The sequence below is a fragment of the Salvelinus namaycush genome, chromosome 3 (genome assembly GCF_016432855.1).
Source record: "Salvelinus namaycush isolate Seneca chromosome 3, SaNama_1.0, whole genome shotgun sequence".
Classification (NCBI taxonomy): Eukaryota; Metazoa; Chordata; class Actinopteri; order Salmoniformes; family Salmonidae; genus Salvelinus; species Salvelinus namaycush.
Genome location: NC_052309.1, coordinates 45,319,769 through 45,463,947, shown reverse-complemented (window position 1 = coordinate 45,463,947; position 144,179 = coordinate 45,319,769). Strand labels below are relative to the sequence as shown.

Genomic DNA, 144,179 nt, shown 5'->3' with positions numbered 1-144,179 from the left:
GGAGGACTAGAAAAATCGAGAATAGCAAAAGGAGTACGGGGGAAACACGCTGGTTGACTTGACTAAACATACAAGACGAACTGGCACAGAGAGACAGGAAACACAGGGATAAATACACTGGGGAAAATAAGTGACACCTGGAGGGGGTGGAGACAATCACAGGAACAAGGTGTGACACAAACTAAATATTGTATGTGAGGCTCTTGATCATATTTTTTATCATGACACTGGTGAGGAGGAGAGAGTCCTTGTTAAACTTTGACACAAAGTAGTGTGTGATAAATAGCACAATATGTTTCATTTGAGTATTTGCTATAGTCAAAATAATCCATACATTATGATTTTTTTACTCAAAAACAAGTTGTATGAGCTCAGGTCAATGAGGCCTACAGGCCGCAAATAGAACTTAAGTTGATAAAAAAGATCTAACACAACATTAGGTGATAATATATGTATTATCATGGATTTATAATCAGCTTTAATGGGGCGGTCATTTTGGACCGGGAACACAGAATAAAATTAACATAAAAACGAACACAACAGGAGGTTTGAACAGACTGTCTTAGCCTGACTGAGCTGGAAAGAACATGACATGAACTTGGTGGGTGGGGTGTACAGTCGTGGCCAAAAGTTTTGAGAATGACACAAATATACATTTTCACAAAGTCTGCTGCCTTAGTTTGTATGATGGCAATTTGCATATACTCCAGTATGTTATGAAGAGTGATCAGATGAATTGCAATTAATTGCAAAGTCTCTTTGCCATGCAAATGAACTGAATCCCCCAAAAACATTTCCACTGCATTTCAGCCCTGCCACAAAAGGACCAGCTGACATCATGTCAGTGATTCTCTCGTTAACACAGGTGTGAGTGTTGACGAGGACACGGCTGGAGATCACTCTGTCATGCTGATTGAGTTTGAATAACAGACTGGAAGCTTCAAAAGGAGGGTGGTGCTTGGAATCATTGTTCTTCCTCTGTCAAACATGGTTACCTGCAAGGAAACAGGTATAAAAAGGGCTTCACAGGCATTGATATTGCTGCCAGTAAGATTGCACTTAAATCAACCATTTATCGGATCATCAACAACTTCAAGGAGAGCGGTTCAATTGTTGTGAAGAAGGCTTCAGGGCGCCCAAAAAAGTCCAGCAAGCGCCAGGACCGTCTCCTAAAGTTGATTCAGCTGCGGGATTGGGGCACCACCAGTATAGAGCTTGCTCAGGAATGGCAGCAGGCAGGTGTGAGTCCATCTGCACGCACAGTGAGGCGAAGACTTTTGGAGGATGGCCTGGTGTCAAGAAGGGCAGCAAAGAAGCCACTTCTCTCCAGGAAAAACATCAGGGACAGACTGATATTCTGCAAAAGGTACAGGGATTGGACTGCTGAGGACTGGGGTGAAGTCATTTTCTCTGATGAATCCCCTTTCCGATTGTTTGGGGCATCTGGAAAAAAGCTTGTCCGGAGAAGACAAGGTGAGCGCTACCATCAGTCCTGTGTGCCAACAGTAAAGCATCCTGAGACCATTCATGTGTGGGGTTGCTTCTCAGCCAAGGTAGTGGGCTCACTCACAATTTTGCCTAAGAACACAGCAATGAATAAAGAATGGTACCAACACATCCTCCGAGAGCATCTTCTCCCAACCATCTAGGAACAGTTTGGTGACGAACAATGCCTTTTCCAGCATGATGGAGCACCTTGCCATAAGGCAAAAGTGATAACTAAGTTGCTCGGGAAACAAAACATCGATATGTTGGGTCCATGGCCAGGAAACTCCCCAGACCTTAACCCCATTGAGAACTAGTGGTCAATTCTCAAGAGGCAGGTGGACAAACAGAACCCCACAAATTCTGACAAACTCCAAACATTGATTATGCAAGAATGGGCTGCAATCAGTCAGAATGTGGCCCAGAAGTTAATTGACAGCATGCCAGGGCGGATTGCAGAGGTCTTGAAAAGGAAGGGTCAACACTGCAAATATTGACTCTTGGCATCAACTTCATGTAATTGTCAATAAAAGCCTTTGACACTTATGAAATGCTTGTAATTATACTTCAGTATTCCATAGTAACATCTGACAAAATATCTAAAGACACTGAAGTAGCAAACTTTGTGAAAATTAATCATTCTCAAAACTTTTGGCCACGACTGTAGTAGAAGTCTTTGTTAGAAGGTTGCATGTAGTTGTTGGTCTGAGTTTCCTGGGCACATAAGTCACTTGATATTTGGAGTAGAGAGAACATGTTGGTCTCATTAGAAAGCTAGGATTCATTACTATAAAACTCCAAATGTGTTTTGGGGTCAATGTGACTGATTTATGATAGACCAAGTCACAAATATCCTCATGGCAGCTGGGGCGGACCACAAATTGGGCATCATTGGGCATAAGTAGGCATGTAAATAATCCATACCCAACCCTCCAGTAAGTCGTGGTGAACTCACTTACAAAACTCAATTTTGTATGAGACTGACTTTATGACCAAAATGATCTTCATTTTACACTATGTAGTACATTTTCACACTAGAATGAATGTTTCTGACTCATATCAATGCCACAAAGGCCTCTTAAAACCAGAGAAATTGGTTCTAAGGGGCAGTTACCTTTTAAATGGAACATGGCTACATTTGTGTCTTTGTTTTAAGTCCAGTGCCTCAGGCTGTTGTTACATTTGTATCATTTGAGGGGTGTGCATCAAGAGCAAAGTAATTTGTTTCATTTAACTTTTTCCGTGAAAACCATTAGCACAGACAGGTCTGATTAGGCTGAGCCAGAGTCATTTATTTCTTAATATATGTCTCTGGTAGGGCTTACCTATGCCACAGCCTCTGTCATAGAAACAAACGGAGCATGGCTTTGTGTCTGTAGCCCAATCATTCAAAACTAAAGACCTATTTTACCTGACCTACATGTTTCTACTTTCTGGCTCAGACTCCCGGGACGCTCTTAATGGATACACAGAAATTAATCATCATAAGTAACGAACTATCAAAACTATGAAAACATTTCAAATAAACCCTATTTAATTCATCTATAAATAACGTGTCTCACAGAAAATAGATGATTAGCATTATTGATCAGATGAGATGGAGGTCATTACCACTAAATACATTTATTTTAGGTGTGCCGAAGAATTTTCTGTCCCATCATGGTGTGTCACGGTTCCAAATATTTTAGAAACCACTGTTTTAGACCATTCCATTGGTCCTTAAGTGAAATCTCCACTCAATCGGGGCCCTGGGCCATGCAAAACGAACTCGCCCACGGTCAATGAGCGTCATCACTATCTTTCCTTTGTGGTACATCAAACAATCATTATTACCAGCTGAGATAAACATTCATGAGTTGATTTTACTCCTGGCTCAGAGTTTGTCTGGGCAGTGTCTTAACATCATTTTAAAATCTACTCTGAGCTGTGTTTTTCTGTTGTCTTAAAACAGGTTTTAACAGGATTCCTAGGACCTTTTCTGAGATGCTTTGAGGGATACAGGCCCAGGTGGCAGAAAGGAAAATACTCAAGGCATTGTCAAAAAACATGTATTTATTCTAAACAGGAATGCTGCATTCCCTGAGAACAAGTAACTCAATATTACAAAATAAGACATCTACACAATGTAGATTAGTCACATTAATATTCCCAGTCAGTGCAATTAGCAGCTATTCACAGTATTATAAAGGAATTAAGGCATACGTGATGAATCTGTTATGGCACATAATATGTACTCTGTCATTCCAGTTAAGAAAAAGACTATGTAAAGACTCTAGGGAAGCAAGTTCTACCCTATTGTTATTCCTCCATCCCTGACATATTTCATTAAAACAGGCTCAGGTCATAAGCTTCTCATGAATACCCCCTGTGCTTTACTCTCTCTCCCACTCTCTCCTTCAGGTCATGACCAAAGCCCTTTTTAATAGTTACTGTACCTAGTACAATAGTTACTGTTTGTATGTCACAAAGGTGCTTTGAGTGTAATGAGCTGTTCTTACCAACAGTTTAGCTCCTACCGGAGCTTGAAAACACCAGTTCAACATTGACAAGAGCGAACCTCTCAACACATAGCAATGTCTTTTTTCAGCTCTGCTGTAAATGTTGTTTTTCCAGGGATCATTGAATTATTCGGTCTTTTGCATTGTATGTCATTTTTTTAAACAACACATAAAGGCTGATATTTTGTCTTTTAAAGGCATAGACGTAAATAATACTGAGTTGTTCGGTCTTAACTCAAATGTAATACCCAATGCTCACATGAAGCAAAGTAAAGATTTGCACCATATCCAAGGTGTACATTATTCTTTGGCTCACTGGTAATTAGAACTGGGGCTACCTGCTCATTGTCTATGACTCACTATGAGCCCCTGACCCCAATGTGAGCTTTCTGTCATCCACATCGGACTAGAGAGAGGACATGAATACTCTCATAAACAAGTGCTTAATCCACATCTCTCTCGGCGAGCCACGTCCCACATCCTGGGGGCTGCTGTCTGTTAGTCTGTGGTTTACAGCGGAAACTTTCAATTTCACCCTCTTTCCTCCGGCTCACATTTTTGTGATATCCATTGTGTCTTGAATGTCAATCACTTCGAATCCGGGGTTGTCAATACCTAGCTTCCTGTGGTGGTTGTTTTGGTTATTGTTGTGGTTGCGTTGGTCTGGATCACTCTGAAAGCATTGGACACAGTGTGGGGTCGTCACCGGCACGGTTCTGGAGAAGTTGGAGAAGTCCACACGGTACTTGCCTGTCTTGGTGCGGGAGATGATGGGCAGGAAGCTGTATCCCCATTGGACCTCCTGGGGGATGAAGGAGGTCCGTACCTGGCAGGCGGAGCTGGTGGACTCGGCCATCCCGTCCAGGAAGACCACCAGCTCAAAGTCCTGCTGCTGGAGGGTGTCCGCTGACATGTCGTAAAACGGACTGGCCTTATCGATGATGTGGTACAATGTCAGCGGGCAGACAAAAAACAGGTTGTCCTTGCCAGCGTCCACTGCAAAGTCAATGCCTACCTGGTCGAGAATTATAGTCTCACCTTCCGGCGTGACAGTTGTCCTAAGCAGCTTGCCGTAGATTTGGCTCCCGATGAGCAAGGTCTTGCGGAGGTTGGCCACTCGGATAAGCAGGCACAGGCTGCCCTTCTTCAGGCAGATGACCGCTGTGTTACTGAAGGTCACTGTCTTTGCCCTCTTCTTGGGAAGGGAGATCTTGGCCAGGATCACCCCACACATGAAGCAGTTGACAAAGACGCCAATGAGGGATTGGACGACAATGAGGGCCACGGTGGCAGGGCAGTGCCCAGTGAGTGCCCGTCCACCATAACCAATTGTTGTCTGGGTCTCCAAGGAGTACAGGAAAGCCGTGGTGAGTCCATTGACATTGTCTATACAACGGACGTGGCTGTCTGTGCGGTTCTGTCCAATCAGATCACCATTGCTCTTGGCAATCCAGTACCACAGAAGGCTGAAGACGAACCAGCTGCCTGTGAAGGAGGCGACGAAGAGGAGGAGGACAAAACGCCAGCGGATCTCCACAACCGTCGTCCAGAAATCCCCCAGGTAGGCAAATTGGTTGTGGTACTCGATGTTGCCAAACTCAATGTTGCAGCGGCCATCTTTGGTCACCAGACGAGTCCGGTGGATTATGCGCTCCATCAGGTGGTCGTGGATGTGCCTCTGGACGAACTGGAACATCCTGGAGCTTTGGGAAAAAAAGTGTATAAGACCGGGATAAACCACAAACGTGGTCAACTAGCAAACACTAATTTAAGTTGGATATAGAAAATGAACATCAATAAAATGAATATATATATAAAAAATATATTATAACCTAAGTGTTGTTTATCTGTCGAAGTTTTGGGAACTAACCTTTTTGTTTCATAAAACACCTCGTCAGCAATAGATTTGAAAATGTATCTTTGATATTCCCTCATTTCTATTCCTAACAACACATATTACATTTGTCTTAGATATATGAGATAAAAACACAAAATTTTGAGTGTCTCAGGAGATTAAATAATTGATAAAAGTGACATTTAAGATTTCACAGTTACTCACCCTACAAAGTGGTGAGGGTACATTTGTGGTTCTAATTGTTCCACAAAACTAATCCCTGGCAGCAGTTCCACTGAAGGGAAACCAAACAAAAGTAATGACCTTGCACTTTAAAACTTGCTGGCCTACATGACTATGGCAACACAATTAACTGTTTAACATAGGTCACTCATCCTCTAATAAACCTCAATGAGGCAACACCATTTCTGCCTTTTTTCAAAATTAGAAAAGTGAAAACGTTCACCCTCCTCTCCTATTCAGCAAAGAAAAACACAAAACGTCTCACTTTATGAAAATCCCATAACAATACTTAAGAAATAGATCACTGTCACACTGTCGGTCTGTCTATCTGAACAGCAGAAAATCCACTTCACGTACCTGCTAAGTGAAACCATGGGCCAAACTGCAGAGACAGGATCAGTCTGGGACCTCACACTCCTCAGAGTGAGTTGCAATGTAGGCGTTGCAAAGGTTTTAATCCACAGGGAAATGTCCTAATCCAAGCCACATGCCACGGTGTACAGCCCTCATACAGACAGACAAGAGAGGCAAGTCGGAATGTTACGACAGTGCGTCACCATTTTAGCTCTTAGATCCAAGTCAACATCCCACCACACACTCCTCCAGAGTCCCCAGTACAGCCACTCACTCCATCACCAGTCAGGGTGTTGTGGTTGGCTGTGGCTCCCTCCCCCTGACCTGGTGGCTCATTGTACATGGTATCCACCACCACCACAAGTAAAGGCTCAACTCCAAAAATGTAGTATTCTGGATTCCATGGCCGCACAGTTTGCCAGAAGGCACACAATAACTATGGTAGACAGAAGGTGCACCTATTGGAGAAGGGGCAATGTAACCAGTGCAGCACTCATGCTGTTGTTGTTTTCAACTCCACTGAGAACATTAGGGCTTTACTTTGAGGCCCACACATTCCCCTTTTTTTCGCTAGTCCCCAACCACCCCTCCTCCTCAACTTCAGCCTTCTTAGTATTTGCATCAGAATGAAGTATGCTGGAGTGGCAGGGAACGAGTTTCCAGTGGCAGAATGAGTTTGGAAAATAACAGTTTTCTCAACTGTGGAACACATAGTCGGATTGGCCATCTGGCAATTGCCAGAATGGCCAGACCATCTTTTATTAGGGTGGGCTGGTCAAATCATTTTAATAAATAAATAAGACCGATTTCTAGGATGTCTCATGGTCTGACAAACACCACTCTAGCTCTGTCACTTTTCACCACAGATGCAAAAGTGCGGCATAAGCGGATGCATCCAATGAAAAAAACGGATTTATTAAATTGTATTAGTCACATGCGCCGAATATAACATTTCACCTTACAGTGAAATGCTTACTTATGAGCCCCTAACCATCAATGCAGTTAAAAAATATGAATAAGAAAATAAATACATTTAGAAGTAACAAGTAATTAAAGAGCAGCAGTAAAATAACAATTGCGAGACATTGTACAGGGGGGTACCGATACAGAGTAAATGTGCAGGGGTTAGTTGAGGTAATATGTACATGTAGGTAGAGTTATTAAAGTGACTATGCATAGATGATAACAACAGAGAGTAGCAGCGGTGTAAAAGAGGGAGGGGGGATGTAAATAGTCTGGGTAGCCATTTGATTAGATGATTAGATGTTTTGATTAGATGTTCCGCCTGGTATAGATGTCCTGGATGGCAGGAAGCTTTGCCCCAGTGATGTACTGGGCAGTACGCACTACACTCTGTAGTGCCTTGCGGTCGGAGGCCGAGCAGTTGCCATACCAGGCAGTGATGCAACCAGTCAGGATGCTCTCGATGATGCAGCTGTAGAACCTTTTGAGGATCTGAGAACCCATGCCAAATCTTTTCAGTCTCCAGAGGGGGAATAGGTTTTGTTGTGCCCTCTTCACGACTGTCTTGGTATGCTTGGACCATGTTAGTTTGTTGGTGATGTGGACCCCAAGGAACTTGAAGCTCTCAACCTGCTCCACTGCAGCCCCGTCGATGAGAATGGGGGCGTGCTAGGTCCTCTTTGATTGCATCATCTGTGGATCTGTTAGGGCAGTATGACAATTGGAGTGGGTCTAGGGTTCCTGGGATAATGGTGTTGATGTAAGCCATGACCAGCCTTTCAAAGCACTTCATGGCTACAGACATGAGTGCTACGGGTCGGTAGTCATTTATGCAGGTTACCTTGGTGGTCTGCTTAAAACATGTTGGTATTACAGACTCGGACAGGGAGAGGTTGAAAATGTCAGTGAAGACACTTGCCATTTGGTCAGCGCATGCTCGCAGTACACGTCCTGGTAATCCGTCTGGCCCTGCGGCCTTGTGAATGTTTACCTGTTTAAAGGTCTTACTCACATCGGCTGCAGAGAGTGTGATCAGTCTTCCGGAACAGCTGGTGCTCTCATGCATGTTTCAGTGTTATTTTTGCTTACTAGGGCGTATAGATGTAGTTTAGCTCATCTGGTAAGCTCGTGTCACTGGGCAGCTCTCGGCTGTGCTTCCCTTTGTAGCCTGTAATGGTTTGCAAACCCTGCCACATCCGACGAGGGTCGGAGACGGTGTAGTACGATTCGATCTTAGTCCTGTATTGACGCTTTGCCTGTTTGTTGGTTCGTCGGAGGACATAGCAGGATTTCTTATAAGCTTCCGGGTTAGAGTCCCGCTCCTTGAAAGTCGCAGCTCTAGCCTTTAGCTCAATGCGGATGTTGCCTGTAATCCATAGCTTCTGGTTGTGGTATGTACGTACGGTCACTGTGGGGACAACGTCATCAATACACTTATTGATGAAGCCAATGACTGATGTGGTGTACTCCTCAATGCCATCGGAGGAATCCCGGAACATATTTCAGTCTGTGCTAGCAAAACATCTGCTTCATCTGACCACTTTTTTATTGACTTAGTCACTGGTGCTTCCTGCTTTAATTTTTGCTTGTAAGCGGGAATCCGGAGGATAGAATTATGGTCAAATTTGCCAAATGAAGGGCGAGGGAGAGCTTTGTATGCGTCTTTGTGTGTGGAGTAAAGGTGGTCCAGAGTTTTTTTCCCTCTGGTTGCACATTTAACATGCTGATAGAAATTTGGTAAGACCGATTTAAGTCTCCCTGCATGAAAGTCCCTGGCCACTAGGAGTGCCGCCTCTGGTTGAGCGTTTTCCTGTTTGTTTATGGCGGAATACAGCTCATTTAGTGCGATCTTAGGGCCAGCATCAGTCTGTGGTGGTATGTTAACAGCTACAAAAAAATACAGATAAACTCTCTAGGTAGATAGTGTGGTCTACAGCTTATCATGAGATAATCTACCTCAGGCAAGCAAAACCTTCGAGACTTCCTTAGATATCATGTACCAGCTGTTATTTACAAAAATACATAGTCCCCCACCCTTGTCTTACCAGACGCCGCTGTTTTATCCTGCCGATATAGTGTATAACCAGCCAGCTGTATGTTGATAATGTCGTCGTCAGATTCGTTAACGTAAAAAAAGGATTCTTCCAGTTCGTGGTGAGTAATCGCAATTCTGATTTCAATAAGTTATTTTCGGTCATAAGAGACGGTAGCAGCAACATTATGTACAACATAAGTTTAAAAAATAAATGACAAACAAAAAACACAATTGGACAGAATCACGTAAAACATCAGCTTGAAAGATTATTATGGGGATGTTTTTATTATGCTAATTATATTTCTGCGAGGGCGCAGACTTCAACCTTATCAGAAAAACAACAGCATTTGGTTTTCTGTGTTCACAGCAATGCTTAAACCACATCAGAGGATGACTTTTGAGGTCGGGGAAAAATGTAAGAAACTTTGATTCTTGGTTCTTGAGTGTAGTTGCCCTTTAATTCAGTGTGCATGCCCTACACTCATCACAGTTTGCAAATCAAATGCCCACTTGTAGTGCCACTGGACAGAAAAAAAACAAGTAAGTTAACCTTTATTTATTGTAATTTAAATTAGTTTGTAGTAGTTAAGTGTTGCGTTAGATTACATAGCTAACTCAATCTTTAATTCAAATAATGTTGGTGACTTCATAGAAATTGCTAGCTAGATAGCTAGCACGCTCAGCAAAATAAAAATGAATATATATACAGCCTCGTGTCATATACAGCCTAGTGTCATTCACATCATACAATTTGTAAATGAAAGAGGAATATAATAATATGAATCTAATGGAGTTTCCCCATCTCCCCATTTAGAGTATTTCTGGGCAGCACAAAAATGCCCCTATCCAGATGGTGTGACAAAGGCATTTCCTAACAGACCTGCTAACTTTCTTTGTTGTTACTTTTAAGGTTGGAACCAACATGCAGTACCTCCAGCAGGCAGAGAGGCAAGAACATTCGTCCGCCAGCTCAGGGAAAAGTTACACTATTCACAGCCCTGTGTAATGTTCAATGTAATGACATTGCTGAACTTTTTGAAACTTAATGTATTTGTATTGTTGTGAAAATGTAAAAATCAAAGGAAATGTATGGTTTAAACATGTCTTTAATGTTTATTCTTGTTAGCTCTTAGTGATAATTCCAAGTGTTAATACATTTGTGTTTACATCATAATGACCAAAGGTGTCTGACTTTATATGATAAAGCATTTATGTATGCGTTTTGTCATTCATAAGGGGTCTGACTTTAAAGTAAGTACAGCATCATGCGATATAGTGTCTTTATGGATGTGTTATAAGTGACCGAAGGTGTCTCACTTCAAACAAAGTATTACAGGAGATTACATAGGTTACTAACATTCTGCTGATTTATTAAGGACAGCCACAAAGTCCTAAATAGTTTGATGTGTTGGTGCACCAGATCTTCCGCGCATTTGGGCGGAATTGTCTGGGAATGAGATTAGGTTTAATGTGACTATAAATGACTTCACTTTAGTGCGTGTGCCAGGCTTTATGAAGCCTTTATAAACTGAACGTCATTTAAAGCTGGACTGAATGTGCCACTATAAACAATTACATGATAATTAAAACATTATAAATTACTCATAAAATGTAGTTAGGTAACACTAAATGGCTCCACTGATTTATCGGCTGATGTTGAAGAACTACTCAAATAAATTAAAAATGTAAGTAATTATAACTCAATTAGGACAACCAAATGATGAATTTACCTTTTTTTACTAAGAGCTTGTGAAAACTACAGAGACAAGTATGGTAGTTATCAGTTGATGGACAAAAGTATATGGACACCCCTTCAAATTAGTGGATTTGGCTATTTCAGCCACACCCTTTGCTGACAGGTGTATAAAATCGAGCACACAGCCTTGCAATCGCCAGAGACAAACATTGGCAGTACTGAAGGGCTCAGTGACTTTCAACGTAGCACCGTCATAGGATGCCACCTTTACAACAAATCAGTTTGTCATATTTCTGCGCCGCTAGAGCTGCCTTTCTTTTTGTCCTTGAATGCACTTAAGTCGGAAGTCAGATATTTCGCAGCTCCGAGTTCCCAGTTGCTGTTAACGCGCATTACAAAAGATTATGCCAAAGTCTCCAGTCGTAAAATGATGTTGAATTGCATGAAATCCGTTTATAAAAGGCCAAAAAAGGGCCTCTACTCAACTGCTCAATGCCACTACGCAAATTATATGATATGCATGCAATGCATTATTATAAAGGTGTTTTGTTTTATCTCTTGCGTTCCGGTACCTCAGAGCTCCCCAGGTCACCCCCCTTTCGCGCTCACTTTTTGTTCGTGCACATCCCGATTGACAAATGAAGCACTGAGAGTATACCATTTAAAGTGAAAAAAGTGAGTGAGAGAAAATAGTTTCCACAGACTAGACTAGACAGTATTGAGTTTGTGGTTGAACCGTTGAGAAGAAGGTCAGGTGGAGATTTTCAAATGGGTGTGACAGCCTAGTTCCGTTGGAAGTTTACATACACTTAGGTTGGAGTCATTAAAAATCGTTTTTCAACGACTCCATTAATTTATGTGTTAACAAACTATAGTTTTGGCAAGTCAGTTAGGACATCTACATTGAGTAATTTTTCCAACAATTGTTTACAGACAGATTATTTCACTGTATCACAATTCCATTGGGTCAGAAGTTTACATACACTACGTTGACTGTGTCTTTAAACAGCTTGGAAATTCCAGAAAATGATGTCATGGCTTTAGAAGCTTCTCATAGGCTATTTGACATAATTTGAGTCATTTGAAGATGTACCTGTGGATGTATTTCAAGGCCTACATTCTAAATCATTGCCTCTTTGCTTGACATCATGGGAAAATCAAAATAAATCAGTCAAGAACTCAGAAAAAAATTGTAGACCTCCACAAGTCTGGTTCATCCTTGGGAGCAGTTTCCAAATGCCTGAAGGTACCACGTTCATCTGTACAAACAATAGTATGCAAGTATAAACACCATGGGACCACACAGCTGTCATACCGCTCAGGAAGGAGACGCGTTCTGTCTCCTAGAAATTAACGTACTTTGGTGCGAAAAGTGCAAATCAATCCCAGAACAACATCAAAGGACCTTGTGAAGATGCTGGAGGAAACAGGTACAAAAGTATCTATATCCACAGTAAAACAAGTCCTATATTGACATAACTTGAAAGGCCGCTCAGCAAGGAAGAAGCCATTGCTCCAAAACCGCCAAAAAAAAGCCAGACTACGTTTTGCAACAGCACATGGGGACAAAGATCGTACTTTTTGGAGAAATGTCCTCTGGTCTGATGAAACAAAACTATAACTGTTTGACCATAATGACCATCGTTATGTTGGGAGGAAAAAGGGGGAGGCTTGCAAGCCAAAGACCACCATCCCAACCATGAAGCAAGTGGTGGCAGCATCATGCTGTGGGGGTACTTCGCTGCAGGAGGGACTGGTGCACTTCACAAAATAGATGGCACCATGAGGTGGGGAAATTATGTGGATATATTGAAGCAACATCTCAAGACATCAGTAAGGAAGTTAATTAAAGCTTGGTCGCAAATGGGTCTTCCAAATGGACAATGACCCAAGCATACTTCCAAAGTTGTGGCAAAATGGCTTAAAGACAACAAAGTCAAGGTATTGGAGTGGCCATCACAAAGCCCTGACCTCAATCCTATAGAAAATTTGTGGGCAGAACTGAAAAAGCGTGTGCGAGCAAGGAGGCCTACAAACCTGATTCAGTTACACCAGCTCTGTCAGAAGGAATTGGCCAAAATTCACCCAACTTATTATGGAAAGCTTGTGGAAGGCTACCTGAAACATTTGACCCAAGTTAAACAATTTAAAGGCAATGCCATCAAATACTAATTGAGTGTATGTAAACTTCTGACCCACTGGGAATGTGATGAAAGAAATAAAAGGTTGAAATAAATAATTCTCTCTACTCTTATTCTGACATTTCACATTCTTAAAATAAAGTGGTGATCCTAACTGACCTAAGACAGGGATTTGTTTACTAGGATTAAATGTCAGGAATTGTGAAAAACTGAGTTTAAATGTATTTGGCTAAGGTGTATGTAAACTTCCGACTTCAACTGTATCATTCGAAAGCTACAGCACTTTTTTAATTGTACCTTTATTTAACTAGGCAAGTCAGTTAAGAACAAATTCTTATTTACAATGATGGCCTAGGAACAGTGGGCTAACTGATTTGTTCAGGGGCAGAACGACAGATTTTTACCTTGTCAGCTTGGGGATTCGATCTAGCAACTTTTCGGTTCGTGGCCCAACACTCTAACCCCTAGGCTACCTGAGCTCAAAACTTACTGTTGGGATGTCACAAGAATGCCTCTGCCTCGTTTCCAATGGGAAAAATTCAGAGGAAAGCAGATTGAAGTTTCCTCGCCTGTCTGTGTTATTTTAAAAAACAAGGGTCATTTTAAGATGTCAGGTCTGAAATTCCGTTTAGCCATTTTGGCACAGTAAGTCACTACCCAAACCAGATCAAACCAGACACATCTGGTTTCAAGTGGCCAAGATGCATCATGTGATCTTCTACTGCAATCTAGTGGACGAACTGGGAAATTGCATGAGCTCTGATGACGTCAGTGAAAAGGTTATGACTTCAGCTTTCTCCTCATATGTATATCAGTCCTCTAAGATGAAAAATTAAGACACGCACAAGCCATGCACAAGTGTGTACATGTGTGACCGTGTGTGTGCATGTATCTGTGCATGTTTGTGTGTGTCTAATCCTGGAACATCCCAAATGTTGTGAGCTCCATCTACACAGTCGGTATACCAAAGTAGGATTCGTTTAAATCACCCTATTGTTGCAGTTAATATCCGGCACAGAAGTTAATACAAACTTGTAATGTATTTGAGGTATAAAGGCTTCTAAAGTATGTCATTTCCACTTTTACATTTCAGACTTGATTTGCCCTAGCAAAAAATTGATCAACCCCCACAAAAATGTCCATTAATTATAATCCACACAATAATTCACATTTCCTGTGGCTGCACGGTTATTTTCCTGCTGTGAGAAAATGCTCAAATTAAGATCCTACATCAGTAGATAGACCTCCTATATAGTAAATTTGTGATCCTTTTCCCGGTATGCAGCAGATACACATACCTAGAGTATGATTGCCAATACAGTGCCTTGCAAAAGTACTCACCAACATTGGCATTTTTCTTATTTTGTTGCATTATAACCTGTAATTTAAATTTATTTTTATTTGGATTTCATGTAAAATTCATGTAAAATAAAAAACAGAAAAGTGGTGCGTGCATATGTATTCACCCCTTTTGCTATGAAGCCCCTAAATAAGATCTGGTGCAACCAATTACCTTCAGAAGTCACATAATTAGTAAAATAAAGTCCACCTGTGTGTAATCTAAGTGTCACATGATCTGTCACATGATCTCAGTAGCTATACACCTGTTCTGAAAGGCCCCAGAGTCTGCAACACCACTAAGCAAGGGGCATCACCAAGCAAGCAGCACCATGAAGACCAAGGAGCTCTCCAAACAGGTCAGGGACGAAGTTGTGGAGAAGTAAAGATTAGGGTTGGGTTATAAAAAATATCCCACCGAGCACCAATAAATCCATTATTAAAAAATTTAAAGAATATGACACCACAACAACCTGCCAAGAGAGGGCCGCCCACCAAAACTCATGGGCCAGGCGCGGAGGGCATTAATCAGAGAGGCAACAAAGAGACCAAAGATAACCCTGAAGGAGCTGCAAAGCTCCACAGTGGAGATTGGAGTATCTGTCCATAGGACCACTTTAAGCTGTACACTCCACAGAGCTGGGCTTAACGGAAGAGTGGACAGAAAAAAGCCATTGCTTAAGAGAAAAATAAGCAAACACGTTTGGTGTTCACCAAAAGGCATGTGGGAGACTCCCCAAACATATGGAAGAAGGTACTCTGGTTAGATGAGACTCAAATTTAGATTTTTGGCCATCAAGGAAAACGCTATGTCTGGCACAAACCCAACATCTCTCATCACCCCGAGAACACCAGCCCCACAGTGAAGCATGGTGGTGGCAGCATCATCGGCAGGTACTGGGAAACTGGTTAGAATTGAAGGAATGATGGATGGTGCTAAATACAGGGAAATTCTTGAGGGAAACCTGTTTCAGTCTTCCAGAGATTTGAGACTGGGACGGAGGTTCACCTTCCAGCGGGACAATGACCCGAAGCATACTGCTAAAGCAACACTCGAGTGGTTTAAGGGGAAGCATTTAAATGTCTTGGAATGGCCTAGTCAAAGCCCAGACCTCAATCCAATTGAGAATTTGTGGTATTAAAGATTGCTGTACATCAGCGGAACCCATCCAACTTGAAGGAGCTGGGCAAGTTTTGCCTTGATGAATGGGCAAAACTCCCAGTGGCTAGATGTACCAAGCTTATAGAGACATACCCCAAGAGACTTGCAGCTGTAATTGCTGCAAAAGGTGGCTCTACAAAGTATTGACTTTGGGGGGGTGAATAGTTATGGACACTCAAGTTTTCCGTTTTTTTGTCTTATTTCTTGTTATATTCACGAGAAAAAAAGTATTTTGCATCTTCAAAGTGGTAGGCATGTTGTGTAAATCAAATGATACAAACCCCCAAAAATCTATTTTCAGTCCAGGTTGTAAGGCAACAAAATAGGAAAAATGGCAAGGGGGTTGAATACTTTCGCAAGCCACTGTACGTATTTGCAGTCAGTATATTCAGCTGGTAAAACATTATGGCACGATTGAATCTTGTTACAGATCTATCCAGAAAGATGCTTGTTTGGACCTGGTACTAACTGCATTAGAGTTACACCCCCTTATCAGAAATGTCATCATTCACTTTTCGTATCACAGATATGCACTTTCCCAATTGCTGAAACTTAGAAGGAGACGAGTGCTCAAGACCAGACAAAGAGCATTTGTTTTGCCATTCAAAAAGAACAGCTGTCATGGAAGAAGCTAACACAAGATTAGGGCACAATGTAAATCATCAAATACAGATTGCAAATGCTGATGAGACCAATTGTCAATGTCAACCTACTGAGGCTCATGAACATTTGCTCCATATTGATGGAAAAGTACACTGAATTGCACTAGACCCCCCCCCCCCCCCCCTCCCCCCCCCCCAATGCCTTATCTGTCAGAATTAAAAAGTGTTGGAATAAACATGAATGCAGGTATGAATGCATACAGTGCATTCAGAAAGTATTCAGACCCCTTGACTTTTTCCACATTTTGTTACGTTACAGCCTTGTTCTAAAATGAATTAAATACACATTTTTCCTCATCAATCCACACACTACCCTATCATGACGCAGTGGTCTAAGACACTGCATCCCAGTGCAAGAGCCGTCACTGGCCGTGATTGGGAGTCCCATAGGGCGGCGCACAATTTGGCCCAGCATCGTCCGGGTTTGGCCGGGGTAGGCCGTCATTGTAAATAGGAATTTGTTCTTATCTGACTTGCCTAGTTAAATAAAGGTTAAATAAAAAATGACAAAGTGAAAATAGATTTTTTTGATATTTTTTAAGCAAATGTTAAAAATAAAAAAACGAAATACCTTGTTTACATAGGTATTCAGACCCTTTGCTATGAGACTCAAAATTGAGCTCAGATGCAATCTGTTTCCATTAATCATCCTTGAGATGTTTCTACAACTTAATTGGAGTCCATCTGTGGTAAGTTCAATTGATTGGACATGATTTGGAAAGTCACACACCTGTCTATATAAGGTCCCACAGTTGACAGTGCATGAGCTCCGAGACGGGATTGTGTCGAGGCACAGATCTGGGGAAGGGTACCAAAACATTTCTGCAGCATTGAAGGTCCCCAAGAACACAGTGGCCTCCGTCATTCTTAAATGGAAGAAGTTTGGTACCACCAAGACTCTTCCTAGAGCTGGATGCCTGGATAAACTGAGCAATCGGGGGAGAAGGGCCTTGGTCAGGGAGGTGAACAAGAACCCAATAGTCAATCTAACAGAGCGCCAGAGTTCCTCTGTGGAGATGGGAGAACCTTCCAGAAGGACAACTATCTCTGCAGCACTCCACCAATCAGGCTTTTATGGGAAAGTGGCCAGATGGAAGGCACTCCTCAGTAAAAAGGCACATGACAGCCCGCTTGGAGTTATCTATAAGGCACCTAAAGACTCTCAGACCATGAGAAACTGGTCTGATGCAACCAAGATTTGCCAAGCGTCACGTCTGGAAGACACCTGGCACCATCCCTATGGTGAAGCATGGTGGTGGCAGCATCATGCTATGAGGATATTTTTCAGCGGCAGGGACTGGGAGACTAGTCAGGATCGAGGGAAAGTTGAACGGAGCAAAGTACAGAGAGATCCTTAATGAAAACCTGCTCCAAAGCCACTCAGGACCTCAGATTGGGGTAAGTTCACATTCCAACTATCAGGTATGAAGGTAAGACCCAGATGCAGACCACGTCAAATAAACAATAGTTTAATATTCCAACAGGGGTAGGCAATAGACAGGTCAAGGCAGGCAGGGGTCAATAAATACCTGCCTGCCTTGGAAACGAGAGACAAAGGGCCGTGAGACAAGGGTTTGACTCTGGACACATGAAAGGTGGGATGTATACGAAGGATACAGGGCAACAGAAGATGAACAGCAGAGGGGCTAATGATCTTGGAGATGGGGAACGGGCCGATAAATCGGGGGGAGGGTTTGCGGGATTCCACCCAGAGGGGCAGATCCTGGGTGGTTAGCCATACCTTCTGCCCAAGACGATACCGGGGTGCCGTGGTCCGATGGAGAACCGCTTGTCGTCGATACCTGGAGGTAGTCTTGATGAAGACCGACCAGGCTCTCCTCCAGGTACGACAACAGTGGCGGACAAACAGCTGGGCAGAAGGTATGCCGACCTCCTCTTCCTGCTCCGGGAAAAGTGGGGGCTCATACCCCAGGGAACACTCAAACGGTGATAGGCCCGTGGCAGAGCAGGGAAGGGTGTTGTGGGCGTATTTCATCACACCAACTGCTGGCTCAAGGTGGTGGGGTTGGCGGAGATCAAGCAGCACAGGGTGGTCTCGAGGTCCTGATTGGTTCGCTACGACTGTCTGTTAGACATGGGGTTGGAACCCGGTAGACAGGCTGGCCGACAACCAATGAGGGTGCAGAACGCCTTCCAGAACCAGGATAAGAACTGAGGGCTGCGGTTGGAGACCATGTCCACGGGCAGTCCATGGATCCGGAAGATGTGCTGCACCATGAGCTGGGCCGTCTCCTTGGCAGAGGGTAACTTGGGGAGAGGAATGAAGTGGGCGGTGAGGATGGCGGTGTTGCTTGATAAAATCGAGGGAGATGTGAGATCAGGGGCGATGAGGGATCGGTAGAGGTTGGAGGAGGCCAGCTGGAGTTTGTCAAGGGGTCTTGTTCCATGCACAGACCGTGCAGGTGGCGACAAAGGCGGCGACACCCGGAACCATGGTAGGCCACCAAAAGCATTGTCACACAAAGGCCAGCGTCTGCCGGTAGCCCGGGTGGTAGGCAAGCCTGGAGGAATGGGCCCACTCCAGGACCGTGGAGCAGACAGTATCAGGCACGAACATCCGGTTATCTGGCCTCCACCCAGGGTTCGGCTAGGACTGCTGCTCCTCCGGGACCTGTTTCCCTATACCCTAGCTGAGTGCTGTCGCCAGGCACGAGGTGGGAAGGATGGTCTTGGTCTCCGGGGTGGTAGCGGTGGGGTTATAGCGGCAAGACAGGGCATCCGGCTTGGCGTTCTTGGACCCTGGTCAGTAGGAGAGGGAAAAGTTGAACCGGGTAAACAGCAGGGCTTATCTCGCCTGCCTGGATTTGAGGCGCTTGGCGGTGCGGAGATACTCCAGGTTTTTGTGGTCGGCCCACACAATGAACGCATGTTCCGAGAGATTTGGACTAGTTTCTCCACAGCAGAATGGGGTGTGAGTAAGGGAAGCAAAGTTTCCCATATGGCCCACCAGAGTACTCGCTCCTACCGGTGAGCCTGTTTTTTTACTGGGCACGAGGACACAAAATGACCAAAAGTCCCGCAATACAAACAGCTCCTTGTGCTGATCCGGTGTTGCCGTTCCGCTGGCTATAGCCCAGCCCTGCCTAGTTGCATGCCCTTGGTCCTCCTCGGTGACTCTCGAGGAAGGACTGAGGGGCAGCTCCGGACTGAGGGGCAGCTCCGGACTGAGGGGTAGCTCAGGACTGAGGGGTAGCTCCGGACTGAAGGGTAGCTCAGGACTGACTGGCAGCTCCTGACTGGCGGGCGGCTCTGGCGGCTCCTGACTGGCGGGCGGCTCTGGCGGCTCCTGACTGACGGGCGGCTCTGGCGGCTCCTGACTGACGGGCGGCTCTGGCGGCTCCTGACTGACGGGCGGCTCTGACGGCGCTGGACAGACGGGCGGCTCAGGCGGCGCTAGACAGACGGGCGGCTCAGGCGGCGCTGGACAGACGGGCGGCTCAGGCGGCGCTGGACAGACGGGCGGCTCAGGCGGCGCTGGACAGACGGGCGGCTCAGGCGGCGCTGGACAGACGGGCGGCTCAGGCGGCGCTGGACAGATGGGCGGCTCAGGCGGCGCTGGACAGACGGAAGACTCTGGCCTGCTGAGGCGCACAGTAGGCCTGGTGCGTGGTGCCGGAACTGGTGGTACCGGGCTGGGGACACGCACCTCTGGGCGAGTGCGGGGGGCAGGAACAGGGAGTACTGGACCCTGGAGACGCACTGGATGCCTGGTGCGTGGTACCGGCACTGGTGGTACCGGGCTGAGGACACACACCTCAGGGCGAGTGCGGGGAGGAGGAACAGGGCGTACAGGGCTCTGGAGACGCACAGGAAGCCTGGTGCGTGGTGTTGGCACTGGTGGTACTGGACTGGTGCGAGGGACTGCCACAGGCGGACTGGTGCGTGGAGAAGGCACCGGATAGACCGGACGGCGGAGCTTATTTTTTCCTGAGTTCCCTGTTGTCTTGAACTCCCTGAAGTCAGATTTCCCAGCTCTGAGTTAAAAGTTGTTTTGAGTGCGGCAGAAATCATGCTTGAATGCCAGCATGGCCAATGTTGAATGTTTATCATTTTAAGCTTGGAAAAAAGACCCCTAAACCCAGACTTGGGACCACACAGCCACTCCACTGAATATCAGGCTAGTGATTGCTTTGCAATGCTTGCAGTTAGCCACTGATTCCTTCCAAACCACTCGTTGTTGAATTTGCAATTCCCAACTTATTGTGTAATGTTTAGGTCCAATGGACGATGAGCAGCGATATGTTTTATCTATATTTCTCTTCATTATTTCTCTTCATATGACAAGAACAATCCCGGATCCGGGAGCACCCCCATCAGTAAAAAAGCTGACTAGCATAGCCTAGCATGGCGTCACAAGTAAATACTAGCATCTAAATATCATTAAATCACAAGTCCAAGACACCAGATGAAAGATACACATCTTGTGAATCCAGCCATCATTTCTGATTTTTAAAATGTTTTACAGGGAAGACACAATATGTAAATCTATTAGCTAACCACGATAGCAAAAGACACAACTTTTTTTTCCACCATTTTTTTCCTGCATAGGTAGCTATCACAATTTCGACCAAATAAAGATATAAATAGCCACTAACCAAGAAACAACTTCATCAGATGACAGTCTGATAACATATTTATTGTATAGCATATGTTTTGTTCGAAAAATGTGCATATTTCAGGTATAAATCATAGTTTACCATTGCAGCCACCATCACAACTCTCACCAAAGTAACTAGAATAACTACAGAGACCAATGTGAATTACCTAAATACTCATCATAAAACATTTCTGAAAAATACACAGCGTACAGCAAATGAAAGACAAAGATCTTGTGAATCCAGCCAATGTTTCAGATTTTTTAAGTGTTTTACAGCGAAAACACAATATAGCATTATATTAGCTTACTACAATAGCCAACCACACAACAGCATTGATTCAAGCCAACAATAGCGATAACGAATAAACCAGCAAAAGATATTAATTTTTTCACTAACCTTCTCAAACTTCTTCAGATGACAGTCCTATAACATCATATTACACAATACATATAGAGTTTGTTCGAAAATGTGCATATTTAGCGGCACAAATCGTGGTTATACAATGAGAATAGTAGCCAAGCTGCCAACAATATGTCGGGAGAAATCTTGGGAGAGGCACCTAATCTAATCAGTAACTAATCCTAAACTTGACTAAAAAACACAGGTTGGACAGCAAATGAAAGATACATTAGTTCTTAATGCAATCGCTGTGTTAGATTTTTAAAATTAACGTTACTACGACATACAGCGTGCGTTAAAGCGAGACCGCACCGAAATTAATGGCGGAATATGAGTTTTACATTTTTCAACAGAACAACGAATTAACATCATAAATAGTTCTTACTTTTTGATGAGCTCCCATCAGAATCTTGGGCAAGTTGTCCTTTTTCCAAAAGAATCGTTGCTCGGTTGTAGATTGTCGCCTTCAACTTTGGAATTAGCAGTAAACATTAGCCATGTGGGCCAGACGTGCCCAACTCCCTAGAACGCAGCACAAATAAATACCCGAAAATCGCAATATACTGATATAAACTGATATAACTCGGTTTAAAATAACAACATTATGATGTCTTTAACACCTATATCGAATAAAATCAGAGCCGGATATATCTAAGGGCTATAACGGGAGCTTTCTAGAACGCCATCCTGAGGTCTGTCTTGCGTCATGGCGAAGGGAAAAAAGAGAGTACACCACGTTGCCAGCCCATTTATAAGGCCTCAGATCTGCCTAGCAACTCCATTCCAATTCTCACTATTTGCTGACATCCAGGGGAAGGCGTATGCAGTGCATCTCAACCAACAGAATACATGCAAATTAATAAACCGACCTCAGAACAGCCTACAGAGTTCAGATTTCTCACTTCCTCATAGGAAAATTGCTCCAACTCGAGTTCTGTTTTACTCACAGATATAATTCAAACGGTTTTAGAAACTAGAGAGTGTTTTCTATCCAATAGTAATAATAATATGCATATTGTACGAGCAAGAATTGAGTACGAGGCAGTTTAATTTGGGAACGAAATTATTACAAAGTGCAAACAGCACCCCCTATTGAGAAAAGGTTAAAAAGGATTTGCCAGTAGATTGTTGACTTACTCCATGATGATGACTGCTAGCTTGCTAGCTAAGATTTTGAAAGTATGATGTTGACATGATCAGTCCAATCAAATTGATGGTAGATATAACGTGATTTGACGTTGTTTTATCTGTGGCCAATGTCCTTGAGCCTTCTTGGATGGACACTTCTAATGTAACTCTATGGTAGCACCCAAGGGGCTTGAATATTTTAGCTCTACCCGTAGATTTGGCGATGACGTAGTGTCTCCATGAGTGACAGAACACTGACCCAATCATAGCGAAACTAAATACATTACCAACCCCTATGCTCTGTATTTTCCGCTGGCTGCCCGACCTCCACAGAAAGCACTGAGCTAGGCTGAAACACCTGCATTTTGTAGCTGCCATACTCACTAAAGCAAAAAAGAGACCATGTTTGTATGCGGCTTTAATAACGCAATGATTTTTTTAAATGTGGGACTCTGAATGACGGGTCGCCACTGGAAATTACAATTAATTTATTCAGAGTATTGAGTCTCAATCCTTTACACTCTCTCCACACTTATTAGTTTCAGTGTATCTTCAGCATCGTTGTCGGTCCTCTTCAGTACTTTTTGGAGATGTGAGAAAGACTGTCTGAGCTGAGACAGAAATTTGAAGACTTTCTTAAATGAGAATGGACCAAGATCTCCACTAGAGGTGGGTTGAAAATAATACTGAAATATACTGTATGTTTTGTAAGAACAAAAACTGTACACCAATGAGATGTAGCCATTTCTTCATATTGTGTCATATGGTATTGCAATCATATCCCATCTCTTTGTGAATGTGTTTGTGTGTCTGTAGTAAAACAAGTGGATGTTTTACTGCCTCCAGAGCCCAAGACCAGAGAAGACATCTTACAATGCAAGTCTCTTTATTCTGAAGTAACTCTTTTTCGAGACACTCCTCACAAACTAAGATCAAAATACAGTAGGTAACAATAGCAGATCTAGTCCAAGAAGACAGGGTAGACAGGGTAGTTACAGTATCTGACTTAACTTATTGCTCCAACTCCCCTCATTTGTCTCTGCTCTTCTCCAGATTCTTGTCAGCTTACACTGGACCCAAACACAGTAAACAAGGAACTCTCTCTGTATGAGGGGAACAGAAAGGTGACATATAAAAACCCAATCATATCATGACCATCGAAACAGATTCACTGGCTTGCGGTAGGTGTCGTGTAGAGAGGGTCTGATTGGACGATGTTACAGGGAGGTGGAGTGGCGTGGTAATGGTGTTTGTACAGCAGTCTCATATAAAGACATCAGCAGAAAAGGGCAAGGCAATGACTTATCATTTGGATACAATGACAAGTCCTGTAGTTTACAGTGATCTGATAGTGGTTGTTTCAGTCACAATAATGTTCAGACTGAAGTATCAGCACCTCAGTCCTCCAGAATAGGAGTACAACTTGATCACAAGGCAGGTATTCTATCCTACAGTGTCTCTGATACAATGACCCTCCTCCACAGAGTCCAAGCCACATTCACACAGCCCCTATATACAGGATTTTGGCCTTGTGGATGGTATGATTGTACTGCTGAGCTTTTTCAGCAGGAGTAGAGGTACTATAGAATATGGTTGTTTTATCATTTTAATATTATATAATATCATATTGTTAGTTTTTCTGTACAATTGTTCTCAGTGAGTTGATCTTAAGAGAAATGGTTAGTTGAATGCACTGACTAAGTCTCTCTGGATAAGAGCATCTGCTAAATTACCAAATATAAAACATTTAATAAAAAGTATAAAATATTTTAAAGCAAAAATCTGGAATTGGTTTGCAGCAAAACTGCCACCTCTTGAAATTATACCCTAATATAATGTATATCCAACTCTGCTCTTGTGAAAAAAACCAGAAGATTTATATTCTATACGAACTGTATACAATGGTTTATAAAGTTGAATTCGGAAGTTTACATACACCTTAGCCAAATACATTTAAACTCCGTTTTTCACAATTCCTGACATTTAATCCCAGTAAAAATTCCCTGTCTTAGGTCAGCTAGGATCACCACTTTATTTGAAGAATGTGAAATGTCAGAACAATAGTAGAGAGAATGATTTATTTAAGCTTTTATTTCTTTCATCACATTCCCAGTGGGTCAGACATTTACATACACTCAATTAGTATTTGGTAGCATGGCCTTTAAATTGTTTAACTTGGGTCAAACATTTTGGGTAGCCTTCCACAATAAGTTGGGTGAATTTTGGCCAATTCCTCCTGACAGAGCTGGTGTAACTGAGTCAGGTTTGTAGGCCTCCTTGCTCGCACATGCTTTTTCAGTTCTGCGCACAAATTTTATATAGGATTGAGGTCAGGGCTTTGTGACGGCCACTCCAATACCTTGACTTTGTTGTCCTTAAGCCATTTTGCCACAACTTTGGAAGTATGCTTGGGTCATTGTCCATTTGGAAGACCCATTTGCGACCAAGCTTTAACTTTCTGACTGACGTCTTGAGTTGTTGCTTCAATATATACACATTTTCCCTGCCTCATGATGCCATCTATTTTGTGAAGTGCACCAGTTCCTCCTGCAGCAAAGCACCCCCACAACATGATGCTGCCACCCCTGTGCTTCACAGTTGGGATGGTGTTCTTCGGCTTGCAAGCCTCCCCCTTTTTCCTCCAAATATAACAATGGTCATTATGGCCAAACAGTTCTATTTTTGTTTCATCAGACCAGAGGACATTTCTCCAAAAAGTACAATCTTTGTCCCCATGTGCAGTTGCAAACCGTAGTCTGGCTTTTTTATGGCGGTTTTTGAGCAGTGGCTTCTTCCTTGCTGAGTGGCCTTTCAGGTTATGTCGATATAGGACTCGTTTTACTGTGGATATAGATACTTGTGTACCCGTTTCCTCCAGCATCTTCTCAAGGTCCTTTGCTGTTGTTCTGGGATTGATTTGCACTTTTCGCAACCAAAGTATATTCATCTCTAGGAGACAGAACGCGTCTCCTTCCTGAGCGGTATGACGGCTGTGTGGTCCCATGGTGTTTATACTTGCCTACTATTGTTTGTACAGATGAACGTGGTACCTTCAGGCATTTGGAAACTGCTCCCAAGGATGAACCAGACTTGTGGAGGTCTACAATTTTCTGGGGAGGTCTTGGCTGAGTTCTTTTGATTTTCCCGTGATGTGAAGCAAATAGGCACTTGAGTTTGAAGGTAGGCCTTGAAATACATTCACAGGTACACCTCCAATTGACCCAAATTATGTCAATTAGCCCATCAGAAGCTTGTAAAGTGATGACATCATTTTCTGGAATTGTCCAAGCTGTTTTAAGGCATAGTCAACTTAGTGTATGTAAACTTCTGACCCACTAGAATTGTGATACAGTGCATTATAAGTGAAATAATCTGTCTGTAAACAATTGTTGGAAAACTGACTTGTGTCATGCACAAAGTAGACGTCCTAACCGACTTGCCAAAACTATGGTTTGTTAACAAGAAATTTGTGGAGTGGTTGAAAAACGAGTTTTAATGACTCCAACCTAAGTGTATGTAAGCTTATGACTTAAACTGTATATAGAATTGATGCTTTTTAATAACAATGGAGAAAAAAAGTATGACAATCCGGTTGGAGAAGGTATATAGCCAACAGTATCCTGCATAGTAAACTAGATTGATCAGTGTCAATAAAATGTCACACTAATATTATATGATGACTTCATTGCATTTTATGATGATTCATGCAGGAAAGTTAGGGGTGATACCTCTAGTTTTGGACTAACTCCAACAGTTTTGGATCTTTGTTAGGATATAGATTGTCATTTGTTTAGAAATGTATGAATAAGGGCCTCCCGGGTGGCGCAGTGGTCTAGAGCACTGCATCGCAGCGCTAGCTGCGCCACCAGAGTCTCTGGGTTCGCGCCCAGGCTCTGTCGCAGCCGGCCGCGACCGGGAGGTCCGTGGGGCGACGCACAATTGGCTTAGCGTCGTCCGGGTTAGGGAGGGTTTGGACGGTAGGGATATCCTTGTCTCATCGCGCTCCAGCGACTCCTGTGGCGGGCCGGGCGCAGTGCGCGCTAACCGAGGGGGGCGGGTGCACGGTGTTTCCTCCGACACATTGGGGTGCGGCTGGCTTCCGGGTTGGAGGCGCGCTGTGTTAAGAAGCAGTGCGGCTTGGTTGGGTTGTGCTTCGGAGGACGCATGGCTTTCGACCTTCGTCTCTCCCGAGCCCGTACGGGAGTTGTAGCGATGAGACAAGATAGTAATTACTAGCGATTGGATACCACGAATATTGGGGAGAAAAGGGGATAAAAAAAATAAAAAAAGAAAAAAGAAAAAAAGAAATGTATGAATAAAACTCAAGACATGAAATATATTGGGTTATTTATTATGTGCATATTTGCTCAATTCAACATATCAAACATTTGAATTGTAATAAAGGAAATTCATCCAAATATACATTCTGAGTACAGATGTGAACAAAAATGGCCAAGAAGAACCATTTGACATAAGGTCCAGTCAATACCTAACAAATAAAATGTTGCTCGGGCGGCAGGTAGGTATTTACACTGCCGATATGAAAAGAGTAGGAGAGAGAGTACCGCTACCCGACACACACATCAGCAGAAGAGACTGCCTAGAGTGTAGCCTGTTTGCCAGATAGCCAGTAGAGAGGATGGATAAGACACACCAATGTGAACACAGCACAGGGGGTAACCCAACTAACAACATCTCATGCAATAACGGTTAGAGCAACTCCGGGACAACTTCATAGAGGCAATAAAGAACCCAGTTATCAACGTTAGATTATTTGCAATCATTTGTATTCATTCACAGCGAGGAGTATGTAGGTGCACAAATGTGTGTGTGTGTGTGTGTTTGTCCAAAACCAAAATGTCCCAAAGTCTTTTAGGCCATACGCATTAGTCCCACAATAAATCCATTCATTCAGTTCAAACTATATCCCACATTCATAGCCACAGTGCAAACATTATGGCTTAGGCCTAGATTCAATCAGACCATTATGAGCAAAACCACACGATCTGGTTTTGTTTTTATGTTGTTTTAACTGGAATGATGTGGTAAAGCCTTTTTTGCACAAAGAACATCTATATGGTCTTTCCCCTGTGTGATTCCTCATATGCACTCGCAGATGTCCAATATGACCATAGCATTTCCCACATTCAGTGCAGAAATAAGGTTTCTCCCCTGTATGGGTCATCATATGCCTTTTCAAAGAAGATTCCCAATTGAACCATTTGCCACAAACATGACACCTGTATGGTTTCTCCCGATTGTGAGAAACCATATGCACCTTCCTCATATGCCGCTTTAGATGTCCAAACTGACGATAGAATTTGTCGCAGTCATTACAGCGAAAAGGTTTCTCCCATGTATGGGTCTTTATATGCCTTTTAAAATCCCAGTTACATTTGAAACATTTGCCACAAATATGACAAGTAAGTGTTTTATCTGATACACTGTAGCAGTCTCCATCAGGTTCTGTTTTCATCACTTCAGCTATGTTGGTGGGTGAATCCACAATTTGGATTTGGAAAAAATGTGAGGGCTGAGATGGTTCCTGATTTTCCACAGTGGTAGGAGTAAATATGAACTCTTTGGTATCAGACTCTAGCCCTTTAAGCTGCTCTCCCCTCTGACTTGTCCAGACTTCCTCATGTTCCTCTTTAATCTGTTTGGACTCTAGGTCCTCTTGCCCCAGACTGGGTCTCCACTCCTGCCCACAGTACTGCTTAGGAGGAACCTCTTCAGAGACCGGGAGAGAAAGCTGCTGGAGGTCTGGAGAGAAGGATAGCAAATAAAAATAAGTTTTATACATATTTTCAGAAGAATTGGGACCTTATGGCCTATGGGGTTGTTTTACATTAATTCAAATCACTGACTGCCCCCCTTTTAATTTTAATGAAACCTTCCATACTTGCCCATGGTAGAAGTGGTCAGAAAGTGGGCATAGTTTTTCTGAAGTTATCTATCGGGATTTCGCCTTTCGGATAGGATTAAATGCATAGAAATAGAGTGGACAAATCATTGACTTAAATGGGGACTTGTTCTATTAATTCTATTTGTATGCATTTAATTGCATCCGAAAGGCGAAATCCTGATAACCTTTGAAAAACTGGGCCCAGGAGATATATGTGCTCAAAGTTCCCCAATTTTGCATACCTCACCCTACCATGAGACATCCATGTCTTCATCACTGAAAAAAATATAAACGGTTGAGTCTGATATCATTTGAAAGCTTACAAACAGGGTTGTCAAACATTTTTATGATTTCTTGAATGATTCTTTGTATTTTAAAATTAAAATTACTTTAACCTTTGAGGGCAATGATCTAAAAATGGGTAAACTCATTTTCATAAATGTTGTAGTTTAGACCCTATTTCACATCATCAGAGGTGTTTTTGCTGTGCCTGTCATCGTTGAATACAGGTTGGGCGTTATTACAATCATAGAAATATAATCAATAGAATGGATCTATCCCTTCAGACCACTGCAATTTAGCTGGTAGACCATTGAAATGTACATTGAATTGAAACTTTAACTTCCAATTATTCTACTACCAGAAAGATGCTCGCCAGGCCTCCCAACATCTAATGCCAACTTTAATGGGAATGTCTATTCTATCATCTATATTTCTATGATTTCCTATTGAAGGTTAACAGTTTAATTTATAACTATGGATATTCCCTCTCATGTGCGGCGCTCAAACCATCTTTGTGGTACCATTTGGAAGTGAAAATATAGATGAATTTCTTTTTTAAATTGCCTTTATTTAACCAGGTAGGCAAGTTGAGAACAAGTTCTCATTTACAACTGCGACCTGGCCAAGATAAAGCAAAGCAGTGCGACAAAAACAACAACACAGAGTTACACATAAACAAACGTACAGTCAATAACACAATAGAAAGATCTATGTACAGTGTTTGCAAATGTAGAAGAGTAGGGAGGTAAGGCAATAAATAGGCCATAGAGGCGAAATAATTACAATTTAGCATTAACACTGGAGTGATAGATGTGCAGATGATGATGTGCAAGTAGAGATACTGGGGTGCAAAAGCGCAAGAGGATAAATAACAATGAGGTAGTTGGGTGTGCTATTTACAGATGGGCTGTGTACAGGTACAGTGATCAGTAAGCTGCTCTGACAGCTGATGCTTAAAGTTAGATAGGGAGTTATAAGACTCCAGCGTCAGTGATTTTTGCAATTCCTTCTAGTCATTGGCAGCAGAGAACTGGAAGGAAAGGCAGCCAAAGTAAGTGTTGGCTTTGGGGATGACCAGTGAAATATACCTGCTGGAGTGCGTACTACGGGTGGGTACTGCTATGGTGACCAGTGAGCTGAGATAAGGCGAGGCTTTATCTAGCAAAGACTTATAGATGACCTGCAGCCAGTGGGTTTGGCGACAAATATGTAGTGAGGGCCAGCCAACGAGAACATACAGGTCGCAGTGCTGGGTAGTATATGGGGCTTTGATGACAAAACGGATGGCACTGTGACAGACTATATCCAGTTTGCTGAGTAGAGTGTTGTTGGAGGCTATTTTGTAAATGACATCGCCAAAGTCAAGGATCGGTAGGATAGTCAGTTTTACGAGGGTATGTTTGGCAGCATGAGCGAAGGAGGCTTTGTTGCGAAATAGGAAGCCGATTCTAGATTTAATTTTGGATTGGAGATGTTTAATGTGAGTCTGGAAGGAGAGTTTACAGTCTAACCCACAGGTGTCAAACTCATTCCACGGGGGGCCGAGTGTCTGCGGGTTTTCGCTCCTCCCTTGTACTTGATTGATGAATTAACATCACTAATTAGTTAGGAACTCCCCACACCTGGTTGTCTAGGGCTTTATTGAAAGGAAAAACCCAAAACCTGCAGACACTAGGCCCTCCGTGGAATGAGTTTGACACCCCTGGTCTAACCAGACGCCTAGGTATTTGTAATTGTCCACATTTTCTAAGTCAGAACCGTCCAGAGTAGTGACGCTAGTCGGGTGGGCGGGTGCGGGCAACAATCGGTTGAAGAGCATGCATTTGGTTTTACTAGCATTTAAAAGCAGTTGGATGCCACATGAAGGAGTGTTGTATGGCATTGAAGCTCATTTGGAGGTTTGTTAACACAGTGTCCAAAGAAGGGCCAGATGTATACCGAATGGTGTCGTCTGCATAGAGGTGGATCAGAGAATCACCAGCAGCAAGAGCGACATCATTGATATATACAGAGAAAAGAGTTGGCCCGAGAATTGAACCCTGTGGCACCCCCATAGAGACTGCCAGAGGTCCGGACAACAGGCTCTCCGATTTGACACACTGAACTCTATCAGAGAAGTAGTTAGTGAACCAGGAGAGGCAGTCATTTGAGAAACCAAGGCTATTGAGTCTGCCGATAAGAATGCAGTGATGTGATTGACAGAGTCGAAAGCCTTTGCCAGATCGATGAACACGGCTGCACAGTACTGTCTTATTGATGGCGGTTATGATATCATTTAGGACCTTGAGCGTGGCTGAGGTGCAACCATGATCAGCTCGGAATCCAGATTAATAATCTGTAATTAGTAATCACATTTTAGTATATTTACCAGCCAAAACATGACACACCAACACCTCAAATAATGTAAAATAGGGTCTAAGCTGCTACACACACATACACACTCAACAAAAATATAAAACACAACATGCAACAATTTCAAATATTTTACTGAGTGAGAGTTCATTTAAGGAAATCAGTCAGTTTAAATACATTCATCAGGCCCTAATCTGTGGATTTCACGACTGGGAATACAGCTATATATCTGTTGGTCACAGATACCCTTAAAAGAAAAAGGTAGGGGTGTGGATTAGAAAACCAGTCAGTATCTGGTGTGACCACCATTTCAAATCAAAGTTTATTTGTCACGTGCACCAAATACAACAGGTGTAGTAGACCTTACAGTGAAATGCTTACTTACAGGCTCTAACCAATAGTGCAAAAAAGGTATTAGGTGAACAATAGCTAGGTAAAGAAATAAAAAGACAGGCTATATACAGTAGCGAGGCTACATACAGACACCGGTTAGTCAGGCTGATTGAGGTAGTATGTACATGTAGATATGGTTAAAGTGACTATGTATATATGATGAACAGAGAGTAGCAGTAGCGTAAAAGAGGGGTTGGCGGGTGGTGGGTGGGACAATGCAGATGGCCTCATGCAGCACGACACCTCTCCTTCACATAGAGTTGATCAGGCTGTTGATTGTGGCCTGCGGAATGTTGTCCCACTCCTCTTCAATGCCTGTGCAAAGTTGCTAGATATTGGCAGGAACTGAAACGCGCTGTTGTACACATCGACCCAGAGTACACCAAAAATGCTCAATGGGCGACATGTCTGGTGAATATGCAGGCCATGCAAGAACTGGGACATTTCCAGCTTCCAGGAATTGTGTACAGATGCTTGCGACATGGGGCCATGCATTATTATGCTGAAAAATGAGATGGCGGCGGATGAATGGCATGACAATAGGCCTCACGATCTCTTCATGGTATCTCTGTGCATTCAAATTACCATCGATAAAATGCAATTGTGTTAGTTTTCTGCAGCTTATGCTTGCCCATACAATAACCCCATTACCACGGGGGAACTCTGTTTACAACTTTGACATCAGCAAACCACTCCCCCACACACCATACACATGGTCTGCGGTTGGATGCACTGCCGAATTCTCTAAAACGACATTGAGGCGGCTTATGGTAGAGAAATTAACTTTCAATTGTCTGGCAACAGCTCTGGTGGACATTCTTGCAGTCAGCATGCCAATTGCACGCTCCTTCAAAACTTACGACATCTGTGGCACTGTGTTGTGTGACAAAACTGCCCATTTTAGAGTGGCCTTTTATTGTCCCCAGCACAAGGTGCACCTATTTAATGATCATGCTGTTTAATCAGTTTCTTGATATACCATACCTGTCAGGTGGATGGAGTATCTTGGCAAAAGAAAAATGCTCACTGACAGGGATTTAAACAAATTTGTGCACAAAATATGAGAAAAATAAACTTTTTCTATATATAGAACATTTCTTGGATCTTTATTTCAGCTTATAAAACATGGGACCAAAACTTTACATGTTGTGTTTATATTTGTGTTCAGTGTGCGTACTGTATGCATGTATGTATGCATTTATTTTTGCTCGTCGAACATCTCATTCCAAAATCATGTGCATTAATATGGAGTTGGTCTCGCCTTTTCTGGGAATGTTTTCCACTAGATGTTGGAACATTGCAGGCTCTTGCTTCCATTCAGCCACAAGCATCCGTGAGGTCGTGCACTGATGTTGGGCGATTAGGCCTGGCTCTCAGTCACCGTTCCAATTCATCCCAAAGGTGTTCGATGGGGTTGAGATCAGGGCTCTGTCGAGTTCTTCCACACCAATCTTGACAAACCATTTCTGTATGGACCTTGCTTTGTGAAATGCTTTGTGCATTTCCCTTCACTGAAACTAAGGGGCCTAGCCCGAACCATGAAAAACCCAGACCATTATTCCTCCTCCACCAAACTTTACAGTTGGCACTATGCATGGGGGCAGGTAGCATTGTCCTGGCATCCACCAAATCCAGATTAGTCTGCCAGATGGTGAAGTGTGATTTATCACTTCCACTGCTCCAGAGTCTAATGGTGGCGATCTTAGGCTTGTGTATAGCTGATGGGCCACGGAAACCCATTTCATGAAGCTCCTGACTAACAGTTCTTGTGCCAACGCTGCTTCCAGAGGCAGTTTGGAAGTTGGTAGTGAGTGTTGCAACCAAGTACAGACGATTTTTAAGCGCTTCAGCACTCAGTGGTCCCATTCTGTCTGTGAGCTTGTGTGGCCTATCACTTCACGTCAGAGCCGTTGTTGATCCTAGACGTTTCCACTTCACAATAACAGCACTTACAGTTGACAGCTCTAGCAGGGCAGAAATTTAACAAACTGACTTGTTGGAAAGGTGGTATCCTATTAAGGTACCACATTGAAAGTCATTGAGCTCTTTAGTAAGGGCATTCTACTGCCAATGTTTGTCTATGGGGATTGCATGGATGTGTGCTTGATTTTATACACCTGTCAGCAACAGGTGTTGTTGAAATAGCCAAATCCACTAATTTGAAGGGGTGTCCACATACTTTTGTATATATATACACTACCGTTGAAAAGTTTTATTCAAAAACATTTTTTAATAGATCATTAAATAGTTTGACAACCCTGTTTGTAATCTTTCAAATTATATAAAACTCAACCGTTTATCTTCATAATATTAAAGACATGGATGACTCATTAGGGTGGGGTATGCAAAATAGGTCAACTTTGAATGGCAGGTAGCCTAGTGGTTAGAGCGTTGGGCTAGTAACCGAAAGGTTGCAAGATCGAATCCCCGAGCTGACAAGGTAAAACTCTGCCGCTCTGCCCCTGAACAAGGCAGTTAACCCACTGTTCCTAGGCTGTCATTGAAAATAAGAATTTGTTCTAAACCGACTTGCCTGGTTAAATAAAGGTAAAATACAAAATATTGATTGTTTTGGGATTCAGGTCCAAAATAAAATCACTTTCTGACCACTTCTACCATGGGCAAACATGTTTGAAAGGTTTTGTTCAAATCTACTGCAAAGGGGTGCAGCCATAACGTTTTTGAAGTCATATGGAACGACCCTTTGGTAATGCTAAGACAACTAAATATACAGTAGATATTAAGTATTTGAGTAGGGAAACTAAATACACAAACATTGTCTTGGTGAATTGACTACAGCCAAGGTATTTGAAGGAAGTAGAAGAAGGTATTGTGAGATTAAACTAGGACATGGAAGGCATATACATCAACAAAATAAAATGTTCTTTAAAATTAGATCCATTTAAAACACATCTTTATTAAAACATACATTTGTTTTTAACACAGTAATGTTTGTCCCAGAAAAGACAGACTGTTGTATGCCGGTCATGTTTAAGAGCATCTGTAAAAACATCTGCCTCCCAACCTGCAGAGGATAAGAGTTTGCAGGAAGGAAACAGAAACACATGATCAATTTAGATGGGGATTAACTGGGAATGTGATCATCCCCAGGTTCAAAATGTTAGATTCAATGGTCAATTTTAACACACCATATTCTAGAATACAGCTGTACAACTTTTATTCATAAAAGTTTGAGACTGTTTACAAATCCTAAATATCTTCACCAAAAACAACAAATGTGATAATGTAATAATTTGATAATGTTCTACAAGTCCATTAGTCAACTCATACTGATCCAAATGACACGGTCATGTTTCCTCCCCTGGTGAATAAGATGTTTCTCATTTACTTTTCAAGATATTCGAATCCAATCTTTCCAAACCATTTTCTGAAGTCCTTGCACTGATGTGGATTGCACTTGTTTGAATTCGTTGCTGGAGCATTAAAATGTGGCCACAAAATACATTTTCTCCTCTGTGTAAATCATGTTAAAAAAAAATGTTCCACTCCAGTTGAAGCATTTGCTGCATTAATTGCTCCTGTGTGATTCCTCATATGTCGTAACAGGTTCCTCTTCTGCCTGAAGGATTTAACACATTCCTTGCACTGATACGGTCCATCCCTAGTCTCACGACTGTTACCAGCGCACAAACGAGATTTGGTTTTGGACGTCCCCGGGATTATATTACTCCCCTGCGTGTGAGTGATTTTATGTGATTTTAATTGGGATGCTGTGATGAAGTATTCTCCACACAAAAAGCATCTGTATGATCTCTCCCCTGTATGTCCCCTCATATGCACTGTCAGATTTCCTATCTGACTATAGCATTTGCCACATTCACTGCAGCAATAAGGTTTTTCGCCGGTATGAGCCCTCATATGCCTTTCCAGACCAGATTTACAGTCAAAACATTTACCACAAACATGACAAGAAGAGTTTTCACCAATGTGACATGGTTTCATCTTGATCTCTTTAGTTGTAATGGTGGGTGAGACCACAATTTGCATTTGGAAAAGATGTGAGGTCTGAGGTGGTTCCAGATTTTCCAAAGAGGGAGTGAATATTAACTCTTTGGTATCAGGCTCTAGCTCTTTAAACTGTTCTCCCCCCTGACTGGTCCAGACTTCATGTTCCTCTTTAATCTGTGAGGGCTCTGGGTCCTCTTGCTTCAGACTGGGGCTCCACTCCTGCTGCTCAGGAGAAACCTCATCTGGGAGATAGAGCTGATGTAGGTCTGGAGAAAAGGAAAGAAGAATCTTTCAAAAACGATTAACTCCTTAACCATTGCCTTACATGGTTAGTAGGTACACTTATGTTCAATTTACACTGAGTGTACAACACATTAAGAACACCTACCTAATATTGAGTTGCGCACCCCCCCCCCCTCCCCCCCTTTTGCCCTCAGAACAGACTCAATTGGTTTGGGCATGGACTCTACAAGGTGTCGAAAGCGTTCCACAGGGATGTTGGCTCATGTTGACACCAATGCTTCCCACAGTTGTGTCAAGTTGGCTGGATGTCCTTTGGGCGGTGGACCATTCTTGGTACACACAGGAAACTGTTGAGTGTGAAAAACCCAGCAGTGTTACAGTTTGACACAAACCGGTACGCCTGGCACCTACTACCATACCCCATTCAAAGGCACTTAAATCTTTTGTCTTGCCCACTCACCCTCTGAATGGCACACATACACAATCCATGTCTCAATTGTCTCAAGGCGTCTCTAACCAGTGTCCTCCACTTCATCTACACTCATTGATGTCACTTGTTAAATCCACTTCAATAAGGGATCATAGCTTTCACCTGGTCAGTCTACAGTGCATTTGGAAAGTATTCAGACACCTTGACTTTCATCCCATTTTGTTACATTACAGACTTACTCTAAAATGGATAAACAAAATGTTTTCCCTCAATCATCACACAATACCCCATAATGACAAAGCGAAAACTGGTTTTGATTTTTCTGCAAATTTAAAAATAAAAAACTGAAATACCTTATTTACATAAGAATTCAGACCCTTTGTTATGAGACTCAGAATTGAGCTCAGGTGCATCCTGTTTCCATTGCTCATCCTTGATATGTTTCTACAACTTGATTGGAGTCCAACTGTGGTAAATTCAAATGATTGTACATGATTTGGACCTGTTTATATAAGGTCCCGCAGTTGACAGTGCATGTTAGAGTAAAAACCAAAGACTTGAGGTCAAAGAAATTGTCTGTAGAGCTCCGAGACAGGATTGTGTCAAGGCACAGATCTAGGGAAGGGTACAAAAACATTTCTGCAGCATTGAAGGTCCCCAAAAACACAGTAGCCTCCATTCTTAAATGGATGAAGTTTGGAACCACTAAGACTCTTCCTAGAGCTGGCTGCCCAACCAAACTGAGCAATCATGGAAGGGCCTTGGTCAGGGAGGTGAGCAAGAACCCAATGGTCACTCAGAGCTCCTCTGTGGAGATGGGAGAACCTTCCAGAAGAACAACCATCTCTGCAGCACTCCACCAATCAGGACTTTATGGTAGAGTGGCCAGACGGAAGCCACTCCTCAGTAAAAGGCACAACAGCCCACTGGAGTAGGCAAAAAGGCACCTAAAGGACTCAGACCATGAGAAACAAGATTCTCTGGTCTGATGAAACCAAGATAGAATGCTTTGGGCTGAATGACAAGCATTACATCTGGAGGAAACCAGGCAACATCCCTATGGTAAAGCCTGGTGGTGGCAGCATCATGCTGTGGGGTTGTTTTTCAGCAGCAGGGACTGGGAGACTAGTCAGGATCGAGGGAAAGATGAATGGAGCAAAGTACAGAGATCTTCAAACTGGGGCGAAGGTTCACCTTCCAACAAGACAACGAACCTACGCGCACAGCCATGCCAACACAATGCAGGAGTGGCTTCGGGACAAGTCTCTGTATGTCCTTGAGTGGCCCAGCGAGAGCACGGACTTGAACCTGATCTAGCATCTCTGGAAAGACCTGAAAATAGCTGTGCAGCGACACTCTCCATCTAACCTGACAGAGCTTTAGAGCATCTGCAGAGAAGAATGGGAGAAACTCAACAAATACAGGTGTGCCAAGCTTGTAGCATCATAATTATAATTGTAATTGCTGCCAAAGGTGCTTCAACAAAGTACTGAGTAAAGGGTCTGAATACTTAAGTATTTAATCCAATTTCAAATAAGGCTGTAACGTAACAAAATGTGGATAAAGTCAAGGGGTCTAAATACTTTCCGAATGCACTGTATGTCATGGAAAGAGCAGGTGGTCTTAATGTTTTGTAAACTCAGTGTATATTGGATAAACGCTTGGCAGTGAAGTACTGTCGCTTATGTGCATTTGAGTTTGGAGCAGTCTAACCGGTTGCCTTTTTATCGGTTTCTCCCAAAGAATCTTAAAGCCTCAGACGCCTGACCTGCTATCATGCTACACTAAAAACGTCAAATTCCTATGATTTACGATGTTAAATAACACTAATATTTGAATGAACATTGTGAACTAATGTTTCATTTCGTCGCTAGGAAGGAACGTGAAAATAGCTTAGAAAATCTTTTGGGGATCAAGTCTACCTCAAAACCCACAATATAGGCCTTATGGTCTTTCTGGGCAGGGCCACAGGCCAGCTGTCACCAGCCTAGATGGCAGCTGAATGATGGCTAGCTAACATTGTTTAACATTTGGATGCTGAAAGTAAACGAAAAAGTAATGTCATTTTTTTTATGTTCCCGGATGCAGGCACCCACAAATTCTATTTTATAATTAGCTAGCTATGTTGCCTACAGTTAGCCAAACTGTAGGCAACTTTAGGTCAGTTAAGATCACCACTTTATTTGAACAATGTGTAATGTCAGAATAATAGAGATAATTATTTATTTCAGCTTATACTTCTTTCATCACATTCCCAGAGGTCAGAAGTTTACATACACACAATTAGTATTTGGTAGCATTGCCTTTAAATTGTTTAACTTGGTTCAAACGTTTCAGGTAGCCTTCCACAAGCTTCCCACAATAAGTTGGGTGAATTTTGGCCCATTCCTCCTGACAGAGCTGGTGTAACGGAGTCAGGTTTGTAGGCCTCCTTGCTCGCACACACATTTTCAGTTCTACCCACACATTTTCTATAGGATTGAGGTCAGGGCCTTGTGATGGCCACTCCAATACCTTGACTTTGTTGTCCTTAAGCCATTTTGCCACAACTTTGGAAGTATGCTTTGGGTCATTGTCCATTTGGAAGACTCATTTGCGACCAAGCTTTAACTTCCTGACTGATGTCTTGAGATGTTGCTTCAATATATCCACATAATTGTCCTGCCTCATGACCCCATCTATTTTGGGAAGTGCACCAGTCCCTCCTGCAGCAAAGCACCCCCAAAACATGATGCTGCCACCCCCATGCTTCACGGTTGGGATGGTGTTCTTCGGCTTGCAAATCTCCCCCTTTTTCCTCCAAGCATAACAATGGTCATTATGGCCAAACAGTTCTATTTTTGTTTCATCAGACCAGAGGACATTTCTCCAAAAAGTACGATCTTTGTCCCCATATGCAGTTGCAAACCGTAGTCTGGCTTTTTTATGGTAGGTTTGGAGCAGTGGCTTCTTCCTTGCTGAGCAGCCTTTCCGGTTATGTCGATATAGGACTCGTTTTACTGTGGATATAGATACTTTTGTACCCCTTTCCTCCAGCATCTTTACAAGGTTTGTTGCTGTTATGGGATTGATTTGCACTTTTCGCACCAAAGTACGTTCATCTCTAGGAGACAGAACGCGTCTCCTTCCTGAGCGGTATGACGGCTGCGCGGTCCCATGGGGTTTATACTTGCGTACTATCTTTTGTACAGATGAACGTGGTACCTTCAGGCATTTGGAAATTGCTCTCAAGGATGAAACACTTGTGGAGGCCTACAATTTATTTTGAGGTCTTGACTGATTTCTTTTGATTTTCCCATGATGTCAAGCAGAGGCACTGAGTTTGAAGGTAGGCCTTGAAATACATCCACAGGTACACCTCCAAATGACTCATTTGAGGTCAAATAGCCTATCAGAAGCTTCTAAAGCCATGACATAATTTTCTGGAATTTTCTGTTTAAAGGCACAGTCAACTTAGTGTATGTAAACTTCTGACCCACTGGAATTGTGATGCAGTGAATTATAAGTGAAATAATCTGTCTGTAAACAATTGTTGGAAAAATTACTTGTGTCATGCACAAAGTAGATGTCCTAACCGACTTGCCAAAACTATAGTTTGTTAACAAGAAATGTGTGGAGTGGTTGAAAAACGAGTTTAATGACTCCAACCTAAGTGTATGTGAACTTCCGACTTCAACTGTAGCTACCTACTTATTATTATTTTCTGACAATTTGGAACACTGTAAACACCAAATAAATGATGAGTAATACCAGAGGCTGTCCTAACAAACAAAAAAGTGTTAAACCTTTATTACACCACAGCAAAGATTAAAAACAGCCACATTTTTTTTATCAGATGTTGTGGTTGCTTGAGGCTCGGTGCCCACGGAATCAGTAGCCAATTAAACAAACACTCAAACAGGCAACACAAGCAGGATCGGTCTTATTTCTGTAGCTAGATATACAGTGCATTCGCTAAGAATTTAGACCCCTTGACTTTTTCCACATTGTTACATTACAGCATTATTCTAAAATTGAGTAAATAGTCCCCCCCCCCCACAATCAATCTACACACAATACCCCATAATGACAAAGCAAAAACTGGTTTTTAGAAATGTTGGCAAATGACTAGTATCAATCAACTCAAGAGACTTAACAAAACCATTTTGCAATGACAAAACATAGCTAGTCCAATAACTTTTCACAGACTTCCTTTGGCAGACCCAGAATTACTAAGGCTTTGGCTAGTTGTTATGCAAAGACGCATAAACACTCCCATCCACAGACTTTATGCGTTGGCCCTACTTGTTTGTAGCGAGCCCTTCTCTGATGACGACTTCTGTAAACCACCAACAAGAAAAATGATTGGTAAAAACACATTAAGAAAACAGCTATACCAACCATTGAAGGATGTCGCTGCGCCTGACTAGGACCAGCAGAAATTGAGATGAGATATGCAATAAAGTTAGCTAGCATCACTGATGAAAGGGGGGGGACACTGAATCTGTTGTTATTTTGTTTATGTTAGCTAAAGGTTTGCTTGATACCTAGCCAGCCTCACAAGTGTGTGTTTTTATATAAAGTAAACATCTAGCTATTTTCATGTTGTGCTTCGCAAATATTGTTATATCATTCTGCAAAACACAATTTGCCAATGTTAGATTACTTAGGCAGTTTTCACATATCCTCTGTATGATTCAGATCCTGTAGCTTTTGTTTGATTGGCTAGGTCTACCTATAGTTAGGTCTATAAAGCATGAGTGAAATGCAATATCATACCCAGGTGAGTCACGTGGAACTTTTTGTCTGATGTAAACAAGCTAGCTATCTAGCTAGCTTACAACATGTAGAATGTGCGTCTCACATCACACCCTGAAACAGTTATGTATAGGTCTTGTGAAAGCACAACATTTTCTGTATAAAATGTCACCAATGCTCCCTGGAACCGAATTTCAAATGTGAAAACACCCCTAAGTTGAACATGAGCTGGAGGTAGACACGAAGCCACTGTATTGAGTAATGCCATGGTTCTATGATTGGGTAGGCTAATACATAGTGTGGGATCCTGGCTAGGGTGGATCCAGTTCTATTTATCCATGATATGCAGGCTCATGTCAGTGGCAGCACAGAAATTAGTGGGTTGCCCATGGCTGCTGAGATATCCAGTTTACCAAAATCAACTACTCACCTAGCAAAAGCCAACCTGGAACCCATGGAACAACTGCATCAGAATCTGTAGATATCAGAGATCTGAGATTGCTGCTCTCCAGTCCACAGCAGGCAAACCCGCGCACAACGCGTTCCACCTCAGGGATCTACCATGCGTTACCCTTACCACCTGGGCAAGTGCAATGATAAATATTTTTTATATATAGTTAACAGAAATAATACTGCTTATCAAAACAGTCATCAATAATGCTTTCACTTATATGTATAAATGACTGATTTGGCATTGTCTTTTTTTTTGTCACAAGAAACCTCAAGTGGGGATTTTTCAAGGCTATGTTACATGTATTGTAAGGACTATTTGATCTTCTACACATTTGCAGTATAAACAAAATAAATATTAATGCAAAAAGGAGAATAGAAAGGGGAGGAAAAGGTAATGAGCCATCGGTGGATGGCTGTTCAAAAGGATACTGAAAGCACTAATCTGCCTCCTTGAATCCAGTGTAGACACCGGTGGGTGAGGGGTACTTGTCGCGGATGGTGACAACACAACTGGGTAACTCTCGTCTCTAACTCGTCGCCGGACAATTCTAGATTTTCCAAGGCTGGCATAAACAGGTCCCAATCCGCACAGCAAAGACACTCGTCTTCAGTGAGCTTCACTTAGCATTGCAGGTACACCACCAGTTCCCAGATGGTGAGTCGAGCCTCAGCTGCTAGTTGAATATCTGCCTGAGCCTCTCTGCTCCGTCTCTCTCCCTCATCCCCGATCTGTTAAAGATCCCCGTCTGTGTATTCCGATTCAAATAAATAACCTCGCCTCCTTGTATTCGTAGTCAGACAAGTTGGTAGCGTAGTAGTTTGAAATAAAAAATGATTAGCTTGCTTGGTAGATTAGAAGCTCTGTAATTACAGTAGGGTTGGGCGATATATCAAATTAATTTGAATGTATGTTTTTCGTGTATTGATCTAAATGCATGTAACCCAATTTTTTTATTCGTTTTAAATGTGCGTTCCGTCTCTTTTTAGTGTAGTCTCCTTCGCTCCTCCTATGCTGTGTGCACTTTCCCACTCGCACAGACATCAAGACCCTCCCCCTGCCACTCACAACAAAGATGAAAGATTCACTTCTGACAAGAAGCAGTTTAACTCACTATTTGAGGTTTGATTCAACAGAATCAGTCAATTTGACACTGAAACGCATAAGAGACATTCTTTTAATGTAATAGATAAGAACTTACCCTTTTTATGTCCCAACTCACAAAATGTAGGACAGAGCAGACCCAACTAAAACGAGAGTATCAATGAACATGTAGAAAATGTATGCTCAGTTTGTCGTGCTCTGAATTGTGATACCGCTAGCAGTATTTTAGCCACAGACTTATGTGCTAGCTGTCTGTTTTATAAATGTGCAATGATCATAAAAATATGCATTTATATAAGGAATTGGCAACTCGTTCCCATTCTGAGAAATAAGCATGTTCTTATCCACATCTAAACAAAGTGAACAGGCTGCTGTTCAAAGAGTTGGAGATGGACAGGAGGGTCTATTCATAACAGTTCAACTGTTCTACCTTGTTAGCAAACAAATAGATCCAAGATGGCTAGACTTGATATGTAAAGATTAGCTGGCTATTCACTAGCACGTGGCCTTGTACTTGAGAGATTGTGTATGAGACCCGTGTTCAGTTTCTATAATGCCTGCTACAAGAAGTCAGTCATTATTAGTGAATGTGCATGGTTCTGGTAACATTTGTAACAAAAAAGGGGCATTTTCATAGACAGAGTTGAAAGCCAGATTAGTGATTATTGCAAAAAAGCAGGTTAAACTACTTTAATAAAATAATGAAATTATTAGTGGGTCATATGGTTGTCAAAGGCTTATATTTAGCCCAGGTATAATTTTCCATTCCCTGAATTCATTTGATTATTCCTGACTGTTTGAAATGCAGTGTATTGACCTTCATTTGTACAAAGCTTTTTGATATCATGAATCGGCCATAAATCTGAAAGAAATCAAGATGAGTTTTAGGCCTTATTGCCCAGCCCTAGTTTACAGTTGACACGTTGTGGACCTGGCTAGTATGCTTCTGATCAAATTTACACGCTGGAAAATATCATTTGAGTTTAACAAAATGGATTATAACCTTGCAGATCAAGTAAGGTTTGACACAATTTAATGTGTACAACATTAAAGACCTGCAGAATGAAACTAATTAAGTCAATTTCTTCATTTTGGGACCTTCTATAACCGGGCTTTCCAAACCTGTTCCTGGAGTGCTAGCATCTTGTAGGTTCACTACAAACCTAATATAGTACACCTGATTCTAATAATTAGCTGGTTGATAAGCTGAACCAGGCTAGTTCCAACTGGAGGGTAAGCTCTCCAGTTACAGGGTTGGAGACCCTTGTTCTACAACATTGCATTTACATAATATATACAGATTAGGGTCCTAAATAGTGAAATTCTCCTTTAAGGTGTTTGTAATCGAATAAACGTGGCAAAAACAAATGCAGGTATGAATAAATGTATTTATATTGCTTCCAAAATATTATTTTTACAATATGGGGGAGTTCCAAGATGGAGGCGATGTGGCTTCAAAACATCACCCCATGTCAGTCATCCAGCATAAACCATTCGATGCACATGCGTTGACCCATGTTAGTTACGACTTTGAGAGTATTCACAAACCCCAGGTAGGAGATGACCTACTACGAATACTTTTCCTTCCATATGAGCAAAAGACGTTAAATACGTATTTTTGGTTGAAAATACGTATTCGCAACGTCTTGTGCTCACCAAATCCCTCCCTTCCATAAAGTAGGTAATCAGTGATCTGCAAATCTGTGGATAGCTCAGAAAGGTTTAGAAATGCATCTATTGCTTGGGAAACTCAGTGAAGCCTTGCCCCCCATAGAAGAAACGGTTGGCCGTGGCCTAAAACATAGATCCTATTAAATTACTGATAGTATTCTAATTCCATGTTACACGTTTCAAATCGTGACTCTGCACAGTAGTTGCTACAAACCTGCTCGATGTAATTTTATCTCGGGATTGAAAACCAAATCCAACAGCCGCCGTAAACGCTTGATCTCCTCCTTCGAACTGGAAATTTCGTTCTCGTATTCTGTTATGGTTTTTTCCACTTCCACATATATCTCCACAGCAGCCGCGGTTAGTCGCTTGGTAAGAAACACATTCAACAACTGTAGTTTGGACATTTTGCAGGAGGTAAAGTAAAAGTCGGACAGCCCGAAAAGACTAGCTAACGTTACTAGGCAAGATATGATGGAACCCAAATGTATCCACGTGAACTCAAAATGAGCCGCAAACATCGTCATGTGATCAAAATAGGAGGTGTGGTTGTCCCTAGTTACCACAGCCACAATGTCAAAATTGGCTATGTAAACATGAATGAAAAAAAATATATATATATTTGGTCTTAATTTAAGGTTGGACATAAGGTTAACAGTATGGTTAGGGTTAGGTTTAAAATATGATTTTATGAAGATAAATTGCAGAAAGCCAGGTTGAGTGGAAGGGCCTGAGATATTTGATTATTAACCTTCAAGGTTCCCTATGAAAAGACAAAATAATTTGTGTTTGATAGTGACAACAATGGGGACACCTTTTCTGCTTATGGTGGTATTATATGGTACCATCAATTCAGTATGTATCTCCTTTCATTATCTTTCATGCATTTACATTCACATCTAAGCTCGTTAACCCATGCAAGGCTGCCGGCCCAGAAGGCACCCCTAGCCGTGTCCTCGGAGCATATGTAAACCAGCTTGCTGGAGTGTTTAGAGACATATTCAATCTCTCCTTATCCCAGTCTGTTGTCCCCACTCGCTTCAAGATGTCACCACGGGGCCCCACAAGGGTGGTTGCTCAGCCCCCTCCTGTACTCCCTGTTCACCCATGACTGCGTGGCCACACACGTCTCCAACTCAATCATCAAGTTTGCAGACGACGCAACGGTAGTGAGCCTGATTACCAACAATGACGAGACCGCCTACAGGGAAGCAGTGAGGGCCCTGGCGGAGTGGTGCCAGGAAAATAACCTCTGCTTCAACGCCAACAAAACAAAGGAGCTGATCATGGACTTCAGGAGACAGCAGAGGGAGCACGCCCCCATCCTCATCGATGGGGCCACAGTGGAGAGGGTGAAAAGCTTCAAGTTCAAGAAGATCTAAATTCAAGAAGATCTAAATGCATATTCCCATGAAACTAAATGAGATCAAATTATTGGCATGTAGACGCAGTTTGGACATTTTAACGGTCAAACGTGCAGAATTATCATTCACGACGATATCCTGTTTTGAAATGAGATGCTTAACTTGGTATTAAAAATAAAAACATTTATTGAGACTATATGTGTGGGCATAGGCAGAAGTTGCAATTGGAGCATGCATTTTATTCATATTCTATATTCATTTTCAATAGACTACATCTATAGGTCAAACTTTGATTGAGAATTGATTACCTGTTTTTTTTTAAATAGTGCTACTCCACTACCCCTAAGACCCTCATGAACTTCTACAGATGGCCGACTCTGACCTGCTGAGGCGCACAGTAGGCCTGGTGCGTGGTGCCGGAACTGGAGGCACTGGACTGGAGACACGCACCTCAAGGCTAGTGCGGGGAGCAGGAACAGGGCACACTGGACTCTCGATGCGCACTATAGGCCTGGTGCGTGGTACCGGCACTGGTGGTACCGGGCTGAGGGCACGCACCTCAGGGCGAGTGCGGGGAGAAGGAACAGTGCGTACAGGGCTCTGGAGACGCACAGGAAGCCTGGTGCGTGGTGTAGGCACTGGTGGTACTGGGCTGGGGCCACGCACCATAAGGCGAGTGCGGGGTGCTGGAACTGGAGGAAATGGGCTGGGGCGGGAAGGTGGCGCCGGATATACCGGACCGTGAAGGAGTACACGAGCTCGTGAGCACCGAGCCTGCCCATCCTTACCTGGTTGAATGGTCCCCGTAGCCCTGCCAGTGCGGCGAGGTGGAATAGCCCGCACTGGGCTATGCTGGCGAACCGGGGACACCATTTGTAAGGCTGGTGCCATGTACACCGGCCCGAGTAGACGTACTGGAGGCCAGATATGTTGAGCCGGCTTCATGGCACTTGGCTCAATGCTCACTCTAGCCCGGCTAGTGCGGGTAGGTGGAATAACCCGCACCGGGCTAAGCACACGTACAGGAGACTCCGTGCGCGCTTCCGCACAACACGGTGTCTGCCCGTACTCTCGCTCTCCACGGTAAGCCCGGGAAGTTGGCGCAGGTCTCCTACCTGACTTCGCCACACTCCCCTTTAGCCCCCCCCCCCAAGAAATTTTTGGGTGAGCCTCTCGGGCTTCCGTGCTAGACTCGTCCCCTCATAACTCCGGTTCCTCTCTCCGGTTGCCTCTGCTCTCCTAATCGCCTCCAGCTGTTCCCATGGGAGGCGATCCTTTCCAGCCAGGATCTCCTCCCATGTGTAGCAACCCTTGCCGTCCAAAACATCCTCCCATGTCCATTCCTCCTTCGTGCGCTGTTGCTCTCTCCCGTTACACCGCTGCTTGATCCTTTGTTGGTGGGTGATTCTGTAACGTTCGTCTTGTGGTGAATGAACGGACCAAGGCGCAGCGGGTGATGAATACATACTAATTTATTGAATGAAAGACGAAAACACTGACAAAACACTAGAACAAACTACAAAACAATAAACGAAGGCAACAGACCTGAAACAAACTAACTTACATATAGACGAAGAACGCACGAACAGGAACAGACTACCTAAAACGAACGAACAAACGAAACAGTCCCATGTGGTAAACACAGACACAGGAACAATCACCCACAAACAAACAGTGAGAACAACCTACCTTAATATGGTTCTCAATCAGAGGAAACGTCAAACACCTGCCTCTAATTGAGAACCATACCAGGCCACACATTAACCCAACATAGAAAACACATAACATAGACTACCCACCCCAACTCACGCCCTGACCAACTAAACACATACAAAACAACAGAAAACAGGTCAGGAACGTGACAGAACCCCCCCCTCAAGGTATTTTTTTGGGTGAGCCTCTCGGGCTTCCAGCCGCTCTGCCTTGCTAGCGCCTCATAATGCCGCCTCTCCGCTTTTGATGCCTCCAACTCCGCTTTGGGGCGGCGACACTCCTCTGGTTCTGCCCATCTCCTCCCATGTCCATTCCTCCTTGTACCACTGCTGCTGTCGCTGCTGCCCGTTTCCACGCTGCTTGGTCCGGGTTTGGTGGGTGGTTCTGTAACGGCTTTCTTCCTGGGATGAAGGAGAGGACCAAAATGCAGCGCAGTTAGTGTTCAACATGTTTAATCAGACGATAAACGGTGAACATTAACAAATAACAAAATAACAAACGTGAAAGCCGAAACAGTCCTATCTGGTGCAGAACACAAACACAGAGACAGGAAACAACCACCCACAATCCCCAACACAAAACAAGCCACCTATATATGATTCTCAATCAGGGACAACGATTGACAGCTGTCTCTGATTGAGAACCATATCAGGCTGGACACAGAAACAGACGAACTAGACACACACCATAGAATTCCCACCCAGCTCACGTCCTGACCAACACTAAACAAGCAAAACACATAAGAACTCTGGTCAGGACGTCACAATTAGTACATCAACAATCAAAACAATCAATCCCTAATACATTAATTGCTTCACTCATAGTTATTAACCGTCTAAAAATCATTCAGTTTCCAAATCATAATCAAAAACCCAATTAATTATCCAACCAAAATTGAGAATGACATTCTTCAGTGATTCACATTGGTTCTATCACTCAATGTTAAAACCCACAAGTTAACACATCGACAATGGCAGAATGTACAATTATATTAACATACAGTATGATTATCCTATAATTCTAGTATTAACTTTCTTATCACGATTTTAATTCATGTTCAGGGGCGGCAGGTAGCCTAGTGGTTAGAGCGATGGGCCAGTTACCAAAAGGTTGCTGGATCGAATCCCCGAAGCCAGTTAACCCACTGTTCCCCATGTAGGCCGTCATTGCAAATAAGAATTTGTTCTTAACTGACTTGCCTAGTTAAAAAAATATATATTTATATATATATATATCTTAATGCATTCTTAATCTAAATTACTATAAATTTAGCAGTGTATAGACCTCTACAATCAACCGGATACCCTAAAATAAACAATTTTAGACAAGTCTAAATCAATTATGGGCACAGTTGACCAAGTCCCCCTTCAGGCACTCAATCTTCTGTCGTCTCTTCATTGGTTCTTCTTCAGATAGCTTCATAGTTCAAAGTGGATGGCCCATGATAATGTCCCAATTTCAATGTCTCAACCTGGGCCGCCAGCACATTTACATCTTGACCATTTGCCAACCAGCATACCAGCATCATGAGAGAAGTTTGGAACAGATCTCTCTCCATGCTCACTCCACGTGGACGCCTTTGTCCTTCTTCAGCCGCTTAGAGGGCTTTTGAGGTTCACACCATTCTCGGCCGAATTATTTTTTTATTTCACCTTTATTTAACCAGGTAGGCAAGTTGAGAACAAGTTCTCATTTACAATTGCGACCTGGCCAAGATAAAGCTAAGCAGTTCGACACATACAACAACACAGAGTTACACATGGAGTAAAACAAACATAGTCAATAATACAGTAGAAAAATAAGTCTATATACAGTGTGCGCAAATGAGGTGAGAAGGGAGGTAAAGGAAAAAAAAGGCCATGGTGGCGAGGTAAATACAATATAGCAAGTAAAACACTGGAATGGTAGATTTGCAGTGGAAGAATGTGCAAAGTAGAAATAGAAATAATGGGGTGCAAAGGAGCAAAATAAATAAATAAATACAGTAGGGGAAGGAGTAGTTGTTTGGGCTAAATTATAGATGGGCTATGTACAGGTGCAGTAATCTGTGAGCTGCTCTGACAACTGGTGCTTAAAGCTAGTGAGGGAGATAAGTGTTTCCAGTTTCAGAGATTTTTGTAGTTTGTTCCAGTCATTGGCAGCAGAGAACTGGAAGGAGAGGCGGCCAAAGGAGGAATTGGCTTTGGGGGTGACCAGAGAATTATACCTGCTGGAGCGCGTGCTACAGGTGGGTGCTGCTATGGTGACCTGCGAGCTGAGATAAGGGGGGACTTTACCTAGCAGGGTCTTGTAGATGACCTGGAGCCAGTGGGTTTGGCGACGAGTATGAAGCGAGGGCCAGCCAACGAGAGCGTACAGGTCACAGTGGTGGGTAGTATATGGGGCTTTGGTGACAAAACGGATGGCACTGTGATAGACTGCATCCAATTTATTGAGTAGGGTATTGGAGGCTATTTTGTAAATGACATCGCCGAAGTCGAGGATCGGTAGTATGGTCAGTTTTACAAGGGTATGATTGGCAGCATGAGTGCTTTGTTGCGAAATAGGAAGCCAATTCTAGATTTTACTTTGGATTGGAGATGTTTGATGTGAGTCTGGAAGGAGAGTTTACAGTCTAACCAGACCACCTAGGTACTTGTAGTTGTCCACATATTCTAAGTCAGAACCGTCCAGAGTAGTGATGCTGAATGGGCGGGCAGGTGCAGGCAGCGATCGGTTGAAGAGCATGCATTTAGTTTTACTTGTATTTAAGAGCAGTTGGAGGCCACGGAAGGAGAGTTGTATGGCATTGAAGCTCGTCTGGAGGGTTGTTAACATAGTGTCCAAAGAAGGGCCAGAAGTATACAGAATGGTGTCGTCTGCGTAGAGGTGGTACAGAGACTCACCAGCACTGCCATGCATCAAGACACCATCTGACGTCACCTTTCATGATAATCGAGAGAGAGAGAGGACAAATCAGAACAGTTTAGTTCAGTTCATTTCTGATTCAGGAAATCCAGACAAGCATTGACCATATGACAAATTATAACTTTTAACAATTATTCTTAATACCAGTTGTTTTGAAAGCACCACAAATCCAGAGAATGTCAGACTTTGATGACAAAATTTGCCCACGAAGGATCACCGTGCCACCTTTCTGGTGAAGTGAGTACAGCACAACAAGGTGAGTCCAAAAATGTATTGTATGCTGCTGCATAAATGATGTAATATGCCAGGGAGATATGTATACTGTAGCTAAGAAAGTAATACTAAGTGTATGTTGTGTAGTAAGATGTTAGTAGCCCATGTGCCTCACCCTAATAATTTGGTCTATTTACTCCTCTTAATTTATTCTACTGTTCGGACTTGGTGGTGTACATGTAGCCTATAACCTGTTTTTAGAGAAATGTAATCATCGAATAATGTAAGAGCTTTCATTGTCTGCTTATATGCCCCCTTTATTTATCCTACAGTTCTGACTTGGTGTACAGGGAGAATAGTGGAAGAACGGCCGATGTTCTGAATTCTGTCGCTGTACATTGCAAAAGTGCTAAACAAATAGTTATAGACTACGTCCGTCCTAGCTCGCTCGTTAATGTCTTAATCAAAATTAGAAAACATTAGAGACCACATTTCTTTAAGCAAGTCAGCCATATCAGCTATGTTTTTTTAAAAGGCAGTAAATGAGGCTAAATGAACTGTTTCGCTGCCAGACAAGGCTTCGATGATAGCCAGGTGTAGCAGTGGTAAGATGTTGGGACTGCTGTTGGGACAGCTTTATGTAGGCCCTTACAATTTGTGGGCACCGCTTGTCACCGTTATAGTGCAATTAATGTATTGTTTAGTGTTGTAGCTTTGCTGGCATACATCCCCCGGTATTTTAAATTTTTTGGGGGGCCCACCAAGATTTACATGCTAAAATCGCCACTGGCTATAGCCATGGTGTGATCCATGTTATATAACCTCTATATGGTTTCTCTATAGACCTGGAGGTGCAATGGATGCACGGAGAGAAGGGCCAGGGCATTGAACAGTTCTACATCCCCCATAGTGTGGCAGTAGATAACTATCTAATTAATCAAAATAGGTACTGCAATTCTCAAATAAACCATAAGGTGGGAGCACGACCACAAATGACAGTTTCTGATGTTTCCTTGAGATTTACTTTGTGAATGTGCTATCTAGTGGAAAGCAGATTTCAGACTCTTGCTACTGACAATAGAGTGCTAATCTATCTAATTTACATATTTCACGAGATATCAATTACCTTGAAATGGTATGCCATTGCCTGAAATCTCATGCAAAAGGCTTAAAAAATGTAAAAGAAAACTTGCTGCATGCAAGATTCAAACTCGTGAAGTAAGTATCACGAGTCAAGTGAGCAAGTTAACTACGGTACAAATGATTATCTTTACACTAATGTGCAGGTGACTTAAATTACTGGCACTTTCAAGACGGCACGGTTAGCCGCTCTGCCTTCTCACACAAGTAGCCAACTCAACAAGCCACGCCACACTCTGCCTTCTTGCACAAGTGAAGGGCTTGTTGAGGTACACTGAACAAAAATATAAACGCAACATGTAAAGCGTCATGGGACCAAGCGTATTTCTCTCAAATTTTGTGCACAAATCCGTTTCTATTAGTGAGCACAACACAATACCACAGATGTCTCAAGTTTTGAGGGAGTGTGCAATTGGTATGCTGACTGCAGGAATGGCCACCAGAGCTGTTGCCAGAGAAGTGAATGTTCATTTCTCTACCATAAGCCACCTCCGTTGTTTTAGAGAATTTGGCAGTATGTCAAACCGGCCTCACAACCGTAGACCACGTGTTTGGCGTTGTGTGGACGAGCGGTTTCAGTGCCCCGTGGTGATGGTGGGGTTATAGTATGGGCCAGCATGAGCTATGAACAATGAACACAATTGCATTTTATCGATGGCAATTTGAATGCACAGAGATACCGTGACGAGATTGTTGTGCCATTCATCCGCAGCCTTCGACTCATGTTTGAGCATGATAATGCACAGCCCCATGTCGCAAGGGTCTGTACACAATTCCTAGAAGCTGAAAGTGTCCCAGTTCTTCCATGGCCTGCATACTCACCAGACATGTCACCCATTGAGCACGTTTGGGATGCTCTGGATCGACATGTACGACAGCGTGTTCCAGTTCCCACCAATATCCAGCAACTTCTCACAACCATTGAAGAGCAGTGGGACAACATACCGCAGGCCACAATCAAAAGTCTGATCAACTCTACACGAAGGAGATGTGTTGTGTTGCATGAGGCGGTATCTGTGATGCATATCTGTATTCCCAGTCATGTGAAATCCATAGATTAGGGCCTAATGCATTTATTTCAATTGACTGTAACTCAGTAAAATCGTTGAAATTGTTGCATGTTGCGTTTATATTTTCATTCAGTATAATTTGCTAGCAGAGAGGGTTGCATGATGTAATCTCTTGGCGGGCTATGGAAGATGCACTCTTTTGAGACTTTTCTACTCCGAGGTTGTTCATTGACACTGGCATATGAGATATTGCATCTGGTTAAACAAAAATACACACATTTAGTGTAGTGTGAGGTTAGCGCATCTGAACAGTAATAATTTGGACGGGGTTCTCAATAGCTGCTATAGTCGTTGTTTTTTTGCACTCTCAAAAGCAACACAGGCCTAATAAGGTAGATATATAGATGCATGCTATTTTATGTCAATCATATTGCTGTTTGAAGCCTATAACTAACTTAAAGATAATCTTCTGAAAATGGTCTTATGGTTTGTGGTCTTATGCTGCCATCTATTGGAAATATATTTAGCAATTTCAGTATATTTTACTTTTTTTTTTTTTAAGTCCCTAGAGTCGATGTCTTCGCCCGCGTGGAAATCGAATTAGCATAATAAAACAATACCTATGAAAATCCGTCAGTTTAAGATAGAGCTATTTGTTTTTAGCATGGGGTTTGTCTCAATCCACCGCATCTGCTGATGTTGCCCTTCTGCATCTGTGGTTAAAGGTGGCAGAGCTAGAGCAGTGTTTGTCAGAACATGAGACATAGCTGGTTTGGCCTACAAAAATCTCACAAACACAACACTAGTCTGAAGGTAGCCAGGTACCAGTTTAGAAAACGGCATAATCTGTTTCAGTAGTTATAGTTAGCTAGCTAACAATATAGCTAGGTGTCATCATCTAAAATAACCCTAATTTAACTGTTTTTATTTGATTAAGTCTCTGCTAGGTAAAGCCCCGCCTTATCTCTGCTCACTGGTCACCATAGCAGCACCCACCCGTAGCACGCGCTCCAGCAGGTATATCTCACTGGTCACCCCCAAAGCCAATTCTTCCTTTGGCTGCCTCTCCTTCCAGTTCTCTGCTGCCAATGACTGGAACGAACTGCAAAAACCTCTGAAGCTGGAGACTCTTACCTCCCTCACTAGCTTTAAGCACCAGCTGTCAGAGCAGCTCACAGATCACTGCACCTGTACATAGCTCATCTGTAAATAGTCCATCCAAACTACCTCATCCCCATACTGTATTTATTTATTTATCTTGCTCCTTTGCACCCCAGTATCTCTACTTGCACATTCATCTTCTGAACACCCTACCATTCCAGTGTTTAATTGCTATATTGTAATTACTTCACCACCATGGCCTATTTATTGCCTTACCTCTCTTATCCTACCTCATTTGCACATGCTGTTTATAGATTATATAGATATTATATAGATTATATTATAGATTTTTCTACTGTATTATTGATTGTATGTTTGTTTATTCCATGTGTAACTCTGTGTTGTTGTATGTGTCGAACTGCATTGCTTTATCTTGGCCAGGTCGCAGTTGCAAATGAGAACTTGTTCTCAACTAGCCTACCTGGTTATTTTCAAGAACTAAAGTTCAATTTCAATAGGCGAACAAGTAGTTACCTAGCTAATACTTACTCACAAGGATTCCTAAATCATTGTTAAGAATAATGAAAATGACTGCAGTTTCTACTGGTCATTGTTTTCAGGCTGGTTGTATTTGTGCTAGCTAGGTACCAAGCTAAATCTAGCTACTCAACACAACATTCTACATTCTATTAAACTGTGTTATTTGACGTGTATATTTTTGACACGCAAAGACCCAAACGGCGTTCCATAAAAAGATACACGTCAAATAACACTATTTGACATGTTAATTAAATAAGCTTTTAATTTTATTTGACGTATATTTTTGACACGCAAAGACCAAACGGCGTTCCATAGGAAAGTCGGAGCTCTATGCCGAGTTCAAAGAAACTTCGAGCTTTGGAACTCGGTTTCCGACTTCAGTTGGACCAAAACTTGGACCAAAACGAGCTCGGAATTCCAAGTAGGGAATTCAGGCCTTTTTCTAGAGCGCGGTTTTTCCGACCTTAAGATCACTGACGTCATGATTTGACCTAGTTTCTTTCCCCGAGTTCCCAGTTGTCTTGAACCCATCAATAGAAAGTGGCTCGAGTTCCAGAGTTGGAATTCCGAGTTGGATGACCGTTCAAATCGATTTCTTTCCCCAGTCGGAGCTCGTTTTTTTTTTTAGTTTCCAGTTGTTTGAACGCATTGAAGTCAGCGATTTCTCAGTTCCCAGTTGTTTTGAACGCGGCAATTATACCCAAAGATGGTGGTACGAAGAACGTCAACAGTGACGTAAATGGTCCTAAAACTAGGGGTAGAAAAAGCGCCTATTTGGATTGATGTCTGTGCATAACTGTATGAGTTTATTTTTAGAGGTCTTTAAATTATTATGTATGTAAAGGAAAATATTGGTGATAGCGATTCCTAACTGGATCCATATTTGTTCGAAACAATGGTGATAATTTCCAAGTTACGTGTCAATCCAATCCAGGCTTATGTTTAGACAGCATTATTTCAGGCCCAAGTGTTTTGGCGTCGTTCAATCATGGCGGTATGGAAGGTCTATTGAACTGAGGTGGATCCTCAGTAAAGAAAAACATATATCTGTCATGTTTTGGCGGGTGCAACTGATTTTGGATTAATATGTAGCGAATCGTTTGATCCTGTAATTCAGGACTGTCATAACGACGTTGTACTTGTCTCAACACTACATGGTAAGTTGGAAGACGGGAAGTTCACTCCGAGCACGCTGAATAACTTCGGTAACGAATCTAGCTAGCTTACTTGCTAAATTTCTATGAGGGATGCTTGGACAATTTTAAATCCTTGATAACAACAGATATGCAAACACAGTTTAACAAGATATTATACGAATATACACTGATTTACACCCCCCCTGTCCTCAGAACAACCTCAATTATTCAGTGAATGGACTATACAAGGTTTCGAAAGTGTTCCACAGGGATGCTGGCCCGTATTTACTCTAATGTTTCCCACAGTTGTGACAAGTTGGCTGGATGTCCTTTGGGTGGTGGACCATTCTTGATACACACGGGAGATAGTTGAGTGTGAAACCCAGCGGCGTTTCAGTTCTTGACACACTCGAACCAGTGCGCATGGCGTCTACAACCATACGCCGTTCAAAGGCACTCAAATATTTTGTCTTGCCCATTCACCCTTTGAATGACAAACATACACAATCCATGTCTCAAGGCTTAAAAATCCGTTAACCTGTAACTTTTCCGTCTTCTGCACTGATTGAAGTGGATTTAATAAGTGACATCAGTAAGGGATTATAGACTGACCAGGTGAAAACTGTCATGGAAAGAGCAGGTGTTACTAATATTTTGTACACAGTGTATATTTACTGTAATGTTTAAAGTTGGTAAGTTATATATGGCACCCTTTAGCTTCGGACCGCAACTTGGATCTAGACTAGGTAGATAGCTACAGTCGTAACGGGATATGTGAGTCTCCACATTGCAATTACAGCTTCGCTAGTGTAAAGTTTAGCAAGGAATGTTTCAACTAATCTATTCTTGGCGATATTTCTTTCGTTCTTGATTTGGAAGAAAAGTGTATTTTATACATGTCTGTCCAGTTGCATGTGGTTGTAAAAAAAACAGAGAAATGCAGAAAGATTTTAAATCCTAGTGAGGAATGCCTCATGCATGTGTGTATGTCTTTGTTTTGGTTGCACTGCATGTGGCCGCGTCTCATAGAAACGACTAGTTTCTGCAAAGATGTTGAGAAATGCGAGATGTCTGGCAGCCAAAATGACGAGGGAACTCCTGTCAGTGCAAAAGGTGGATTTAATATCTTTCTATATTATTATTGTTTCTTTTTTTTTTAGAGCCACCTGCAACTGGACACCGACATTTATGGTAACATTTTCTAAAGACTCGAAGATACGACAAAAGCGTTGCCAAGTAAGTTTCAAGTTAATGTCACATGCACAAGTACAGTGAAATGCCTTTCTTGCAAACTCAAAACCCAACAATGCAATAATCAATAACAATGCATTACTAGAAAAAAAGTGTATCTCCTTATTGCAGCCAAACAGCAGCCTATGTACAACCTTATATTTCTCACTTCCATTCTTTGCGTCCCCTGACAAAACAAAGCAATGACAGGCTTCTCCTTCATTAACAAACAACGGCTCCCTTGGCAGAGGTCACTTAAAATGGTACTTTTATCAAAAACTACGGATTTTAGCACCCAAAGTAAAGCTTGCAGTTACACAGGGCAAACCATAGGTACAAGGAAAGCATGAAATAATGGACATCGACTGGTAGACTCGATGTAGTCAGTGGTACACTCCACTGACACTCATCGCAACTAAACTCTGTTGGAAGGAGTTGAGTTTACTAAGCTAAGAGATCCTAAACCCAATGTTCTGTCGATCCTATTTGTGGTCCGAAGCTAGGCACCCGTAAGCTAGACCCGTAGGCAAAGTTAAACCATAAATCTATGCACAAGGACGACTTTTAACAATTTCCATTGAACATTTTACAAAACACATTTACTTGAATAACAGTGCAGATGCAAAGTTTGGTAACAGAATGATGGCACCAATGGCACATACCGTCAAACTTTGCATCTGTTATTCAAGTTAATGTGTTTTTGTAAAATTTTCAGTGGAAATTGTTAAAGGTAGTCATTGTGCATAGAGTTGTATGGTTTGTTTAACTTTGCAATCATTGGTTTTTGTTTGGCATACATTTTAAAGGGGAAAATCAGAAGCTCAGCATCATTCTGTTACGGTGTAATTGCCCCTGGGCTACTGAAAGAGCTAGCCAACTAGCTATGTCATTGATGTCTAGATGGTAACATTATAGCTAACCCTAATTTTTGGCTTAGTTAAGCCTCTTACTGAAAGCATGGTCAGCAGGTTCCAACTCAGGGAATAAGCATACTCATAACAGACCTCAGGTTAGTTGGCTTCTTTCAATCTAGCTTCGGACAGCAACTAGGATCTTGACGGGACATTCTGTGCCCAATATCCTGTCAAGATGCTAGTTGCAGTCCGAAGCTAGTATCGATCCTGATTTGGAAGCCGCTGGCCGTGCTTGTTTATAGTAACATCCAGAATTGAAGAAACTCATTCATATTTCAAATGAAGGATTTGTATTGTATGGATAATCTGGAACACATTTGTATTGTAACCCTGGACAAGCACACCTGATTCAACTTGTCAACTAATCGTCAAGCCCTGAATGAGATGGGTTTTTCCAGGGCTACAACAAAAATGTGTACTGTTTGGGATACTTGAGGACGAGGGTTGGGAAACACTGATCTAGAAGATGACATATGTGCCATGTCCTCTCCTCTTCTGCTCACTCTAAATGTAGTTGATGATTCAGCAGGTGAAACCGCGTCTGACCGGCACCATGCCTGTGGTGTGGCCCACCCTCCTTGACCTGGGCAGGGATGAGTGTAAGAGAATCCTCCGTAAACTTGGTAAGACCCTTTCAACTTCTCCGGCCTCTCTGGCTTGCCTCATGCATTAAGTGACTTGTCACTTTCAAAGGACCCAAAATGTTACTGATGTTTCAGAGGGAAAACAAAGTTGTTTTTAATGATAGCCTGTGTTGCTTCAACAGAGCTGGAGGCGTACGCCGGAGTAATCAGTGCTTTGCGAGCCCAAGGTGACCTCACCAAGGACAAGAAGGACCTCCTCGGAGAACTCACTAAAGTCCTCAGGTAAACCTGCAAAGTCACTGTATTTTTTTCCCATTGCTAGATGAACCTAGGAAATATGGGTCCCTTTGTAAAAACAAACGTTGCCTGTGACTTAATTGCTCATTCTTATTAAGAAACAAACTTTGCCTGTGACTTAATTGCTCATTCTTACTTAGCTAATTGTATGGTTGTCTCCCACAGCATTTCAACAGAGCGTCATCGCGCCGAGGTCCGTAGGGCCGTCAATGATGAGCGCCTTACCACCATTGCCTATCAGTAAGTCATGTTACCCCCCAAGATGATCAATACTAAAACTACATACACATTATGACTTACTACCAAATACTAGTACACTCATCAGTCCATCAATTTACCATGACAATTCTCTTTTGTCACAGCATGTCGGGTCCCAACAGCTCCTCAGAGTGGTCAATCGAGGGACGTCGGCTGGTCCCCTTGATGCCCAGACTGGTCCCCCAGACGGCGTTCACCGTGACTGCCAACGCAGTGGCCAGCGCCACAGCCAATCAGAATGCTTCTCTCTTGCTGCCTGCGGAAACAGGAAATAAAGAAGGTAAGATCACCGACAGCTCAAGGTGGAAATTGCCTTTAACCACAGGTTTAGGATCAGATTACTTTACACCTAATCATAACTGGAGGGATTTTGGAGATGAAAAAATATACCTGCAGGATCAACGGAAGAGGGAGGAAGACTATAAATGATCAATCAATCAATCTCTCCTTTATAGTGTATTTTTATATGAAGTATGGTTGTGATTTTGTTTGCAGTGGTTGTTTGCTACTCCTACACAACCACCACGTCCACCCCCACCAGTGCCACGGCGCCCAGCGGCAGTGCGACAGCCACGGTGAAATCCCCCCGTCCGGCCAGCCCTGCCTCCAACGTGGTGGTGCTGCCCAGCGGGAGCACTGTCTATGTGAAAAGTGAGTGTCAGAACAGAGATTCCATGTTTGTTTATTCCTTTACTTTGGAAAGAAAAATAACTGTTTAAGAGCGTTGCATTGGTTAAGGGATCTCCGGTGTAACACTCCTTAAACAGAACCTGCAAATCAGAAAAATTCATAACCTCTTAATGTATCAATGAATTTTGTCTCAAATTCCATTTATCTCTGTCTGTATGTTTAGTTTTTCTCTCCCTCTGTCAAACTCTCACTCCCAGGCGTTAGCTGCTCTGACGAGGACGAGAAGCCACGCAAGCGGAGGCGGACCAACTCCTCGAGCTCCTCCCCCGTGGTGCTGAAGGAGCTGGCCAAGGTTTCCCCTCCCTTGTCCAAGACCATCACCGTGCCAGTAAGCGGCAGCCCCAAGATGAGCAACATCATGCAGAGCATCGCCAACTCGCTGCCACCGCACATGTCCCCCGTCAAGATCACCTTCACCAAGCCCACCACCCAGACCACCAACACCACCACGCAGAAGGTGAGCAGGAGAGAACTGTCCGTAATTCGTAAGAAAGCCTCTTGTTCTATAGTCAATATAGCGAGGTGTGAGACAAATACTATAGGAATGGTTGAATATGTTTGTATGATCGTAATTATTGCATAATGTCTGCAAACTTGATGTGCAAGTGATTTTGTACATACACTGAACAAAAATATAAAGCAACAATTTCAACGATTTTACTGAGTTACCGTTCATATAAGGAAATCAGTCAATTGAAATGAATTCATTAGGCCCTATGTATTTCAATTGACTGAGCTGAGGCCCCACAAAAGGGCTTTATTACAGATAGAAATACTCCTCAGCACCCCTCACCCCCCAGACAATCCCATCTTTTATTTCAGCCAACACTTTATATGATGCGCTACTATTTTTGTTCAGTATATGAACTTGATTGTACGTGGCTGTATAACTTACTATATAATATATGATTTGTCAGGTAATCATTGTGACGACCTCTCCAAGCTCCAACTTCGTTCCCAACATCCTGTCCAAGTCTCATTCCCACAACTACGCGGCGGCCATGTCAAAGCTGGTTTCCACCTCCATGCTGACCTCGGCCAGCCAGAAACAGACGGTGTTCATCCCGGCCAGCTCAAGTCCCTCCTTGGCCCCCAACACGATCGCTGTGACCACCGTGGTCTCCTCCAGCCCGTCTGTGCTCATGTCGACCATAGCGCAGAGTAGGTTTGAGTGTCCCGCAATATAACATTTTACAAGTCACATACACATTTAGCAGATGTTATTGCGGGTGCAGAGAAATGTTTGTGCTCCAACAGTGCAGTAGTATCTGAGTGCCTTAGTATCTAAAAAGAATGGAATATATACAGTTGAAGTCGGAAGGTTGGAGTCATTAAAACTAGTTTTTCAACCACTCCACAAATTTATTGTAAACAAACTATAGTTTCGGCAAGACGGTTAGGACATCTACTTTGTGCATGAAACAAGTAATTTTCCCAACAATTGCTTACAGACAGATTATTTCACTAATAATTCACTGTATCACAATTTCAGTGGGTCAGAAGTTTACATACAGAAAATTATGTCATGGCTTTAGAAGCTTCTGATAGGCTAATTGACATCATTTGAGTCAATTGGAGGTGTAACTGTAGATGTATTTCAAGGCCTACTTTCAAACTCGGTGCCTCTTTGCTTGACATCATGGGAAAATCAAAAGAAATCAGGCAAGACCTCAGAATTCTTTCTGTAGACCTCCACAAGTCTGGTTCATCCTTGGGAGCAATTTCCAAACGCCTGAAGGTACCACGTTCATCTGTACAAACAATAGTACGCAGGTATAAACACCATGGGACCACGCAGCCGTCATACCGCTCAGGAAGGAGACGCGTTCTGTCTCCTAGAGATGAACGTACTTTGGTGCGGAAAGTGCAAATCAATCCCAGAACAGCAAAGGACCTTGTGAAGATGCTGGAGGAAACAGGTACAAAAGTATCTATATCCACAGTAAAACAAGTCCTATATCGACATAACCTGAAAGGCCGCTCCGCAAGGAAGAAGCCACTGCTCCAAAACTGCCATAAAAAGCCAGACTACGGTTTGCAACTGCACATGGGGACAAAGATCGTACTTTTTGGAGAAATGTCCTCTGGTCTGATGAAACAAAAATGGAACTGTTTGGCCATAATGACCATCCTTATGTTTGGATGAAAAAGGGGGAGGCTTGCAAGCCGAAGAACCTTATCCCAACCTTGAAGTACGGGGGTGGCAGCATCATGTTGTGGGGGTGCTTTGCTGCAGGAGGGACTGATGCACTTCACAAAATAGATGGCATCATGAGGCAGGAAAATTATGTGTATATATTGAAGCAACATCTCAAGACATCAGTCAGGTAGTTAAAGCTTGGTCGCAGATGGGTCTTCCAAATGGACAATGACCCCAAGCATACTTCCAAAGTTGTGGCAAAATGACAACATAGTCAAGGTATTGGAGTGGCCATCACAAAGCCCTGACCTCAAGCCTATAGAAAATTTGTGGGCAGAACTGAAAAAGAATGTGCGAGCAAGAAGGCCTACAAACCTGACTCAGTTACACCAGCTCTGTCATGAGGAATGGGCAAAAATTCACCCAACTTATTGTGAGAAGTTTGTGGAAGGCTACCTGAAACATTTGACCCAAGTTAAACAATGTATAGGCAATGATACAAGATACTAATTGAGTGTATGTAAACTTCTGACCCACTGGGAATGTGATGAAAGAATTTAAAGCTGAAATAAATCATTCTCTATTATTCTGACATTTCACATTCTTAAAATAAAGTGGTGATCATAACTGACCTAAGACGGATTTTTACTTGGATTTGATGTCAGGAATTGTGAAACGGAGTTTAAATGTATTTGGCTAAGGTGTATGTAAACTTCCGACTTCAACTATATATATATTAGATCGAGCAAAATACAGTAAATATGAGGTGAGTAAAGCAGTATGTAAACATTATTAACGTGGCCAGTAATTCTATGTATATTTTAATTTAACCTTTATTTAACTAGGCAAGTCAGTTAAGAACAAATTCTTATTTACAATATAATACCCCGGCCAAACCCTAACCCGGATGACGCATGGCCAATTGTGCGCCGCCCTATGGGACTCCCAATCACGGCCGGTTGTGATACAGCCTGGAATCGAATCAGGTTCTGTAGTGACTTTTCTAGCAATAAGATGCAGTGCCTTGGACTGCTGCGCCACTCGGCGGCAGCCTTTAAGGTGCAGAGTTGCTTAACTGGGTGGAAGCTGGCTAGTGATGGCTATTTAACCATCTGATTGCCTTAAGATAGAAGCTGTATTTCAGTCTCTTGGTCCCAGCTTTGATGTACCTGTACTGACCTCGCCTTCTGGATGATAGCGGGGTGAACAGGCCGTGGCTCACGTGGTTGATGTCCTTGACATCGGAAGCTGTAGGTGTCCTGGTGGGCAGGTGGTTTGCCCCCGGTGATGCGTTGGGCAGACCGAACCACCCTCTGGAGAACTCTGCAGTTGCATGCGGTGCAGTTGCCGTACCAGGCGACGCTCTCAGTTGTGCATCTGTAAAAGTTTGAGGGTTTTATGGGCCAAGCCAAATTTCTTCAGCATCCTGAGGTTGAGGCGCTGTTGATTTCAAAACATAACTGGGACTTCTCAAACATATATAATGATTTAAAAAGAGCGGTCCTATAAACACACCTACCCACTAACACATTTTGTTTTTGTAAATGGCAAGTTAAATGGTCAAAGAATGTCCAAATATGGCTGGAACATTTCAGATCGTCAGTGATGTGTACGCCGAGGAACTTAAAAGGTTTCCACCTTCTCCACTGTGGTCCTGTCGATGTGGATAGGGGCGTGCTCCTTCTGTAGTTTCCTGAAGTCCACGATCAGCTCTTTTGTTGACGTTGAGTGAGAGGTTATATTCCTGGCACCAATCTCCCAGGGCCCTCACCTCCTCCCTGTAGGCTGTCTCGTCATTGTTGGTAATCAGCCCTTCTATTGTTGTGTCGTCTGCAAACTTGCTTGAAGATTGAGTTGGAGGCCTGCGTGGCCATGCAGTCATGGGTGAACAGGATGTACAAGAGGGGGCTGAGCACCCACCCTCGTGGGGCCCCAGTATTGAGGATCAGTGAAGTGGAGGTGTTGTTTCCTACCTTCACCACCTGGCGGTGGCATGTCAGGAAGTCCAGGATCCAGTTGCACAGGGCAGTGTTCAGACCCAGGGCCCTGAGCTTAATGATGAGCTTGGATGGTACTATGGTGTTGAATGCTGAGCTGTAGTCAATGAACAGCATTCTTACATAGGTATTCCTCTTGTCCAGATGGGATAGGGCAGTGCGATTGCATCGTCTGTGGCTTTATTGGGGCGGTAAGCAAATTGAAGTGGTTCTAGTGTCAGGTAAGGTAGAGGTGATATGATCCATAACTAGCCTCACAAAGCACTTTGTGATGACAGAAGTGAGTGCTACGGGGCGATATTCCAATAGACAATAGATGTTAAATGTGTTCCGTCCAGCAGTGTACAACAGATGTCAGTTGAATTGAAGAGTTTTACTCAGGATATATTACCAGCCTTCGCCAAATTAGGGACAGCGTTTGTCTTGTTGTAGCTACCAAGACCTTTTTATATACAGTACCATTCAAGGGTTTTTCATTCTTTTTGACTATTTTCTACATTGTAGAGCAATAGTGAAGACATCAAAACTATGAAATAACAGTCTTGAAGGAGTTCCCACATATGCTGAGCACTTGTTGGCTGCTTTTTCTTCACTCTGCGTTCAAACTCATCCCAAACCATCTCGATTGGGTTGAGGCTGGGTGATTGTGGAGGCCAGGTCATCTGATGCAGCACTCCATCACTCCTTCTTGGGCAAATAGCCCTTACACAGCCTCGAGGTGTGTTGGGTCATTGTTCTGATGAAAAACTAGTTGTAGTCCCACTAAGCCCAACCCAGATGGGATAGCATATCACTGCAGAATGCTGTTGTAGCCATGCTGGATAAGTGTGCCTTGAATTTTAAATAAATCACTGACAGTGTCACCAGCAAAGCACCATAACACCTCCTCCATGCTTCACGGTGGGAACCACACATGCAGAGATCATCCGTTCACCTACTCTGTATCTCACAAAGACACGGTGGTTGGAACCAAAAATCTCACATTTGGCCTCATCAGAGCAAAGAACAGATGTCTACTGGTATAATGTCCATTGCTCATGTTTCCTGGACCAAGCAATTCTCTTCTTCTTGTTGGTGTCCTTTTAGTAGTGGTTTATTTGCAGCAATTTGACCATGAATGCCTGATTCACGCAGTCTCCTCTGAACAGTTGATTTTGAGATGTTTTTTACTTAATCTTTGAATCATCAATTTTTGAGGCTGGTAACTCTAATGAACATAGCCTCTGCATCAGACGTAACTCTGGGTCTTGCTTTCCTTTGGCGGTCCTCATGAGAGCCAGTTTCATCATAGTGCTTGATGGTTTTTGCGACTGCACTTGAAGAAATGTTCAAAGTTCTGAATTGACTGACCTTCATGTCTTAAAGTAATGATGGATTGTCGTTTCCTTTTGCATATTTGAGCTGTTCTTGCCATAATATGTTCTTGGTCTTTAACCTTGTGGTAATCTTCTGTATGCCACCCCTACCTTGTCACAAAACATCTGATATGCTCAAACACATTTTAAGAAGGAAAGAAATTCCCCAAATTAGCTTTTAAGAAGGCACACCGGTTAATTTAAATGCATTCCAGGTGACTACCTCATGAAGCTGGTTGAGAGAATGCCAAGTGCGTGCAAAGCTGCTCAAGGCAAAGGGTGGCTACTTTGAAGAATCTCAAATATAAAATATATTTAGATTTTACACTTTTGGTTACTACATGATTCCATGTGTGATATTTCATAGCTTGGATGTCTTTACTATTATTCTACAATGTAGAAAATTGTAAAAATAATGAAAAACCCTGGAATGAGTAGGTGTGTCCAAACTTTGGACTGGTGCTCGTTGAACATCTAATTCCAAAATCATGGGCATTAATATGGAATTGGTCCCCACTTTGCTGCAGTAACAGCCTCCACTCTTCTGGGAACTAGATGTTGGAACGTGGCTGCAGGGACTTGCTTCCATTCAGCCACAAGCATTAGTGAGGTCGGGAGAATTGTCTAGAATGTCATTGTATGCTGTAGCGTTAAGATTTCCTTCCACTGGAACTAAGGGGCCTGAACCATGACAAACAGCCCCAGACCATTATTCCTCTTCCACCAACCTTTACAGTTGGCACTAAGCATTGGGGAAGATGGCGTTCTCCTGGCATCAGCCAAACCCAGATTTGTCTGTCTGACTGCCAGATGGTGAAGCGTAATTCATGGTGATGTTAGGCTTGTGTGCGGCTGCTCGGCCACGGAAACCAATTTCATGAAGCTCCCGACGAACAGTTATTGTGCTGACTTTGCTTCCAGAGGAGGTTTGGAACTCAGTAGTGAGTGTTGCAACCAAGGACAGACGATTTCGACGTGCTTCAGCACTCGGCGGTCCCGTTCTGTGAGCTTGTGTGGCCTACCACTTCGCAGCTGAGCCGTTGTTGCTCCTAGACATTTCCACTTACTACACAATAACTACACTTACAGTTGACCGGGGCAGCTCTAGCACGGCAGAAATGTAACAAACTGAATTGTTGAAAAGATGGCATCCTATGACTTTGCCACGTTGAAAGTTGCTGAGCTCTTCAGTAAAGGTATTCTACTGCCAATGTTTGTCTATGGAGATTTCATGACTGTGCTCGATTTTATACACCTGTCAGCAACGGTGTGTGGCTGAAATAGCTGATTCCACAAATTTGAGGTGTCCACATACTTTTGTATTCATCTATCTATTCAATACAAAATTTAAACTGGAATTGTGCATCTATGATTGGGACACTATTTTCTTTCCTCTCCCTGTGCCAGGTGGCTCATCGGCAGGCGTGAAGGTGGCCTCTGCCAGGCTCCCCTCTCCTAAGACCATGGTGGGCTCTCCCACCCAGATTCTGTCCCAGTTCACCAAGCAGCACCCGCAGTCCCCCAAGCAGCTGCAGCAGGGCTCACCCATGGGGGCTGGCGCCATGGGCCAGGCCTCCAACACTCCCCCCAGCTCCAAGCCCATCATCCAGATCAAGCAGGAGTCAGGTGAGTACAGGGCGTAAACCCCAAACCCACTGGCGTTAGTACTCTACACTGAGTTTCCCATTGTCTTTTTAATGAGTGTGCAATGTTTCATTTTCTGGACCTTCTCGCCTGAACTTCAAGTGTACCGAAAATCTGTGGGGAGGACAAATATGTGACCTATGTAATTACTTTTTTGTCTAATTGTTCCTATAGGTGTGAAAATCATCACCCAGCAGATGCAGCCCAGTAAGATCCTGCCCAAGCCCTCCACTGCAGGCATGCCCAGCAGCAGCTCCTCCCCCATCATGGTCGTCAGTAGCAACGGGGCCATCATGACCACCAAGCTGGTGTCCCAGCCCACAGGTCACATTTCTCATAGAAAACTCCCTAAACAGACACAACTCTCGTCCAAGCATGTATATAATACTCAAAATAATGCTCAAAGTTAATTGGTTAGGTGTTGTTCTGTGTGCTTTTATATTCTATCTATAGATATTGAGTGGTGAAAGAACTGTGCTAAGCAAGGCCCTTTTTTAAATTGAGAAAAACCATTGTTTTTGTTCAGGCACCCAGGCCACTTACTCAAGGCCTGCCATGAGCTCCACTATTGGAGCCAGGATGGCGACGTCGGCCAGTGGTGCCACCTATGTCAAGACCACCAGTGGCAGTATCATCACGGTGGTCCCGAAGTCTCTAGCCACACTGGGCGGCAAGATCATCAGCAGCAACATAGTGTCTGGTGAGACTGGTATTATTATTTTTATACAGTTTAGGGGTGTGAACGTTTAAACATTTAAACAAAATTGTCATCTTTAACTTGAAGAAAAAATCCTAACTGAAAAACATATCAAATTCTATTCACAGTGCAGTTATCACAAAATGACCATAAAACGGGTCCCGATCAACATCATAGGGAAAAAATAAACAAATACTTAACCCAACAAAGCTGTAACTTTAGGAGGAGAATATATATTTCTTGCTCCTTTATTAACCGGAGCTGTAATGCACGAGGGAGAGAAGCAGCAGAGTTACTCACACCATGTGGTGTGAGTAACGAGGGGTGCAGGGAGGGGCAACTAAGCCGACTCGTGCTGGTAGACTAACTTATTGCTAGTTAGTTATCATCTCATCTGATTACATAGTGTCTGTCTTGACTGCATCAAACCAAGAGAAGTTAGCTAGCTAGCACCAGCTAGGCTAATTAAGACTACGTAACTGTGCACTTTCTCACCTTCCTACAGTAAATAAAAATGCCATGCAGATTATTAAAGGGGAATAGGAACAAACACATTTTCAAAATGTGCCTCTAAGTCCAACAACGAGTCAGAGGGGAGAGCGAGGTAGAGCGAGAGCTATGTCACAGGGTTATACTGCAGCACTAGATAGAACTTATATAAATGTTCTGTCAGAGCGATAGGGCTGACCCCATGTCGATAGGCTGTTGGTCGACTGAGATTTCTTTAGTCGAGCAGTAGCAAAACATTTAATATCATGGTGCGCAAGACACATGTCTGATTCACTCTTGTCTGAGTGGACTGATCCATTGTGGAGGCCGTTGGGATGGCACAGTCCATCAGTTGACCGAGATTTCTTTAATTGAGCAGTGAAAAATATATAGTACCAGTCAAAAGTTTGGACACACCTACTCATTCCAGGGTTTTAATGGAATCATGTAGTAACCAAAAATTGTTACATCAAAATATATTTTGTATTTGAGATTCTTCAAAGTAGCCACCCTTTGCCTTGATGACAGCTTTGCACACTCTTGGCATTCTCTCAACCAGCTTCATGAGGGAGTAACCTGTAATGCATTTCAATTAACAGGTGAGCCTTCTTAAAAGTTAATTTGTGGAATTTCTTTCCTTAATGCATTTGAGCCAATCAGTTGTGTTGTGACAAGGTAGGAGTGGTATACACAAGACAGCCCTATTCGGTAAAAGACCATGTCCATATTATGCCAAGAACAGCTCAAATAAGCAAAGAGAAACGACAATCCATTATTACTTTAAGACATGAAGGTCAGTCAATCCGGAAAATTTGAAGAACTTTGAAAGTTTCTTCAAGTGCAGTCGTAAAAACCATCAAGCGCTATGATGAAACTGGCTCTCGTGAGGACCGCCACAGGAAAGGAAGACCCAGAGTTACCTCTGCAGAGGAAAAGTTAATTAGTTAACTGCACCTCAGAAAATGCAGCCCAAATAAATGCTTCACAGAGTTCAAATAACAGACACATCTCAACATCAACTGTTAAGAGGAGACTGTGTGAATCAGGCCTTCATGGTTGAATTGCTGCAAAGAAACCACTACTAAAGGACACCAATAATAATAAGAGAATTGCTTGTGCCAAGAAACACGAGCAATGGACATTAGACCGGTAGAAATCTGTCCTTTGGTCTGATGAGTCCAAATGTTCAGATTTTTGGTTCCAACCATCGTGTCTTTGTTATATCCAGATTAGGTAAATTGATGATCTCCGCATGTGTGGTTCCCACCGTGAAGCATGGAGAAGGAGTTGTGGGGGTGCTTTGCTGGTGACACTGTCAATAGTGTATTTAGAATTCAAGGCACACTAAACCAGCATGGCTACCACAGCATTCTGCAGTGATACGTCATCCCATCTGATTTGCACTTAGTGGGACTCATTTATTTTTCTACAGAACAATGACCCAAAACACACCTCCAGGCTGTGTATGGGCTATTTGACCAAGAAGGAGAGTGATTGAGTGCTGCATCAGATGACCTGGCCTCAACAATCACCTGACCTCAACCCAATTTGAGATGGTTTGGGATGAGTTGGACTGCAGAGTGAAGGAAAAGTAGCCAACAAGTGCTCAGCATATGTGGGAACTCCTTCAAGACTGTTGGAAAAGCATTCCTCATGAAGCTGGTTGAGAGAATGCCAAGAGTGTGCAAAGCTGTCATCTAGTCAAAGGGTGGCTACTTTGAAGATTCTGAAATCTGATTTGTTGAACACTTTTTTTGGTTACTGCATGATTCCATATGTGTTATTTCATAGTTTTGATGTCTTCACTATTATTCTACAATGTAAAAATTTCACAAAAACCCTTGAATGAGTGTCAACTTTTGACTGGTACGGTATATAAAGGCTGTTAGGATATTCATGTTTTAAGAAAGGAGTGTATATATTTGGCCTGGCGATGTGGTTTTGTGTGCTGACTGAATGGAAGCTGATAATTTTTTATTCCAAGTCAAGACAGAGTACAAATGCATCCGACACCGAGACACTCAATATGTGGTCTCGAGACTGGTCTCGAACTACAACACTGGAGCAAACCACAACTTAGTCTATAATCAATAGCTTAACTGTTAAATGTGCCTGGTTTTATAAATAATCAGTGTATCTACAGAAATAAGTCCGATCAACCAATCAAATGTATTCATAAAGCCCACTTTTTACATCAGCCGATGTCACAAAATTCTATACAGAAACCCAGCCTAAAACCCCAAACAGCAAGCAATGCAGATGTAGAAGCACGGTGGCTAGGAAAAACTCAGTAGAAAGGCCGGAACCAAGGAAGAAACCTAGAGGAACCAGGCTGAGGGGTGGCCAGTCCTCTTCTGGCTGTGCTGGGTTGAGATTATAACAGTACATGGCCAAGATGTTCAAATGTTCATAGATGACCAGCAGGGTCAAATAATAATAATCACAGTGTTTGTAGAGGGTGCAACAGGTCAGCACCTCAGGAGTAAATGTCAGTTGGCTTTTCATAGCCGAGCGTTCAGAGTTAGAAACAGCAGGTGCGGTAGAGAGAGCGAGGCGAAAAACAGCAGGTCCGGGACAAGGTACCACGTTCGGTGAACATGTCAGGGTTCCACAGCCGCAGGCAGAACATTTGACACTGGAGCAGCAGCACGACCAGGTGCACTGGGGACAGCAAGGAGTCATCAGGCCAGACAGTCCTGAGGCATGGTTCCAGGGTTCAGGTCCTCTGGGAGGAGAGGGGGCGAGAGAGCGAATTAGAGGGAGCATACTTAAATTCACACAGGACACCGGATAAGACAGGAGGAATACTCCAAACGTAAGACTAACCCTAGCCCCCCGACACAAACTATTGCAGCACAAATACTGGAGGCTGAGACAGGAGGGGTCGGGAAATCCTGTGGCCCCGTCCAACGATACCTCCAGACAGGGCCAACCAGGCAGGATATAACCCCACCCACTTTGCCAAAGCACATCCCCCACACCACAAGAGGGACATCTTCAACCACCAACATACTACCCTGAGACAAGGCTGAGTATAGCTCCCGAAGATCTCCCCTACGGAACGAACCCGAGGAGGGCGCCAAACCCGGGCAGGAAGATCACGTCAGTGACTCAACCCACTTAAGTGACGCACCCCTCCTAGGGACTGGATGGAAGAGCGCCTGTGACTCCGTAATAGGGTTATAGGCAGAGAATCCCAGTGGAGAGAGGGTAACTGGCCAGGCAGAGACAGCAAGGGCGGTTCGTTGTTCCAGTGCTTTTCCTTTGACCTTCACACACCTGGTCCAGACTACACTCAATCATAGGACCTACTGAAGAGATGAGTCTTCAATAAAGACCTAAAGGTCGAGACCGAGTCCGCATCTCTCACATGGATAGGCAGACCATTCCATAAAAATGGAGCTCTGTAGGAGAAAGCCCTGCCTCCAGCTGTTTGCTTAGAAATTCTAGGGACAGTATGGAGGCCTGCGTCTTGTGACCGTAGCGTATGTGTAAGTATGTACGGCAGGACCAAATCGGAGAGATGGGTAGGAGCAAGCTAAAGTAATGCTTAGCAGTAAAACCTTGAAATCAGCCCGAGCCTTTACAGGAAGCCAGTGTAGAGGCTAGCACTGGAGTAATATGATCAAATTGTTTGGTTCTAGTCAAGATTCTGGCAGCCGTGTTTAGCACTAACAAGTGTATTTAGTGCTTTATCCGAGTAGCCGGAAAGTAGAGCATTGCAGTAGTCTAATCTAGAAGTGACAAAAGCATGTATTAATTTTTGGACAGAATTTTGTTTTTTTTGCAGTGTTACAAAGATGGAAGAAAGCTGTCCTTGAAATATTCTTGATATGTTCGTCAAAAGAGAGATCAGGGTCCAGAGTAACGCCCAGGTCCTTCAGTTCTCTTTGAGACTGTACAACCATCAAGATTAATTGTCAGATTCAACAGAAGATCTCTTTGTTTCTTGGGACCTAGAACTTGCATCTCTGTTTTGTCTGAGTATAAAAGTAAAACATTTTCCACCATCCACTTCCTTATGTCTGAAACACAGGCTTCCAGAGAGGACAATTTTGGGGCTTCATGTTTCATCGAAATGTACAGCTGTGTGTTGTCCGCATAGCAGTGAAAGTTAACATTATGTTTCCGAATTACATCACCAAGAGGTAAAATATATAGTGAAAACAATAGTGGTCCTAAAACGGAACCTTGAGGAATACCAGAATTTACAGTTGATTTGTCAGAGGACAAGCCATCCACAGAGACAAACTGATATATTTTCAACAGATAAGATCTAAACCAGGCCAGAACTTGTCCGTGTAGACTAAATTGGGTTTCCAATCTCTCCAAAAGAATGTCATGATCGATGGTGTCAAAGCAGCTCTAAGGTCTAGGAGCGCGAGGACAGATGCAGAGCCTTGGTCTGACGCCATTAAAATGTAATTTACCACCTTCGCGAGTGCAGTCTCAGTGCTATGATGGGGTCTAAAACCAGACTGAAGCATTTTGTATACATTGTTTGTCTTCAGGAAGGCAGTGAGTTGCTGCTTCTGTTGCCTGTTTGAGTGTTTGTTTAATAGCCTACTGATTCTGTGAGCACCAAGTCTCACGCAATGACATTTCAAGTATAAAGTTTCAGAAATTCGGCTGTGTTTAATCTTTTCAATGCTTTAATAAAGGCTTTACACTTTTTGTCATTAAAACAGCCCCTCTGATATTATTTATTGATTTATTTAGTGTTTGCATTGTTCCAAACGGTCAGAAAAACTAATAATCTACGCAGCACCTGTTTGGCACACATAATATGCACGCAGTGCTTGCTCCTTATCTTTTTCTTTATCTCCAGTATTTTCCACAACTTGGCAAATTTATTCCACATCTTACTTTCCCTTCACCTCTTGATTAACCAGTAAACATTCCCCATTTTTTAGTTTTTGTCACGTCCTCTGCATCCATTTTGCTGTCACGTGTTACGGTGTTCAGAGTTTGTTATAACCAATTTATTGATGTGATATGATGCTATAGGTCAGGACATATTGTGCCCTCTTCAGACTGGATTCATTTTACTGGGGTAATGTAATTATGTGCACGAGCACAAAACACCACATCTGTAATGTTAGTCCTGTCCGAATCTGCCATGTCAGTAATTTCTACATGGCAGCTGAGTAACAATTCCAGCCAGAATAACCTACTTTTTTTGGCGAACTCCAATGTCCTCTGATAATAATAGTCCAGTGCGAATCGACATCCCTGTGTTTTAAGAGAAATGTCTGAGTTTGACCGGTGTTGCTCGTGGTTTGCGGAAGAAAATAATAACTGATTTGATAAATTTAACTTAGTGCTGCGCATAAGCTATATATAAATAGGCTACATGTAGGCCAATCAACACAGTGAATGCTTTTGTTTGTGTTGTGCGAATGAATTGAATATTGCCAAATTTATTAGTGTAAAATATTTCATGCAACCCTTTATTTCATGCAACCCTTTCCCTTTCAAGTGCAATTGCACTGTTTAGCTCACATCTGAAGGCTGGGGGGCATTTTAGTACATACTGTGGATTGCTAAAATATCCTAATGATTATGATCACACTTCATCAATTCAAATATTATGGTGTCACTATACCAAAGATGGTTTAGAAACTTGGGAACCATGCTGGAGTTATCAGTGTGACCCTATCACCTGGACATGTTGAAATACTGTATCCCGTGTGGCTCAGTTGGTAGAGCATGGCGCTAGCAACCCCAGGGTTGTGGGTTTAATTACCACGGGGGATCAGTACTGGGGGAAAAGTATGAAAATGTATGGACTCGCGTCTGCTAAATTACTAAAATGTAAATCTTCACGTCATAACTTCACTCTTCTGTCATAACTGGCAATTTATTGAAAAAACAAAACAATTTGACTTACAGGGGTCAGTTTGTTAAAAAAAACTTGATCCTGTCAGAATTGTCCTCTGGAATAACGAACATTCTGGAGTAATAATTACATAACCAACGTTCTTTAGTAATACTAGTCCCATGCGAATACGTCTTTGGTCACGTGCATGCGATGCATACATGAGTCACGTAAAGAAAGGGTTAAAGGAATAGGGAATGTTTTTCCTAAACAAATGAGGGATTTCGGCAACAGAACTTTTCAGTCAGAAATGGCTCTAATTATGTTGCAGCTTCAGCCACACCTACAGCGTGATAAACACGGATGTTCTGTGGTGTTCGCTGCACCAGGGAGGCGAGAGAGAACGGGTGCGAGTCACATAGCAAGTGACTCTTTTTTTAAAGAAATTATTTTTAAAAATGTACACAGAGCAGCAAGTCTGAGCCCAGCCTGGCATAATCAAATCAATTGCTGGTTGGACTCCCTCTAGTAATTTTTGTGTCAATTATTGAATCAAACGGTGTGCTTAAATTATCATACAAGCTCAGTGCATATCAACTCAGCAAAAAAAGAAACGTTCTCTCACTGTAAACTGTGTTTATTTCAGCAAACTTGACATATGTTCATACAAATATTTAACACAACAAGATTCAACAACTGAGACATAAACTGAACAAGTTCTACAGACATGTGACTAACAGAAATTTAATAATGTGTCCCTGAACAAAGGGGGGGTCAAAATCAAAAGTAACAGTCTGGTGTGGCCACCAGCTGCGTTAAGTACTGCAGTGCTTCTCCTCTTAATGGACTGCACCAGATTTGCCAGTTCTTGCTGTGAGATGTTACCCCACTCTTCCACCAAGGCACCTGCAAGTTCCCGGACATTTCTGGGGGGAATGGCCCTAGCCCTCACCCTCCGATCCAACAGCCTCAAGACGTTCTCAATGTGATTGAGATCCGGCCTCTTCGCTGGCCATGGCAGAACACTGACATTCCTGTCTTGCAGGAAATCACGCACAGAACGAGCAGTATGGCTGGTGGCATTGTCATGCTGGAGGGTCATGTCAGGATGAGCCTGCAGGAAGGGTACAACATGAGGGAGGAGGATGTCTTCCCTGTAATGCACAGCGTTGAGATTGCAACTTTCTGATCAAATTAGAAACGTATAATATCTGAAAATATAGCTAGGCTCTTACCCGTATACATGGATGAATGCTTCACGGCAGACTTAAACCATTTTAACTCAGTTTTGTTTGTAGCTTGTTTGGCCAGTGTTGTCAAGTCTCTCCGGTTCACACTGACTGGCGTGTGCAGAAAGTAGCCCGTCACTTTTTCTAACTAATCTGTCGATTAGCGCCTGCTAAAAATTCAGGGCATCAGTGTTGTTGAGAAAAGTAGTTGAACTTTTGTAGTTCCCGATGGCTAACGTTATATCTTTCAAAAACGGTGTGGTAGAAAGGAATATCAACAGATACTGAGCAGCTCACATTATAGATAGAAGCATGCTACATGGCAGACCAATCCAAACTCATCTCATGTCCAGCCCATCCATTATCTCAGCCAGCCATTCCTAGCAGGAAGGTTCCTGTCTCGTAATTTAAGCTCGTTATTTATTTTACTGATGGAATACAAGTTTGTTATTAATGCACATGAAAGTTCACTTGTTCCAGAACACATTTCTGCCCCAAAATGCTTTTTTATTTATTTTATTTTTTTATGTGTATGTTCAAATGCCTCTCCTGTGAAGTAGTGACGTGCGACATACGCCTAGTTTCCTGAAACAAGTCACGTATGTATGTATGTATGTATGTATGTATGTATGTATGTATGTATGTATGTATGTATGTATGTATGTATGCATGCATGCATGTATGTATGTATATAAACAGTGGGGAGAACAAGTATTTGATACACTGCCGATTTTGCAGGTTTTCCTACTTACAAAGCATGTAGAGGTCTGTAATTTTTTATCATAGGTACACTTCAACTGTGAGAGACGGAATCTAAAACAAAAATCCAGAAAATCACATTGTATGATTTTTAAGTAATTAGTAGGCAAGTCAGTTAAGAATGAAGTCTTACTTACAAGGACAGCTTACTCCTTCCTCCCCATTGGGAGGCACTGGTCTCCCGTGTGCCCCGCAGGGATTCTTTAGCTAAATAGCCCAGTACTGTGCTGCCAACCGTCACGTTGTGCAGTGCCATATTTTCCGTTCCATCCTAATTGAAACCCAGAGGGATTTTCGTTTTTCTTGGAATAGAAAAAACATATCAAATTAATTAAGCAAGTACCAGTCAAAAGTTTGGACACAAATCCTGTAATGAGTAGATTTCTTTATTTTGACTATTTTCTACTTTGTAGAATAATAGTGAAGACATCACAACTATGAAATAACACATATGGAATTAGTTAAGAACAAATTTTTATTTACAAGGACAGCCTACTCCTTCCTCCCCGTCTGGGATTTGAACCCCGGTCTCCCGCATTCTGCAGTACAGACATGGCATGCTCTCCCTTATGTAAGGAATTAGGCACATGTTTACTACAGTATGTATTGTAGGCTGCACAGTAGTCTAATCAACAAATGCAGGTGGCTTATATCTTCAAAATGCTTTATCCAAATGTAAAAGCATAGAGTGTACAGTACTGTATTTCTTCATCAGCATCTTTATGCTTTCGTTAATCAAAAAATGATAAAAGCACTCTTTTTCAAAATGCAGATGTTGATTTAGTTATGGATCCATAACGAATTACTATGGGAATAAATGTCACTGATTTACAGAAATATTGGAACAAAGTTGTCTAATAAAGGCAAACAATTTCGAATCATCCAGTCCTCATGCTGTAGCCTACTCCCGACCGTATAGCGCCATCTTTTCCATTTTATCCTAACGGAAAACCAGAGGGTTTCGTTTTTTTTTTTTTTTTTTGGAATAGAAACACCATAATATTAATTAAGCCAAATGTCTTTATCAATCCCATATACTATGTTATTACAAAAAAGGTTTTAAATTCTCTGGTTATGCCAATATGAGACTATCAAATGCTTCTCAAAGATGCCCTCTGGTGGTCAAACTAGCACTAACTTGCATTAACAGAAAAAATGTCTGACAATTAGATAACGTGCCACAGAATGCTGCAGCAACCCACAAGGTGTTTATGACGCAACTTTTAAAGGAGGAACCACTGTAATCAATACACAATTAGGTTATTTCATGCAAGGGTATTTATACTTTTGCCTTTTTATAAAATTAGCCTACATTATCACATCTTGCTCGCTCGAAAGGCAATTTAGTCCTGTCTTGCAAACAAAATCCCCTGCGTCATCTTGTAAATGAATTGTAATTTTTCTACCTATTTTTGAGAATGTAAATGTAGGCTAATAATACATGTAATAATACCATATTTGATATACCCCAATGAAAAATTGGACATTGAGCATAAATTACATTTTGATAGCCTAGGTACTGATGCATCTATCTATTGTATCTGATTTTACAAGGATATGTTCACTGTCATCTGGCTACTGTAGGAAAGTTGCAATCTAATGAAATATTTGTCACATAAATTAGCCTTTATCCAGTATGTGTCATCCTATGAAGTGGACATTATGTTGCACACTCACTGGTCTTTCCCTCTAATTTTAGAAGACATATTTTGCCGTAATGATCTGATTACACCATGCAACGAGGGATGTAGCCTACAGTCAGAGACAAGATGGACAATGTTTATTGGCAGGTGAAATGATGTCCAATGGGGTTGCAAGGTAAAAGTGGAAGGTGGGATTAGGTTGCCTCCTTTCTTCCTTGCTTGGCAGAGTTCTCAGAACCCACAACCCAAATTTATCACAAACTGTATATGCCATATCTCACAATCGATTGGACTTCACAAGTTTAGTATTTTCGCTGTGACATAATGTTTTTTGCGTTATTCCACAAAATTCTATCTAGCGCTGCAGTGAGTGGGGCGCAGTATAACCCTGTGACGTAGCTCTAGCTCGCTCTCCCTGAGTGAGAGGGGTGTGCACTTTAACAGACAGTCAAACAATGAGTCAGAGGGGTTTTGGAACATGGACACATTTTCGAAAGGTGCCAATATTCCCCTTTAAGTAGCAGCCTACCTGTTGCGTCTTGGTGTTGTAGCCTGTCTTTCCCATGTCCTTCCCATTTTAACTTTTAGTTCTGTCATTTTATTTTCATCTTCCATTGATTAGCCTAGATATCTCCTAATAACTTGCCACACTGAGGCTCTAGCTCTGACTGTTGCCTAGTGCCGGTTTGATGACTTGTGATTGGACGACAACCGCAACAAGCTACACAGATTACTCTCGTGAAAAACGAGAGCAGCAGTAGCATTCATTTAAAAATATATATCTTTCTTCGCGGGATGCGCGATGTAGACCATCTACATTTTGAATTTTTCCTTATTGTTTTAAAGGAAAATAACATTTTAAAAGATTGGCAATTACCTTAGTAGTGTTACTAGAGTTGCAAAGAGAAGAAATATAACCAGTAACGTTTACAGAATTGTGGAAGCTTTCAAGGATTTTGGTTAATGGTCATAACATGTAAAATATTTTTTTTATATGAAAAATAGAATCACAAGGCTGTGAAACATTATCTTATGTCTAACCCATTACCATTGTTGTTTAATACAAAGATTTCTGCGTGTGTTATTTTAGTACATAATATCTTTGTTGTAAATTATTTGGGCCCTAACTGGTGTAACTAGTGAAATAAGTCAATAGTTGGAAGAAACTCATGGACACAGATATAGAAAAATATATTAATATATATTTTAAAAAGTTTACATTTACATAGATTACCAATATTATCTGTTAGTTACCAAAAACTAATTTAAATTCTGATAATATTGATAAATTATCGGGTGTTTTGCAACCCTAAGTGTTACCAATTCTGACGGACAATTCTGCAACTAAATGTTCAAAGTATAGTGACTTAAAAGGTTGTGTTTTGGCAAACCTTTTAGATCTTCTTTGCCCCACCATTGCAGGTACAACAACTAAGATCACCACCATTCCCATGACATCCAAGCCCAATGTTATCGTGGTGCAGAAGACTACTGGCAAAGGAACGACCATCCAGGGTCTGCCTGGCAAGAATGTGGTCACCACATTATTGAACGCAGGGGTCAGTTCAACATATTTTTTTATTATTAATGAAGCCATTTTGTGATGTTACAGTTTATCTAGATTGTAATGATTTATTTCAGAATCTTTCAAATGTATTTACCCGACAACTTATTTTAGGTTTACAGGTAGTTCTAGTTTAGCCTTTCCGTCTGATCAGTCTATTGCTTTAAGCTTCATATTATATGTGAAGGTTTTTAATTTTAGTCATTTAGCAGACACTATTATTAATAGCAACTTAGATTAAGACAACCACAGTCATAGTAAGTCAGTGCTATTAAGAAAAGACCAGTGAAAGTGTTGGTGCAAGAAAGGCAAATGACTATGGTAGCGTCAGAAATGTCACCCTATTCCTGTTATAGTGCACTACTTTTGACCAAGGCCCATAATGGCTCTGGTCAAAAGTAGTCCACTATATCGGGAAAAGGGTGCCATTTGGTACGTATGCTAATTATGGCTGTCAAACTTAATGCTAGCTTTAATGCGTTACAATTTTAACGTTGTTAATTTTGTTGACGCCATTAACGCATTTTTCTTTGTTTGACCCCCTGAACCATCCTTATTTCAAATTCAAGCCCCGGCAGCCGATGCGCTAGTTTGACAACTAGTTTACTAGCTAGCTACTTGTATGACTGAATGATGGATAATGCTAGTAAGGGGCTTTTAAATGGCAAATTCTATTTTAAAACCCTCCCAGATGGCTCTCTGGATAAAAACCAAATTAATTTGTATCTACTGCAAGGCTGAATTTGTTTAGCACCGAAGTACATCGAGTCTTTGTTATAATTTACAACCGAAACAGACGCCAGAAATACAAGTGACGTGACTAGTAGCAATGTAGGACATCTTTGGCAGGCTAAGCTAGAAGAGTATGCACGCAGGAGGCCTGTGGACAAGTCGACGAGCAGTACATAAGCAATAGCCAAGTGGATAGCTACAGCTTGCAGGCCAGTCGACATTGTGGAGGACGAAGGCTTGAGGGATATCATTCGGATCTCATCGAATGACTCAACATATGAGTTACCCTCGAGCCACAAGAATTCACGAGCTGTATGAAAGCGAGAGGGCTATGAAAGGAGTTGAAACATGCAGCGACTGTTGTTCTCACTTGAGACCAATGGACTTTTTAAATGTATTTTTATTTTACCTTTATTTAACTAGGCAAGTCAGTTAAGAACAAATTCTTATTTTCAATGGCGGCCTAGGAACAGTGCCTTGTTCAGGGGCAAAACAACAGATTTTTACCTTGTCAGCTCGGGGATTCGATCTTGCAGCCTTTCGGTTACAAGTTCAACACTCTAACCACTAGGCTACCTGCCACCTACTTTGGTGAGTAACCACAACTACCTTGGGGTTACTGCGCACCACATCGGTGAAAACTGGACACTGCATTCACACCCTCTGGCCATAATGAAGACAGAAGAGACACAATGCTGAAACGTACGCCAAGTATTTCATGGATGTAGCAAATCAGTGGGAACATTGAAAACAAAGTTACCACACTTTGCACACACAGTGCATGGAACATGATTGCAGCTGCGAGACATCTTCCTTTTGAACACCTGCCCTGCACCATGCACAGCCTCCAAAGGCCCATCAGTGTCCCTACAGAACAGCGGGATCGACAATGCCCTAGCCAAATGCTGAATTATTTTTTGGGCATTTCAAACACAACCCACCAAACGTTGCAGAACTAGGACAACAGCAAGTTGCAAATGGGCAAAAGGAGTCGTCACTTGCACAAGATGTCACAACAAGATGGAATTCCACTTTGCAAATGGTAAAGCGTGTCCACAGAAACCAACAACCACTGAGAGATGCTCTGGCCGAACAGAAAACGAACATCACCATGCCAACCACAGCTGAACTGAACAAACTGCAGAAGCTGGAGCCGCTACTGGAGCCCTGCCGGTTATCTTTATCTCACTGTTAGTGAGATAATAATAATATTTTGTGTGTGTGTGAGAGAGAGCTAGTGTGTAAATTGTGTGTGCGAGAGAGAGAGTGGTGTGTCTGTATTAGTCACACAATTGACTGAAGTGATTTTGAATGATCTTCCATTTCAGGCATTTGACTGAACTAAATTTCATGCTCAGTGGTGTTGCCTGCTTTGTGCCATCTCCTTCGGGTGATGGAGTGCTCTGATGATGACCCTGCCTAAGTGGTAAGATTCATGCTGACATTCACAACAGACCTGGAGAAACGCAAGGAAAACACCAACCTCACATGGATGAAGATCGCCACAGCACTCGACCCAAGGTTTAAGGACCTGAAGTGCCTTCCCAGCCTGACAGGGGTGAGGTGTGGGCTTTGGTCAGCAACTTGCTGGAGGAAGAGAGGCCTGCACAGCAACCTGATAAAGCAACAGAGTCAGAGCCAGCAAATAATACAGCTGCCCTTTTCTTGAGTTCTTCTGAGCCTGATGAAGAGGAGTCCATTGAGAAATAAATGGGGTGTTACAAAGCAGAGCCCAGCATCAACATGGAGGAATGTCCACTACAGTGGTGGTCATAGTATGCAGGTGCACACACCAGGCTGGACTGCATTTCACCCAGGTACCTGGCAACGCCTGCCACATCAGTGCCTTGTTGTTTTCACTCTCTGGACATATCGTACAAAAAAGAAGAGAGCAGCTTTATCATCATGTCAACAGGCTTGTTTTGTCTTTGTACCTGGCTCAAAATAAATAGGAGGACGTCTGAAATGTATAGTGACAGGTTTATGTTCTGTGGAATTCATGACTTTCTTGGACAGGTTTTTGCTCTTTGTGTCCATAGAGACAGGTTTTTTTTCTTAGAGCCAACCCTCCAATAAATAATTTGGAGAACAATCATTTGGAATGGCTGAAGCTTTAGTGTGTGTGTGTGTGTGTGTGTGAATTTGAGGGAGCATTAATAGGCCTACTGGGAGCATTAGTAAGTTACAGGACTTTTGTATTGCTTAAGTTGTTTATGGTGACTATGCCATTAAAAACATTCTGACACAGAATGTTTTGTGTTTCAGTCCCTTACATGCCTATAACTTTTTTTTTTAAATGGAAAAATCTTTATTTTGCACCGAATTTGAGCAGAATTGAATCGCGATTCATTATTTTAATCGTTTGACAGCCCTAATCCTAATATGAATTCTTCTGTGCCTTAGGGGGAGAAGACCCTACAGGGTGTTCCGGGGTCCAAGCCAGCCATCATCACAGCCTCCAGACCCATCACCAAGATGATTGTGACACAGCCCAAAGGCATGGGTTCCGGGGTGCAGCCCACCACCACCACCAAGATAGTGTACGGCCAGCAGGGCAAGACCCAGGTCAGTACCAGACCAGCGACGTCTCAGCCGGTGTAGGGGGAAGTTGCCCCTTGACGCTGGGTCTTGGGTCTGTTTTGTCTTTCCCCCGACTAATGGTTAGGACTGGGGGAGGGGAAACTGATCTTATATCTGTTTGTATCATGGGGAAACTTCACCCCGTAGAATTTCAGCCACCCAACAAGTAGTGTCAACAAGTGTGGAGTTTGCACTCAAAGCTCCTTTGTCTTGGATATATTTAAATCTCTGTCTTGAATTACCAATACATCAAGTCAGTGGAGCTATAATTCAACAAATCAATGCTGTAGCTTTAAGATATTAAGTCCCGACTACTTTATATAGGCACATTAATTAACTGTATGATGTAAAAAAGGAACACCAGCCAGGACACTTGACAATGGTTTCATCTCTTCTTTACATTACGGAAAAAGTCAAATAAAAAAAAATTCCCTGGTGCCATTCACTGAGACTATTCAACATGTGTAATATTTATTAACCTTTTATGCCTCTCCAGGTGCTGATCAAGCCCAAGCCCATCTTCCAAACAGCGGTTGTGAGCGAGCAGACCAGGCAGCTGGTGAGCGAGACCCTGCAGCAGGTGTCCCGGGTGGCCGATGCGGGTCCTGCTTACGCACAAGAGAGGGCACTCAAGGATGAGTCGGGTGCCATCGCTGAGGACAGGTCCCCGCCTGCCGAGGGCTCCCACGGAAGCGGTCACGGTACGTTGCGTCACTCCACATCACAGAGCAAGAAATCTGTAATATAGTCTGCAGGCTAATTACGGGAACATAAGTCATGGTCAAGTTAAAACTGCTGTGTATAGCTCTTGCATTGTGGTCTCACACAGCCGTTACTACTTCAGCCGTAGTATGAAACTGTATCTATTCTCACTAGTATTCAGCTAAGTTCAACATTTCCCTTCACTTTCACAAGTTTCAAATGGTAAAAGATCCACTCACATAATATAATTGTTTCAGTTATTTCCTTCTACTTGAATGCCATGCCTAAATCGACTGGAATCTAAAGGGAATGAACCCAATTTGATATAAAACATGAATTGTAATGGTTGTCATCTTCGATCATCAGACTCCCAGTCCGTAGTGCACATAATCTCCTCCAGGGGGCAGGATTGGGCTGAGCAGCATGAGGTGTCGGTGGAGTCCAGCCCAACCATCATCTACCAGGATGTGTCTACGGGTGACGTGTCCCAGTCGGCCACCTCGACCATCAAGGCCCTGCTGGAACTGCAGCAGACCACAGGTGACTGACCGTCGTCATCATGGCAACTATCATGCCACTTACCAGGGTTGGGGTCAATTCCATTTCAATTCAGAAACTGAATTTATTGAATTGGAATTGGCCCTGCCACTAACTCTTTTCTCTCTAACTCTTCTCTCTCTCTCTCTCATCTCTCTCTCATGTGTCAATAAGCATAGACTCTACAGGGATCGAAATTATGACTTGTCCTCTTGTCCGGGGCAAGTAAAACAAATAATTGAAGGAGATCCAGAATATAGATTAAAAAAGAATCACCCCAAAATCACTATCAAACAATTACTCCGATCAGAATTGGATCAGGTAGCGCACAGCAGGGGAGTGCATGGTTGACATTCTGAGTAAATTGCTTATATTCCTATTTGCTATAGCCTATTTCAATAAATATGTTATAATTAACACAAAGCAAAATAACAATTTAGACAGAGCTAAGAGTCTTACCAAAGCAGTGCAAAATATCCAGTCTGAGAATTGTTTGAGACATTTTCATTGGCTAAATTAAATTAGATCTGTATTTTTAATTGTGTGCTCCGTATTTAGTTTAAGATGGGTTATAAGGGTTTGTTGTAAAATAAATAACATCAGCCTATTTCAGTCATTTGTTGGGTAGGGTAGGCACTTGCCTAATTTTGGTAATTGCTGCCATATACTGTATCCTGTTCAGAACTTTTGAAGGTTTAAAATATTTCATTCTGTTGAGACATTTTCTTTGGCCAAATTAAGTTCCATCTGTCATGCTGTGTTTGCGCAATATTATAGCCTGCTCCCATATTCGTTATAAACAATGGATTGACTTACTTTTGATATTACCCTAATAAAGTTCAGAAACATTTGTAAAGGTTTGGTATGGCTATTAAGCTTTAGCTACTGCAAACCTGTGATTTGAAGGCAGTGCGCACCAGCACTCCAATTGACTACCACAGTCGAACTTGAGGTGACGAAGAATGTTTCAGGCCTACCAGAGTTACTCCTATAATCAAACAATATAATACTTATTTTTATACAAAATATTCTGATTGAAAATGCATGTCGGTGTCATAGCATGCCGCTGGCATATCTCTATCTCACTGGGGATAGGCCTAACCTTATCTTCCTTTATTTGTATATACACTGCTCAAAAAATTAAAGGGAACACTAAAATAACACATCCTAGATCTGAATGAATGAAATATTCTTATTAAATACCTTTTTCTTTACATAGTTGAATGTGCTGACAACAAAATCACACAAAAATTATCAATGGAAATCAAATTTATCAACCCATGGAGGTCTGGATTTGGAGTCACACTCAAAATTAAAGTGGAAAATCACACTACAGGCTGATCCAACTTTGATGTAATGTCCTTAAAACAAGTCAAAATGAGGCTCAGTAGTGTGTGTGGCCTCCACGTGCCTGTATGACCTCCCTACAACGCCTGGGCATGCTCCTGATGAGGTGGCGGATGTTCTCCTGAGGCATCTCCTCCCAGGCCTGGACTAAAGCATCTGCCAACTCCTGGACAGTCTGTGGTGCAACGTGGCGTTAGTGGATGGAGCGAGACATGATGTCCCACATGTGCTCAATTGGATTCAGGTCTGGGGAACGGGCGGGCCAGTCCATAGCATCAATGCCTTCCTCTTGCAGGAACTGCTGACACTCCAGCCACATGAGGTCTAGCATTGTCTTGCATTAGGAGGAACCCAGGGCCCAACCGCACCAGCATATGGTCTCACAGGGGGTCTGAGGATCTCATCTCGGTACCTAATGGCAGTCAGGCTACCTCTGGCGAGCACATGGAGGGCTGTGCGGCCCCCCAAAGAAATGCCACCCCACACCATGACTGACCCACCGCCAAACCAGTCATGCTGGAGGATGTTGCAGGCAGCAGAACGTTCTCCACGGCGTCTCCAGACTCTGTCACGTCTGTCACATGTGCTCAGTGTGAACCTGCTTTCATCTGTGAAGAGCACAGGGCGCCGGTGGCGAATTTGCCAATCTTGGTGTTCTCTGGCAAATGCCAAACGTCCTGCACGGTGTTGGGCTGTAAGCACAACCCCCACCTGTGGACGTCGGGCCCTCATACCACCCTCAAGGAGTCTGTTTCTGACCGTTTGAGCAGACACATGCACATTTGTGGCCTGCTGGAGGTCATTTTGCAGGGCTCTGGCAGTGCTCCTCCTGCTCCTCCTTGCACAAAGGTGGAGGTAGCGGTCCTGCTGCTGGGTTGTTGGCCTCCTCCACGTCTCCTCATGTACTGGCCTGTCTCCTGGTAGCGCCTCCATGCTCAGCAAACCTTCTTGCCACAGCTCACATTGATGTGCCATCCTGGATGAGCTGCACTACCTGAGCCACTTGTGTGGGTTGTAGACTCCGTCTCATGCTACCACTAGAGTGAACTTAAGACCTTCGCTTCATACAGTTATACATATGCTTTATTACATAATTTAATGTATGGATTCTGGCAATGACATTTCAGCTGGAGCTTTTGTTGCGAGTGGCATGTTAATGACAGATCGGGATCTCAATGCATTTTTTGTCTAAATTACAAACATTTTGTGGTGTGCAGACCTCTACAATCAACCTGATACCCCCAAATAAACAATTTTGGACAAGCCTAAATCAATTACAGGCACGGTTGACCACCCCTTTCCCTCCCTGCACTCATTCTTCTGGCGTTTCTTCATTTTCTTCTTCAGATAGTGTTTCAGTTCGTCCGAGTGGATGGACCTTGATAATATCCTGATTCTAATATCTGGGGAATAATCTGATTTCCACAAGAAGACAAATCTCTCACCTGAGCCGCCACCATATTTTACAGTCCATTATGTCTTGTCCATTTTCCGACCAGTACAACAGCCGCATGAGAGAAGATAGGACGGGATCTCTCTCCATGCTCACTCCACGTGATCTTAGGTCGCACTCCTGAGAGTGCTTCGCCTGGATACTGTGCACATGTTGCTGGCTCGGACTCAGGTTTCCGGTAGAAGTGCTGAAGGACCATAGTGAACGCCATTGTTGCCATTACTTCAGCCAGTTAGAGGAGGTGAGGCTCACACTGTTCTTGGTCAAATTATCCCTTCCATGCATCTAGATACCATAACCTCGAGAGCGGACAGACCAGAACAACGGTTTAGTTTAGGGTATTTCTGATTCAGGAAATCCAGACAAATGATTCACTGTATGACAAATGAATACTTCTAGAGGCGAACGAAACTAACACCTATTTAGGAGAGGTGCTGGCTAGCGGAGTGGAGCCGCACACTAGAAGCTCAGATGCAAAAATATTTATGTCCAACGTTTCGACAGACAAGCTGTCTTCATCAGGGTATAATGACAAACACTGCGGGATGACTCATTTATATAGTGTCAAAAGACACACAGGTGTCTGTAATCATGGCCGCGTGTGGCCTGATATCATTGGTTAATTCTCATATATTAAAATAGCATGCAAAAAACATAAATGGATAGCGTATGATCATAGATACAATTTGGCTACATAAGTCTACAAACATTTACAATAGCAAAATCACAAGAATGGCTTCAGATCAAAGTCTACGTTGAGACTGAAGGGAGCAACGGTCTTTCAATTAAAGATCCAGGCAGCCTCTCGTTTTAAGAATAAATTGTCGGTCACCCCCTCTCCTAGGGAGGGTGACATTTTCGATGCCAATATAACGTAGAGACAAAATCGAGTGGTTTTCTTCCAAAAAGTGGGCTGCAACTGTGTGTCGAGTTTTTGCACCTAATGATGCTCCGAGATACGTACTTTTAATTTGCTCTTTGTTTTACCCACAATTTTTACCACAAGGACAAGTTATAAGATAACTGCCTTAGTGGAGCACGTGATAACACCTTTTATTGGGATCTGTTTCCCTGTTTGGGGGTGTTTGAAGAATCTACATTTATAAGTGTCATTGCATTGAGCACAGCCATTACACTTGTAGTTTCCATCCAGTAGGGGTGCAAATACACGTTGTGCAGTGATATCTTGGGGTGGTATATCAGAGTTTACCAATTGATCTCTGAGGTTTCTGCCCCGCGAGAATACGACCAAGGGAAGGTCCGAAAACACATTACTGATATTATCATCAGATCTTAGAACGTGCCAATGTTTGAACGATTCCCTTAATTTGTTCAGAGCACTTTGAATAGCGGGTAGTTAGAATGCTTATTTTTGCGAGACTGACTTTGAAAAAGGTCATGTTTTGTTTCGAATTTTCTGAATGGCAGTATTAATCTGACCATTTTTGTACCCCCTCTCCTTGAATTTTCTTTCAGTCTCAGCCATATGTTTTTTGTATTGAGAAAATTGAAAACAAAACGAGACATGACCTTTTTCAAGGTCAGTCTCGCAAAAATAAGCATTCTTGCGTTCTAACTACCCGCTATTCAAAGTAAAATAGACTAGAGACAGGGTTCCCTCATTCAGGGGCAGCACTCTCTCCTTCTCGTGGTCTGAATCACACATAGGACTATTGATAAATTATAAACTTCTTCCTAATTTTCAGTGTTTACATATTACATTTAAATGTCACCCAATGTCTCTAGCTTTTCTAGTGAGGGTGATCAGGCTGCACCAGGAAGTTAGAACAGAACAGAGGTCATTCAACCCCATTAAGTGAGTTTTTTTCCCTTTTCTTTCGCTGTACTTCAGACTCATTATTTAAAGACATTTCAAACATTTCGTGTACCAGGTTTACATTGAGTTTTTAGGACATTTCTTATCAAGAGAATTTACACGTGTGCAACCAAAACTCGGACAATAGATACCTACAAAAATGTAATTCCTGTGCCCTTTTAACCCACTAAAAGCAAATAAAAAGACCCCACAATTAATCAAACGGTATTAACACCACTAACAAATATTCATAACAGGTGGCCTGTGTGTGGGTGTTGGCATATGTGGTAAAACATAGGGTAAAAAATAAACAAAATGGCCAGGCCTTACTTAATTTGGGAGCTCCCTTAACAGCCGGATCCGGGTACCTTTATACTGTATAGTACAGTCTCAATAACTGCTCTCCTAAGGCACCTGCCTCAGGAATCCTTACAAAGGGAGAGATACAGAATCATTGGTAAACATGGGAAAAAAAAGAAAAAGAAAAAAAAAAAAGGGTAGCGTGCAACATTTGCCCATTTTATTATTTTCAAAATTCAAGCTCTGTCAAATTGGTTATTGATCATTACTAGACAGCCATTTTAATTTCTTGCCATAGATTTTCAAGAAAATTTAAGTCAAAACTGTAACTTGGCTGCTAAGGAGTATTTACTGTTTTCTTGGTAAGCACCTCCAATGTAGATTTGGCCTTGTGTTTTAGGTTATTGTCCTGCTGAAAGGGGAATTAATCTCCCAGTGTCTGGTGGAAAGCAGACTGAACCATGCTTTTGTCTAGGATTTTGCCTGTGTTTACCTCCATTCCTTTTTTATCCTGTTAAACTCCCCATTCCAAGCACCACCCTCCTTTTGAAGCTTCCAGTCAGTTATTCAAACTCAATCAGCATGACAGGGTGATCTCCAGCCTTGTCCTCCTCAACACTCACACCTGTGTTAACGAGAGAATCACTGACATGATGTCAGCTGGTGCTTTTGTGGCAGGGCTGAAATGCAATGGAAATGTTTTTGGGGGATTCAGTTCATTTGCATGGCAGAGGGACTTTGCAATTCATCTGATCACTCTTCATAACATTCTGGAGTATATGCAAATTGCCATCATACAAACTGAGGCAGCAGACTTTGTGAAAGGGTTGTAACACAAAAACATTTGGGAAAAGTCAAGAAATACTTTAACTTGGTTCAAACATTTTGGGTAGCCTTCCACAAGCTTCCCACAATAAGTTGGAGCTGGTGTAACTGAGTCAGGTTTGCAGGCCTCATTGCTCGCACACGCTTTTCTTTTGATTTTCCCATGATGTCAAGCAAAGAGGCACGGAGTTTGAAGGTAGGCCTTGAAATACATCCACAGGTACACCTCCAATTGACTCAAATGATGTCAATAAGCCTATCAGAAGCGTCTAAAGCCATGACATAATTTTCTGTAATTTTCCAAGCTGTTTAAAGGCACAGTCAATTTAGTGTATGTAAACTTCTGACCCACTGGAATTGTGATACAGTGAGTTATAAGTGAAATAATCTGTCTGTAAACAATTGTTGGAAAAATCACTTGTCATGCACGAAGTAGATGTCCTAACCGACTTGCCAAAACTATAGCTATAGTTTTAATGACTCCAACCTAAGTGAATGTAAACTTCTGACTTCAACTGTCGGTATTTAGACTCTTTGCCATGAGACTCGAAATTGATCTCAGGTGCATCATGTTTCCATTGATCATCCTTGATGTTTCTACAACTTGATTGGAGTCCACCTGTGGTAAATAAAAAAAATTGACATGATTTGGAAAGACACACACCCGTCTATATAAGGTCCCATAGTTGACAGTGCATGTCATACCAGAAACCAAGCCACGATGTCGAAGGAATTGTCCGTAGAGCTCTGTGACAGGATTGTGTCGAAGCACAGATCTGGGGAAGAGTACCAAAACATTTCTGCAGCATTGAAGGTCGCAGAGAACACAGTGGCCTCCATCATTCTTAGATGGAAGAAGTATGGAACCGTCATGACTCTTCCTAGAGCAGGCCGTCCAGCCAAAGGGAGAACAATTCTCTGGTCTGATGAAACCAAGATTGAACTCTTTGGCCTAAATACCAACTATCACTGTTCTGGCGGAAACCTGGCACCATCCCTACAGTGAACCGTGATGGCAGCAGCATGCTGTGGGGATGTTTTTCAGCGACAGGGACTGAGAGACTAGTCAGGATCAAGGGAAAGATGAAAGAAGCAAATTCCCGAGATATCCTTGATGAAAACCTGCTCCAGGACCTAAGACTGAGGCGAAGGTTCACCTTCTAACAGGACAACGTCCCTAAGCACACAGCCAAGACAATGCAGGAGTGGCTTCAGGACAAGTCTCTGTATGTCCTTGAGTGGCCCAGCCAGAGCCCGGACTTGAACCCGATCAGACATCTCTGGAGAGACCTGAACATAGCTGTGTAGTGACGCTCCCCATTCAACCTGACAGAGCTTGAGATGATCTGCAGAGAAGAATGGGAGCAACTCCCCAATTACAGGTGTGCCAAGCTTGTAGCGTCATACCCAAGAAGACTTGAGGCTGTAATTGCTACCAAAGGTGCTTCAACAAAGTACTGAGTAAAGGGTCTGAATACGTATGTAAATGTGATATTTTTTTATATTTTTTTTGCTAAAATGTTTTTGCTTTGTCATTGTGGGGTATTGTGTGTAGATTGGGGGGGGGGGGGGGGACAATTAATACATTTTAGAATAAGGCTGTAACGTAAGAAAAATTGGAAAAAGTCAAGGGGTCTGAATACTTTCTGAATTGGGGGGGGGGGGGTTAGTATAACTATTTTGATATTGATTACTGCACTGTTGGATAGAGTATGCAATTTAAGCATTTCACTGTACTTGTGCATGTGACAATTAAACTTGAACTTGGGACGAAAGTCCCAGCTCCCGACAACTGAGTTTTCAGACTGCTCCGAACTCTAATTCACATATAAGCGACAGTACTTTGTCGCCCCACTTCCCTCCAATATAAATGGAGTAGGTTATGAGATAATTGTCACTATCAATCTCTGTTGCCCACACAGTGAAGGAGAAAGGCGAGGCCAAGCCCAGGCAGCAAACCATAGACCTGAGCCAGATGGCTGTTCCCCTTCAGATGGCCCAGGAGAAGAAGCAGCAGGCCCTAGGCTCCCCCGAGATGTCCACTGTAGAGACTGAACCACCCATTAAATATATCACTGCCGGTACGTGACCTGACCACTCAGTATTTCCCAAATGGCACCCTAATCCCTATACAGTAGTGCACTATATCGAGCAGGGCTGTTCAATTCCGGTCCTGGAGTGCCGAAACACTTCTGTTTTTTGTTTATACCTAGTAGTGAATTGCACTCACTAGGTGTCCCAGGTCTGAATTAGTCCCTTATTAGGAGAGGATGAAAAACAGAAGTGTTTCGGCCCTAAATGGATGTTCACTGCCTTTTCATAATGTGTTGTTTAATACATTGAAGTATATCATACTTAGTCACCACTTAATAATGGTATTACACCATGGATGTAAAATAATGCACTTTTCTGCTCATTTATTCTTCAGGGGTTTACACACAATTGTTGCCTCCGCCCTAACCCGGCTAAAATTAGCTAAGTGACAAATAACAGGCTGTCCGGTACTTCCCCATGCTCACTAAGGAATGGCTCGAAGTGATGCAGTTCTTGTCGATTAGTTTTATTCCATGTGTATGACTGTCTTAACTTTGTGCCGGTAAAGCCAGCAGGGCCGGACCATCCTCTGGAGGCTTGGGGGACGTGGTCATGTCCGCTAGCCAGCAGCAGGGGGCGCCCTCGCAAAACACCAGTCCCACCCCCGTGGTGGTTAATTCCATCCCTACCTCCTCTACAGTCACCGTCACACGCATTGTCCAACTGGTGAGAGAAATGCCTACCTAGAATACATGACCTTGTCAGTCTTTATTCTTCTTCACCTATTTTTTTTATCAAATACATTTTTTCCCAAATTATACAGTTTATAGATAGTGGATGTTATACTCATTATCTCTGTCATATGATCCCACTGTTCACTGGGTAAGTGTTCCAGTGTATCAATATGCATCCATCTACCAGTATTACATGTTCTGGTAGGCATTAGTTTATTTGACTTGTTACACTAGTCTCAATGATAGTACATTGTTATTCCAGGCTTCGGCGGACCAGCTGATCCACAGTAAGCAGGCGGAGGAAACTGGGATGGAGGAGGGCGAACTGGAGGGGGACACCCTGGACCCCCAGACGGGCCTGTTCTACCGCTCCATCCAACCCGCTGCAGCCCAGCCCCCCGCCCCCCAGCCCCACACACACCCCGCCCCCCAGCCCCACACACACCCCCACCACCAAAGCCAGTCACACCTGGCGCCCCAGTTGGAGCAGGGCAGACATATACCCCACACCACCCAAACCCCACCCCCACAGCTACACAGCAAGCCCCAGATGAGCCTGCCTTCCACCGCCACCGTGGCGAAGAAGCCACCCCAGCTCCAAGAGCAGTACCAGCCCAAGCCTCACGCTCCAGGGCAGAGCCTGAAGGAGAGGCCCTCCTCTGCCTCGGGATCCCCCCAGCTGGCAAGCCTGGGCACCCCCACCAAGCCTCCCTCACTCACCCCCCAGCTCCCCAAGTTGCAGCAGGCGCCCACCTCCCACCACAGGCCCATCCACACACAGCTGTCCCAGCCGCCGCCATTACAGGCCCACCACCCGGTGGGTGCAGACAAGACTCCTGCCACAAGCCAGGTGAGTACCCTACCTCTTTGATGCACATCCAGGGTCATGTGCCTATTTGATTTATTTTGACATTTTATTTGTCCGGGACAGATCCGGTTGACACAGTGAATCATCAATACTCAGATGCATTGTGCCATAATGCTTTAGAATAGAACTTCATTTAAACTTTATTTGCCCCCAAGATGGATTTTGTCCTGTGCATTTAAAAGCATTTGCAATACACAGATGTGCATAGTTCCCATTCCATACAGAAATAAGACGTGTTAATCCTGTGCTTATTCACAGCACCTGTCCCTTGATATGCCTTTAAGATAAAAAAGATAAGACGGAGCTCTGAGCACCGTTGCCTCAATGCTCAATTCCCTTCCAATCACATCATCGTTATTTGTACAGCAGGGCAGGGAGCCTGACAAAACCTTCAAAGCCCTCCACTTATGACCACCTGAAAAGAAATTCCCATTGTTTTTCTTTCAAAAGGAGCACCTGGGTTTTAGAGTTTTCCCATGCCCTACTCTAGTTTCAACCATAGAAATATAATTACTAGAATGGGAAAAGCACTTTCAGACCATGGCAATTTGACTAACACTCATGGGTACATTCAATATGGCTGCATGTCCACTCATTACAAAATGTTGACTTGAATGTCAATATTTGTTTTAGTAATTATATTTCTATGGTTCCAACCACATCTTTTTTTGCCTCTCTCTCCCAAAAAAGGTGCCAATCATCACCCAGGGCGCCAGCGTCACCAAGATCACCTTCGGCAGTAGCAGCAGCCACCAGTCCCCTCCCGTATCCAGCAGCGGTGAGGCCACTGCCAAGCTGGTCCCTGCCGAGCCCAGCAGCTCAAGCTCGTCCGGTGGCGAGAAGCCCTCTGTCTCGGACATCCTTAAGATCTCCATGATGGAGGCGGAGATCGACCCCAGCGCCGAGCCCATGGTGGTGGACTCGTCCAGTGACTGCAGCCCCTACATAAAGGCCCTGGGCTTGGGGGCAGGGGGAGGCTCAGGGGCGCTTGGGGGCTCAGGCCCGGTCATAAGCAGCTCAGGGGCCTCCCTTCATCACTCATCCCACTCCAAGCCCCTGCATGACCAGTTTAGCCACATCCAGGGCCTAGCAGCCAAGAGCAAAGAGAACATGGACGTCATTGAGGTAAATTGCTGCGAGCCATACGATAAACATTTCTGTAACATAGCTTTTCATAGAACACCACTCATCATCTCAGCTTTAAAAATCTATCAACAATAAAAGCTAAACATGCGTTACTCCACTCCCCAGGTGATCCCTCAGTACTCCATCATGCCAGACTCCAGTCAATCCAACGTGGTGATGGAGCCCAGCGGCTTCCTGGAGATCACAGACTACACCAGCCAGCGGCTGGACGAGGAGAGCGTCATGGAGCAGGAGGTGGACAGCAGCAACGACGAGGCCACCGTTGTCAGCCCCATGGAGGAGGGCTGCCCCGACCAGTCCCAGTGACACCATCACTTGTGACGGGAATGACGTTGTGGCTTTGGTGTGAAGGGGATGATCTTGGTGTGACAGGGAAGATTTGGAAATGATCATGACTGTGTCATCGTGGTTACCTCCTGATGCAGCTGGAACTCTAAGGACTAGACAGCAAGCGGACACAAATGTGTGATAACTGCGTAAGGACTTTTCTGTTTTTTTATTTTTTATTTAATTGGGCAGCAACTTCATAAATATGCCTGGATGATGTCCGATAAGGCTTTGTGAAGAACTTAAAGGCCTGGAAAGGAAAAAAGATATACATTTTTTTAAAGAGTCAAGAGGAGACCTAAGTTAACCCTAGCTAAGCTGAACGGCTGCCTTGTGTACAGGTGAAGTTGACCAGGAATTGCATCCAGGGGAAAAAGGACAATGGTTTTCGATAATTTCAAAGTGGACATTTTGTATTCACTGAATTGGCATTTTAGTAAAGCAATGCTGTGTTCAGGAGCTTAAAAAGTTGATGTGGCTCTTCTGGTCATTTATTTAATATTTTATTTAACACTTATAGCAAGGCAATATTGAAAACTGGAAATAGGACCTAGCCTGAAACATGACCACATTTTAAGAACTTCATCTACTTAACTCAACAAAATAAGTAGAGGAGATTGGACTGACCTTGCTGTAATTATGCTGATTCATCGTGCTTGCATAGCAGTATTTGTTGAACACCATTTTTGATTTGCAAAGCCTTTTGTTGTTTTTCAAGGTACATTTTAATACATGACATAATTGTACACATACAGTTTGTTTATAGTGGGCACGTGCATGCTAAATAACACAAATGTAAATGATAAAGTGCTTGTAGTAAGCCTTGAGGAATTAGCACTTTGTAGTTGATACTGTTGGTAAGAACATTGTTGGAAGAAAAAAAAAACATTTCACCCATGTTCCTTCAATGGTGTTTCTGTTTTGTGTTCTCTTTTCGTGTAACGTTTAGAATTTTAACTCGATAAACTTTTATACAAAAACGGAACTGTTTTTCTGTTCTCTCATTTACCTTTACTGCACACAATTTTGAGTTTCCTTGATGAATTTCGTTTTGTACATAACCCGGGGACCTGCAGTCCGTATTAATGAAACAACCTTTCAACATGAGGAAATCACCCATGTTTAAGCGAAACATTTTATTTTGGCTGAATTAAAAATGTTAAAAGTCACTGTTTGCCATAGTAGATGCTGCATCATATCATAGGGGTACAAATAAAGCATCAACTGAGAACTTTGTGGGCAGTGGTGGAGGCTAGATGTACGCCATACAGTTTCTAGCCTAAGGCATGTGTACGTTTGGAAGTTTCGGTGGATACCAGCACCCTTATGATAGTGCCATAATAGTGTGGATTGTATAATGGCAAGCTATATAGGTTTTGTGCGTGTTTACACCAGATAGTTGAGCTAAGTGCTCTGTAAGCAGCAATTGGGGTTAGAGGCTTGCCATTGTGCGTACTAGCCCACAGAGCATCAGTGTACAACTGGCTCATAGGGTGATTTTGCGCTCTCTCTCACCGGGCTTCTGCAATTCTTCCCATGTAAATCTGGGGACTTTCCATATCCGGATATCACTGAAGCGTATTCCACAGGGAGTATACCCAAGGCAGGATGACGTAGGCCTACAACTAGCTCTCCCCTCATTGACTTTGTTGAGGAGAGGTCAGCATTGTGTGCTAACAAATGACATCAGTAGTCAAAAACTGGTTCAAGTGGTTCTGGCTGAACATGTGACAAGCGCCTGTTTTGTAAATAAAAATGATACCTCAAAATTCACTTGAATCTTAGCAGCATGCTAATCATGCCTCAAAGCCTTTGGAAAACTAAGTATGTAAGTACATGTAACCGATGTGAAATGGCTAGCTAGTTAGCGGGATGCGCGCTAATAGCGTTTCAATCGGTGACCTCACTCGCTCTGAGACCTTTGAAGTAGTTGTTCCACTTGCTCTGCAAGGGTCGAGGCTTTAATGGAGCAATGGGTAACGATGCTTCGTGGGAGGCAGTTGTAGATGTGCGCAGAGGGTCCCTGGTTCAAGTCCAGGTAGGGGACACACTAATAAAACAAGTGTGTTTTGTAAGACTGGGGAACCACAGACATAATCATCATTGTCTTTTTATTTAGGAATAAAATAAACTGGTGATTTTGAATCTGTCTTACAGAAAGAGCACAGTTCATCCAGGTTTAATTACAAAGTGGATATTTGTCAAATCTGTCATGATTGATGTGTTGTAACAGGCCCGCAATGTGGTTGCTAAAATACAATTTGGATATATTTGGCTGTTTTTGCTGCATAACATTTAAAAGTAGTCCCTTTACAGGTTTAGAAGAAGTGACCGCTAAATGCTAACTCCCATTCGTATAAGTTGGTAGCATAGACAAATCGGTGGTCGTAATCAGTAATTTTGAACTGTGATACAGTTGATTGGTGATGATGACATAAACATGTATTGGGGTTTACATCCATACAAGCATTATATTCAGATTTTTACATCAACATAGTGTGAAATGCACATTTAAACACATTTAAACAATTTTGCTGAGGGATAATGAGGAGATTTGGGATCTTTCCCCCACGCATTTCAATGGAATTTCCATTGTTTTAATCGAGTTCCATTGGTCTCTTTACCGCATCAATGAGCATACACTGGCCGTCATGTATTGTTTGCTGCACATAATATTTTTCAACTATGTTTACCCATTACAGCTAATGGGGAACTGCACTCTCTCGCTGACAACAATAGTACTATTAAGCCTTGTTCACATTGGCAGTTTGAAGTAACTCAAATCCTATTTTTTGCATATCTGATTAGAATGTTATTTTGCTGCAGTCTGAAGAGCTAAAAGCACATGGAATCTGATATTTCTAGCCATCTTTGTAGGATTTATTTGCCCTCAATTGAGTTTTAGACTGATATTTGGCATATTGTTGCTTGCTAGCTACTCTGTTGACAGTTTGACAAGAACATGTGTTAGCTAACTAGCTTGTTAATTGTTTATAAACAAATGAGTGAATGTGTTAAAGTTAAACAGCTACCTAGATAGCTAGTTGATTGCTGTGGCTAGCCAAAAATGACTTGTTTTGAAAGTTGGATCATCCTTTTTTGAGGCTTTAAAAGTGTTTATTACACTATGCTTTTGAACATTCAAAGCAACTGAGAAACATCCATGGCAGGAACCAGGCACCACCACCAATCAGCCTACACCACTGTGCACACACCTGTCATTACTATGACAATTAGCGTAGCCATGTCAGCAAATGACTGCTGTCTGAACACACACATCCGATTTGGTCACATGTAACTTGCTGTTCGGACAGTCAGTATTCCAAAACAGATATGAAAAACAAAACTTATTTGAGCATTAAGGCCTGCAGTGTGAACAGTGTTAACACAGTGTGTCCTTAAGAGATAAGGAAGTGAGGTCACACGGGAAGCCCCTTGTGGCATGTCATAGCAAAAGCTGATTGAACTATTTGTTTGGTCATGATGAATGTCAATTAGTATCCACTCTATCTGAACCCTGTTCCAATTTATTCCATTGAATACAATTTTTCCATTGAATACAAAGTTATATTCAGCAGTCTCAACTGATGAATATAACTTCATAAAAGAGGAACTCAGAGCACTTTCACTGCCATGCTTGTGGTTCAGGCTCCCAAACCTCTGTGTATTAAAAGACCTTGCCACCACATACATTTTACATTTTAGTCATTTAGCAGACGCTCTTATCCAGAGCGACTTACAGTAGAGTGCATACATTTTATTACATTTTACATACTGAGACAAGGATATCCCTACCGGCCAAACCCTCCCTAACCCGGACGACGCTATGCCAATTGTGCGTCGCCCCACGGACCTCCCGGTTGCGGCCGGCTGCGACAGAGCCTGGGCGCGAACACAGAGACTCTGGTGGCGCAGCTAGCACTGCGATGCAGTGCCCTAGACCACTGCGCCACCCGGGCGCAGTGGTCGACTAGTGCGACCACAACTTTAACACAACCACTCAACGCTGCTACCTACCTCAGCATTGGGGCAAGCAAGCATTCTTGGCACCCTAAAGGTGTGCCTCAATATAGAAATACTATTTTACCTAACCGTGCTGACCTCAAACTGTACTGTACTGGCTCAGATATTTTCATTTAACTTCCAGTACGATTCCAGCAACTCTGGTGGATGCGTAACCAGGCCAGCGCAATACAGTGTGGCTTGTTCCGTTTGGCTTGGCTCAGTAGTGTGCATTTATTTCACTCACACATACAGTCGTGGCCAAAAGTTTTGAGAATGACACAAATATTAATTTCCACAAAGTTTGCTGCTTCAGTGTCTTTCAATATTTTTGTCAGATGTTACTATGGAATACTGAAGTATAATTACAAGCATTTCATAAGTGTCAAAGGCTTTTATTGACAATTACATGAAGTTGATACGAAGAGTCAATATTTGCAGTGTTGACCCATCTTTTTCAAGACCTGCAATCTGCCCTGGCATGCTGTCAATTAACTTCTGGGCCACATCCTGACTTATGGCAGCCCATTCTTGCATAATCAATGCTTGGAGTTTGTCAGAATATGTGGGTTTTTGTTTGTCCACCCGCCTCTTGAGGATTGACCACAAGTTCTCAATGGGATTCAGGTCAGGGGAGTTTCCTGGCCATGGACCCAAAAGATCGATGTTTTGTTCCCCAAGCCACTTAGTTATCACTTTTGCCTTATGGCAAGGTGCTCCATCATGCTGGAAAAGGCATTGTTCGTCACCAAACTGTTCCTGGATGGTTGGGAGAAGTTGCTCTCGGAGGATGTGTTGGTACCATTCTTTATTCATGGCTGTGTTCTTAGGCAAAATTGTGAGTGAGCCCACTCCCTTGGCTGAGAAGCAACCCCACACATGAATGGTCTCATGATGCTTTACTGTTGGCATGACACAGGACTGATGGTAGCGCTCACCTTGTCTTCTCCGGACAAGCTTTTTTCCGGATGCCCCAAACAATCGGAAAGGGGATTCATCAGAGCAAATTACTTTACCCCAGTCCTCAGCACAGTTCAATCCCTGTACCTTTTGCAGAATATCAGTCTGTCCCTGATGTTTTTCCTGGAGAGCAGTGGCTTCTTTGCTGCCCTTCTTGACATCAGGCCATCCTCCAAAAGTCTTCGCCTCACTGTGCGTGCAGATGGACTCACACCTGCCTGCTGCCATTCCTGAGCAAGCTCTGTACTGGTGGTGCCCCAATCCCGCAGCTGAATCAACTTTAGGAGACAGTCCTGGTGCTTGCTGGACTTTCTTGGGCGCCCTGAAGCCTTCTTCACAACAATTGAATCGCTCTCCTTGAAGTTCTTGATGATCCGATAAATGGTTGATTTAGGTGCAATCTTACTGGCAGCAATATCCTTGCATGTGAAGCCCTTTTTGTGCAAAGCAATGATGACGGCACATGTTTCCTTGCAGGTAACCATGACTGACAGAGGAAGAACAATGATTCCAAGCACCACCCTCCTTTTGAAGCTTCCAGTCTGTTATTCGAACTCAATCAGCATGACAGAGTGATCTCTAGCCTTGTCCTCGTCAACACTCACACCCGTGTTAACAAGAGAATCACTGACATGATGTCAGCTGGTCCTTTTGTGGCAGGGCTGAAATGCAGTGGAAATGTTTTTGGGGGATTCAGTTCATTTGCATGGCAAAGAGGGACTTTGCAAATAATTGCAATTCATCTGATCACTCTTCATAACATTCTGGAGTATATGCAAATTGCCTTTGTAGACTCAGCAGACTTTGTGAAAATTAATATTTGTGTCATTCTCAAAACTTTTGGCCACGACTGTAGATAATTTTTCTTTAGGTTCAGATAATTTAACTTAGGTTCACTACAAGATACAATGAGCTCCAAAAGTATTTGGACAGTGACACATTATTATTACTTTTGGTTCTGTACTCCAGCACTTTGGATTTGAAGTTATACCATGACTATGAGGTTAAAGTGCATACTCCATATCGGGTGAACCGCTTTATTTTAGGGGACCAAAACTATTGGGAAATTTCACCTGTGTGTACTAATGTAGTCAATAGTTTAGTATTTGTCCCATATTCCTAGCACACAGTGATTACATCAACCCTGTCCTTCTAAGACATCCACTGGCAGCTCTAGAATAAGAATTCACATAGTACAAAATCCACCAGCTGGGTATTCATGAGGGTGAGTGAGTTCAGATTACCCTGCTCTAGTTTGCTCCTCAATGGCCTCGCATACACATTCAGGTTGTACATCTGATGTACAATGCATTTGATACAATGGTTGTGATACAATAGTTTGTGTGCACAAACAAGTTTACACAACCATTGTCATGTGTCTCTCCACAATGTTTGTGTCATTGCTTTTGTGCAGAAACACTCCATTGTATCACAATCATTGTGCCAAATGCATTGTACCTCAGTTGTATAACTTCAGTGTATACGGGTCATCTAGAATCTGGTTTGTGGTAAGACTTCTGGTTAACCTTATCCCAGGGCTTTAACACTTTCACTGTGGTGTCTGTGGAGGGAGTTGACTGGGCATCTGGGGCCGTATGTATCAAGTGTCTCAGAGTTGGAATGCTGATTTAGGATCAGATTTTCCTTTTAAATCACAACTAATAAGACCACATGGACAGGGTGGACCTGATCCTAGATCAGTACTCCTACTCTGAGACTCTTGATGTATACAGACCCTGATATGATATCCCACCCTGTATTCATCTGCTGTGGCTCTCTCCCTGGTAGATTTGCGAGTGTCACCGTTTTTGTACCCTCATATCGATGTTTGTCCAGGCTTAGAGGAGCGGCTTCTTTGGCAGTGACTAGGCCTCTGGGTATCCCCGTATGCACTGACCTGGCCCGCTTTTGGTCTGCCTCTCCCCTGCTTTGGAAGTGATATCCTGGGTTGAGGGTTGAGCATGTCCTCCTGGGGCTGAGATCCAGCCGGCAGCCCAGACATGGTTGGAAGTGGCCCTTAGGAAGTGTGGCTCTATTGAAGGGCAGCTGACTTACCATTCCCCCTCTTGCCCCCCGCGGTCACTCCTCAAGCTGTGATGAATGTGCCAAGTCCCAGTGTGTGACACGGCTTTCCTCTCTTCGCTGACTCACCCGGGTGAAAGAGACACACTAAACCCTCATCTGGCCCTCTCTCTTTTTCTCTTTCTTTCTTTCTTTCTCCCTCTCCCACTCTCTCTCCCCCACTCCCTTTATTTGCATGGTATAACAGGGATAGGAATGATTTTAAATGGAAATGAATCCCAGACCTTGTGTGTGTGTGTGTGTGTGTGTGTGTGTGTGTGTGTGTGTGTGTGTGTGTGTGTGTGTGTGTGTGTGTGTGTGTGTGTGTGTGTGTGTGTGTGTGTGTGTGTGTGTCCGTGTGTGTGTGTGTCCGTGTGTGTGTGTGTCCGTGTGTGTGTGATAGAACACAGGCAGGCCCTTGGTTTATGTAGATTAAGATTTCGCTGGGGTCAGCAGATTAATTTATGTTCCCTCTTCGAAGGAATTTCCAGCTGTAACTCATAGCTTTGTAGTAGTTGTGTAAATATTATTTATTTGGTTTAGTATGTCTGTGTGTGTGTGTGTGTGTGTGTGTGTGTGTGTGTGTGTGTGTGTGTGTGTGTGCGTGCGTGCGTGCATGTATTTGAATATTTGTGTATTTCTGTGAGCATGCTGCTAGGTAACAACTCCCATCTTCTCCGATATATCATTAAAAGAAGGAACACCACCAAAGTTCTTGTCAACATGTGAAGTGTATGCCAACATCTGTGACCGATATGTACTGGGCTGGTGAGGTAAACATATCTACAGGGCATTTTAAAAGCCTTTTTCTGTTTTTTTAATCACTTTACTGCTCCAATTGAAATATTATTGTTATAACACGTCCTGATTCATGGTGATTCCAAGTAAATGAGACACATTGCCGGACAGAGCAGCCAAAGCCATCAACACTTAAGATAAAGTTAAACGTTTTATACCTCATCAGCGTGGACAGCTATTGTAGCGCCCGTTTTATAACGCGATCTATCAACGGCTAACCATTATCAGACAGTGTGTCAATGCCTATAATGTTTAAAGGCCTCAAACCCACGTTGGTCCAACATTGAGGCTCTCTGTAGCAAACTCTTGTAGTCTACTTTCAGTACGCAAACGTTGTGGAATGCCGCAGTTATAAATGTTATAAATAAGCTGCCATGATTCTTTATACTACATGTCAGAGAAGCATGTTTGTTCAATATAATATTTTTCTAACTGAATAAGTTTTGCCCCGCTGAACACAGACTGCCCTGGATTGGTCAGAGAGAGAGCATGCTGTTTTACCGGAATGAGGCTGTGCTATACTGCACTCCCACAGTGAACAGAGAGGGGGAGGGAGAGAGAAGGAGGACAGGGAAATGAGGAGGATAGGGAGAGGAGGAGGGTAAGGGGTCAGTAGCAGGAGGGGAGAGGAGGAAAGAGAGATGGGGAGAGGAAGAGGAGGAAGGGAGATAAAGTCAAGGAGAGGGAGGAGTTGGAGGAAAAGTAAGGGAAGGATAAGAAGGAGGAGGAAAGGAAGATGGACTAACCTCTGGAAAGCATTTGCTGAAGAACGGCAAAAAAAAAAAGGGCCAAAGCGAGTCTGCCTGGGAAGGGAAACAGCAGAGGGCATAAATAACTCTGTCTGAAGGTCACCTTTGACCTCTTGGTTTCTCATGTTACCTCCCAGAGACAGACTCAGCTCCTCACTGTCTTAAATTCTGAGGTTGTAAGAGGTCAGACAGTCAGCAGTGTTTGATAAATGTGAATGGACATTTTCCATGTATTTTGTTTAGATTCTGCCATCATATCTCTATTGTCTCTTGTTTTTCAGCGACATTGTATGGTCATATCTTTATTTTGCCTTGTGTCATAATTCGATAAAATGCCATAGTATGTCAGCGGGTCTTTGACAGAATTTAACCTTGAATTTTGGAGAAACAGATGATCTTGAATGATTTCCGACGTCTCTGGTGGTGTGTGTTTGTGTTATTTACTGTCTGTCTTGTGTCAGAAGGATTATATTGTAGCAACTTCCTCAACTATCTCAAGTGTCCCATTATTGTTTTGAGGGGGAGGTGGGAGATCTCTGCCAAAGAGGTAGCAATTGTTAGCAAGTTAGTTCATTCAGCTTAGGTAGAATACCCTTCTCTGCATCCCAAATGTCACCCTATTCCCTATATAGTTTTTATTGTATTCATTATTGTTATTATTATTATTATTATTATTTTGTTTGTTTATTTGGATCCCCATTAGCTTTTGCAAAGGCAGCATCTTTTCTTTCTGCTGTCCACAAAAAAAACACAAAACATGACAATTAACAAAACACTGATAAGGTTTTGTTTGTCTGTCCTTGTCTATGGGCCCTGGTCAAAAGTCATGCACTATGTAGGGAATAGGGTGCCATTGACTTTTAACAATGAGGAAGTCCCCTCATAGCATTTGCTGTCCTTCCCTATGTGAGAAATGCCATTCACACAAAGCTATCAGATTCCCCTTCTCCCACACACTCAATAAAGGCCACAGACAGAGGGGCGGTACATTCTACATAGACAGATAGTGGGTGTAACATTTACTTCTAGTGAATAGCATAGTGGAACAAAGTTAGGGACAGTACGAGTGAAAGAAAAGCAAAATGTCAATGGCACAGCGCTTCAGTGAACTATGACAGAGCAAAAAGTGTGTTCTATATCGATTGAGTGTTCATGTCAAAATATTTCCGCGTTGGTCTTTGTATGCCTCAAGACCGCTGTCAAAAACATTAAGGAGCCACTTCATGGTACAATATTTATTTGTTGCACATTTATTCAAGTATTTACTAAAGAGCAAGTTGTTTTGTGTATGTTTCTTTCATCAGTCATTTACCAAACCAACCAGTTCCTAGTACCTTTCCACCCATTCAACCATTGCAGTCATGTGTGTAATTATTTGAGTGTTCTGATTGGTCAGCTAATTTTGTCTTTAATTGACTGGTGTTTTAGCAAAGTTTTTACCTCAGTCATTTTTTTGCAGCCTTTTAAGTGTTACAGTAAGCAGTGGCGATTTTAGCATGTAAATCTTGGTGGGGCAAACTCCCCAAACATGTTTTAGATGCAAACCAGCAAAGCCACTACACAACATTAAACAATGCATTAATTGCACTATAACGGTGCCCACAAACTGTTAGGCCTATGTACCAGATGCTAATCGTACTCTCCTTGCGTTGTGTTCAAAGAAATCACCCCAGCCCGTGGTCTCAGCTGAGCATTATTTATGATCTGTAGTTAAATAGGAAACAGCACATTAGTTGTGTAGGTCTTAATGATGTTGATGGCTGTCGATGGTAAAGTCCCTTGCATCACATTTTCATACTGGGCATAAACAAAATACAATACAAAATATAACATGTGTAAATACTTGTAGTTAAATAGGAAACAGCACGTTAGTTGTGCAGGGCTTAATGATGTTGATGGCTGTCGATGGTAAAATTAGCAGTGTTACCAGTGAGCTTATGTGACCATTACATCAGTGCATGCTAGCTAACACACTTATATACAGCAATCATATACTGAAATTACATCCCAGAAAGCCCCTCAATCCCTAACAGGTGCTTATACCCACACATGTATGAATCAGGAATGTACAGCAAACTTGTACTGTACACATTGTAAAATATAAAAATAGAATACAGTATTCAGATCGTGACTTACCCCTTGCATCACATTTTCATACTGGAGAGACCTGACGTTTGCGATCTCCCCCTATCTGCAAGCGGGACCAATAACAACACGCCTTATTGTCATCGGAATTGAACTAACCAATAAGAATGCTTGAATATGAAATACACATTTCTTTAGAGGCAAGTGGAAACATAACCAACCCTGTTACACCTACATAAATCTGTCCCAACAGCAGAGCTTTCATTTCAGCACCATGGAGCGAATCCTTACCACTGCTATACCTGGCTATCAGCGAGCCTTGTCTCGCAGCGAAACAATTCATTCAGCCTAATTTTCGAGTTGGATGACCGTTCAAAGAGTATTTTCCTAGTCTGAGCTTATTTTTTTCCCAAGTTCCCAGTTGTCTTGGACTCACTGAAGTCTGAGATTTCCCAGTTCTGAGTTTCCAGTTGGTTTGAACACAGCATAAATCATGCTGGATTGACAGCATGGCCAATGTTGAATGTTTATCCTTTTAAGCTTGGAAAAGATACCCTTAAACCCAGACTTGGGACCACACACCCACTCCACTGAATAGCAGGCGTGAGATTGCTTTGCAACGCTTGCAGTTAGCCACTGATTCCTTCCAAATCACTCATTGTTGAATTTGCAATTTCCAGTTTGTTGTGTAATGTTTATTTCCAATGGCCGATGAGCACCGATACATTTTATCTATAATTTCTCTTCATAATTTCTCTTCATATGACAAGGATGAAAAGGATTTGCCATTAGATTGTTGACTTGATTCATGATGATGACTGTTAGCTTGCTAGCTAAGATTTTGAAAGTATGATGTTGACATGATCAGTCCAATCAAAGCTACGGTAGATATAACGTGATTTTATGTCCTTTTATCTGTGGCTTCATGACAGCACCCAAGGCGCTTGAATTTTCGAGCTCTCCCCGTACATTTTGCAGTGACCTAGTGTCCCCAAGAGTGACAGAACACTGAGCCAATCACGGCGCAACTAAAGAACATTACCAACCCCTACGCTCCGTATTTTCCGTTGGCTGCCCCACCCCCACAGAAAGCACTGAGGAAGCTGAAACACCTGCATTTTGGAGCTGCCTTACTAAGAAAGAGAAGAAGAGACCATGTTTGTATTAACTGAATTATTATTATTATTTTACATTGTTTGCAAACTGATATGTGACACGTATTATTGCCAAAATAACATGCAAAACAGGCAACAATGGAGGTGTCTTATGGACACCTGCTAGAGGGAGGATACAGTATGGGCCAACTGTTTGGTCTCTATCTGCTCCTCAACCTATCTAAACTGCCTAACTAATCTATGAGCTGCTAGCAGGTTCCTGCAGCATGTCCAGCAGGGTCCTGTACCTGTCAGCCGCCAATTTGTAAACACTATCCAGCTTTCTAAGTATATCTAATTAGCACCCTTCCTCACTGTTTCATAAGTAAGTGACAATGCTGCCCACAAACTATCTCTAAATTGCTAAATCTGGGTATTGTTGCTCTCGATGACATATCCACATCCACATCCATTTAGCCTTAAACCCAAATCCAGCGTGTACATGCTGGATTTAGAATGCACAACTCCGCTGTGAGTGTCTGCTATGGCATCGTAGCGTATGAAATGAAAAAGCAAGTCTGTTTTTCACAGCGGAGCAATGCTGGTAAAATAAACTGATCAATTGCGTGGATCGTTTCTATAAACGGAGTTAGAGGAATTGTTATGATCTTCCCTATGTTAAGTAGACTAAAGATGTTGTTTAAAATGTATTAGGCTGTAAACTACGGTTTATCAGTCAAATAGGCTACATATTCTTAAACCATTGCAGCCTACCTGTATAACCTAACCGAGAATAATGTCATGTAAACGAACGAGACTAGCTAAATTCTTTATAAACTGCTCAGCTGTACTAGCTACAACTCTCACGTTCGTAAGCTAACAAAATAACTTTAGCGCAGGCAGGTACGCTGGCTCCCGTAGGACATATAAAGTGAGTCAAAACACACAACAATAATTTAGCAGGGTTACGTAGCAAACATAACAAATACAAATGTTTATCATGACAATTAGGTTGGCATACTCTACACAGTGTATGTGAATTGACGCTCTCTACTCTCGCATGCAAATTTTGTCGCCGTTGACAGCGTCTCTCCATGTGATTTAAACTTTACAGACAAGTTAACTTTACAGACAATCCCTATTTACACACTTAGGATCACTGGCAGTCTTATCAGTGTGGGTTAACGGTGCACACTAACCAGCTATGGCTGACTCAGAAGATATGTTTTAGCTAGCGCAAATGAAAACAGTCAAAAGAACCGGCAAACTTTCCTAAAAGTTTTCAGAACAGGAAATGTATTGATCATCCTGGAGAGGAAACAAGGCTCTGGGAGCGTCCTAAATGGCACCTCATTCCTAACATAGTGCCCTACTTTTGACCAGAGCCCTACAGGCCTTGTCAAAAGTAAGGCAGTACATTGGTTTAATATGTGCTATGGGCCCAGGTCAAAAGTAGTGCACTAGATAGCGAATAAGCTGCCATTTGGGATGCAACCTCTGTCTGTCATATGCAAACATAACAATTCTGCCCTCCTTAGACTCTCATCTTCGTCAAGGGGCCCTCCTAGAGAACCGTGGAGCGGAGCTCTATAGACCAGGGATGGGCAACTTTGATGGGGGTGGGGGCCACAAAAAAAAGGAACTCATCATGAGGGGCCGCAGTGGCTCGTGGTTCTGTGTCCTTACATCCATGGCCGCTTGTAACGATGTGCGCGGAGAGTCGGGAAGCAAGTTCAGGGAGTGAGTGTTTTAATAAATAAACGTAACATAATATAAAACAAGAAAACCCGACCAACGCACAGACAAGACACAGGAACAGAAACAATGACGCCTGGGGAAGGAACCAAAGGGCAGGTAATCAAGGAGGTGATGGAATCCATGTGAGTGTCACTATGCGCTGATGCGCGTAACGATGGTGACAGGTGTGCACCATAACGAACAGCCTGGTGACCTAGAGGCCGGAGAGGGAGCACACGTGACACAGCTAGACTAATTTACCAATCTAAGCTGACATGGGCTAATTAAGTGACTGCTGATGCACAACCAAATTTCAAAATTGCACCTTGTGTATTCTATCAATCTAACTCTTGACAGTAAATTGAGACCCCCCCAAAAAGTTAAAAAAAAAAAATATATATATATACACAGTACCCCCTGTGGTTATTTGGACAGTGAAGAGTTTCTTCTTATTTTGGCTCTGCACTCCAAAAGGTTGGATTTGAAATCAAACAATGACTCTGAGGTTAAAGTGCAGACGGTCAGCTTTAATTTGAGGGTATTTTCATCCATATTGGGTGTACATCACTTTTTGAACATAGAAAAAGTATTGGGAGAAATTCACTTATGTGTATTAAAGTAGAAAAGTTAAGTATTTGGTTCCATATTCATAGCACGCAATTTGTTGGATGGATTTGCTCTTTTTATTTTGTTGTGTTTCAGATTATTTTGTTCCTTATAGAAATTAATGGTAAATAATTTATTGTGTCATTTAGGAGTCACTTTTATTGTAAATAAGAATATAATATGTTTCTAAACACTTCTACATTAATGTGGATGCTACCATGATTACGGATCATCCTGAATTAATCGTAATTAATGATGAGTGACAAAGTTACAGACGTACAAATATCATACCTCCAAGACATGCTACAATAACAGGGGAGGTTCGCATTTTTTGGGGGTATGATATTTGTGCGTCTAACTTATTCATTATTTACCATTCATTTCTATTGGGCACAAAATAATCTGAAACACAACCAAAACAAACAGCATCCAACAAGTTTGATGTAGTCATTGTGTGCTATGAATATGGGACCAAAAACTTAACTTTTTACTACTCTGCTGTAATTTCTAAACAGTTCACCTGATATGGATTAAAATACCCTAAAATGAATGTTGACAGTCTGTACTTCAACCTTAGTCATTGTTTGATTTCAAACTTTTGAAGTATAGAACCAACATAATTAAATGATTCACTGTCCCAATAATTAGGGAGGGCACTGTATATTTTAGGGGGGGGGGGGTTGAAATTGATCCACGGGCCTACAGAAGGGAATTTAGACTGTAATGATGTGTTGTCTGGCTGGAATGACTGTGCAAAAAAGGATGTTGGGCTCTATTTGTTAAGAAACGGTCTAGTAAATGTAATCAGCCAGCGCAACTATGTACTGTAGAGGTTCATGACCTCGAGTGAAAAGTGTAGTTTTCGCCTGTAACGCAAAGCAATCGTTAGCGTTGCTGTACTATGGATTACAAGCTTCCTTTCCACCAACGCCAGACAGTTGGTTACCTTCAGAAAAGCTATTATGCACTTCTTACATGCTGTCACCCACTAAGATCACTGTTGCACATTTTTTGGAAAACTCCTTGTTATTGTAACCATGTTAGGTTACATTTTTCTATGGACCTACTTGTCTTCAGTCGGTTAGTTGTCCGCCCTATTTGGTATTAATTGCCCTAGCGAAATTGTTTTAAGGAGCAGGACAGCATATGTTTCCATTTACAGCTCCAAGTCATCATTATACAGTAAAGGAGGTAGAGTACGAGTTCTGTTCGGAGGTCTGTTTTCAGCACAACATCTCTAATGAGGCCTTCAGTGAATGACAAGCTCTGTCAGTAACAGTCGCAGCCAGTGATTGGAGAGTCCCATTTCCTTTCCTGTCTCGGACTAACACACCACATAACTAAGTCAGTTTGACATGCAGTATCTGTGCGCGACCTGCGGCCAATGCAGAGTGCAATGCCTCTGACCACTTTTGACGCATCCACATTTCAAGAACAAGGGAAAAATGTACTGAATGAGAAAGTTTAAGGATCCGCCCAAGACCTGGTGGAGAAGTTAATGGGTTTCTGTAGTGGGAGATGATGGCTGCGTCTCCAATGGCGCCCTATTCCCTATACCGATGTAGGTTCTTAATTTGATCACTATTTTGTTGCTGAGAATTTTCCTGCACAGCAGGAAATGCAAACTTGTAGTGTATTCAAGGTTTAAAAAGGCATCTAAAGTTTGTAATTTCAGACTTTATTTGCCGTAGTGAAAAATGTATTAACCCCTACAAAAAATGTTACCTGCTGTAGCAAACTGGCTCAAATTAAGATCCTACATCTGTATAGTGCAATGAGAAAGAAAGTGTGTGTGTGAGTGTGCACTGTGGGCATATTAGTGTACTTACAAGTGAGTGACCGGGAGAAGGTTCTGAGTCCGTGACTGATGATGACTCGGTCCACTGCCCATCTGTTTCACGTCAGGAAAGCGTGTGTGCTTGTGCGTGTGTGCATAGCCTTGGCTGTGCCTGGCTCCTTGCTCTCCGGGCCCCCTGGCTCTGACTCCCTCCCTCATAAGGTTGGCAGACTGAGAGGAGACATATACACATTCATATTATTCACGCAGAGAAAACCTTGCGCTCCTTTACTCATGACATTATATCATAGAGCTCCCATACTCATCCCTTTTCTCACCACTCCTCACCCCATCCCTTCTTTATCTCCAAGGAGCATGGGAGAGATCAAGGGTGACCTCATGTATGGTGTAACCCCTATCCCCACTCACTGAAACACGCTTTTACAATGAAGTGTTTCATTCTAAACTTCATCTGAAAATGTTTTACCCTAGTATCTTTAAGACTCTAGTTACTAGCATACAGCTGTTGTGTGTCTCAGGTCCATATTCAAACATCGGGATGGGAGGGTGGAACACAAATAAGAAGACTCTGGATAATGGAATCAAACCATATGCCGCTTAGCTTTCCTTGATGAGTCAGTTGTTTGCATGAAAAACAAAAAAACACCATTCCGAACATTTGGTTTGTTCTCTTTGAGGTGTGTCCAAGAACATGCGCTTTATGAAAACCAGGTTGGATCTGTCTGTTTATTGTTTTGCATGGCATTTTATGGTCATTTACCAGAGTCTGGAAAGTAATGCCTGCTAAAGAATCTAAATATCCTGCCAAATCACATGTGCTAGGATTTAATTTAATAGTCACTATTTGCAAAAAACGTGACTAATCAACAATGGCCATAATCCACCAGTCTTTCTTAAAGAGGCTATACAGTACGTTTGCCTCTGTGGGTGGGTGCCGCTAAGCCAAAAGGGGTTCCCTAAAATGGAAAGAAATATTGTCTAGAAATTACCTCATTGGACAGAAATGGGCACAACCTAAAACTAAGGTTTCATTCATTGATTAGTGTTATATCATATGTCTATAAGTACCATTTAAGGAAAGATTCAAGCCATTTGACGTGAACAATTTGTAACTGAACTTCCCCACAGCCTCTTTAAACAGAGTTAACTTGGGTCATTTCACCTTGGACAGGTTTTATAGATAAATAGCCTTTTTTGGGATAATGCACCTCTAAATCTAAACAGATGCAAAGTTTGATCATAATTACAGTTTTAAACCTAGGCTGACTTCACTAGATAGCTTCAGGGGGAAAAGCAGCAAAGGAGTGTCTACCTCTCTATAACATGGGATCGTTGGATCTTCTGGACAGCTTGTTAATGAAGTGTTAACAAACTGTCCAGAGGGAGGTATATGCTTTGAAGCTCACCGTTTGAAAGTAAATTGTATCATGAGACAGCGCTAATAGAGACATGGTATGTTCAGTGGGCTGCTCACCCTTGAGATAGGTATACTGTAGAGGCAGAGATGGACTGGCCATAGGGCAATTCTGGCAAATGGCAGATGGGCTTGTCGATCTTCAGTGCAGAAATATGATTATTTGGATAATAAGGGGCCTCAAAAAAATTTAAATAAAGAGCTGGTGTGTTAAATTCCCAGGACAATTTCTGGTCCCAGTCCATCCCTGAATAGAAGGGTGGTGCAGTTTGACATGAACAATACTCTCTCCCCTGACTCAGTGGTGACTGATGTTCAGTGACTCAACACTACTTGAGTCACAGCCAAAGACAAAAGTGATTGGGGTCTGCTTCCAATTAAGAAACTGCAAGCATCTCCTGTACTCCGCTCTTATCTCGGGCCATGTCATAAACAAGTCAAAATACTGCAGGAGGGAAAAAAAATCAAGACAGGAAATCTGCGTCAAAGGAAATGATGCCTTTAGGGCGGGGTGGCATGGAGTTGCCAAAAACATCTGTCTGGTAAAGGAACAGAAGAAAACAAGGGGCGTGAGGGTTGTGTGCTTACGTATGAGAATGCGTGAGTTTCATTTTGGAGCGTTAAAGAGAGTTTTTGGTACTTACTTTTCAAGCTTACTTACTTTTATGTGGAGAATTGCGAGACATAGCCTTAGGTTATTTAACTCACTTTAAAAAAAAAAATGATTTCAGTTAAACAGATAATATGCATAGACGACATACAGTATTGTGCAGCTTTAGATTTGTATGTTAAGCACTCTGGGAATTCCGAACCCGAGTTCAGTACACTTAAAAGGAGCATAATTCCCTTTTATACGTGTATTCTGCCCATGAACTTAAGTCTGATAATAGCATGCTATTCACCCACTACTCCTTGGGGATGGAGATCAAAGAAATTAAGGTGTGGTAGAGGTGTGTTTACAGATAAGCCCTATTCTGACCTTGACTTAATTCCCTCATAATTCCACCACCTCTATGCACAATGAAACAATGAATAAGATTAAGTCATCTTTCAGGGTTCCAAGTGGAACAACATCTCATACATTTTTTCCGATAGAGGTAACACCATTTGCCGTGCACTGTCATTTACAAATTAATATTGACAGTGAGGTAGTGGTACAGAAATAGATGGGTAAACGCTTATCGCCGTTCACGGTGAGTAAAGTATATACAGTTGAAGTCGGAAGTTTACATACACCTTAGCCAAATACATTTAAACTCAGTTTTTCACAATTCCTGACATTTAATCCTAGTAAACAAATCCCTGTCTTAGGTCAGTTAGGATCACCACTTTATTTTAAGAATGTTAAATGTCAGAATAATAGCAGAGAGAATTATTTATTTCAGCTTTTATTTCTTTCATCACATTCCCAATGGGTCAGAAGTTTACATACACTCAATTAGTATTTGGTAGCATTGCCTTTAAATTGTTTAAATTGGTTCAAACCTTTCAGGTAGCCTTCCACAAGCTTCCCACAATAAGTTGGGTGAATTTTGGCCCATTCCTCCTGACAGAGCTGGTGTAACTGAGTCAGGTTTGTAGGACTCATTGCTCGCACACTCTTTTTCAGTTCTGCCCACAAATGTTCTTTAGGATTGAGGTCAGGGCTTTGTGATGGCCACTCCAATACCTTGACTTTGTTGTCCTTAAGCCATTTTGCCACAACTTTGGAAGTATGCTTGTGGTCATTGTCCATTTGGAAGACCCATTTGTGACCAAGCTTTAACTTCCTGACTGATGTCTTGAGATGTTGCTTCAATATATCCACATAATTTTCCTGCCTCATGACGCCATCTATTTTGTGAAGTGCACCAGTCCCTCCTGCAGCAAAGCACCCCCACGCCATGGATGCTGCCACCCCCGTGCTTCACATGGTGTTCTTCGGCTTGCAAGCATCCCCCTTTTTCCTCCAAACATAGCGATGGTAATTATGGCCAAACAGTTATATTTTTGTTTCATCAAACCAGAGGACATTTCTCCAAAAAGTACAATATTTGTCCCCATGTGGAGTTGCAAACCGTAGTCTGGCTTTTTTATGGCGGGTTTGGAGCAGTGGCTTCTTCCTTGCTGAGCGGCCTTTCAGGTTATGGCGATATAGGACTCGTTTTACTGTGGATATAGTAGATACTTTTGTACCTGTTTCCTCCAGCATCTTCACAAGGTCCTTTGCTGTTGTTCTGGGATTGATTTGCACTTTTCGCACCAAAGTAGGTTCTTCTCTAGGAGACAGAACGCGTCTTCTTCCTCAGCGGTATGACGGCTGCGTGGTCCCATGGTGTTTATACTTGCCTACTATTGTTTATACAGATGAACGTGGTACCTTCAGGCGTTTGGAAATTGCTCCCAAGGATGAACCAGACTTGTGGAGGGCTACAAATATTTTCTGTGGTCTTGGCTGATTTCTTTTGATTTTCCCATGATGTCAAGTAAAGAGTAGGCCTTGAAATACATCCACAGGTGCACCTCCAATTGACTCAAATTATGCCAATTAGCCTATCAGAAGCTTCTAAATCCATAACATAATTTTCTGGAATTTTCCCGAGTGGCACAGCGGTCTAAGGCACTGCATTGCTATGCTTGAGGCGTCACTACAGACCCGGGTTCAATCCGAGGCTGTATCACAACTGGACATGATCGGGAGTCCCAAAGGGCGCCACACAATTGGCCCAGCATCGTTCAGGTTATGGGAGGGTTTGGCCGGGGGGACTTTACTTGGCACATCGTGCTCTAGCGACTCCTTGTGGAGGGCTAGGTGCCTGCAGGCTGACTTCAATCTTCAGTTGAACGGTGTTTCCTCTGACACATTGGTGCAGATGGCTTCCGCCTAAAGTGGGCGGGTGTTAAGAAACGTTGTTTGGCGGGTCATGTTTCAGAGGATGCATGACTCAACCTTCACCTCCTTAGCCTGTTGAGGAGTTGAAGCGATGAGACAAGATTGGAATTGGAGGGGAAAAAAATATATATAATTATGTTGAAGGTGAATTTTTAAGCTGTGCTTAAAAAAGTCCAGGTTGTAAGGCAACAAAATAGGAAAATAGGAAAAATGCCAAGGGGGGATAATTCCTTCGCAAGCCACTGAATATGTCTAAAAGACACATATGGATTCAGAATTTGTCAGGATATTGTGCATATCCACAAAACTCAAAATATGCATTGGAAATGGTTTGTAAGCTCTAGAACAGGGTTTCCCAAACAATATCCTTGAGCCCCAAGTGATTTTTTCTGGAGAGGATTTCAGAACGTGAAATGGGGTCAACTCGTCTGGGGCATGAGAAGGGGCTGCTATCTGTGAGATAGGCATTGGAGGTGGAGCTCACACTGCTCCTGAGCCTCTGCCTCACTGTGTATTTGAACTGGCAGAGTGGACCCCCTTTAAATCCAGAAAACAAAATGAGAGAAATGTTGAAGTCATGGAATTGCAAAACGTAAGACATTCTCTCTGCTTTATTAAATCTCAACTAATATAAATTTATGAGTTTTGAGTTTAGGAAAACAATGAGGCGGCTTACACACTGACCTGCTCGGGACTTTTTATGTAACACAAGGCACTTGTCAAATGTCTCTGGTGTTTTGAGTGCTCTACGAGAAATCTTTATCCTTTCAGGGTTTTGAATATTATTAAAGATTAAAAAGGCATGAAGTGTGTCGCTCACAGGAGGCTGGTGAGAGGAGGATTGCTCATAATAATGGCTGGAATGAAGTAGATGGAATGGCATCAAACACATGGAAACCATCTATGAAGCCACATGGAAACTATGTATTTGATGTGTTTGATACCATTCCATTCATTCTGTTCCAGTCATTACTATGAACCCATCCTCCCCAATAAGGTGTCACCAACTGTGGTGTGGCTGATTGACAGCACTTTGTATTGGCGCCAGGAACATGGATAACGTCAGAGGATAGCTATCCAGTGCCACCACCAATTCCAGAGAGCAGTAAAAACTCTAGGACAAACCTCCAATTGCCATCAAGCAAAGACACTTGAGGGGTACATCTCAAAAGTCTGTCCTCGATTCCTGTTCTGGATTCCTTGATTCTTCGACCTCCTCCTCAAAATGCAATGAAGGAGAAGATATGAGGTTATGAGAAGGAGATCAAGGAATCATAGATTCAAGGAATCGAGGAAGGACTTTTAAGATTCACCCGAGGTCTTTCTGATGAAGTGTTGTATTTGTATTTATTATGGATCCCCATTAGCTGCTGCCAAAGCAGCCCTCAGGCCCCAACTCCACCACCACCACATATCTACAGTACTAAATCCATGTGTATGTATTGTGTGTGTGTGTGTGTGTGTGTGTGTGTGTGTGTGTGTGTGTGTGTGTGTGTGTGTGTGTGTGTGTGTGTGTGTGTGTGTGTGTGTGTGTGTGTGTGTGTGTGTGTGTGTGTGTGTGCCAATGTTTGTGTTGCTTCACAGTCCCCACTGGTGTTTTTTAATCTGTTTTTTAAATCTAATTTCACTGCTTGCGTCAGTTACTTGATGTGGAATAGAGTTCCAAGTAGTCATGGCTCTGTGTAATACGTACAGAGTGGTGATTGCCGGTTACATAACATGGAGTTAACTCCCCAGCGTGGGACTGCTAGACAGCGGAGGTAATTGTGAATGTTACTTTGGGTGGATGGGAGACACAATTTTCAAACCAATTGAGTCTGGAGCAGTTGTTTGGATCTTCCTGCCAATCAGATTTTGGATTCTGAGGATGAGGATGTAGATTATGTCTGTTAGTTCACGTAAACAGTCTTAGTTTGGGGCTCCTGCGGCACTAAAGCCCACCTTTTATGTAACCAAATCTCCATGTGTTGAGGTTTCAATGTCATCCCTCACATTGTTTAGGTTAGATGGGGAAAACCACAAAATCCTGGTATTTGCAGGGCAGATAATGGCATGACAGTTAGTATAGCAGCAAAGACATAACATGTGCTATTGTGTTTGAGAAATTAGTTGTCTGCTTTGCAGAATAACATTATCCACCTACCTCTGTTATTGAAACAGTACAGTACTGTAAGGAAGGCCAAAGAACTGGAACTATTTTGAGACATTACATCTGACTTATGAGTAACATCTGAATCAAGGCGCTATTTATCTGTTATATACACACTCACCATTACTTATACATTTGGGGTCACTTGGCAGAAAGTGAAAGCTTTAATGTGGCTTAAATATTTTGATGACACGCTCTTACTAATATGTGAATCGTTTTGCTCATCGACTGTGGGGTCCCTCCTATCGCCATTCATGACACAGATGCACAGGCATTTTCCACCCAACATCAAATACTGCTCCCTCTGATAGGTTCATGGTACATGTACCCAATGCCTGCTCAGACAGTAAATTACCTAACTGCCTGTCCTGCTTATGGGGGACCTTTGAGTCGCAGGTCCCAGGGGCCGAGGGAAGGAAGCACTCAGTCTGTGATGGTGAGCCTCCCCAGGCCTCACACACACACCCACACAAACAAACGTGCTTGCACACACTCACATGTTTGCACACATGAACATATGAACACGCACACAAACACACATACGTTTCTATGTCACTAGTCTATAAAAGTGGCCCCTACTGCGCAATCAATAGGGGCCCTTTGGATTGGGGCCAGCGTGAATAATGACATAGAACACTCACCCTGCTTACTACTCTAGTAGTAATGGTCGCTCCATGAACTTCTTTTGGTACTTCGGGACTTCCACAGTTTGTGATCACCTGAACACACTAGCCCCAACCAGACATAGAGCTGTCAAGCCCTTGTGCTCATGTTGAAAGAAAGGTCTAGTTTATTAAAGAAATCGTCAAACGGTTATCGGCGAGGTAATGGTACATGTAACCAAATAAATAAGAACCAAGTTTGGTTCTTTGTAACTTTCGCTGGCCCTCAGTTTGGAATTTACCTCAGCAACCTAACACAGGAGTTGGGTGAATTTATTTGAATTAAAAAGTGTAGGGCCTAAAGTGCAACATTCAACTCAGGCTTTGAGAGAATGCACAAAATAAGTTGGTGCTCCTTTAGGGTTTCAGGACGAAAGAGTATAATCTTACTAAGATGATCCCTGTGGGCGTCACATCCAAGAACAAAGGCCTTATTTCACAAATACCTCAGAAACAATGGTGTATTTTAACACACACACACACCCCTGGTTTTTGTGGGTAAGCATGGACCCTTTTGATCATGACAGGATCCAAACACACTATTAGAAATGGAATCTTGCAGCACACCTTTTCACCGGGTGGCGTTAACCACAGTGAGAGGTTAATAAGAACACAACAAAAGAAGGAAGCAACCCAAAACAACACAACAAACCTATAGGGGTTGGTCCATTTGGAAATGAATCAGCCAATAAGACGTCAGCTTATATTTATGTTTCCTGAGGTCTTTCCCATGAGCCTGCATCCTGTTTTGAGGGGTCAGAGGGGACTTGTGCTGCTGTATGGCTGCCAGATCAGCAGATCTCAGCCCTTAGGTTATAAAAATAGAGATGATAGGCCAGTATTCTCAGTGGAGAACATAGTACACTGTGCTATCTGTGCCCAGGGAGACAAATCAGAGAAACTTTTACTGGCAACGGTATCAGTTCTATTATTAAGCGTCTTCCCATAACCATGACAGGGTTGCATTAGAAGCCCCTGTCTCATCTGCTCAGGAAAATGAATTACCTGGTTCATGTTCATTAGGGCATTCTATGGAAAATGTTTTACAACATTAAATAGAAAATACAAATGAGTGTTTCTTATTGGACAAAATCCAGGTAGTCCCTCCTCTCTTTTTCCGTTGTTTTGTGCCCAATGAACATGATTCTGGTTAGTTACATAGCTCTTAAAGCTCATATAAAAAAACTACGACAATATATTCTGTTACATAGATAATTTACTTAAGAAAATACAAACAATATAAATATATATTTTTACAGTAGTTCATAATATATTCATTGTAATATCCTTCATATGCTGTACATGTAAAACACAGTGAACAGATAAACACAGAAGCAAGGGTGCAACTTCAATTTAACATTGCATAAAACAGTACATAACACTGTCATGAAATTGACATAACACCATCAAAACCATTCTCCATTTATGCTAATATTCTTTCTTTATTAGCTGTAACATGCACAGCCGTAGCTTTGACTTGCCTGCATGGCATCCAAACAGCCAACCTAACATTTTGATACACGTGTGACTTATGATATTCATATTTTATTATCATTGTAGTGTCAATTTATGTAAAATGTTGGTCATTGACTGTAGTCAATGGTGGATGTCACTTCAAGCAGCAGGTGACTTATCTTGTCATCTCTATACATTAGTTTGACCTTTGACGGTTTCACTTGAAGTTCAGTCATGTGAGCGGGATAAAAGCAGAACAAGAGGGTTACCCCAAATGCAGTGACTGTGACTCAGCATGTCACAGTGAGAAACAGGATGGAACTGCTCTTCTAGTGTTATCTCTGAAATAAATATCTATTAATATGGTTTAGGACATACTTTCCTCACCAGGGATTTCCCGTGGCTTGTTTTTCTTGTTTAAAATAGTCCCTAACATTACAAAATAAAGTAAGAAATCATATCATACCTTCTATGACATTCAACTTAGAAATGCACTGTAATACAGACTTAATAGGAATGACAACTGTGTGAATTCAGTAGGTATGTAACAATGTCCTATATAAAAGGCTAAAACAAATGTAATTCAATTAACTCTCTACAGGTTGTCACTTTGTAACTGCATTGTTCTTTTCACAAGCTCTCCTCCTCATCATTCTCACTGACCTGCTGGGGCAAGTGTTGGGTAAGGACAATCCATGACTGGGGAATTTCTAGTGTTCATGGTTGGTCTTGTGGGCTAGGCCTATGCAGATAATAAGGGCAAGATCTCTTTACGAGAACAAATGCAACATGGATAGCTTCCACATGAATAACAAAGCAATCCATCTTCAAAACAACATTGATTGTCTCAAATCCTTGCAATTACATGATTTTGATTGGTATGAAGTTGATGATGGAGATGGTGGTGGAAAAAGCTGAATGCTACGCAGTTAAGGATTTCAGTCTGGCAGGGGTTCACTACAGCATTTAAGCGTGGCCAAATTGTCTGTGAAGAAAGTGTTGGGTTGGTGTTTGCTTCTCTCACTCCACTATGTCATTCAACTGACATATTGTAGGGAGAAAACCTAAAGAGCGAAGGGCCAGATTAGAATGCATTAAAAAGGCTTTTTCCCCCAGTGAAACAAAACAGGTCCTTGTTTCTGTTAAAGCCTCACTGATCCACTGTATCACTTAACTTATCAAACCGGTCATTTGCCTTCACAGCCTCTCCATGTATGGTAGCAACCGGAGAGGATTTCAAGGGGAAAATATATTTTATATCAAGGGAAATCCACATTGCTGGAACCTAGCTTTGTGAAATTGCACATAATTATTTAGTACAGGCTTTTTCGAGAGTGAGTTCATCAAAAACAGGAAAGGTATCTGCAGTGCCCTACAAGCTGTTAAAACAAGCTACAAAAATGTACTGCAGTTGTTCCGACAGTACTGCTTCCTCTGGAGTTATTGCTTCAATCCTGTTTTTGATCTCCACATACCACCCCATACCTACTGTACATCTACCAGTGAAAAATACTGTTATGAAAATAATATTCACTGTAACTATCCTATAGAAGGTGAAACAATTCACTTCTATACAGTACTTCCTATTTATGTCCCACAAATAGGAACTGTAAATTCTATAAAACACTAAGTGTATACTATTGTAGTGTCACAGTCATCTCAAGAACTGCAGCCATAACCTTCAAACCCTGTGGTTTCATAATGATGCGATGATGCTGAAATTAGTTGGAGAAAGCTCTCCACTCTGCCATTACATGGCATTGGTGGGCATGTTTGCATTATGTCCTCCCTACTTAGTGTAATTTAGTCTATGTAACAAAAAAAAACGCACATTCAAAAGCAGGTTAATAATTTAAAAAAAATTACAAATACAATCAAATTAAAGTGCAAACTACAGCATTGATAAAGAAAGGCCTTAAATCTGGATCAGCAAATCGAATGCATATCTGCTGACTCTGTGCAGTCATAAAATATTTTGCCCAAAAGTGGAAATGGCTAAATGTCTATAAACTGTATGTGCACACGATGATGCTAATTATATAAAAAGTGACCACATTCATACTCTTGTGTTTTCAAATGACTGTCTGTTATTCCCAAGAAGAAGAGAAAAACACCTTCAATGTATGACACTTCTATAAACCACAACATGTCTCAAATCTGACCCAAAATGAGACACAGTACTTCCTGGATGATAAAATGTAAGAAAGTCATATTGTTGTGGTCATGGTTTTTGTGTATTTTTTTTTCTTTTAACTTGAAGACTTGGCTGCCATGTTCCAGAGTTAAAATTAGGAAATAGTGCACACTTCACATTGAAAATTCTCTGCTTAGTAGTCCCTTTGAGGAGACACATTTCCAGCATCTCTTTCTCCCCAATCACAGGACACATTCTTCAGGCCCTGAAGCTACTGTTGAGCTTACGCCTCCTGAGATGGCACACCTTGGAGAGCACCACCAGCACCACGATCAGCACCAAAGCCATCACCACAATGACGATGATGCTAGCGCTCTTACTGTCCAGCTTCTGACACTGTTCCTGTGTAACACTCCTAATGTTCAACTCCACTAGCTCTGAATTCTCCATGTACTGGCAGGTTACTGTGGCGATGTCCGGGACGACCACATTGGAGCGTTGGAGCATGTTGAGGAAGCGGGGGTTGCTACAGCAACTGAGAGGGTTCGAGCCCATGTAAAGGGTTTTGAGCGTCCGCTCCAGGACCACGACCGTGTCGTGCTCCAGGGCGACTAGGTTGTTGTTCTGCAGGTTCAGGGACTCTATGGAGGGCTCCTTGTTCCACAAGGGGAGAGCGCTCAGCTTGTTGGTGGACAGGTCCACAAATTTGAGACTGCTTAGCAGGGAAAGGTCTGTGTTCAGTTCTGTGATGTGGTTCTCTCTCAATGATAGGTGAGTTAGGGACTTTTCCAGACCAGAGAATGAATTCTGGTGAATATCCAAGCCTGGGTTTAGGGACAGGTCCAGCAACCTGAGCATGGTGCCATTGAAGGCATACGGTGGCAGAACTTCAAGACTGTTTCCAGAGAGGTTCAAGAAGTGCAAGCTTGGTATGGACGCAAAGGAGACACATCCTGATGGATCCTGGGAGTTGTGGTCTGTCTGTGGTGGTTTTTGCTGTGAGGGGCAGACTTTCAGGTAGTTCTGCTGGAGGTGAAGGCCTCTGATGCTGGGCAGTCTTTGGAATGGTCCAGAGTCCATGTTTCTGAGAACATTCCCTTGTAAGAAGAGTTCCTGCAGTGACCTTAGGGTGTTCTCACCAAACGAGAGTTTCTGTAGGGCATTGTAACTCAGGTCCAGGGTCTTCAGAGAGTTCAGAGGGCTCTCCTGATCTACAGAAAAGGCCATGATACAATTATTACTGATGTTGAGGTGCTCAAGAGACACCATGCTGCAGAAGAAAGACTGCGGTATGCTATTGATCTGGTTGTAGCTCATGTTGAGGTACATAAGCCTTGAGAGGTCCTGGTGTCGGCTGGTTCCACCTGACTGTGTGTGAGGCACAAACGTGTCTCTGAAGTGCTCCATCTCATCCGCTGTCCCCGTGGTGTTGATGCTCATCAGGCGGTTCCTGGACAAATCCAGGTACATGAGCTTGTTTTTTCTTGGGAGAACGGGGAAGTAGTGGATCTTGTTTTCCCTCAGGTCGAGGTAGAGGAGCTCATACTCTAGGTCTGAGTCTGTGGTTTGGAAGCACTCCATGCTGTTCCTACTGAGGTTCAGCACCTTCAGTTGGGAAAGGTTAAAGTCAGTGATACAAGTGATGGAGTTAATGGACAAATCAAGCTCGGACAGATGGATCAGTGAGTCAAATGCTCCATCATCGATCTCTAAGATGACATTGTTGTGAAGGTCAATGTTTCTCAAGGCCAAAGATCCGCAAAAGGTCTCCTTGCCCACTTTGGTGATACTATTGCCATTCAGAGAAAGGTTAATGAGTTCTGGGGCTTCACTGAGAAAAAAGTCAGTCATCCCTGTGTACAGGCCATTGCCTGAGAGGTCAAGCCTCTTCACGGCCACAAGAGGCCCAATGCTGGTTTTCAAAACAGCAAAAACATCCAAGTAATTACTGGAGAGGTCCAGCACTTGCAGATTGGTCATGTCTTTGAACAGACCCGGCTGGATGAACTGGATCTTGTTGGAGTGGAGGTTCAGATGATGAACGGTGGTGTAGATTGATAGAACCTCTTGGGTAAGGTTCTGTAGAAGGTTCCGAGATAGGTCCAGCTTTTGGATGCCATGAGGAAGCTTGGCTGGAACGGTCCTCAGGTTCAGATCGTTGCAGTACACATCATTCTGTACCTGTGGACAAAACAAGGAGAGATAACTACATGAGCTTTGAACTTCACGGCACCACTGCACACTCCCAAATGACCACAAGTCACCTTGACACTTTTCACTCTCACAAACCAAATGGTTTGTGCACATGTAGAGAGTTGTTTTATGGGCCATTGTATCTGTGTTTTTTGGCAGTCAAGGGAGACTGTTAGGCTTGTTGTGGGGTTTTCACCTCATAAAACAAGCTCTTGTTACACCCCCTCTTCCACCCAGGGATTTTCAGAACGCCTAGTGGACAAAGAGTCTCTTTCCATTATTATTTTAAACATTTAACTATTAACTTATCAGCGTGGCTGGTAATTTAAACCATATGGCATAAGCCCACTCTCTAAATACAGCCCATAGAACATGCACATGTGCACATGCACATGCACATGCACACGCACGCACGCACACACACACACACACACACACACACACACACACACACACACACACACACAACTCACATAAAACAAAGTGGATTTAGGTTCATGGCATACATTGGAAGTAAGCCTTCCTTCGTTTTTTTGCTAAATGTCAAGCTTTTTGAATGCTTTCGTCTGGCTTTTATGAACAAATGTTACCTTATACATTTCTAATTAATAACTTGACTCATATGCAATTGAAATAGCTTGCAAATCATAACCAGTCATATACAATAAACCTATCATGGGTCATATATCATTATAAGATCTAAAGATGTTGTTACAGAAGAGAAAGAAAGTGAGGTACAGCACATCTGTAAAACCCCAACTTTATGTTTCCATCTACTTATTATTCTATTTTAATCTCTTTGGTGCAATTTTCACAAGTATGTTGTACATTTTCAAAACGCTTAGTACAAAACTCCAAACAGATAATCAAAAAGACAGTTGTTTCAAAACTAAATTGACTAAGTATAACACACAAACTCATACAGTCACTTATTCACCAAACTTAATCAGTGTTTCATCTAGAAATAATGTACATGTTTCACATTGCAATACATGGTCATATACAGTTGAAGTCGGAAGTTTACATACACTTAGGTTGGAGTCATTAAAACTTATTTTTCAACCACTCCACAAATTTCTTGTTAACAAACTACAGTTTTGGCAAGTCGGTTAGGACATCTACTTTGTGCATGACACAAGTAATTTTTCCAATCCAATTCCAATTGTTTACAGACAGATTATTTCACTTATAATTCACTGTATCACAATTTCAGTGGGTCAGAAGTTGACGTACACTCAATCAGTATTTGGTAGCATTCCCTTTAAATTCTTTAACTTGGGTCAAATGTAGCCTTCCACAAGCTTCCCACAATAAGTTGGGTGAATTTTGGCCCATTCCTCCTGACAGAGCTGGTGTAACTGAGTCAGGTTTGTAGACCTCCTTGCTCGCACACGCTTTTCCAGTTCTGCCCACACATTTTCTATAGGATTGAGGTCAGGCCTTTGTGATGGCCACTCTAATACCTTGACTTTGTTGTCCTTAAGCCATTTTGCCACAACTTTGGAAGTATGCTTGGGGTCATTGTCCATTTGGAAGACCCATTTGCGACCAAACTTTAACTTCCTGACTGATGTCTTGAGATGTTGCTTCAATATATCCACATCATTTTCCTGCCTCATGATGTCATCTAGTTTGTGAAGTGCACCAGTCCCTCCTGCAGCAAAGCACCCCCACAACATGATGCTGCCACCCTCGTGCTTCACGGTTGGGATGGTGTTCTTCGGCTTGCAAGTCTCCCACTTTTTCCTCCAAACATAACAATGGTCATTATGGTCAAACAGTTCTATTTTTGTTTCATCAGACCAGAGGATATTTCTCCAAAAAGTACGATCTTTGTCCCCATGTGCAGTTGCAAACCGCAGTCTGGCTTTTTTATGGCGGTTTTGGAGCAGCAGCTTCTTCCTTGCTGAGCGGCCTTTCAGGTTATGTCGACATAGGACTCGTTTTACTGTGGATATAGATACTTTTGTACCTGTCTCCTCCAGTATCTCCACAAGGTCCTTTGCTGTTGTTCTGGGATTGATTTGCACTTTTCGCACCAAAGTACATTCATCTCTAGGAGACAGAACGCGTCTCCTTCCTGAGCGGTATGACGGCTGCCTGGTCCCATGGTGTTTATACTTGCGTACTATTGTTTGTACAGATGAACGTGGTACCTTCAGGCGTTTGGAAATTGCTCCCAAGGATGAACCAGACTTGTGGAGGTCTACAATTTTTTTCTGAGGTCTTGGCTGATTTCTTTTAATTTTCCCATGATGTCAAGTAAAGAGGCAATGGGTTTGAAGGTAGGCCTTGAAATACATCCACGGGTGCACCTCCAATTGACTCAAATTATGCCAATTAGCCTATCAGAAGCTTCTAAATCCATAACATTATTTTCTGGAATTTTCCAAGCTGTTTAAAGGCACAGTCAACTTAGTGTATGTAAACGTTTGACCCTCTGGAATTGTGACACAGTGAATTATAAGTAAAATAATCTGTCTGTAAACAATTGTTGGGAAAATTACTTGTGTTATGCACAAAGTAGATGTCCTAACCGACTTGCCAAAACTATAGTTTATTAACATGAAATTTGTGGAGTGGTTGTAAAACAAGTTTTAATGACTCCAACCTAAGTTTATGTAAACTTCCGACTTCAACTGTATGTGTGTTAAAGTAGTAAAACGTTAAGTATTTGTTCCCATATTCATAGCACGCAATGACTACATCAAGCTTGTGACTCTACAGATTTGTTGGACGCATTTCCTCTTTGATTTGGTTACATTTCAGATTATTTTGTACCCAATAGAAATGTATGGTAAATAATGACCTGTCATTTTGGAGTCACTTTTATTGAAAATAAGAATAAAATATGTTTCTAAACACTTCTACATGAAAGTGGATGCTACCATGATTATGGACAATCCTGCGTGAATCGTGAATAATGATGAGTGAGAAAGTTACAGACTCACAAATATCATACCCCCAAGACATGCCAACCTCTCACCATGACAATAACAGCATTTTTTTTGCATTCTTTTGGGGAAGGGGGGTATTCACGATTCATTCAGGATTATCCGTAATCATGGTAGCATCCACATTCATGGAAACATATTGATTCTATTATCTATATCTATTCTTATTCTATTCTTAAAAGTGACTGCAAAGTGACTTCATCCGACATGGATGAAAATACCCTCAAATTAAAGCCCACATTCTGCACTTTAACCTCATAGTGATTGTTTGATTTCAAATACAAACTTTTTACGTATACAGCCAAAAGAAGAAAAAAAAGCTTATCTGTCCCAATAATTATGAAGGGCACTATATGTATCTTACATGTTTTGCTATTGGATTAACTGGTTTTTAAAATAACAAAATTGAGAAGATATCATTATGATGTGCTTTGGTGATTAAACTAATGTACTCATTATATTCACAGTAAACATTGGTTGTATGGTGAAAGATGTCTACAAACAAAATGTATGCACAATGAAAGCTTTTGTGTTAAACGTGTCACCAGTTTGTAGTTTTGTTCTAAGAGTTTAGAAAATGCATCACATACTTGTGAAAATAGTACCAAAGCTATGAAATAAAACTAAGAGAATGCATAAACAATGAACACTGCCTCTAAAAATGAAAACATCTCCTTCTAGTCCGTTCCATTCAAACTGGCACGCTATGCTATCAGTTCTTGCAGTCTAAAGAGCCAGTTTCCTGCCCAGCTCCAATTCATCCTGCCTGTTTATACAGTTTAGTCGTTAGTAGTCAGGAATGCAATACATTCCCAGAACTACAGCAATATGAATTTCGTATCAGATATTGTTTTCTTGTCTTCGCAGAGGGTGGAAAAATGAGAGAAGGAATGCACCAACGGACTTTAATGTTCTATGGACTCAGGGCAGAAAGCTACTGTATGCCAGAGCCTCCTTTAGTTAAAGACTAACAAAGAAAATTGTGTAACATCAGGTCCAGATTGATAGTACCTGAGAGAGGGAAAATTCCCTTATGGAAAGCAGCCCTGGGGCTTTCAACTCCTTAATATGATCCGTTTGGCTGTGGACATAGAGCCGCTTCATCCAAATACGGAGCTAGACCGAGAATACACATTTGTCACGGCAACCATTTAGACAGAGGAAGTTAGTCAGTCAGTCTACCGAAGGAAGATGCCAAGAAGAGTCAGACTTTATGTCCAGCTATGTCTAAAAACGTACATGAATGTAGGTGCTTGGAGGATGAGAGTTGAACACACTGTCTGAAAGTGATTTGAGACATCACAAGCACAGTGCAGAGCTGTGAGGTAATGGAACATGTGCCTCCTCTATGGCTATAGTTTACTTTTATCTTGCCTGGGCACATTTACTTATTCTTCTCCATCTCAAAATGAAACAGTGTAGGTGTGACTACATATGGGTTATGTGGTCAAACTGTATGTTCTGTTATCTGCTGTTCAGAGCATGAGGAAACAGCATGGCTAGAATAACAACAAGGATCGGTTTCATATCACAAGACTTCAATAGAAACGTTCTCTGCTACCTGAGAATTCGAAAGTAACCAATATATTTTGCATATACAGTACATGAGAGATTTGTGAGAAAACTGCCAAAACTCTCAGATAATAACATCAAGGTACACACAAGCAGTATTGTAGTACTCAGATGTATCAATAAAACATAGGATACTCTTATCAAAACCGATAACAGAAACATCAGTTATCAGCAACTATCAACACTATTCCTCCCGTCTATGTAACTATAATCAGGGGTCCCACATTAAAATAAGTACCCCAATACCTATTTATTGTATTGCACAAACTAACACTTTGCGAAAAAGTGCATTACAAATTAAATGTATTCATATTTTACATGGCAGTTACATAGTTTACACATTACGTAGTTTCAACTGACATACTTATTTGTGGTTGACAGCTATGAAAACATTCAAAAAGTCTGCTACTGAGGCAACTCAGTTCAGGGTCACTTACCATTTGGCAGGGGGAGAGCTGGCGTGAGGGATGTAACAAGGATTCTGCCACATCACTGACAATGGCCAGGACCAGCCAGAGGTAGGCTGCCATGGTGCTGTGACACACAGAGAGAGGGGAGGTGAGAAGAGACAGAGCAGACATGAGTGCAGGAAACACAATGATGGGGTTATGACATGAACTGAGACCATCCACAGGAGGAATTCCTAATAGGGAAGTTGTTTATCTGGACACGGTTGCCTTTGTTTGACTTGTCATTGTTAATTTATTCCACTTGTGACGTCAAGGAATGAGAGTAAGAGAGAGATTGGTTTGCTAAATAAGAGTAAGTGCAGTGGATAAGAAAAACATTTTAGCATGCCACTATATTTAGTTCTTGTTCCTCTCAGGCTTGTTTTTAGTCTTAAGTGACGCAAAAGGAATCTCCCACTGATCACTCAAGCCGAGATCTAAAAGGTTATTAATTATTATTGGAACAAAGGTAGTCTTTAACCAACAACAATGACTTGTTTTGGTTCATACAGCTGAAGTGCTGACCTTTTTAATATCGTAGATATTTACTGTCTCATATAATGTGACAGCTAAAACGAATTCCAGAGATGAAAGTGTGATTCTCCCTCCGTGCCCTATGTGTCTTTTGTACAAAGCCTCAAAGATCTCAGACTGTTTTTAGGTAGAATGAAAAAGTTGCAGAAATTAATAGAATTGTCGGGGTCATACATCTACCGCAAAAATCAAGACTGTCATTGCATGACGTTTCTTTGACATGAGCACAATGCTATCCACATCACTCAGGTAACAGGAAAATACCCTTTGAATCCTCATTGAACGACGCTCTCCTCAGAGACTTCACAATAGCCCATTAGAACATACCTCATATATTCTCTCTCATCTGTACACCCATCCACACATTTTCTAATTCTCTTCCTTACTCTTTTACACAGGACATTTCTTTACCTACTCCACAACCTCCACTGCTAAGTATCTCATTCTCCTCTCCTCTGCCCTCTGTTGCACAGCTGAGGACCCTTCTATCCTTCTCCAAGGCATTCCTACCATTCACCCTAACCAGCAAGTAATAGAAACCACAAACGTCAGAATATTATCCAATATCGTTGTCCATAGGTGTTTACCTCTCTTCGAAATGGTTACTTTCCCCTGCAGTCTTCTGCTCATGCTGCTGCTCCTGTGGTAATCTTACATCCTCACTGACACACACTCCCACACAAACACTCTCACACACACAGCCGGCTCTACCCTGCACCTTTCAGTGCTGGTAAAGGGCTAACACATCCTGTGAGAATATCCGGCATCATTGTTGCTTTCCCCCTTCCATTTTTTTAGGGAAATACCTTATACGGGATTGGGATGTCCATTCTCTCCGTAATTCCTCCAATATCATACTAATTTCTCTCTCTCTCTTCCTTTCTCTCTCTTTCTCTCTCTCTCTCACAGACCCTCTCGCTATCTCCATTTATTCACTTCTCTCTTCCTTTCTCTCTCACGCTATCTTTCTCTTCTCTCTTTCTTCTCCTCCCTCTCTTCATCTATTGTTAATCAATCAGAACAACCGGGTCCAACTTCTTTGTGGCTTGTCATTCCCACATGTTGGCAGTTGCTCATTTTGGAACAGCTGTATACATAGTGAGGTTATAAATTCCTTGTATCTTTCTGTAAACAATTAGGCATGCAAACACATAAACTTCTGAAAGTGCTCGGTTGAGAGGTTATTTATTATGTGGTCTCTGTGGCCAGCCAAGTTATCATACGCTAACCAGATTGTTATTCTATTCTTCGGAGACAGACAAACATACATATTTACAAGACGTACAATTAGGTTACATGTCATGGACATATGGCTAACTTTCAAATACTGTTTAAGCCTCAACTGAAGATGTAAAAGACAGGCCCACACAAACGCATGCGTGCGCGAGTGCGCACACACACACATACACACACACATACACTGTCTCACCATTTCCATCCAAGGAGACAATGTCTTCTGAGATGGTCTACCGTTCCAGAATTGAATGGCAGAAATATGTTCCTCTCTCCCCTAGTTCATCCGGAGGTATACATGAGGCATTGAAGTTTGTGTCTGTCAGTGGCAGTGCGTTTGGCAGCATCCCCAGTCCAGTTATATTGAGCCCAATGGGGAATCCCATGACATGGTGTGCCTACCCTAAGGGATAAAACAAGATTATCAAGCTTACACTCTTAGAGGGTTCAACAAGGGTTCTTCGGCTGTCCCCATAGGACACAGGTGTCAAACTCATTCCACGGGGGGCCGAGTGTCTGCGGGTTTTCGCTCCTCCCTTGTACTTGATTGATGAATTAACATCACTAATTAGTTAGGAACTCCCCACACCTGGTTGTCTAGGGCTTTATTGAAAGGAAAAACCAAAAACCTGCAGACACTAGGCCCTCCGTGGAATGAGTTTGACACCCCTGCCATAGGATAACCCTTTTTGGTTCCAGGTCAAATCATTTTTGGTTCCAGGTAGAACCCTTTTGGTTCTACTTGGAACCAAAAATGATTTTACCTGGAACCAAAGAGGGTTCTTCAAAGGGTTCTCCTTTGGGGACAGCCGATGAACCCTTTTAGGTTCTATATAGCACCTTTTTTCTAAGAGTGTAGGATTAACATACTTTCGGTTTTGGTTTCATTTATCCAACCCGGTAAGCAAAATGACGTATTTTAGACATCTATGGGACAGTACTCACCCAGTGAGCAAAATTACAAATTACATCTATGGACATCGACGTTGGACGGCGCTCACTGGGAAATGTCTTCAGTGCATTCTCAATAATAATGGTCTATCCATTTTTACCCAGTGTTGACAGGTTATGAAGTTTCGTCACTATCTGTCATCTACTTAACTCCGGCTCTGAATTAACTCCACTAAAAGTTGAAAGTGTGAACATCTCCAGACACACCTGTTTGAGTGGAAAACAGAACTTTTCAGGTTTATGTTTTTTATTTATCAAGGTATCTGTGTCCCCCTAGTGCCAAAGAAAATGTATTGCACATGAGTGACTGCTCCACATAAATACTATAAAATGTTGAAAACCATTCTTCACTCTGAAAAATACTCCTGTACAATCTGAAAAGGTTAAGGCTTCTCGGTGGTCATTTAAATTTGATTTGTGACGTTTTTAACTTATAAATCCCTCATGAATTTACTTCAACTCTGACCCTATCATATGAGGTCGGCCTACACAACAATGTTAGTTTCAAAATATGTTAAAATCTATCATGCTGATGTCATGGGCTATCAGTTATTGCATCCATAGCTCCATACATTTCTAAAGTACCTGTTAGCTTAGTGGTGGAGCTGCCCTTTTGGCTGAAAAATGAATGACAGATTATGGCTTTAATAAACAGCCAAACAACAGGCTAGGAAAGAAATAGGTAAACAAACACAGCCAGTCAGCCACATAGATTCAACCACAATATACAATACCCTCCATCATTTGCTCTCCCTCTACAGTTAGGAGCTCCCCTACATTATACCCTATGTCAGTGGGCCCACCTAGTGGCGAGGTCTTTCCTCTTTTCCCTTTCCTCTTACATTACAAAGTAGGGTGAAGTTGTCCCTAGATGCTGATCTTGGGTCAGTTTTGCACTTTCCCCACTAATGGTTAAGGTTAAATCTGTACCTATAGGGGAAACTTCACCCCGGAGCTTATGTTACAGAGCTTCATTACAATACTGCATTGAACCATTTTGTGATGAATGTATCTGTTTTTTTTTTTTTAAATACATTGTTAATATGCAGCGATTACCTGGTGTGAAATGTAGTAGTCTGTGATTCAGACTCCTCAGACATGGAATATTTTGTATAATTATTTTACATTCTTTATACTGAAAATGCTGAATGCTTTGTTTTCATTGGGTGGGTGGAAATTTCACTTTAGGACCAATGGAATGGTCTAAAATGTGTAAACTCCTCACACCCAGGGTACCGGGCGACGCAAAACAAACACCCATTGAACATGTCCAAACTCATGTGCATTAGATATTTGCCTGCAGATATCAGTGTAGTTCTCTTACATAAACCTAATAAATGCCTTTTTATATTGAACAAGGCATGTGTGTGCCATGATTGACAGTCATGACCTACTAATCATGAAACCACTGTTGGGAGACAAGGTGATATTATATCATCATGGTTATTGTACAATAATGTGCTTTTAGTTTAAAATAACACTTAACTATATATTCCAACCCAAACTGCTTCATCTGCCTTTCCATCATCTGAAGCTGACTAGAGACATTCAATATCCATCAAATCAATTAGTATTTTTTTTATAGCTTTCCATGTGCTTGAGATCATTTTTGTAATGTGAAGCGCTCTACAAGTTAAATAATTAATAATTAATCTTATTTTGTACAGGGGCACAGGATCAGAGAAGAGGCACACACACACAAAAACACCTCCGCAGAGCCTTACTAAGTTCTTAGAAGAATATAATATAATAGAATACTTTATTATACCTTAGGAAAATTAGCCTTGCACCAAAAAACAGGCATACCTCTGATGGTTCCTGCTTTGTGTATGAAGTTCATTGGGTCTGGGTGATATGGGAAAGAGAGATACCTAGTCAGTTGTACAACTGAATGCATTCAACTGATATGTGTCTTCCTCATTTAACCCAACCCCTCTGAATCAGAGGCGTCCAGGGAGAAGTTGTTGTTGGGGGTTAACTGCCTTGCTCACAGGCAGAACGACATATTTTTGACGGATTGGGGATTTGATTCAGCAACCTTTCAGTTACTGGCTCAACACTCCTACCTGTCAGGATATGAGGGTGGGGGAAAGGAAATCTAATTCTACGGTACTGGCAAAGCAACTAAATTATCCTCTTTGTGTTTGGGGGGGACTAAGCTAACATACCATGGATCATTTAGCTATTTGATTTTGAATTTTAGATCCCTTTTGGTATAAATACAATTATATTTTACAAATATTTGCTAAAATATTTAATTTGGCCTTTACTATTGAATAACACATCCATAAATGGCAAAAAAAAGACAGTCAAAAAATGTAGGTGTCCTATGTCTAGGAGATATGAGATAAGATATGAGATAAGAAAGCTCAAAAAATATATATACAGTACCAGTCAAAAGTTTGGACACATCTACTCATTCAAGGGTTGTTCTTTATTTTTTATATTTTCTATATTGTAGAATAATAGTGAAGACATCAAAACTATTAAATAACACATATGGAATCATGTAGTAACCAAAAAAGTGTTTAACAAATCAAAATATATTTTATATTTGAGATTATTCAAAGTAGCCACCCTTTGACTGGATGACAGCTTTGCACACTCTTGGCATTCTCTCAACCAGCTTCATGAGGTAGTCACCTGTAATGCATTTCAATTAACAGGTGTGCCTTGTTAAAAGTTCATTTGTCGAATTTCTTTCCTTCTTAATGCATTTGAGCCAATCAGTTGTGTTGTGACAAGGTAGGGGTGGTATACAGAAGATAGCCCTATTTGATAAAAGACCAAGTCCATATTATGTCAAGAACAGCTCAAATAAGCAAAGAGAAATGACAGCCCATCATTACTTTAAGACATGAAGGTCAGTCAATCTGAAAAATTTCAAGAACTTTGAAAGTTTCTTCAAGTGCAGTCGTAAAATCCATCAAGCGCTATGATGAAACTGGCTCTCATGAGGACCGCCACAGGAAAGGAAGACCCAGAGTTGGTACATCAGCATTGCCGACTTCAGATGAATCCCGTGGGGTTTTTGGGGGTCGTAGACCAAAATGGAGAATAGCACCGTGTTCATGAGAGTCATCTTTCCATGAGTGGTCATATTAGTTTGTAGGCCATTCAGATCGTTCGGACGCTACAGACGTTTTCATGAATAGACTGATTTTCGGGATGTCTCATGGTCTGACAAACACCACTGTAGCTCAGCCACCTCCACCCCAGATGTGTAAAGCCGACATACTGTACAGTAGGTGGATGCGACAGATTGAGCCGCAGCCCATGCAAAAAAATACATATCTAGCTTAAACTGACAGATTTTGATGGGGATTGTTTTATTATGTTACTTAGATGGACGCACAGGTCAATTGCATTTTCTTCCTCAATGTAGTTCAATGCAGTTTGTTTTTAATTGCTTTTCACTGTATCTCTGCCCTCGATTTATTTACCCAGACAAACATTTCTAAACCCTATAAGAAAGCCGAAGGCGATATAGCGGCAAGGAAAATCTCCCCTCAGGAATGCAGTGGCATTTTTCAAAGCTATTGAACATGTCCATTGCCTCAGTTCTGAAATCTGGGGTGGTATGAATCAAGAGTCTCAGAGTAGGAGTGCTGATCTAGTATCAGCTGTCCATGCCATCTTATTCCTTGTGATCTAAATGGCAAAACTGATGTTAGATTAGCACTCCTACACTGAAACGCTTGATAGCCTACATGTTGACCCTGACCTGATTGTATCGTCTTGTAGGAGGTCAGTTGAACAGCTCGGACGTGTGGAGGTACATGCCCCTGGTGGACCACGGTCCACGTCGCCTCCTTGGCCGAGGCCAGGTGAAGGCACAAGATGGCTGCTCTGCTTGGAAAGGTAAGCCTTCTTTGTTCCAGTTGCCTCCCATTAAGGATACGAAACCCCATAATCATTGACATCCACGTGTGATTGAGTCCAAGTCAGAGTTGCGAGCGCTTAGGATTTCTCCCATAATGCTAACCTGTTCCCATATCTGGTTGTGCTGTTGTCTATACGGCAAAAATAGATCTGGTACCAGGCTACCATAATGCATAGCAGGCTAAATCTTTGTAGCAGACTGGTTTGCAATTTGACCATGTTAGACTGTGTAGAATAAGAATTGTACTAAGTTTGGCTGTGTGCCTATGTTTGTGGTTGTAGCTGTATGCAGTGAGAGGCTTCAACGGGATTGAGCGCCTCTCCAGTGTGTAGTGCTACAGCATCTACAACAACAAATGGCGGACTTTTGCTCCTCTACTGCTGACTGTGAGCTCAGCAGCTCTGGTGGGCTGCTCTGGCAAGCTCTACGTCATTGGTGGGACTGTAAGCAACGACTGCAATACCAACAAGGTGAGCTAGGATCTGTAGTGTAGGGTGAAGTTGCCCCCGTTGGGTCAGAGTCCCTACACTTGGGTCAGTTTAGCATTTTCCCCACAAATGGTTCAGTTTAGGATTAGGGAAGGGGAAGCTGATCTTAGATCTGTAACTAGGGGAAACTTTCCCCAAAACATAGTTCAAAAGGCAAGGGGTTAGAAGTACAGTAGAGGTTAGACGACCCTTTTCAGAATTGAGTTGAGTAACCCACGCTGGCCAGGTTACGCATCCACCATAGTTGCTGGAACCGTGTGAAAAGATCTGCGCCAGCACAGTACGGTTTGGGTGGTATGGTAATGTGAAAAGGGTATTAGAGTCGGGGTAAACTATTACATTAAAACTATTTGATTTCCTTCACACATATCATGAAACCCCAGTTCAAGCTTAAGAACTTGTGAATATAGACAAGCATACCCCAACTCTAAATACGGATACAAAAACTGAAGTTTTCAATGCAACAGAATAGCAAGATAGTTGACATAACATAATCTACCAGCATGTGTTGTTATTCTACTCTTCACCACACTGAGACAAAGGCTTATAAACTCAAACAATAGCTGGATTATGGGATAACAAGTACTCCCTGTGTCGATATATCAAATGTCAACTGAGGTTCTTCAATTGTGACATAGAAGAGGCAGAGAGCCTTGTTTTGCTTTTGTGGAATTTTTGGGAAAGTTTTGTGGAATTTCATGCAATGTTAACTTTTACAAAGAACGCCTTCAGAATCATGTTACCTACTCTCGTGTTACATGTTGTCGACTTACACATTATCCATTTGAAGAAGTTCTCCAAACTGTAATCCTCCTTGGATTGTATAGGCTATAACCAAAAATATGCTATTCTTTTGTGCCTTAGAGCTTGCCTTAACACGATTCTTATAATGGATTCTGGAAACAAGGAGCATTCCAAACTGTAAACACTGTCATTCTCTCTCATTAAGAACCCCATCATTCAGTATTACGGCCACCTTCCTAGGCTTTTCAGGCATGACAGTGTCTAGGGTTTACAGAGAATGGTGCGACAACAACAAGCATCCAGTCAGCGGCAGTCCTGTGGGCGAAAGCAACTTGTTAATGATAGAGGTCGAAAAAGAATGGCAAGAATCGTGCAAGCTAACAGGCCGGCCACAAACAGACAAATAACGGCGCAGTGGTGTGCAGAATAGCATCTCGGAACGCACAACTCGTTGATCCTTGTCACGGATGGGCTATTGCAGCAGACGACCACACCAGGTTACACTCTTATCAGTACGTGATCACCAACGCTGGACAATTGAGGAGTGGAAAAACATTGCCTGGTCCGACGAATCCCGGTCCCTGTTGCGTCATGCTGATGGCAGACTCAGGATTTGGCGTAAGTAGCCTGAGTCCATGGACCCATCCTGCCTGGTACAGGCTGTTGGTGGTGATGCACTGGTGTGAGGAATGTTTTCCTGGCACACGTTAGGTCCATTGATACCAAATGAGCAACACTTGTTTCCAACACCTTGTAGAATCCATGGCCTGAAGAATTCAGTCTGTTCTGGAGGCAAAGGGGGGCCCAAGACAGTACTAGATGTGTTTACCTTATAAACTGGCCTGTGAGTGTATATGTCCTTTAATATGTAATTAACATATCATATGTGTCATAAAAATGTAGAATTTCCTCTTTAAATGCAAATATGAGCGTTTCTGCATCTCACCAGCTACATGGCCTGGTTATAAGCACACCACAATATCCAGAATTCATAACGATTTTAGGATGTGGAGGACCGCGCCGTGGAGGTGTGAGAAATATAAAAATGTCTGTCTTTGTAGCCAGCACTTTCAGCGAGAGGATTTTGAAATGGAACTGAAGTCTCAAATGTGGTTGCCATGTAGTCAAATGTTTAAAAGTGATGCAATTCTATCGATTTTCCCCTTCACTTCAAAGAAGGAGCTATCTGATCAGCCAAAATCCGCATAGCAGAAAAGAAGTCAACCTGAAGTAATGTAGCTACCTAGATAGCTAGCTAGCGAACTACATTTGTTTATCTAAACCAAAATCTAGCTTACTGACTTTCATAATATGCTGGCTAGACATTCTAAAGCATATCAATATAATTTGGCAGCTGATATCTGCCGATGTGATTTGTAACTTTGCATGCTAACGTTAGCTTCGTCAGTCTACGTTAGCTAACAGTTAGCTAGCTAACTAACTACCACAGAGGCTAACATGACTTTTCTATTTAGAGTCCGATCCCATCAACATCTGCAGAGGCATCAACATTAAGCTCAGCACCAGGAACTAGTGTAAGTCACCTTCTAAAATCTACTCAATCTTTCCATAACTCCATGATGAGCAAATAAATATACTGGAGCTAGGAATAAGCATGGTCCATGTCTTGTTGCTATAGTTGGTGTTTACAAGTAGGCTACAACTTCTACTGTAGTTTTCTCTGTATTATGGAGGCTTAGTTGATTGTTCATTGTTCATGCAAGAAAATTGGAGAAATGGAGGTATTAGTAAGGAGGGGATGGTGTGGGTGACTGACTGGGGTCTGTTGGGGGTGGGTATTGTATGTGAAGGTTAGTATGCATGATTTATTGACATGAGGGAGGTGGGTGGATATCGTACATTGTTTGAGTGTGTATTGGTGGGGGAAAAGTAGTAAAATGTTGGTTAAGACTAATCCTGCTGCTGATGATGATTACTTTGACACCAGCTTTATTAGTACATAGTCTGTGACCCATTCCATGAAAGCTTTCAGCCTGGAATAAACTCAAGCTCAACATCATCTGACTTTGAAACAAGCCAGGACAGCCAAAGGTACATTATTTATAAAAGCACAATACCCTCTTGTGACTAAACTGTCTACAAGCCAAGTGCGCCTCAAACTTTTCACACACTTGCAGTCAGTTCTTTGACATGGGGTAGAGGGGCTGTTAGTATACTCTTCTAGCCTATTCACTCTATTGTTGGCATTGCTTGTCTACTCAACAGCACAACTGTAGGTGCTCATACACAATACATGACTAGACTGTCTACAAGTCAAGCCCCCCGTTTCACATCTTTGCTAACAGCCTGTCTCAATGCCCCATTATTGACTCAAAGTGTAACAAAACACATACCAGTCTACTGTATCCTTTTTTGTTACAGATAGATGAACATGGGTTTATTGAATGGTGACACATCCTCATGATCAGTCTGCATGTCTTTCCAGGAGACCTTCTGCAAGAGGTCGAAGCAGTGGGTGAAGAAAGTGTGTGAGAAGCTTTGAAGAAAGTGTGCGAGAAGCTTGTCTACCTGGCTGTGGAGTGCAGAAAGGACAAGACGATTGTCTACAAGGAGCCAGAGTCACAGTCCCCAAACCCAACACAAGCTGCCATTAACCTAAACCAGCTGCTATTACAAGAAGAGGTTCACCAGCTGAAGAACATTTTGGAACATTCAACCAACGCAACATCCATATTCAGTTAGACTGATGTTGTAGTATGATATAGAATACCTAGCATGCTTCCAAATGCATTGTGGAATAGATATTGTTAGCTGTTGTATACAATGGTGTTTTATAAAATATATTTTTTACAAGTGTTCTGACAAGTGACAAAATTATTCCATCTGCATCAGAAACCAACAAAGTGTTGACTTCAACTTCTTGATCAATTCATTATGATTGATGAATTGATGAAGGGGGCCAGAGTTGCAATCTACTGTAGAGATAGCCTGAAGAGTTCTGTCATACTATACAGGTCTATGCCCAAACAGTTTGAGCTTCTACTTTTAAAAATCCATCTCGCCAGAAATAAGTCCCTCACTGTTGCCGCTTGTTGTAGACCCCCCTCAGATCCCAGCTGCGCCCTGGACACCATATGTGAATTGATTTCCCTCCATCTATCGTCAGAGTTCGTACTGTTAGGTGACCTAAACTGGGATATGCTTAACACCCCGGCCGTCCTACAATCTAAGTTAGATGCCCTCAATCTCACACAAATTATCAAGGAACCTACCAGGTACAACCCCAAATCCGTAAACATGGGCACCCTCATAGATATCATCCTGACCAACTTGCCCTCTAAATACACCTCTGCTGTTTTCAACCAAGATCTCAGTAATCACTGCCTCATTGCCTGCGTCCGTTATGGGTCCGCGGTCAAACGACCACCCCCCCCATCACTGTCAAACTCTCCCTAAAACACTTCTGCGAGCAGGCCTTTCTAATCGACCTGGCCCGGGTATCTTAGAAGGATATTGACCTCAACCCGTCAGGAGAGGATGCCTGGATGTTCTTTAAAAGTGCTTTCCCTCACCATCTTAAATAAGCATGCCCATTTAAAAAAATGTAGAGCAGATATAGCCAAAGGTTCACTCCAGACTTGACTGCCCTTGACCAGCACAAAAACATCCTGTGGTGTACTGCACTAGCATCGAATAGTCCCCGCGATATACAACTTTTCAGGGAAGTGAGGAACCAAAATACACAAAAAGTCAGTTTGAAAAAGCTAGCCTTTGCTTTCCTAACAGAAATTTGCATCCTGCAGCACTAATTCCAAAAGGTTCTGGGACACTGAAAAGTCCATGGAGAATAAGAGCACCTCCTCCCAGCTGCCCACTGCACTGAGGCTAGGAAACACTGTCACTACCGATAAATCCACGATAATCAAGAATTTCAATAACCATTTCTCCATGGCTGGCCATGCTTTCCACCTGGCTACCCCAACCCCGGCCAACAGCTCTGCACCCCCAACTGGCCCAAGCCCCCCCACCCCGCTCTCCTTCACCCAAATCCAGACAGCTGACGTTCTAATAGAGCTGTATAATCTGGATCCCTACAAATCAGCTGGGCTAGACAATCTGGACCCTCTCTTCCTAAAATTATCCGCCGCCATTGTTGCAACCCCTATTACTAGTCTGTTCAACCTCTCTTTCGTATCGTCTGAGATTCCTAAGGATTGGAAAGCGGCCACGGTCATCGCCCTCTTCAAAGGGGGAGACACTCTAGACCCAAACTGTTACAGACCTATATCCATCCTGCCCTGCCTTTCTAAAGTCTTCGAAAGCCAAGTGAACAAACAGATCACCGACTATTTCGAATCCCACCGTACCTTCTCCACTACATAATCCGGTTTCCGAGCTGGTCACGGGTGCACCTCAGCCACGCTCAAGGTCGTAAACGATACCATAACTGCCATCGAGAAAAGACAGTACTGTGCAGCCATCTTCATCGACTTGGCCAAGGCTTTCGACTCTGTCAATCACTGTATTCTTATCAGCAGACTCAACAGCCTTGATTTCTCAAATGACTGCCTCGCCTGGTTCACTAACTACTTCTCAGATAGAGTTCAGTGTGTCAAATCGGAGGGCCTGTTGTCCGGACCTGTGGCAGTCTCTATGGGGGTGCCACAGGGTTCAATTCTCGGGCCGACTCTTTTCTGTATATATCAATGATGTCGCTCTTGCTGCGGGTGATTCTTAGATCCACCTCTACGCAGATGACACCATTCTGTATACTTCTGGCCCTTCTTTGGACACTGTGTTAACAAACCTCCAAACGAGCCTCAATGCCATACAACACTCCTTCTGTGGACTCCAACTGCTCTTAAATACTAGTAAAATGAAATGCATGCTCTTCAACCGATCGCTGCCCGCAACCCGCCCACCCGACTAGCATCACTACTCTGGACGGTTCTGACTTAGAATATGTGGACAACTATAAATACTTAGGTGTCTGGCTAGACTGTAAACTCTCCTTCCAGACTCACATTAAGCATCTCCAATTCAAAATTAAATCTAGAATCGGCTTCCTATTTCGCAACAACGCCTCCTTAACTCTTGCTGCCAAACATACCCTCGTAAAACTGACTATCCTACCGATCCTTGACTTCGACGATGTCATTTACAAAATAGCCTCCAACACTCTACTCAGAAATTTGGATGCAGTCTATCACAGTGCCATCCGTTTTGTCACCAAAGCCCCATATACTACCCACCACTTCGACCTGTATGCTCTCGTTGGCTGCTCCTCGCTACATATTCGTCGCCAAACCCACTGGCTCCAGGTCATCGATAAGTCTTTGCTAAAAATAAAAAAATAAAAATGATATTCATGAAATGTACACTGAACAAAAATATAAACGCAACAAGAAACAATTTTAAAGAATTTACTGAGTTACAGTTCATATAAGGAAATCAGTCAATTGAAAGAAATTCATTAGGCCCTAATCTATGGATTTCACACGACTGGGAATACAGATATGCATCTGTTGGTCACAGATAACTTTTAAAAAAAAGATATGGGCGTGGATCAGAAAACCAGTCAGTATCTGGTGTGACCACCATTTGCCTCATGCAGCTCGACACTTCTTCTTCGCATAGAGTTGATCAGGCTGTTGATTGTGGCCTGTGGAATGTTGTCCCACTCCTCTTCAATGGCTTTGCGAAGTTGCTGGATATTGGCGGAAACTGGAACACGCTGTTGTACACGTCGATTCAGAGGGCATCCCAAACATGCTCAATGGGTCACATGTCTGGTGCAGGCCATGGAAGAACTTGCGATATGTTGCCGTGAATTATCATGCTGTAACATGATGTAAACGGCTGCGGATGAATGGCAAGACAATTGACCTCAGGATCTCGTCATGGTATCTCTGTGCATTCAGTTTGCCATCGATGAAATGCAATTGTGTTCATTGTTCGTAGTTTATGCATGCCTATACCATAACCCCACCGCCAACATGGGGCACTCAGCAAACCGCTCGCCCACACGATGACATAAACACTGTCTGCCATCTGCCCTGTACAGTTGAAACCGTGTAGCGGTTCCTCTGGCTTGGCAATTTTTACAGGTGTTTCAAACGCAACTTTGGTGCGGTGGCAGCGCCTATCACAGTCCTAACCCGCAAGTCCCAGACCCATTTTTGATGGACCCCGAGCCTGAAAGGGCATTCATGGAGCTCAAGGGACGTTTCACCTCTGGAACCATCCTTGTTCATCCTGATCCGACTCGTCCCTTTGTAGTGGAGGTGGACGCCTCGGACACTGGAGCAGGGGCGGTCCTTTCACAGCGGAAGAAGGAGGTTAAGAAACTGCACCCATGTAACTTTCTATCCAAGGGGTCTGAATACTTGATAAAGGCACTGTACATATATGCATAAGTGGCACACGTTTGAGGGTTGGTGTCAGGTTAGAAGAGTTTCTCATTTTCAGAACTCTTTGGTGGATTTGTTGATGTTATTTCAAGAGCTTTTTGAGCAGGGCCTTCCTTTTTCCACATTGAAGGTCTATGTGACAGCCATCTCTGAAAGGCATGCGTCGGCTCAGACCAGTGTCTAAGCTTATGGCACTGACCTGGGACCTGGCTTTGGTTCTGGACGCTCTTGTTGAGCCACCATTGAAGTCTGTGGACCTGAAGGTCCTTTCCTACAAGACTGCCGTGCTCATGGCCTTGGCGTCGGCCAAGCGTGTTGGGGTTCTCTATCAGTACACTTTCCTGTTTGGAGTTAGCGCCTGGCAACTCGAAAGTGAGGTTACGTCCTAATGCATCTTTTGCTGTCAAGGTTATGCTTATGCCTTACAGGTCCCTGGCTTTCGAGCTGTTCCCTTTCTCTCATCCTCCATTTGCTTCCAGTGAACAACAGAGATTGCATGGCCTGTGTCCGGTGCGTACTTTACAGACATAAATGGATAGGACCAAGGGTATCTGCGTTTGTGACCAGATTGTTGTCTATTTCGCTAATTCAGTTCGGGGTAGGGCGTTTTCTAAGCAGCGTCTTTCTCACTGGATTGTGTAGGCTATCTCCCTGGCATATGACAGCAAAGGACAAGGGTTGCCTAGTGGTGTGCGTGTTCAACCATTAGGGTTGTGGCGGCTTCTTGAGCATTGTTCATGGGCACAGTTCCCCTGTGGGATTGAGTCTTGGGCTGCCTTGGTGTCCGTCAGTGCGCAGATTGCACATTCATCTGGGTTACCATAGTTCCCCTGTGGGATTGAGTCTTGGGCTGCTGTGCTTAGTTGATGAATGGGCGCATGAATGCACATTATCAAGTCACAGCAGGTGCCCTGTTGTTTTAGACTTGTGGTTTCTTGTGTGAAACCACAAGTCTTGTGGTTTCTTGTGTGGCATTCCAGACTACTCAGGTCTCGTTCTGAGCCTTTTTGGAACCTATAGGGTTTATGAACTTGGGCCGATGTTAGGTGGTTTATTTTAGGCAGCATTTTGTACAGGTTACCACAGTTTCCCTGTGGGTTTGAGCCTTGGGTTGAGGCAGCTTGTAAAGTGTGCATTATCAGGGTTACCACAGTTTCCTGTGGGTTTGAGCCTTGGGCTGCCGTGGAATCACGCAATTACACAGTGCCCAGGTCACTGCAGGTTTCCTGTGGGTTTGACTCTGATAGACTCTATGCAGTGCACGTGTGCGCTTTACCAAGTTACAGCAGGTGTTCTTTTGTTTTTGACTTGTGGTTCCTTGTACGAGTTCTGGCATTTTAGGCTTGCAAGGTAAGTATTGTTCTTTTTAACGGGGGAGGTGAGTGCCGAGAGGGGGGCCGCCAGGGTGCTGTAATCCCTAATGAAATGGCGGTAGAAGTTTGCAAACCCATGAAACCGTTGCAACTGCACCCTGGACATTGGTTGAGGCCAATCCACCACTGCTTTCACCTTGCCATGATCATAATTGTGAAGAGACCCCTGGTGGCATATCTTGTTGGGTATGTAGTGGTGTCTGAACTGTGTGTTGGCTGTTTGAACAAACAGTTTGGTGCTTTCAACACATCAATACCTCTCACAAAGTAGTGATGCAGTCACTCTCTCCTCTACTTTGAGTCAGGAGAGATTGACATGTACAGTGCATTAGGAAAGTATTCAGACTCCTTGACTTTTTCTACATGTTGTTACATTACAGCCTTATTCTAAAATGGGTAAAATAGTTTTTCCCTCATTAATCAACACACAATACCACATAATGACAAAGCAAAAATAGTTTTTGCAAAAGTATTCAGACCTTCTACTCTGTACTTTGTTGAAGCACCTTTGGGAGTGATTACAGCCTCGAGTCGTTGGTATGACACCTGTAACGGCAGTCCTCTAGCGGCTCCTGTCTGGCGGACGGCTTTGCAGGCTCATGGCAGACGGGCGGCTTTGCAGGCTCATTGCAGACGGATGGCTCAGACGGCGCTGGGGAGACGGATGGCTCAGATGGCGCTGGTGAGACGGATGGCTCAGATGGCGCTGGTGAGACGGATGGCTCAGATGGCGCTGGTGAGACGGATGGCTCAGATGGCGCTGGTGAGACGGATGGCTCTGGCCGGATAAGGCGCACTGTAGACCTGGTGCGTGGTGCCGGAACTGGAGGCACCGGGCTAAGGATACGCACCTTCATACTAGTGCGGGGAGCAGGGACAGGGCACACTGTACTCTCAAAGCCCACTCTATACCTGGTGCGTGGTACCGGCA

General features: G+C 42.6%; 4 protein-coding genes across 7 annotated transcripts; 1 reads left to right on the top strand and 3 right to left on the bottom strand.

Annotated features, from left to right (window-relative positions):
* Nucleotides 1-4,533: 4,533 nt before the first annotated feature.
* On the bottom strand, nucleotides 4,534-5,679 carry LOC120044383 (ATP-sensitive inward rectifier potassium channel 1-like). Its single transcript, XM_038989010.1, has one exon. It carries the CDS (start codon nucleotides 5,677-5,679, stop codon nucleotides 4,534-4,536), a length of 1,146 nt encoding a protein of 381 aa, XP_038844938.1.
* Nucleotides 5,680-34,454: 28,775 nt separating this feature from the next.
* LOC120044382 (zinc finger protein 91-like) lies at nucleotides 34,455-44,539 on the bottom strand. The gene is made up of 2 exons (XM_038989009.1): nucleotides 44,309-44,539; nucleotides 34,455-35,724 (listed from the first exon to the last, which is right to left on the bottom strand). The coding sequence occupies exons 1-2, from the start codon at nucleotides 44,499-44,501 to the stop codon at nucleotides 34,973-34,975; spliced, it is 945 nt and encodes a 314-aa protein (XP_038844937.1). The 5' UTR covers nucleotides 44,502-44,539; the 3' UTR covers nucleotides 34,455-34,972.
* A 10,319-nt stretch (nucleotides 44,540-54,858) lies between these two features.
* LOC120031792 (BRCA2-interacting transcriptional repressor EMSY-like) lies at nucleotides 54,859-94,912 on the top strand. Of its 3 annotated transcripts, none has more exons than XM_038977623.1 (21): nucleotides 54,859-55,239; nucleotides 56,379-56,454; nucleotides 57,889-57,985; nucleotides 58,129-58,228; nucleotides 58,409-58,483; nucleotides 58,606-58,781; nucleotides 58,997-59,152; nucleotides 59,389-59,648; nucleotides 60,109-60,352; nucleotides 66,091-66,309; nucleotides 66,502-66,651; nucleotides 66,854-67,027; nucleotides 78,385-78,521; nucleotides 81,662-81,823; nucleotides 82,335-82,539; nucleotides 82,907-83,080; nucleotides 90,741-90,899; nucleotides 91,421-91,578; nucleotides 91,849-92,436; nucleotides 93,145-93,579; nucleotides 93,706-94,912. In XM_038977623.1, exons 2-21 carry the CDS (start codon nucleotides 56,407-56,409, stop codon nucleotides 93,904-93,906), a joined length of 3,918 nt encoding a protein of 1,305 aa, XP_038833551.1. In that variant the 5' UTR covers nucleotides 54,859-55,239; nucleotides 56,379-56,406; the 3' UTR covers nucleotides 93,907-94,912. The 3 variants fall into 3 exon arrangements, with proteins under 3 accessions (XP_038833551.1, XP_038833542.1, XP_038833557.1); XM_038977614.1 differs by having other exon boundaries at nucleotides 57,877-57,985; XM_038977629.1 differs by lacking the exon at nucleotides 56,379-56,454.
* A 23,200-nt stretch (nucleotides 94,913-118,112) lies between these two features.
* On the bottom strand, nucleotides 118,113-128,926 carry LOC120031776 (transforming growth factor beta activator LRRC32-like). 2 transcript variants are annotated; one of them, XM_038977605.1, is made up of 3 exons: nucleotides 128,793-128,926; nucleotides 127,660-127,756; nucleotides 118,113-122,684 (listed from the first exon to the last, which is right to left on the bottom strand). In XM_038977605.1, exons 2-3 carry the CDS (start codon nucleotides 127,750-127,752, stop codon nucleotides 120,762-120,764), a joined length of 2,016 nt encoding a protein of 671 aa, XP_038833533.1. In that variant the 5' UTR covers nucleotides 127,753-127,756; nucleotides 128,793-128,926; the 3' UTR covers nucleotides 118,113-120,761. The 2 variants fall into 2 exon arrangements, with proteins under 2 accessions (XP_038833533.1, XP_038833526.1); XM_038977598.1 differs by lacking the exon at nucleotides 128,793-128,926 and having other exon boundaries at nucleotides 127,660-127,829.
* Nucleotides 128,927-144,179: the final 15,253 nt, after the last annotated feature.

What these genes read in the sequence shown, in the direction of transcription:
- LOC120044382 (XM_038989009.1), bottom strand. Translation starts at nt 44,501, where the DNA reads ATGTCCAAACTACAGTTGTTGAATGTGTTTCTTACCAAGCGACTAACC. An exon ending in GATAAAATTACATCGAGCAG is followed by an intron (nt 35,725 to 44,308) that starts GTTTGTAGCAAC and finishes CCTTTTCTCCAG; the next exon opens with ACCTACATCAGCTCTATCTC.
- LOC120031792 (XM_038977614.1), top strand. Translation starts at nt 56,407, where the DNA reads ATGGTAACATTTTCTAAAGACTCGAAGATACGACAAAAGCGTTGCCAA. An exon ending in CCAACACCACCACGCAGAAG is followed by an intron (nt 59,649 to 60,108) that starts GTGAGCAGGAGA and finishes ATGATTTGTCAG; the next exon opens with GTAATCATTGTGACGACCTC. An exon ending in TCACACGCATTGTCCAACTG is followed by an intron (nt 91,579 to 91,848) that starts GTGAGAGAAATG and finishes TTGTTATTCCAG; the next exon opens with GCTTCGGCGGACCAGCTGAT.
- LOC120044383 (XM_038989010.1), bottom strand. Translation starts at nt 5,679, where the DNA reads ATGTTCCAGTTCGTCCAGAGGCACATCCACGACCACCTGATGGAGCGC.
- LOC120031776 (XM_038977598.1), bottom strand. Translation starts at nt 127,803, where the DNA reads ATGTCTGCTCTGTCTCTTCTCACCTCCCCTCTCTCTGTGTGTCACAGC. An exon ending in AGCTCTCCCCCTGCCAAATG is followed by an intron (nt 122,685 to 127,659) that starts GTAAGTGACCCT and finishes TTTTGTCCACAG; the next exon opens with GTACAGAATGATGTGTACTG.